This window comes from Saimiri boliviensis, chromosome 14 (assembly GCF_048565385.1).
Source record: "Saimiri boliviensis isolate mSaiBol1 chromosome 14, mSaiBol1.pri, whole genome shotgun sequence".
NCBI classification, from domain to species: domain Eukaryota; kingdom Metazoa; phylum Chordata; class Mammalia; order Primates; family Cebidae; genus Saimiri; species Saimiri boliviensis.
Window position 1 is genome coordinate 32,331,673 of NC_133462.1, and position 142,351 is coordinate 32,474,023.

At 47.0% G+C, this 142,351-nt stretch overlaps 5 protein-coding genes across 17 annotated transcripts in view; 2 read left to right on the forward strand and 3 right to left on the reverse strand.

Moving 5' to 3' along the window:
• LOC101042165 (cytochrome P450 4F3-like) overlaps positions 1–6,196 on the forward strand; it is a 17,995-nt gene extending 11,799 nt beyond the window's left edge. For all 3 annotated transcript variants that reach the window (XM_074384485.1, XM_010332840.3, XM_074384486.1), the window contains 4 exons: positions 4,470–4,603; positions 4,700–4,764; positions 4,933–5,015; positions 5,353–6,196. In XM_074384485.1, coding sequence (XP_074240586.1) covers positions 4,470–4,603; positions 4,700–4,764; positions 4,933–5,015; positions 5,353–5,530 — 460 coding nt within the window. In that variant the 3' untranslated portion in view covers positions 5,531–6,196. The remainder of the gene's footprint in view (positions 1–4,469; positions 4,604–4,699; positions 4,765–4,932; positions 5,016–5,352) is intronic.
• A 5,875-nt stretch (positions 6,197–12,071) lies between these two features.
• Positions 12,072–72,387, forward strand: LOC120362790 (multidrug resistance-associated protein 1-like). Of its 11 annotated transcripts, XM_074384487.1 has the most exons (11): positions 12,072–12,316; positions 35,330–35,420; positions 38,013–38,130; positions 40,980–41,074; positions 43,032–43,204; positions 45,761–45,891; positions 46,396–46,880; positions 47,283–47,413; positions 47,538–47,649; positions 49,290–49,450; positions 70,922–72,387. In XM_074384487.1, exons 7-11 carry the CDS (start codon positions 46,843–46,845, stop codon positions 71,008–71,010), a joined length of 531 nt encoding a protein of 176 aa, XP_074240588.1. In that variant the 5' UTR covers positions 12,072–12,316; positions 35,330–35,420; positions 38,013–38,130; positions 40,980–41,074; positions 43,032–43,204; positions 45,761–45,891; positions 46,396–46,842; the 3' UTR covers positions 71,011–72,387. The 11 variants fall into 11 exon arrangements, 5 of the variants coding, with proteins under 5 accessions (XP_074240588.1, XP_074240590.1, XP_039322760.2 ...); XR_012513424.1 differs by lacking the exon at positions 70,922–72,387 and having other exon boundaries at positions 48,291–52,724; XR_012513425.1 differs by lacking the exon at positions 70,922–72,387 and having other exon boundaries at positions 46,396–46,493; positions 46,724–46,880; positions 47,538–52,724.
• A 13,967-nt stretch (positions 72,388–86,354) lies between these two features.
• LOC101031753 (olfactory receptor 1I1) lies at positions 86,355–87,489 on the reverse strand. The gene is given in 5 exon segments (XM_010352458.3): positions 86,355–86,566; positions 86,569–86,793; positions 86,796–87,038; positions 87,041–87,164; positions 87,166–87,489. Coding segments are annotated over 5 exon segments (1,128 nt in total).
• Positions 87,490–98,365: 10,876 nt separating this feature from the next.
• Positions 98,366–107,503, reverse strand: CASP14 (caspase 14). The gene is made up of 7 exons (XM_010352459.2): positions 107,338–107,503; positions 104,529–104,598; positions 102,823–102,972; positions 102,496–102,721; positions 101,440–101,556; positions 101,180–101,283; positions 98,366–100,719 (listed from the first exon to the last, which is right to left on the reverse strand). Exons 2-7 carry the CDS (start codon positions 104,550–104,552, stop codon positions 100,615–100,617), a joined length of 726 nt encoding a protein of 241 aa, XP_010350761.1. The 5' UTR covers positions 104,553–104,598; positions 107,338–107,503; the 3' UTR covers positions 98,366–100,614.
• An 18,854-nt stretch (positions 107,504–126,357) lies between these two features.
• TEKTL1 (tektin like 1) lies at positions 126,358–138,744 on the reverse strand. Its single transcript, XM_010329549.3, has 7 exons — positions 138,074–138,744; positions 135,709–135,813; positions 128,697–128,895; positions 128,107–128,273; positions 127,915–128,010; positions 127,710–127,823; positions 126,358–126,767 (listed from the first exon to the last, which is right to left on the reverse strand). Exons 1-7 carry the CDS (start codon positions 138,641–138,643, stop codon positions 126,516–126,518), a joined length of 1,503 nt encoding a protein of 500 aa, XP_010327851.2. The 5' UTR covers positions 138,644–138,744; the 3' UTR covers positions 126,358–126,515.
• Between the last annotated feature and the right edge of the window lie 3,607 nt (positions 138,745–142,351).

The window sequence follows — 142,351 nt, forward strand, 5'->3', positions numbered from 1 at the left end:
AGCTATTCATTTTCCTCCAAATGCCCAGTTGTGCCAACAGAATTTAATGACTATTTCATACTTGTCTTACGATTTTAAATAATAGCAGATTTGCAATAAGTGAAATTTATGTATATATTTGAATTTATTGGGCTGTATTCTGTTTCACTTAATTATTTTTTATTTTTTACTTTTTTGAGATGGAGTCTTGCTCTGTTGCCCAGGCTGGAGTGTAGTGATGTGATTTCAGCTCACTGCAACCTCTGCCTCCTGGGTTCAAGCGATTCTCATGCCTCAGCCTCCTGAGTAGCATGCCTAGCTAATTGTTGTATTTTTAGTAGAGATGGGTTTCACCATATTGGCCAGGCTGGTCTAAAATTTCTGACCTCAAGTTATCTGTCCACCTTGGCCATCCAAAGTACTGGATTACAGGTATGAGTAGTTGCACCTGGTCCATTTAATTATATAGTCATACATAAGAATCAAGATGTCTTAATCATTATACTTTTAAAAACACTTTCATATTTGATAAAGGTGATTGTGTCTCATTACTTTGCCTTTATAATTTTTCTTTTTTTGAGACAGAGTCTTGCTCTGTCACCCAGGCTGGAGTGCAGTGGTGCAATCTCTGCCTCCTGGGTCCGAGCGATTCTCCTGCCTCAGTCCCCTGAGTAGCTGGGATTAAAGGCACGCTCCACCATGCCCAGCTAATTTTTATATTTTTAGTAGAGATGAGGTTTTATCATGTTGGCCAGGCTGATCTTAAATGACTCTGAGCATCCCAAAGTGCTGGAATTACAGGCAAGAATGCAGTGGTGTGCTCTTGGCTCACTGCAACCTCCACCTCCTGGGTTCAAACTATTCTCCTATCTCAGCCTCCTGAGTAGCTGGGATGACAGTCGCCTGTCCTTACAATTTTTTCTTGAGTTCTATTTTTTCCATGTGAGTTCTATGATCAGATTGGCTAGTTTGAAAAATACCCTGGACATTTTAAATTAATTATTTTTTTGGACCTCAAGTGCCAATGGTTTTGTTAAGTGTGCTTCTCAATTCAAGGCCGGTTCTCATCATTTTTCCATTTGATACTTATTTCTTCTCCTTTATCCCGATTCTACAGTGTGTAGCCCCCCCATCAATATAATTCTAGAGAGACAGATTCTTTCATTTGTAAAATTTTTTGTTAGGGTGGATGTATTTTAAAATTCCAAATATTTTGTGCTGGTTTTATGTTTTTCAGAAATGTAGCACTATGAAACTCATAGTGCTTAGCCATCTATGGTTCTAAGTATATTTCATTCATTGCTTTTTAAAATTTTTTAATTAGTTATTTATTTTGAGATGGGGTCTTGCTCTGCTTCCCAGGCTGGAGTGCAGTGGCATCATCTCAGCTCACTGCTACCTTTGCTTCCTTCTTCCTGGGTTCAAGCAATTCTCCTTCCTCAGCCTCCCCAGTAGTTGGATTGTAGACACCTGCCTAATTTTTTGTATTTTTAGTAGAGACCAGGTTTCACCATATTGGCCAGGGTAGTCTCAAACTCCTGACCTCGTAATCCATCCACCTTGACCTCCCAAAGTGGTGGGATTACAGGCGTAAGCCACCGCGCCTGACAGTTTTTTCTATTTTCAGTAGAGACAGGGTTTCACTATGTTGGCCAGGCTGGTCTCAAACTCCTGATCTCAGGTGATCCGCCTGCCTTGGCCTACCAAAGTGCTGGGATTACACCATACCTAGCCTGAGCACCTCTTCGTATTGTCTGATTTATGCCTAGTCTTCCATTATTGGAACGCTAAGCATGTACAAGTTATTCATATCCTACTGCTCCAGGTCATTGCCAAGGTCTGATTTTCAAAATTCAAAAAAATTGCAACCTCAAGCATAAATGGATTAAATCTCATGTATTCGAGCATCCATGAATTCTTAGGTCATACTCTTTGTCTACTTTTCTCTTGGATCACCTGTTCATTCTCTTGTTATTTTGCAGGAATTCCTTGTATTCTAGATATTGTATCCATCTTTGAATCTGAATGTTCATTTGGTCCATGGTGTTCTTTATCACACAAAACTCTTAATTTTCATGTGTATTTATCCTTTTCCTTTTTGATTTTCCACTTTGTGCTTTTGAGGTTTTAAGAATTCTTACTCCTAAGTCACAAAAATGTCTATTCTGTTATCTTCTTTTAACTTTTTTTTTTTTTTGAGACGGAGTCTTGTTCTTTCACCAGGCTGGAGTGCAGTGGCATGATCTCAGCTTACAGCAACCTCCGTCTCCCAGATTCAAGCGATTCCCCTCTCAGCCTCCTGAGTAGCTGGGACTACAGGCGCGTGCCTCCTGAGTAGCTGGGACTACAGGTGCGTGCCACCACGCCCGGCTAATTTTTTTGTATTTTTAGTAGAGACAAGGTCTCACTATTTTGCCCAGGCTGGTTTTAAACTCCTGGGCAAGCAATCTGCCTTCCTCGGCCTCCCACAGTCCTGGGTTTAAAGGCGTGAGCCACCATGCCCAGCTCATTTATCTTATAAAAAGTATTTTGTTTTATTTTTATTGCTATACCTTTGTAACAGATCATAGTATCTGGTAGATTTGATTTATCTTCTTTAAGCTTTTATTTTTACTTGGTATTTTTTAAAGAGATGGGCTCTCACTTTATGGCCTGGGCTGGAGTGTGTTGGCATGATCATAGCTCACTGCAGCCTTGAACTCCTGGGTACAAGGGATCCTCACACCTCAGTCTCCTGAGTAGCTGGGACCACAGGCACACACCACCATGCCTGGTGGATCTTTTAATTAATTAATTTATTTATTTTGAGATGGAGCTTTGCTCTAGTTGCCCAGACTGGAGTGCAGTGGTTCAATCTCAACTTACCACAACCTCCGCTTCCCGGGTTCAAGTGTTTCTCCTGCCTCAGCTTCCCGAGTAGCTGGGATTACAGGCATGCACCACCAAGCTTGGCTAATTCTGTATTTTTAGTAGAGATGGGGTTTCTCCATGTTGGTCAGGCTGGTCTTGAACTCCCGACCTCAGGTGATCTGCCTGCGTCAGCCTCCCAAGGTGCTGGGATCACAGGTATGAGCCAGGCTCTGGATCTTTTATTTTTAAATTGATCTAGCCTCTGATGAAATTTATTTCTTCCAATTTGAATAAGATTGTTAAGTTTCTAAAAATAAAAAACTAGATTTTTATTGAATTGCTTTGAATATGTTGATTAATTTAGAAAGAAATGACACCTTTATAATATTATTAAGTCATCTCATTCTAGAGTTTGGAGAGGATCTTATTGAAACAGCTTTATAATCTTATTTATTTATTTATTTATTTTGAGACAGAGTCTTGCTCTGTCACCAAGGCTAGAGTACAGTGGCACAATCTCTGCTCACTGCAACCTCCGCCTCCCAGGCTCAATGGATTCTTGTGTCTCAGCCTCTTGAGTAGCTGGGATTAGAGGCACATGCCACCACACCCTGCTAATTTTTTTTCTTTTTTTGTATTTTTTTTTTTTTTTTTTGGTATTTTTTTTTTTTTTTTTTTTTGAGATGGAGTTTCGCTCTTGTTACCCAGGCTAGAGTGCAATGGCACGATCTCGGCTCACCGCAACCTCCGCTTCCTGGGTTCAGGCAATTCTCCTGCCTCAGCCTCCTGAGTAGCTGGGATTACAGGCACGCGCCACCATGCCCGGCTAAGTTTTTTGTATTTTTAGTAGAGACGAGGTTTCACCATGTTGACCGGGATGGTCTCAATCTCTTGACCTCATGATCCACCCGCCTCGGCCTCCCAAAGTGCTGGGATTACAGGCTTGAGCTACCACGCCCGGCCTTTTTTTTTGTTGTTTTTAGTAGACACAGGGTTTTGCTATGTTGGCCAGGCTGGTCTCCAACTCTTGGCCTCAAGTAATCAAGCTGCCTTGGCCTTCCAAAGTGCTAGAGTTATAGGCGTAAGCCATAGCACCTGGCCTCATTATAGAGTTTTAAACATTTTTTAATGCATGTAGGTTAACATTTTTAAGGAGACCCTTTATGTGCTGTGTTTTGCTTAGAAATGCTTCTAAAAATGCCATAGCAAATTTTCTTCTAATACTTCAGTGATTATCATTCTCTCTCTCTCTCTAATTCTCTCTCTCCCTCCCTCCCTCCCTCTCTCTCTCCCCGCCCCCCCCCCACCTCAGGTGATCTGCCCACCTTGGCCTCCCAAAGTGCTGGGATTACAGGCGTGAGCCACCGTGCCCAGCGGACTTTATCTTCCTTCTACCCTTTAGGCTGTCCTTGTTCATTCCCAGGCATAGGCTGAGCTAACTTTGGGAAGGAATTCAGTTCCTGGTTTGACTCTGAAACAAAACTTCTAACAGTCCTTTCCTGAAAAGACCCTCCTGTCTTGATAAATGGTCTCTTTTCAGGCAGTGGGCAAGGTGAATCCACTGGGGGTTTACAAGTTGGTGTGAGGGTCTCTCTGGGCAGCAGGTTTGCTACCCAGATAATTGTTGGGTGTTTCCTTAGGGACGACCTGGCCCAGCTGCCCTTCCTGACCATGTGCCTGAAGGAGAGCCTGCGGCTGCATCCCCCAGTCCCCCTGATCTCCCGCCGCTGCATCCAGGACGTGGTGCTCCCAGATGGCCGGGTCATCCCCAAAGGTGCCCACCGGTGGGCAGTGGGGGAGGGCCTTGGGCAGGGCAGGGGTCCCATTGTGTGGCAGGGACCTTGTCCTGACTGCACCTCCTCCCCAACAGGGAACATCTGTACCATCAGCATCACTGGGGTCCATCACAACCCCTCAGTCTGGCCGGACCCTGAGGTGCTACCCCCTGCCCTTTTCTCCATCCCTGGGGCCTGATCAGGGAGGGATATTGTGCCTGGGAAGCAGATACCCCGCACCTATTCCACCTACATCTGTCTTCTATGGGGGTGGCTGGGTGTCCTGAGAGACCCCCACCCAACAGCCCTAACTTGCCCCACCCCCCAGGTCTATGACCCCTTTCGCTTCAACCCAGAAAACCCCCAGAAGAGGTCACCTCTGGCTTTTATTCCCTTCTCTGCGGGGAACAGGTGAGGCTAAGGGGCTTCCGAGGTGGGTATGGGATGAAGGGGCCCCAGGTGGTGGCAAGGTCTGAGTTGTCGGTTCGTGTTTCAGGGGGTCCAGGGTTTGAATAAGATCCCAGAAAAAGAGCGGTGTGTGTTCTCAGACTTCTCCACTCCTACCTCTGCTGATCTAGGCCAAGCTCGGGGGATATGCAAGCCCACATGGGTGTCCTAGGCACCAGGTCCCTCTCTCTGGCCCTCGATCGGATCTGGGTGGGGTTGGGAGTCCCAGGCCAGGTTCCCGGCGCTACGAGGCCGGGATGGGTGTCCCGGGCACAGTCAGAGTCCCCACTCTCTACCCCAGGAACTGCATCGGGCAGGCGTTCGGCATGGCTGAGATGAAGGTGGTCCTGGCGCTCACGCTGCTGCGCTTCCGCGTCCTGCCGGACCACGTGGAGCCCCGCAGGAAGTTGGAGCTGGTTCTTCGCGCGGAGAATGGACTTTGGCTACGGGTGGAGCCCCTAAGCGCGGACCTGCAGTGACCCACAGCCCCCGGACGGATCCTCTCGTACCTTTGCAGATTCATCTGTGCTGTCCTCTGTGCCTGAGTCCCACGGACAGCCAGCAGGGGTCGCTGGAGGACCGCAGGGATCCAGGGCCTGGCTGGGAGGAGGCCGGGAGGTGTCTCTGAGCTGAGACCCTGACAGCCTTTCTGGGTGAGCGCAATGCCCTCCCCGCCCCTTCCGTGCTGAGGGCGAGTTCTTCTAGAGCCCAGGTCTGGACTTTATCCTGTGGGCCATAGGGAGCCATGGCGGGTGTTAGAGCAGGAGAGGGACCAGGGCTGAGGAGGCACCTAAGGGGCAGGTTCGAGGGTCTGAGTCACTGAGGAAAACCGGAGTGGCACTACACTCCCACCACCCGGACCTCAGTTCTCATCTAATACACCCAGTTCTTTTTTTTTTTTTTTTTTTTCCCCTCTCATCTTAGGGTTCTTCATTGTTTTCATAGTTCTTAAATGACTGTGCTTATGAAATAATACTAAGCCTGGTTGTCTTAAGTGTGTCCAATCATTGAGTGTATTTGTATCTATTATGACACCTGTCATTTTTGTCATGGTGTCAGTGTTTGGTTATCTTTACCTGGTATTGGATGACATATTTGCATATTTGAAATAATATTCGTAGGATTTAAAGAAGACAGCTCTCTCTCTCTCCCCCGCAGAGTCTCGCTGTGTCACTCAGGCTGGAGTGCAGTGGCGTGATCTTGGTTCACTGCAACCTCCACCTCCCGGGTTCAAGCGATTCCCCTGCCTCAGCCTCCCAAGTAGCTGGGATTACAGGTGCTCGCCACCACACCCGGCTAATTTTTGTATTTTTAGTAGAGACAGGGTTTCGCCATGATGGCCAGGCTGGTCTCGAACTCCCAACCTCAAGTGATCAGCCCACCTCGGCCTCTAAAAGTGGTGGATTACAGGCGTAAGCCACAGTGCCTGGCCAGAAGAATTCAGCTTTCTCTAGGGAGGAATCTTTGGTGGACTGCTGGTTGAGGTTTATGCTTAATGACGCTATAGGCTCGTGCTGGACAAGGTCTCCCGGGCAGTTTAAATTTAAGCTGAAATCATACTTGCAGACTGTTTTGCTTTATTTTCCTCTCACCCTGAGAGATGTAGTCTTTTGAGGGCTCCACATATGCAAGGGGGAGCTTTTTACCATTTCCCCTTTTTATATCATTCCTAGGCTTAGAGTTTTTGGTTTTTTCCCTGCAATCACAAAACCATTAAAACAGAGTTTCACATTTTCCTGATTTGAGAAGTGTCTTCAGAGAGAATGTATAATTTATGTCATTTTATCTCTAGGTTTCTGTTTTTATTTGAATGCTGTTTGTGTGATTTTTCACTGTCTTTTCTTATTTTTTTCTTTTCTTTCTTTTTCTTTTCTTTTTTTTTTTTTTTGAGACGGAGTTTCGCTCTTGTTACCCAGGCTGGAGTGCAATGGCGCGATCTCGGCTCACCGCAACCTCCGCCTCCCGGGTTCAGGCAATTCTCCTGCCTCAGCCTCCTGAGTAGCTGGGATTACAGGCATGCGCCACCATGCCCAGCTAATTTTTTGTATTTTTAGTAGAGACGGGGTTTCACCATGTTGACCAGGTTGGTCTCGATCTCTCGACCTCGTGATCCACCTGCCTCGGCCTCCCAAAGTGCTGGGATTACAGGCTTGAGCCACCGCGCCCGGCTCTTTTTTCTTTCTTTCTTTCTTTTTTTTTTTTTTTTTGAGATGGAGTGCAGTAGCACGATCTCGGCTCACTGCAACCTCTGACTCCCTGGTTCAAGCTATTCTCCTGCCTTAGCCTCCCAAGTAGCTAGGATTACAGGCATGCACCACTGTGCCCAGCTAATTTTTGTATTTTTACAAAAATACAAAACGGGTTTCACTGTGTTGGCAAGGATGGTCTTGATCTCCTGACCTCATGATCTGCCCACCTTGGCCTCCCAAAGTGCTCGGATTACAGGAATGAGCCACCATGCCTGGCCCATTTTATTTTAAATTCTGGGATACATGTGCAGGACATGCAGGTTTGTTATATAGGTAAATGTGTGCCATGGTGGTTTGCTGCACCTATCAATCCAGCACCTAGGTATTCAGCCCAGCATGCATTACCCTGATGAGCCAGTTTCTTTCTTTCTTTCTTTCTTTCTTTCTTTCTTTCTTTCTTTCTTTCTTTCTTTCTTTCTTTCTTTTCTTTCTTTCCTTCTTCCTTCCTTCCTTCTTTCCTTCCCTCCCTCCCTCCTTTCTTTCTTTCTTTCTTTCTCTTTCTTTTTTTTTTTTGAGGTGGAGTCTCACTCTGGCACCCAGGCTGGAGTGCAGTGGTGTGATCTTGGTTCATTGCAAGCTCCGCCTCCTGGGTTCAAGCAATTCTCCTGCCTCAGCCTCCTGAGTAGCTGGGATGACAGGCATGCACCACCATGCCCGGCTAATTTTTGTATTTTTAGTAGAGATGGGGTTTCACCATATTGACCAGGCTGGTCTTGAACTCCTGACCTTGTGATCCACCCACTTCAGCCTCCCAAAGTGCTGGGATTACAGGCGTGAGCCACCACGTCTGGCCAGGAGCCAGTTTCTTAATGCATAAGTCTCACCATAACTCCGACTGGGATATTGTGTTAGCTATAATTGACAGTGAGCAGACTGGGGCTGAGAGCTACCAGGGGCACTCGGCTTGCAAGTGCCTGATCTTGCCTTTTAATTTAGATTTATTTTCACTCTCTCTTACTCCATTGTCTCACTACGAATGGTCACTCTCACCTCTTTGTGAAGCATTTTGAAGCTAAACTCTGTGCTGTCAACATGTGCAAGGGAAAAATATTCAATTACAAGCATTTACACATGTTTCTTTTTGAGACAGTCTCACTCTGCCACCCAGGCTATAGTGGCACAGTCTCAGCTTACTGCAACCTCCGTCTCCTGGGTTCAAGTGATTCTTGTGCTTCAGCCACCCAAATAGCTGGGATTACAGGCATGCATTTTTTTTTTTTTTTGAGATGGAGTCTCACTCTGTCGACCACACAGGAGTGCAGTGGAGCAATCTCGGCTCACTGCGACCTTCCCCTCCCAGGTTCAAGCGATTCCCCTGCCTCAGCCTCCTGAGTAGCTGAGACTACAGGCGCCCTCCACCACACCCAGCTAATTTTTTGAATTTTTAGTAGAGACAGAGTTTCACCGTGTTAGCAAGGATGGTCTCGATTTTCTGACCTCATGATCCATTCATCTCGGCCTCCCAGAGTGCTGGGATTACAGGCGTGAGCCACCGTGCTGGGCCAATTTTTGTATTTTTAATAGAGATGAGTTTTTGCCATGTTGGCCAGGCTGGTCTTGAACTCCTGACCCCAAGATATCCGCCTGCCTCAGCCTCCCAAAGTGCTGGGATTACAGGTGTGACCCACCACAAATGGCCATAAGCATTTACAATTCTCATCTCTCTTAAATCTTCAGCAAGATTTAAGGCTTGCTGAAGCGGGATTGGACTGTAAATGGAGAACATAGCCTATAGATAGGCCTGTACAAGAAAGGATATGAATGACCCCAAGGTGTTGTGAGAGTGACAGGAAAATAAAAATAGCTGCCACAAGAAGCAGGGCACTTGGAGGTCGATGAAATGATGAAAAAGGTTTTTAAGGAAGGTTAGCAGCATAATCTCCTTGGTGACCCCGAGAGACCTTCAGCAAAGCCCTATGTTACTTTTCAAGGCTTTTTAGCATTAGATCTAAGGTTTTTGCAAAGCGATGCTTGGTTTATCTCCAGGTTGCAAAGAATACTGTGATTCCCTTCCTGCCAATGTATCTGTAACAGTCCTCACTTGTTGACTTGGGTTGCGCAGAGCAATGATTCTCAACCTTGAACATGCTTCAGGGTCTCCTGGAGGGCTTGTTAAGACACAAAAAGCTGGCCAGCATAGTGGCTCACACCTGTAATCCCAGCACTTTGGGAGGCTGAAGTGGGGGAATTGCTTGAGACAAGGAGTTCAAGACCAGCCTGGCCAACAAAGTGAGACCACCCCTCCCCACCCCACCATGATCTACAAAAAAAATAAAACAATTTTCTGCTCATGGTGGTATGCACCCATAGTCTCAGCTACTCAGAAGGCTGAGGTGGGAGGATCCCTCGAGTCTGTGAGTTCCAGACGAGCCTGTGCAACATAGTGAGACCCCCATCTCTACAAAATAAAAAATTATCTGGGCATGGTGGCATACATCTGTTAGTCTTAGCTACTTGGGAGGCCAAGGCAGGAGGATTGCTTGAGCCCAGGTGTGGGAGACCATCTTGGGCAATGTAGAGAGACCCCTGTCTCTACAAAAATAAAAGTTGCCAGGCACGGTGGTATGTGCCTGTCATCCCAGGTACTCGAGAGGCTGAGGTGGGAGGATCACTTGAGCTTGGGAGGTCGAGGCTCCAATAAACTATGATCATGTCACTGTACTTTAGGCTGGGCAACAGAGCAAGACCCTGTCTCAAAAACGAAAGCAAAAAACAAAACAAAAAACTCCCTCCAAACCCATCGCACACAAAAAGCTAAGCCCTTTCTCTGAAGTGTCTGGTATAAGAACCAGCATATAGAAAGATCTGTACAAGAAAGGATATGAATGACCCCAAGGGCACTTCTAGACAGTTCACAGAGGATGCTGGTGCTTCTAGCCCACGGACCACAGCTGGGGAGCTGCTGCATTGGAGAAACCTCTTTTTCGAGACCTCTCCTATCTGTGCAAATGTCTTGCAACTGGAGACCCTCAGTAGTTTTCCTCCACATGTCCTGCCACAGAGGGTCTGCCCTCTGCGTGCTTTGTCCACTTGGAGTCTAGAATTGGTCGCAGTCTCTTCTCTCTCTCTTTTGGCATCCAAGGAGCCAGATTCCTCTCCTCCACCCCATCCACCGTCACCCCCCAGCTCAATCCCTTCCCCATCCCTCATTTGCTCACCAGGATGGCATCACCAAGGGAAGTGTCTCAGGAAGCCACCTTCTCACCAACTGCTAGAGGATTCTGAGGTCAGCAGTAAACCCCCAGGAAAGGCATGAGAGGCTACTCACCTGTGATTGCTGGGGTGAGCCTGATGTCTATGGGAAGGACTCATATGTGTGTCCCCCTAAGATTGGGAAGGTGAGTGGGGGGCTAGGGACACAGCAGGGTGTTTATGTTCTGGGGATTCTAGGAGACTTCATCCCCATAGCTCCTTGTTAAGGAAGAGGATGCTAATTATTTTGTTTCTCCTCTTTGCTACATGTGACCTGTTCTTTTGGAGGTGGGTATGCTTTGGGATCATGGGGTGGGTAAGAAGAGGAAACAGTCTCCAGGGATTCACTCTCACTAGGACATCTCTCTAGAGTCTCCTCCCAGCTCAGACTGTGCTTCATGGAAGCAGGGAGGTCTGGGAGGTCCCTGCCCTCAGTAGGGCACTCAGATGCCTCAAGCTGAGAGGTCCTTTCATTCATTGCATCATGGAAGAAATTGTTTGGTTCATTAATGAAAGCTCCAGAAAACTATGAAACTATCAATAAGTAGACATTGAATAAATACATTTATCAAACACTTTAGAGATGGAGTTTCACTCTTGTTGCCCAGGCTGGAGCGCAATGGTGCAATCTCGGCTCACTGCAACCTCCACCCCCTGGGTCCAAGCGATTCTCCTACCTCAGCCTCCCAAGTAGCTGGGATTATAGCCATGTGCCACCAGGCCCGGTATTTTTAGTAGAGACAGGGTTTCTCCATGTTGATCAGGTTGGTCTTGAACTCTTGACCTCAGGTGTTCTGCCTGCCTCGGCCTCCCAAAGTGCTGGGATTACAGGCATGAGCCATCGTACCCTGCCTTTTTTTTTTTGAGTTTGAATGTCACTCCGTCACCAAGGCTATAGTGCAGTGGTGCAATCTTGGCTCACTGCAACCTCCACCTCTCAGGTTCAAGTGATTCTCCCACTTCAGCCTTCTGAGTAGCTGGTATTACAGGCGCCCACCACCATACCCAGCTAATCTTTGTATTTTCAGTAGAGACGGGGTTTCACCGTGTTGGCCAGCCTGGTCTCAAACTCCTGACTGCAAGTGATCTGCCTTCCTCAGCCTCCCAAAGTGTTGGGATTGCAGGCGCGAGCCACTGCGCCTGGCCCATAAATCATTTTTTAAAAATAGCTTTTTAATTTAAAACAGTTCTACACATTAAAAAAAAAAAAAAAAAAAAAAAGGTTTTGCACAGGTTGAACACAAAGTGCCTGGAGGTGGTGGTGGGAAGATCAGGTCATAGGAGGGTGGCTCAGGTGCCCCAAGCATTGGCCAGGGGTGATTTGGATTGTATCAGAAATATCAAGTGATAATGACGGAAAAGGGAAAAAGGACGGAAACTGGTTGCTATCCCAGAGGGAGGGGCAGAGGGCTCACCCAGCCATCCACGGTGGGATCCATGCTACCGATTCTTGGCAAAGGCTCCCCTAACTCCCTCCCGCCCGGGCCCCGCCCCTCCCGCCAGGGCCCCGCCCCTCATCCCGGGCCCCGCCCTCACGCAAGCGACCGAGCCAATGGGGCGCGGTAGTTGGTTCGGGCACGGACGGGCGGCGGAGGCTGAACTGGAGGCGGAAGGAGGCGGCAGCGGAGGGGTAAATGGTGGCGCCCATCCTCCTAAGAGTGAGGGTGCCGCGGTGGGAGCTGGTGGCCCGACACCCGTGTGCACCGCCGGAATCTTGCTCTCCATCTGCGCCTACCATGTGGAGCGGGAGGAGCGGGACCCCGAGCACCCGGCCTTCTGCGACCTGGGGCCCTGGGTGAAGTGCTTCGCCGCCCTTGCCTCCAGGTAGCCATTGGGGCGAGGGCGGAGGCTCGGGGAGGGGAGCGCACGGCGGGAGCTCGGGCCTGGGCCGTCGGGGAACGGGCCGCGGGGGAACGGACCGGGTAGGGGCCAGGGCCAGGCGGGGGACGGCGGCTTGGCGCTCTTGCCCTAGGGGCGGCCCGAATCCAGGCCGCGCGGCGGAGGTGGCGGGGCCACGAGGCCGCCAGGGCGCGATGAGGTGATAGTGCAGCCGGGAGGCCGGGGCGGTCGGGGTGCGGTCGGGCGGGCGGGAGCTGCGCTGGGCTGGAGCGGAGGGTCTGAGGAGGGCGGGTCCCGGCCAGCCTGACAGGTTTCCCGGTTCTCGGGAGGCGGGCCGGGGGTGTCCGCCGCCCCCGCGAGGCCCCCGACCACCTTTTGTCCCCCCATCGCTGCAGCCGACGCTTTGGGGCCGGCGCGGACTCAGGGTGCTTGCGTTTCCCAGTGTCTTCCTGGGGCTGGGACAGGTGTTTCCGAGGTCAGGCTTCTTTGTACTCCAGCGCTAGTGAGAATTTGCAGACTGCTGGGACGGTGACATTTGCCGGCAAACACGAGTTTGACTCTACTCTGGAAGAAGATCCCGGTACTTAACATACCTGATTTCTTGGATTTTCCCCTCGTATATTTCAGTGTGCCAGGAGGGGGAAATGGTCTGAGTTTGTGTCTGAGTTTAAGCTTCATTGGAGTAAAGGACCAGTATGTTATGTGTATGGTGGTGGTTTACGCATTGGGATGACTTTTAAACGTTATTAGTATAATAGGATAGATACCCACAACAGATTAAAAACGCACGCTTTGCTGAACTTGAGCGATTGGTTTGTGTTACTGATCATTTCAGTTTTTTTTTTTTAATGTTGTAATTGGTTTGTCTGTTACGTTTTATTTTAACGCATTAAATTTTTCTAGGCAAGTTACTTTGAAAAAGGGAGGAATTTACATTTTAAATGTGGCTGCTGTTTTTTGTTTTTGTTTTTTGGGGGAGAATGAAAAACAACAGCAGTTGAAGGAATGATTTCAGAATAGATAGATTACGATTTTAATAGAGACTATGTCTAATATTTAGATTTTTGTTAATATGTTTGTTAACAGTACTCACATTTGAGCAATTTCTTCCCCTCCTGTTGATTGGTAAATTGGTATGTAGACAGAAATGTATAGCTCACTAGTTTATTTCGACTCACATATTGTTGATTACATGAACAAGTTAGCATTGGAGTTTGTCTTGTTATTGGTTACAAGGGGCAGGGTGCAGATCTTTCCACTTAGCCTTCTCATGGACGAGATACTCTATCTCATTTGCTCATTTTTTTTTTTTTTTTTTTTTTTTTGAGACAGAGTCTTGCTCTGTCACCAGGGTGGGGTGCAGTGGTGCAATCTCAGCTCACTGCAACCTCCGCCTCCTGGGTTCAAGCGATTCTTTCGCCTCAGCCTCCCGAGTAGCTGGGACCACAGGCGTGTGCCACTATGCCCGGGTAATGTTTTTGTATTTATAGTGGAGACGGGATTTCACCGTTTTGGCCAGGATGGTCTTGATCTCTTGACCTCGTGATCCGCCCGCCTCGGCCTCCCAAAGTGCTGGGATTACAGGTGTGAGCCACTGCGCCCGGCCCTCTCATTTGCTGTTAAACCAAAATCCTGTAGCTTTTTACAGGGGAAATAATTATCACGTGGCCAAGTGAAACATTTTGAAAATGCGTTTAAAATGTAGGTATTAGTTTACAGGGGAAAATACATAGATGTGACAAAAAGCTCACATTTGTTGTTGGTGGTTATTCTGAACCAAGGTAATAGGCTGATTAGACTCTCAGATACCCTCTGAGAAATATTGAGTGTCTTTTATGCAAAATGTTTTTATGTTGTTTTCACTTTGGGAAAGGACTTTTAATCTCATAAATACCTTCCACCTGAAGTTAATTGAATAAATGTGTAAGGAAAACGTGTAGCAGCATATTTCAAGTATTTAAGAAACAAGAACTAAAAATAACTTTTGATCCTAGGTTAATATGGAATTTAAGCTAAGCAGAATTATTACCAACTTTAGATTTTTTTTTGAAACAAGTAGTCTAAAATAAATGGGCCTTTTAACATTGGGGCATGGAAGGAGTACTTTACTGTATGCTTAAGTTCTTAAAATTGACTTTTTTTTGGCTGGGCGCGGTGGCTCAAGCCTGTAATCCCAGCACTTTGGGAGGCCGAGGCGGGTGGATCACGAGGTCAAGAGATTGAGACCATCCTGGTCAACATGGTGAAACCCGTCTCTACTAAAAACACAAAAAATTAGCTGGGCATGGTGGCACGTGCCTGTAATCCCAGCTACTCAGGAGGCTGAGGCAGGTGAATTGCCTGAAACCAAGAGGCGGAGGTTGCTGTGAGCTGAGATCGCGCCATTGCACTCCAGCCTGGGTAACAAGAGCGAACTCCGTCTCAAAAAAATTGACTTTTTTTTTTTAAAAAAAGAGAGTTTTGAACCATTTAATAAGCATACACTCTAAAGATACTCATAGTTATATATCCTGCAAGAGCTGCATATTTGTGCATCATAAAACATCAAGAAGATATTAAAAGTATATGTAAGTATATGTAAGACTAAAGGTAACTGGATCTCTTTATGGTTTAAATTTGAATTTGATATGTTGTGACTGAAAGTGTTGTTTCAGTGTGTAGCTGTGGACATAAAATAGTTTAACTTAGATGCTTGTTAAAGGATAGGTAAAATTAAGGTATGCTAATAAGAAGAGTAAATAACTTACTTGCTATCAATACAGTGAAATTAAGAAATTCATTCCGTTTGATCAGCCTGTATATAAAGTACTTGCAAAAATTAAGTAGTTTGTAAACTACTCATTTAATAAATTAATTTACAGGTCAACTTATTTTGGAAATAGTTTATAAACAGGCTGATCAAAACACATGTATATATACATATAATCACATATATACATATATAGACTAATTTTCATTTGGAAATAGGTTGACAAAACATTGAAAGTTTTTATTTTGTCAAGCTGAAAGAGACTTTAAATGAAAGCTGATTACTGGACACCTCAAGTTAGCTTCTTTTGAGTAGTGATTGCCATGTAGCAGTACTACTCAAAGATGGGACTCTTAGGAAAAGATAGTTCGAGCTCAGGCTGGGTGTGGTGGTTCACACCTGTAATACCAGCACTTTGGGAGGCCGAGGCAGGAGGATCACCTGAGTTCGGGAGTTTGAGACCAGCTTGACCAACATGGAGAAATCCCATCTCTACTAAAAATACAAAATTAGGTGGGTGGGTGTGGTGGTGCACACCTGTCATCCCAGCTACTCTGGAGGCTGAGGCAGGAGAATTACTTGAACCCAGGAGGTGGAGGTTGCAGTGAGCCGAGATCACACCATTGCACTCTAGTCTGGACAGGAGGGAAATTCTGTCTCAAATAAATAAATAAATAAGAAAGTTTGAAGCCACTTGGCTTCAAACCACTTGGCTCACGCCTGTAATCCCAGCTCTTTGCGAGGCTGAGATGGATGCATCATCTGAGGTCAGGAGTTTGAGACCAGCCTCACCAACATGAAGAAACCCTGTCTTTACTAAAAATACAAAATTAGCTGGGTGTGGTGGTGCATACATGTAATCTGAGCTACTCAGGAAGCCGAGACAGAAGAATCAATTGAACCTGGGAGGCGGAGGTTGTGGTGAGCCGAGATCGCACCACTGCTCTTCAGCTTGGGCAACAAGAGTGAAACTCCGTCTCAGAAAAAAAGAAAAAAGTTTGAGGCCAGAGAAAAGTTAACAGATGAAAAAGATTCTGAAGAGAGTCCTCTTCCAGGGTCCAGTGTCAGCACATGGTTTTGGATTGCTTATACTCAACTTTATTCTCGTTTCATATCCCCAAATGTCCTAATCCAAACAGAATAAGGTAGAGGTTAAAGAGAGAATCTTGAGGGGGCATGTGTTATCTGTGTGTTTTGGCTTTTTTTGCCTGTCTGTGTCTTTGGATTGGGAGATTTAGTCGATTTAAATTTAGGATTAATAATAATTTATGTGAGTTTACTACTGCCATTTAATGTTAGCTGGCTGTTTTGCCCCTTAGTTGATGTAAATTCTTGATTATGTTGAAGCTCTTTACTTTTTGGTATTTTTTAGAAAGCCTGATACTGGTTGTTCCTTTCTATGTGTAGTGGTTCTTTCAAAAGCTGTTGTAAAGCAGGCCTGGTGGTGATGAAATCTCTGAGTGCTTGCTTGTTCACAAAAGATTTTATTTTTCCTTCGCTTATGAAGCTTAGTTTGGCTGGATGTAAAATTCTGGGTTGAAAGTTCTTTTCTTTAAGGATGTTAAATATTGGCCCCCACTCTCTTCTGGCTTGTAGGGTTTCTGTTGAGATATCTGCTGTGAGTCTGATAGGCTTCCCTTTATGGGTAACCTGACCTTTTTCTCTGGCTGCCCTCAGTATTTTCTCCTTCATTTCAACCCTGGTGAATCTGGCGATTATGTGCCTTGAGGTTGGTCTTTTTGAGGAATATCTTTGTGGTGTTCTCTGTATTACCTGGAGTTGAATATTGTCCTGCCTTGCGAGGTTGGGAAAGTTTTCCAGAATAAGATCCTGAAGCGTATTTTCCAGCTTAGATTGATTCTCTTCGTCACTTTCAGGTACACCTATCAAACGTAGATTAGGTCTTTTCACATAGTCCCATATTTCTTGGAGACTTTGCTTGTTCCTTTTTATCCTTTTTTCTCTAATCTTGTCCTCTCGTTTTATTTCATTAAGATGGTCATCGACCTCTGATATCCTTTCTTCTGCTTGATCAATTCGGCTGTTAAAACTTGTGCATACTTTGCGAAGTTCTCGCGTTGTGTTTTTCAGCTCCATTAATTCACTTATATTCCTCTCTAAATTGTGTATTTTTGTTAACATTTCGTCAAACCTTTTTTCAAAGTTCTTAGTTTCTTTGCATTGGGTTAGAACAAGTTCTTTTAATTCCCAGAAGTTTCTTAATCATCCACCTTTTGAAGCCTGCTTCTGATAATGGAACACAGTCGTTCTCCATCAGGCCTTGTTCCGTTACTGATGAGGAATTGTGATCCCCTGTAGAGGGAGAGGCGTTCTGGTTTTGGGTATTTTCAGCCGTTTTAGGCTGGTTTCTTCCCTTCGTTTTAGATTTATCCATCTATGGTCTTTGTAATTACCGTCTTTGTAATTGGGTTTCTGAGTGGACGTCCAACTTGTTGATTTGCAGCGCTAAAATTTGAGCAACCCACTGCCCTGGCCAAAACAGCAGTGTTAAGATTGATGGTGCTTTTCTGACTCTGCACCAAGAACCGCCAAACGAAGGCAGCGGCAAAACCGCCTCGCCGGCCCCAGGAGTCGCGCTGGCAACCCATGGGGCTCCTCCGCTGGGAATCTCCTGGTGTGTGAACCAGAAAAATTCGTCTGAAAATGTGGTGTCCTCTCATTCTCTGCGCTTTCACTGGGAGCTACAATCCTGAGCTGCTAGTGATCAGCCGTCTTGGATCTCTCTCACAAAAGTTCTTTAAATGGAATCATTTAGTTACATTAAAAAGTTTACTTTCCTCACGCCTGTAATCCTAGCACTTTGGGAGGCTGAGGTGGTTGGATCACCTGAGGTTAGGAGTTCAAGACCAGCCTGGCCATCATGGTGAAACCCCATCTTTAAAAAACAAAAAGTTTACTTTCAAATCAGGCTGGCTAACATGGTGAAACCCTGTCTCTATTAAAAATATAAAATTAGCTTGATGTGGTGGCGTGCACGTGTAATTCTAGCTACTCCGAAGGGTGAAGCAGGAGAATCACTTGAACTCAGGAGGCAAAGGCTGTGGAGATGGTGCCATTGCACTCCAGCAGGGCTACAGGAGTGAACCTGGGAAGCAGGGAGCCAAGCGTCACTGCACTTCAGCCTGGGTGACAGAGGGAGACTCCTTCTCAATAAATCAATAAATTAATTAATTTTCTGTTTTAATTTTTTTTTTTTTTTTTTTTGAGACAGAGTTTCGCTCTTGTTACCCAGGCTGGAGTGCAATGGCGCGATCTCGGCTCACCGCAACCTCCGCCTCCTGGGTTCAGGCAATTCTCCTGCCTCAGCCTCCTGAGTAGCTGGGATTATAGGCACGCGCCACCATGCCCAGCTAATTTTTTGTATTTTTTTTAGTAGAGACGGGGTTTCACCATGTTGACCAGGTTGGTCTCGATCTCTCAACCTTGTGATCCACCCGCCTCGGCCTCCCAAAGTGCTGGGATTACAGGCTTGAGCCACCGCGCCCGGCCTTCCTGTTTTAATTTCTAATGTGATAAATTTAATAGCTGTAACCCATGTTAACTAAAGCATTTTAGAATCTCAATAGTTTGCAGGAATGTCAAACCAAAAAGAGAATCACTCGTCTAGTTTTATGTCTTGCTATCTAGTGGATAATAAATCTTGGTATGTGTGGTGCTGTGCCATGTGCATTTCGCCACATACATTTTAGAACCAGCTGTGATGTTCCACAAGAATACCTGTTAGGATTTTGATTGGAATTGTCTTGAATCGGTTCGGAATAATGGGAATTTTTTGTTTTGTTTTTAGTTACACCTACTGTAATGGGAATTTGAAATCTTTATAGCATTGAATCTTCTGATTCATAAACACGATTTCTCCATGTGTTTGGATCTTTAATTTTTTTCTCAATATTGTTATATAATTTTCTGTATAAGGCCGGGCGCGGTGGCTCAAGCCTGTAATCCCAGCACTTGGGGAGGCCGAGGTGGGTGGATCACGAGGTCGAGAGATCGAGACCATCCTGGTCAACATGGTGAAACCCCGTCTCTACTAAAAAAAAAAAAAAAAAAAATGGCCGGGCGCGGTGGCTCAAGCCTGTAATCCCAGCACTTTGGGAGGCTGAGGCGGGTGGATCACGAGGTCGAGGGATCGAGACCATCCTGGTCAGTATGGTGAAACCCCGTCTCTACTAGAAATGCAAAAAATTAGCTGGGCATGGTGGCACGTGCCTGTAATCCCGGCTACGCAGGAGGCTGAGGCAGGAGAATTGCCTGAACCCAGGAGGCGGAGGTTGCGGTGAGCCGAGATCACGCCATTGCACTCCAGCCTGGGTAACAAGAGCGAAACTCCGTCTCAAAAAAAAAAAAAAAAAAAAAAAATACAAAAAACTAGCTGGGCGTGGTGGTGCGTGCCTGTAATCCCAGCTACTTAGGAGGCTGAGGCAGGAGAATTGCCTGAACCCAGGAGGCGGAGGTTGTGGTGAGCCGAGATCGCGCCATTGCACTCCAGCCTGGGTAACAAAGCGAAACTCCGTCTCAAAAAAAAAAAAAAAAAAAAAAAAAAATTCTGTATAAAGGTTTTTCACATTTTCCAAACAGAATTTTTGAAGGAAAAAATTCTACTTAGAAATAAACTGGCCAGGCACAGTGGCTCATGCCTGTAATCTCAGCACTTTGGGAGGGAGGCCAAGGTGGGAGGATCACTTGAGCCCAGGAGTTTGAGACCAGCTTGGGCAATACAGTGAGACCCTATCTCTAAAAAGAAGTAGTAAGATAAACTGAATAATTCACAAGAATTAACAAGAAAATGAAAGGTACTTCTAAAAAATATTATACAACTTTACTGAAGCTCATAAAGAATTGAATAAATGCTAAAACATTCTGTTCTTGAATAGGATAGCTCTCACACTGATAAGATGTTGGTATCCCCTCTAATTTGCTGTATTTTATATTGTTAGAAAGACACTTTTTTTTTTTAAACCTTTTATGATTTCTAAAGTTAAGGTATGCCTTAAAACTAACGACAGGTACTTCTGGCCATGTAGTAATTATGAAGATAGGTTAGGAGCATCTTAACCAATTTATTTTACATAACTTTCCTTTCATTATAAGCACAAGTCAAATGTGATATGAAAATAGAAGCGTTTAAGTCTAAAGAAGCTCTTTCAATTGGCATAAAATAACCATGCATCTTCTTAAATTTAGTGAAGTAGGCCAGGCACAGTGGCTCATGCCTATAACCCAGCACTTGGGTTGCTGAGGTGGGAGGATTACTTGAGGCCAGGAGTTGGAGACAAGCCTGGGCAATATAGTGAGATGCCATCTCTGGGGGACGAAAAAAAATATATATATAGTAAAAAATATATGTGTGTATATAGACACACACACATAATTTGCGAATTTAAAGTAATCTCCATTAATAATAGGCTTTTTAAAACTTGATTCTTATGTGAAAGAACAAAAATGAAATTTTTTCACAAAAATTATGAAACTGTTCATGAAGGGGATATTAGTGCTATCAAATATTAAAGTGTATGTTGAAGCCAAACCAGTTTGAGCATCAGATCACTGGCGCAGAGTTGAGAGCACTGAAGTAGCCTCATTTATAGGAATGTTTTGTGTGGTCAACAGTGGTATATGATGAAAATAGTGAATTCTTTAGTAAATAGTACTGGATGAACTGAGTAACCATTTGGGAAAAAAGAGAACTAGCTTGCTACTCAATTTTTTTTTTCTTTTTTCTTTTTTTGATATGGAGTCTCTTTCTGACCCAGGCTAGAATACAATGGTGTGATCTTGGCTTACTGCAACCTCTACCTCTCGGTTTCAAGAGATTCTCCTGCCTCAGCCTCCTGAGTAGCTGGGATTACAGGCATCTGCCACCACACCTGGCTAATTTTTTTTTTTTTTTTTTTGAGACGGAGTTTCACTCTTGTTACCCAGGCTGGAGTGCAATGGCGCGATCTCGGCTCACCGCAACGTCCGCCTCCTGGGTTCAGGCAATTCTCCTGCCTCAGCCTCCCGAGTAGCTGGGATTACAGGCACACACCACCATGCCCAGCTAATTTTTTGTATTTTTAGTAGAGACGGGGTTTCACCATGTTGACCAGGATGGTCTCGATCTCTCGACCTCGTGATCCACCCGCCGCGGCCTCCCAAAGTGCTGGGATTACAGGCTTGAGCCACCGCGCCCGGCCTGTTTTTGTTTTTAGTAGAGACAGGGGTTTCACCACGTCAGCCAGGCTGGTTTTGAACTCCTGACCTCAAGTGATCCACCTGCCTTGACCTTCCAAAGTGCTAGGATTAGAGGTGTGAGCCACCAAGATTGCACCACTGCACTGTGCTCCAGCCTGGGCGACAGAGCGAGACTTCTTGTCTTAAAAAAAAAAAAAAAAATGCAGGCAATCTAGACGTGGCAAAAACTCTAGTGTAAACAAAATTGGGACTCTAGTGATAAGCTGGGAAAAAGTAGTTGCCATGCAGCCTGTTCAAAGGGCTAATTTCCTTTAGAAAGCAGGATCGCTTGCCGATAGACAAGGCCAACAGCTCATTAGACAAGTGGGCACGTTAAAGACAGTTCAAAGGAAAGACAAGTGGCTTTCATACATAACTGTATGAAATGTTCCTCAGTTTCAGTTGGTATAAGAGAAAAGCAAATTGGAACTGTACTAAAAGCATTTAAAAAATATCCGATTAGCCAAGATTAAGAACTTTGATTCGCTGTTGGCTAAGGTGTAGGAAAATAGTCGCTTCCATGTATTAATGGTAAGATTCTAGACTCTATGGAGAGCAATTGAATAATATTTATTAAAATTTAAGAATGCACGTACCTTGTGTAGTATAGGTAAGTTTAGATAAGTTGTGATATATTTACATAATGGGATATTATAGAGCAGTAAGAATGAATGAATTACAATTCAGACAGCATGAATGACTCACAAACATAATGTTAGGTGAAAGAGCCAAACACAGAAATACATGTTCAAAAACAGACAAAATGGTTGTATTAGAAGTCAGGGTAGTATTACTCTTGTGGAGCTCACTGGATGGAGACATGAGGGGCTTTTGGAGGCTTATAATCTTGTTATTTTTGTTCTTTGTCTGTGTTAGGTGGGATTATTTTGGGAAAATTCATTGAGCTATGAACTTAAGAATTATGTACTATTCTGAATGTATCCTATACTTCAATACACATTTTTATGTAAATAAAAATAGCGTGCATACATGTAGTCACACCTAAAGAATGCGCATAACTTTTTGTTTTAGAAGTTTTATCCTAGGCTTATAACATATATTAACACACACTCTTGCATATGTGGGGGTTAAAAATAGCATGAAGGTATTCATTGCTGTGTTTGTAAGCACAAAAGTTCGTATAAAACCTAATTACTCGTAAGTAGGGAACTGGTAAAATAATTGATATAGTCATATGGTGGAATAGTAGCAGCTCTTAAGAGTTGCTTGATATGAAGTAATTTAGTAAGGTGTCTAAGGTATAGTAAATGAAAAGACGAAAAGTGCGTGAACAGTACATGTAATATGGTACTATTTGTGTATGGGTGTGTTTTATCTCAAAAGGAATATATTTGCAAACATACGTAGATATAATATATTTGGAAAGATAAGACTATATCCTAACACTGGCTGTCTCTGAGGAGTGGAACTGAGTGGCCAGAAGGCACAATTGGGTGATACTTTCTATACTAATTTGTGACTTAAATGTTTAATTGTGATAAAATGCATATACCAAAACTTACTACCTTAAAACATTTTTAAGAGTCCAGTTCAGCAGTGTTAAGTATATTTATATCATACAACCAGTCTCCAAAACTTTTTCATAGCCATTAAACAAGTACTTAATACTTCCCCCTGCCCTCGGCAGTCACTGTTCTACTTTCTGAGTCTATCAGTTGGACTGCTCTAGACAGCTCATGCAAGTGGAATCATGCAGTATTTGTCTTTCTGTAACTGGTTTGTTTCACTTAGCACAATGTTCTCAAGGTCCATACTATTTTGTGACTTTTGAATTCTGTACATTTTCAAAAGAGCATTAAAGTAAAAATACATGACATTATTTAGAGCTGGTTAATTACATGGTAAAAAGTTGATGGCTGGTGTGTCTTTTTCATTTCAACCAATATTAAATGCCAGTTTGGGCAGCAAACCAAAGCGTCACTTGAAGCTGGGTTTATGACATGTTTTTCCTTTTGTCCTCTATGGGTACCCCCAAAACGCAGGCTCAAGTCCCCAGCCTCTTGACTCTGCTCAGCGTTTTCCCCCCTTGGCTTACTGTCCAACTTTGGCCTGCTCTTCCAAATCTCCCTCTTTTCCCCAGGAACAAGCTGCTTCTATGTCAAGGGTATGGCTTCCTCCTTGCAGATTTTCCTCACATCTCTGACCTTGAAAAAGGGGGTTTTTTCATTTTGCTGGCTTTTTAGTGCGCCTTTGAGATCATTATTCTAAAGCCCTCTGTAATAATATTGTTTCACATGGATTGAAATTCATTGTTTACAGTAGGATTTTTGACTAGATGTGGGAACAGAAGAACAAGTTGAAATGACCCTGAAGCTTACGGGAGGACTGGGTATCATTAACTGGCACAGAGGGAGAAAGACAGGCTCTAGGTGGAAGATATGTGACTTGCTTTTGAAAATAGTGGTGTGAGATTCTGGCCTGCAAAAACAACTGGAGTGACGAGCTAGAAATGGGGACTTAAAAAATAGGGTGGGGGTGTGTGTGTGTGTGTGCGCGCGTGCACATGTGTGTGTGTATTGAAAATACAGAAAAATAAAATGTTACCCATAACACAGATCATGATTCTTAATACTTTAAGTGAATTAACTTCTGTTTTTCTCCTCTGGTTGTATGTGTATAAAAGTATTTATATAGCTAGTGTGGTGGTTCACACCTGTAATCCTAGCACCTTTGGGAGGCTGAGGCCAGTGGGTCACTTAAGGCCAGGAGTTCGAGACCGGCCTGGCCAATGGTGAAACTCCACCTCTACTAAAAATACAAAAATTAGAGCTGGGTGTGGTGGCATGTGCCTGTAGTCCCAGCTATTTGGGAGGCTGAGGCACGAGAATTGCTTGAACCCTGGAGGCAGAAGTTGTATTGAGCCAAGATTGAGCCACTGAACTGCCTGGGTGACAGAGCAACACTCTGCTCAAAAAAACCAAACACATTACATATATTTATATTTATATGTATGCATACCCACCCCCCATATACACACACACTTTAAAATGTAGAAATTATATTTTGTATTCACCCTTTTCCCCCTCTGTAAGTGAAGAAGCCCAAGGCCAGTTGCATAGTACTTCTGTTAAGAGTTGGCTCCAAAAGAGGTGATGAATGAATTTGTGGGATTGTTGAAATTGCACAGGGTGAGATCCTACACAGAGGTAGAAGAAAATATGGCAAGAATAGGATTTTGGAAACATGCCTAAACTTTTCTGAAACTTTCAGGATTCAAGAATCAGAAATCATAAAGAGGTGGGAGAATTAAGAGTTTCGTGTCAAACTGAGAAGAGCAGAGCACATTCCAAGAAAACAGGAGGAAAAATATTGCTTGGCATTATAAAGAGGTAGAGCTTGATGAAGACTAAGCCTTGAGATACTAAATTGAGGGCGTAATGGCGGGCACATGCTTGTAATCCCAGCGCTTTGGGAGGCCTAGGTAGGGGGATGCCTGGAGTCCAGGAGTTTGAGGCTGCAGTGAGTTACGAGCCGCTGCACTCCAGCTTGGGCAAGAGTGAGACCCTGTCTCAGAAGAGCAACAACAAGATACAAAATTGAGAAACTGTTACTTGAATACATACTTGAATATATATTCTGTCCAGCAGTGATGGAATAACAAGGACTGGATTTACCTTGCTATTTTAAGCAACCAGAAAACTGGACAATATACGAAATAGCAATTTGTAGGCATTGGGTGATGGGCAACGCAAGACTGTTGTCACTGAAAGGTGGAAAACAAACCTGCTGAGCTGTGTGGTTGCCCCAGTTTATCATCTGGAGGTAGTTTTCAGGCTGCAGAGCAGGGATGGTGAACCTAAATAAAGCCTGGTGTCTTACTGAATTGAGAGGACAAGATGGGGATTGGTGGGGAGGAAAGATTATCGTAATTTGTGGGGCAGAGTACCAGAGAAGTGGGAGTTGTACACAGAACTCCAGAGAAGGTGGAGGAGTCTCCTGAAGGCAGGTTGAGTCCTGATCTACACATGCATGACAGGAGAGCACCTGAGGCCAGAGAAAGAACCCCACTGGAAAGGAGCAGGCCACACGATTCCTGGAACTCTCACAGAGCTGGAATAGTCTGTGTTGCCATTAGCCAGAGTATATACAAGGGCATCAAAAGGGCATGGCATTTTGTAGTGAGGCTAAGTTAGCCCTAAGTTAAATGCTTCTCTGGACCTACTCAAACAATGAAAAAGCAAGTATTGGAAGATTTAAAGATTTATCTCACGCAGCCAATTGAAAGAATCTTACCTGTGTGTGAGAGCAAAGTCCAGGGCTATTTAAAGGAATATACAAAATCCAAAACACAAAACTCATAATGTTAGGCATTCAGTAAAATGACCAAGCATGCAAAAAACCAGAAAAATGTGACATAATCAGGAGAACAATCAACAGAACTAGATTCAGAAATGACAGAGATGATGGAATTAACAGACAAAGACATAAAAACAGCAATTATAAATATGCTCTCAGTTCAAAAAAGTAGAGGAGATGGTTAACATAATGGGAAGAGAACTGGAAGGTTTATTTTTAAAAGACCCAAACAGAACATCTAGAATTGGAAATACATTTTGAAGTACAATGATGGCAGTAGTTGAGACACTGCACATGAGTGAACTTCAAGACAGCAATAGAAACTGTCCAACATGAGGACATAAAGAAAAATGGAAAAATTGATAGAGCATCAATGACTATAACAAAGACAGTTGTTAGAGATAGAAACAGTCTGACATATATGTAATTGTAGCCCCAGAAAAGAGGGAAAGGGGAGAACAGAAAAAAGATTGTAAAAAATAATGACCAGGACATTTCCAAATTTGATGAATACTATAAGCCCACGTATTTAAGAATCCCAAGGAGAATAACTATAAAGGTAACCACACCAAGGCACATCATCATCACATTGTTGACAACCAATAATAAAGAGAAAATCCTGAAAGCAGACAGAGAAAAAATACACATCACGTACAGAGTAACAGAGATAAAAATGACAGCAGACTTCTCTTTTTTTTTTTTTTTTGAGACGGAGTTTCGCTCTTGTTACCCAGGCTGGAGTGCAATGGCGCGATCTCGGCTCACCGCAACCTCCGCCTCCTGGGTTCAAGCAATTCTCCTGCCTCAGCCTCCTGAGTAGCTGGGATTACAGGCACGTGCCACCATGCCCAGCTAATTTTTATTTTTTTAGTAGAGACGGGGTTTCACCATGTTGACCAGGATGGTCTCGATCTCTTGACCTCGTGATCCACCCGCCTTGGCCTCCCGAAGTGCTGGGATTACAGGCTTGAGCCACCGCGCCCGGCCTAACAGCAGACTTCTCATCAGAAATTTGGCAAACCAAAATACAATGGAGAGACCTCTTTAATTTAATTTTGTTTCCCCCAAGACGGAGTCTCACTTTTGCCCAGGCTGGAGTGCAGTGGCATGATCTGGGCTCACTGCAACTTCTGCCTTCTAGGTTCAAGTGATTCTCCTGCCTCAGCCTCCCAAGTAGGTGAGATGACAGGCTCATGCCACCACACCTGGCTAATGGTTTTGTATTTTTAGTAGAGGCAGGGTTTCACTATGTTAACCAGGTTGGTCTCAAACTCCTGACCTCATGATTTGCCTGCCTTGGCCTCCCAAATGGCTGGGATTACAGGCGTGAGCCACTGTGCCTGGCCTGGAGAGACACCTTTAAGGTATTTTTTAAAAAAATCTTACTGGGGCTGGGTACAGTGGCCAACACCTGCAATCCCAGCAGTTTGGGAGGCTGAGGCAGGAGGATTGCTTGAGTCCAGGAGTTCGAGCCAGCCTGGGTGACTTGGCAAAACCCTGTCTCTACAAAGAATACAAAAATCAGCCAGGCATGGCGGCGTGTGCCTGTGGTCCCAGCTCCTTGAGAGACTGAGGTGAGAGGATTGCTTTAGCCTGGGAAGCTGAGGCTACAGTGAGCTGTAATTGAGCCACACTGCACTTTAGCCTGGGTGACAGAGCGAGATCCTGTCTCAAAAAAGAAAGGCCTACTAGAACTTGTTGCCAGCTGACCTCCACAAGAAATGTTGAAGTTGTTCAGGCAGGAGGCAAGTGATTTAAAATGGAAATTTAGATCGTCACAAAAGATTGAGAAGTGCTAGAACTAACTGTGGAAGTAAAAATAAGACAATTTTTTTCCTTTTTAATCTCTTTAAAAGTCTCTTGTATTGAAGGTGATTGCTAACAGGTACAGGATTTCCCTTTTTGCGTGATGGAAATGTTCTGCAATTAGTGGCGATGGTTGTACAACATTGTGAATTAAAGAAATAGTAGCTTTGAAAAGATAGTTGTTTAAAGCAAAAATAATAATGCATTATAAGTTTTATAACACACGGGAGTAAAAGGTATGACAATAGCACAAAGAATGGAAGGGGATCGGAAGGGGTGTAAGAAACCTTAGTAAGGATTTCTTTCTTTCTTTATTTATTTGACAGCATCACTTTGTTGCCCAGGCTACAGTGTGGTGGCACAATCCCTGCTCACTGCAACCTCTGCCTCCTGGGTTCAACAATTCTTTTTTTTTTTTTTTTTTTTTTTTTTGAGGCGGAGTTTTGCTCTTATTACCCAGGCTGGAGTGCAATGGCGCGATCTCGGCTCACCGCAACCTCCGCCTCCCGGGTTCAGGCAATTCTCCTGCCTCAGCCTCCTGAGTAGCTGGGAACACAGGCACGCGCCACCATGCCCAGCTAATTTTTTGTATTTTTAGTAGAGACGGGGTTTCACCTTGTTGACCAGGATGGTCTCGATCTCTTGACCTCGTGATCCATCCGCCTCGGCCTCCCAAAGTGCTGGGATTACAGGCTTGATGGGTTCAACAATTCTGCCTCAGCCTCCCAAGTAGCTAGGATTTCAGGTATACACCACCACACCCAGCTAATTTTTTTATTTTTAGTAGAGATGAAGTTGGACCATGAGGCTGGTCTGGAACTCCTGACCTCAGGTGATCCACCTGACCTCAAGTGATCCGTTTTTCTCAGCCTCCCAAAGTGCTGGAATTGCAGGCGTGAGCTACCATGCCTGGCAGAAACCTTAGTGAGGTTGTTAAGCTATACGTGAAGTAGAATTGTCAAATTTACATCTAGAAAAGTAAAACAATTTATGTTCCCATTTCAAATGTGTAGGAGTGCCAATTTAACCATATCCTTGTCCATGTGTGGTATTCATTTTAAAACATTGCCACCCAGATTTTTAAAAAACTTGATTACCCCAGGCAACCAATCCTCACCGTGCTTGAAGGATACTATCTTTATTTCTGAAATCTTTGAAATTCTGTCAGAATCTCTTTGCCTTAAATTTGGCTAAAACATAAAATGTACACATTTATCTTTTTCCTTTCCTTCTCTTCCTGCCCCCTTTCTTCATAAGCATAGTTTTGTTCAGTCATTTCTTTGGTTACTACTTCAGCTTCATTCGTTCTAGAATGTGAATGTTGTGAAGGCACCTTCCGTGTCTCTCTGATTCTTTACTGTATCATGACTGTAGTAAACTAGATGCTCAATACATTTGTCAAAAAAAACACAAAATACTGTTTTCTTTCTATACACAGTATTGGTAAGGCTGATCTGTATATTTGTAACATTTTTTCTTTCATCTTGTTAATCTATTTTGTCCTTTTGATTCGAGTTGTGGGATAATTCATTTACTGATTTTTTTATGTTACTAATTTCTGTTTGGTAATATTTCATCTGCTGCTTACTGCTTCTGCTGCTGTTTTAAATTTGGCAGACCATGCTTTTTATCTCTGAAATATTTTCTCAGATTATTCTGATTTCATTTTGAAAGATGCATATTCACTCAAACCTTGCATTTTATTATTTTTCTTCAACTTACACCAGATACTGTGAGACTGTCAAGTTTAAATCTCTTTTTCAGCTCTAGGGCATTTAAACTTTAATATTCGTGTGTTTAAAACCCATTAGGACTTGGAAATGAAAGAAAATGGAGTACCCATTTCTTCCTTCAATCCAGCCACCTCAACACACAATTAAAATGTGGTATTAGGGCTGCACACAGTGGCTCACGCCTATCATCCCAGCACTTTGGGAGGCTGAGACAGGTGGATCCTGTGAGCCCTGAAGTTTGAGACCAGGCTGGACAACATGGTGAAACCCCATCTCTACAAAAAAAATTAGCCACACATGCTGGCTGGTGCTTGGAGGCTGGGGTGGGGAGGATTGCTTGAGCTCAGGAGGATAAGGTTGCAGTGAGCTGCAATCGTACTCTAGCCTGGGTAATAGGGCAAGACCCTGTCTCAAAAAAAAAAAAAAAAAAAAAAAAGTACCATGAAATTTTTGTTAATGTAAGGTTAGGTCTAAGAGTTTTATTTCCAAAGATTATCATGTGGAAGTAATCTCTAGACATTTTTGACTTCCTGGCCTATTTTGTAAGACCCCCAGAGGTGCAGAACTGGATCAGGAAAATAAGCAGAGCTTGAATACACACTGCCATTTTTGAGAGGAACACGAATTCGGAACTCTAAAGAATTGGAGTTATTTCTTTCCTTAATTGCACTTTGGAGCTTGGCCCTCGGGATGAAGAAATGAATGTGAGTTCCTCTTCTCTAGGTGTCCAGTCTAATGCTAGACATACATGGTAATAAGCACAGTCAGTGTGAGAGATCAGTGGTGTGAAGGTAAAGGAGAAGAGATCCATAATTCATGGTTGATGTTTTCCACTGAGGGGCCAGTGTGGATCACCTGAGGTTGGGAGTTCGAGACCACCCTGACCTCGAACATGGAGAAACCCCATCTCTACTAAAAATCCAAATAAAAATTGAAGAAAAGAAAAGAGTTCGTCAGTGCACCGTGGTAAAGTCAGGGGACTAGAATGTAAAAGAATGTGGTATACAATGCAGAATGCAGGGGCACTGGAGCTAGAAGTGATCTTAGGGAACATGGAGTCACAGAAAAGCAATGAGATGCCATTTCTTGCTCAACTCCAGTCCACTGGCAGCAGTCACCTGGAGGGCTGCTTGCATGTAACTCACCATGAGTGACTATGGGTGTCAGCTGTGTGCATGAGAAGGGAGGGCAGGGCCCAGTATTTGACATGCTTGGGATCTAATCCTTTCATTTTTCATATGACAAAATCTAGAGCCAGGGAGGTGAGCTAACCGGCTTCCAGGTCACACTGTGAGCTGGCAGTAGAATGTGGCGGGTGACCTGACTCCCAGAAGAACATTCCTCTAAGCCAGGGGCTGGCCAAGGATGGACTGAGGTCCATATACGGCTCATGAGCTCAGCATGGATTTCATTTTTTAATTTTTTTGGAGACAGTCTTACTCTGTTGCCCAGGCTGGAGTGCAGTGGTATGACCTCGGCTCAAAGCGACCTCTACCTCCCAGATTCAAACAATTCCCGTGCCTCAGCCTCCCAAGAATCTGAGATGACCGTCATGCTCTACCGCACCCAGCTAATTTTTTTGTGAGGGACAGCGTCTCACTCTTTTGCCCAGCTGGGGGTGCAGTGGCATGACCTTGGCTCATTGCAGCTTCCACCTCCTGAGTTCAAGTGATCCTCCTGCCTCAGCCTCCTGATTAGCTGTGACCACAGGCATGCACCACCGTGCCTGGCTAATTTTTTTATTTTTAGTACCCGACTGGGTTTCACCATGTTGGCCAGGCTGATCTCAAACTCCTAGCCTGAAGCAACCCGCCTGCCTCAGCCTCCCAAAGTGCTGAGATTATAGGCATGAGCCATAGCGCCCAGCCAGATTTCCTATTTTTAACAGTGGAAAAAAAAAAATTACATGACACATGCGAATTCTGTAAAATTCAAATTTTGGTTTCTCTAAATACATTTTTACAGGAACAGTCACACCCTTTGATTTCTGTATTATCTAAGGCTGCTTTTCCACTATGCTGGAAGAGACAGGTTTTGTGACAAAGGCCGTATGGCCCGGAATGCTCAAAGTGTTTCCGGAAAAAGTTTCTTTACTCCTACCTTCTTCCAGTGTCTCTTGAACTTTAATGTCCACACACACCACCTAGAGAACTAGTTACAATTCAGGTTCTGTTCCAGTGGATCCGGGCTGAGGCCTAAAATTCTGCACTGTTAACAAGCACCAGGTGATGCCATGGCTGCTGGTCCATGGACCACACTTCGAGTAGTGAGGATCGACTCCAGTGTGTCTCTACATGTCGACCTGAAACAGCAGCAGCAGTACCTGTGTTAGGAATGCAGATACTCAGGCCCCACCCAGACCTACTAAACTGAAAATCTGGGTGGGGCCCAGCAAGCTGTGTTTTGCAGTCACAAGCTATCGGCCAACGCAGTGGCTCATGCCTGTAATCCCAGCACTTTGGGAAGCTGAGGTGAGCAGATCACCTGAGGTCAGGAGTTTGAGACCAGCCTGGCCAATATGGTGAAACACCATCTTTACTAAAAAATATTTTTTAAATTAGCCAGGCGTGGTGGTGCACGCCTGTAATCCTAGCTACTCAAAGGCTGAGGTGGAAGAATCGCTTGAACCTGGGAGGCTGAGGATGCAGTCAGTCAAGATCATGCCACGGCACTCCAGCCTGGGAGACAGAGTGAGACTCCATCTTAATCAATCAGTCAAATATAATAAGCTATCCAGGTGATTCTGATGCAGGCTTAAATTTGAACACCATCTCTCCTGCAGGTCCAGACTCTGAGAGATTTTACGTAAGAGTCAGAAAATTCAGTGTGAGTATGAACATGCTTTCACAAATGCTGAAAAGGCTAGAACTTCCTTAAACATTCCACCTGCAACTCAGCTAACGTGAAGCAGGTGTTAGTTTAACAGAAAAGTTTCGTATTTATAAAAATGTTTAATGCTGCTTCACAGAAACTTACCAGAAAAATTTGGCCACCTGACCGAGAAGGAATAGTTGTAATGAGAGCAACATTACAAGAAGAATGACACAGTTAATACTAAAAAGACGGGAAGAAAAAACACGGCATGATCTGAAGTTGTTGTTCACCATAAACTGTATTTAACTGTGCTTAAAAGGAAATTTCCATAGTCCCTTTCTATATGGTCTGCTGATGTGGGGCCAGCTTTGCAAAACAGTTGCACTGTCTTTTTTTCCTTTTTTTGAAACGGAGTTTTGCTCTTGTTGCCCAGGCTGGAGTGCAATGGCATGATCTCGGCTCACTGCAACCTCTGCCTCCTGGGTTCTAGCGATTCTCTTGCCTCTGCCTCCACAGTAGCTGGATTACAGACACAAGCCACCACACCTGGCTAATTTTGTGTTTTTAGAAGAGACGGGGTTTCATCATGTTGGTCAGGCTGGTCTCGAACTCCTGACCTCAGGTGATCTGCCCCTGCCTCTGCCTCCCAAAATGCTGGGATTGCAGCTGTGAACCGCTGTGCCCCGCCTGCACTGTTGTCTTTAAACTTTTCAAAGCCAGGTAGGCGGGGATAGACCAGTCACCCTACCCCAGGACAGGCACCAGAACATGGATCATAATAGTAAAAAACAGGGAACAACCTGTTTTTGCAAGAAATGGGAGAAAGGTAATGGGCATTTCCACATGCCCAACAAGCATGCATCATGATCACAAATGAAGCAAGCCAGGCATGGCAGCGGCGCACCTGCAGTCCCAGCTGCTTGGGAAGCTAGAGTAGGAGGAGGATTGCTTGAGCCCGGGAGTTTGAGGCTGTAGTGAGCTATGATCACACTACTGTACTCCAGCCTGGGGGACAGAGCGTGACTCCATTTCAAAACAAAATCCAAAAAAAAGCAGATCAGAATGAACCTGGATGATACAGTATTAACTACACAAAGAGAACTCTGTGTCAGTATGATCCCATTTAAGTCTGTCAGAATATTTTTAAATCCCTGTATGCTTGTACATTTTCTTGTAAAAGCGTACACAGAACTGTCACTTCGGAGGAGAGGAGCTGATGGAAGAGAAGACAGTATACTTTCATTTTATATCTTTCTGTATGATTTTTTTTTTTTCTTTACAGTGGATGACAAGTATTTGTTCAGCACCTGCTCTGCATTGTTTTATGTACTGAGGACACAGCAGTCCACTTGGAGCTGACGTTCTAGTGGGGATAGAAAGAAAGTAAAGTACATTTTTAAAACTACTTTTTTTTTTTTTTGAGACAGGGTCTTGCTCTGTTGCCCAGGCTAGAGTGCAGTGGCTCAGTTTTGGCTCACTGCAACTTCTGCCTCCCAAAGTTCAAAGGATTCTTATGTCTCAGCCTCCTGAGTAGCTGGGATTATAGGTATGCACCACCCGGCCCAGCAATTTTTTTTTTTTGCCAGGTTGGGCAGAGCGGTCCCAAGCTCCTGGCCTCCAGTGATCCACCTACCTCAGACTTCCACAGTGCTTTGATTACAGGCATGAAACACAACACCCAGCCCAAAATAAGTAAATTTTAGAATATGTTTAGACCATGCCGTAACTGTGGTCTAAACAGACTTGACATGTTGTCCACGGGACACTGACAGTCCACACTTTGTGACCAGTTGGTGACAAAATAAGGAGGCAGCACTGTAATGAAGATCAACTATGGCACCAAGCGTGCCATTCAGATCAGCTCACTTTTTTTTTCTTATAAAGCTTTCTTAATACAGGAAGCAGAAAGCATGGGTTTCCATCCTGGTACCGGTTTCCATCCTGGCACAAATGCCTTAGCCTGCCACGTTGGCCAGGCTGGACTCGAACTCTTGGCCTCAAGTGATCTGCCTGCCGTGGCCTTTAAAGTGTTGGTATTACAGGCGTGAGCCACCGTGCCTGACTGCCACCTGCTCATTTATAAAGCCCCCTGCAATTCACTTGCAACCAAGACTGAGAATCCCTGGTGCAGAGTGCCTCCTCGAGTCCAGGAATGATCTGCAGCCCCCACTTCCCTTCCAGGCGTGTCTTTGTCTCCCTGTGGCTGTTTCTGGGAGACCCTGCATTTTTGAGTTCTTTTATTCGTGTCACCTGAGCATGTTCCCGTGGTTACCCTGACTGTGTTGCCGGCTGCATATTTATCCCTTTTGTATCTTCCGTCCTGGGTACTCTTCCACCTCCTCTGGGGTCAGCCCTTTCTTGCCTTACATTGTGCTGCTTTCTCTCCTGGCACCAAAGAATGAGGCAGCCAGTGCAGAGTGGGGGCTGTAGTCATCATCATCACTGAGGTATTGTGAGCCAGGAAAGATGATCTGTTTCAACACAGCACAGTGCCCAAGTGCCCTTGATAATTGTTGGCTGTCATTGACATTGTTGACGTTCTGATGGTGATTATTGATGCTGGGTGGACTCTTCCTGGGATCGGGGTGGATACCTAGCAGTCCTGTCCCTCTGTGTCCTTATCAGGGTCCTTTCCTAAGTCTGCAGCTAAGGCATCTGCCAGGGCTGGGGTCTCATCTGAAGACTCAACCAGGGAAGGGTCCACTTTGAAGCTTACCTGATTGTTGGCAGAACTCGGTTCCCCAGTTGTTCAAATGTTGAAATATTTCCTTATTACTGTGGAAACAGCCAGTGCCCCAGGTACCTTTTACAATGAACTCTCGGGAGGTCTCTGTGATCTGGGCACTAAAGGGTTAATTTCTGGCACTACAGGGGTCCCTGGGCCTCTGCCTCTTGGCTGATGCCCTTGTCAAACTGGTTATCTATTTTGAATATCACCTCTTGCAGTGCTTGGGAACCAGGGGACTGTGCCCTTTTCCTCCTGCCATTCCTTGCATCTTGGTCCTGGGAAGTGAGCTTATCACAGCAGAGATACTGTTACCTGGGCGGGGTTTTACCCATCCCTGCTGGTACAGGATGCTGACTTGGGCCCAGTGTCCTCAGTGGATGGAGCTCTCTGCACAGCTGCAAAGCACCGTTCCTGCCCCAAGGGACTGAACTCCAGATACCACCTGCCCCTCAACCAGACAGCCTGTTCATGGCCTCTGCAGAGCAGGTCTCCTTTCTGAGCATCCTGGCTGTGCAGTGCTCTGCCGTCTCTTCCCTGAAGTGGCCAGTTTTTCTTGCCCTTGGTTTTAGCATCTGGCTCATATAACTCCCCTCCCTTCCTTGTCTCTTTTCTGCCAGGGGTCTTGGGCATCATCGGTCCAGGGAAGGAAGCAAAGCAGATGGAGGATGGCGTGCTGGTGACGGACAGTGCAGGGGAGCAACTACAGAGGTAAGTGTGGAGAGGTGGCGTGACTGACGCAGGCCTCATGAGTTCACCATCTGCTCATGCTTCTGACACTTGAGTTCCCTATGTGGTGTGGGTCTTTGCTCAGGTCACTTGCGGGGGACCTGGAAGGTTCAAGCTTTGTGAAGCAGCATTCCATATAAAACTATCTCAAGGCCAGGTATGGTGGCTCATGCTTGTAATCTCAGCACTTTGGGAGGTTGTGGCAGGAGGATCTCTTGAGGTGGGGAGTTTGAGACCACCGTGGGCAACATAGCAAGACCCTGTCTCTACAAAAAAGGAAGTATCCTTGTGTTTGATTATAGAGGGCTTCCTTAGATCCCTGGGGATTCATAGCATATGCAGTATATTCACCGTGCTAGCTTTAGAAAACTGGCTGAGTCAGCTGGGCATGGTGGCTCACACCTGTAATTCCAGCACTTTCGAAGGCTGAGACGGGTAGATCACCTGAGGACAGGAGTTCAAGACCAGTCTGGCCAGCATGCGGAAACCCTGTCTCTACCAAAGATATAAAAATTAGCCAGGCATTGTGGCAGGCGCCTGTAAATTCTAGCTACTCGGAAGGCTGTGGCATGAGAATCATTTGAACCCAGGAGGCAGAGGTTGCAGTGAGCCAAGATTGAGCCATGGCACTCCAGCCTGGACAACAGAGTGAGCCTCATCTCAAAAAACAAAAAGAAAAAAACAGCAAAAGAACAACAACAAACAAATGTCTGAATTTGGGCTTTGACAAATTCAGAGCCCAAACATATTGGATCTTGGGGATTTGAGAAAGGATTATGGACCTGCAGTTGCTCTAGGGGTCAGAAGAGGGCAAAGGTGATGTGGCCTAGCACTGTGCCTTGGTACATGTCACTTTTGCCATTGTTATCATCTTACACAGCCTGCATTCTAGTGGGAGATTCCAGACAGTGCACGAGCGCAGAAGGATGGAAGATTTTCATGCGAGGTGCTAGCGTGGGTTTGTGAGCCCTAGGTCATGAAGCAGGGAGCCCCAGCTCCCCACCTGAATTCTAGATTTCATTCAGAGTTGGTTCTGATTCTTCCCTGTGCCGCTTCCTGAAAACCCACACTTGCTTTCGGATTTGAGGGCCACTTCCACCTCACTTGGCCTTAACCAAACACCTTTGCCCAGATCTCATGGGCAAGGAAAGGTTACCCACCCCCAGGCCCTAGATCAAGGAGGGGAGGTGCTGGAGGTTTATTTGGCCTTTAGGAAGTGTTTTCAGGGGACACAGTTTTGGGGGTGCAATGGATCACATGGGGCTCTTGACCTCAGGTAGCTTGTAATCTTGTTCAGGAGATAAGTAGGTAGAGGAAGGCATAGAAAGTTCCACAGCAAAGAGCCACATCTGTGTTTTGCATGGCCTCCGTAATTCCCTCCCTCCCTCCTTCCTTCCCTCCCTCCCTCCCTCCCTCCCTCCCTTCCTTCCTTCCTTCCGTTTTTAGAGATGGAGCCTCCCTCTCTTGTGCAGGCTGAGTTCAGGGTGCAGTGGCACCAACTCAGCCACTGACCACAAAACTGTGGGCAATGCAGTCTGTGATGTTCTCCGGGGTCTGCATAAAGATAATGACCACTGATGTACAGAAAGTCCTTTTGTTTTTCTTTTGAGGCAGGGTCTCACTCTGTCACTGAGGCTGGAGTGCCGTGACACAATCATGGCTCACTGCAGCTTCTGCCTCCTGGATTCAAACATTTCTGCCTCAACCTCCCTAGTAGTTGGGACTACAGGTGCCTGCCACCATACCTCCATAATTTTTTTATTTTTAGTAGAGACAGGGCTTCACCATGTTGGCCAGGCTGGTCTTGAACTCCTGGGCTCATCTTCCCTCCTCGGCCTCCCAAAATGCTGGGATTACAGGCGTGAGCCATTGCACCTGACCTGTTTTTCATTTCTCAGTTAGTCCTAATGATTATGTCCCTGAGAAAGTCTCAGTTGGATCCTAACCTGTTTTTGGTACCTCACAGCTGCTGTCCTCTCTTTGTAACAAGCAAAGTGGGTTCCAAGCTCCTGTTTTATTTATTTATTTTTTTAAAAAGATCATCTGTTTTGGGCAAGTGTTAATAATTCTCCATTTATGGTAGTGATCCAAAGTTTATTTTAAAAAATAAATGTGATTATGTTTTTAAAAAAGGGAATGGAATTTTTAAAATGTAGGATAAAAATATGCATAGATAAACAAAAAACCCCATGAAAAGTGGTAGCGGGGGAGTGAGGCTGGGACGCTTTCTCATATCCACCCCGATGTGTCCAGAGCTTCCCAGGACTGTCTGTTCCTGGTTTCTTCCTTAACTTGTCATCACAGTCAGGACTGTGGCCAGGGGCAGAGGTGACTGTGGTGTCCTCTCTCGCCTTACCCTTACTGACCCTCCAGGAAGCCAGAGAAATTACCCCAAATCATAGGACATGGGAAGGAAGGGGCAGAGATGCCAGGCCCATTTAATCCTCATTTAATTTCAATTTTACCTTCAAGGAGCAGCAAAGCCAGAGGGCTTATAACTTATCAAAGTTGGCCCAAGAGTGGAGCCGGACACAACATGCTCATTTCTTTTTCTCTTTTTTTTCCCTGAGACAGGATCTGACTCTGTCATTCAGGATGGAGTATAGTGGCACAGTCACGGCTCACGGCAGCCTCCACCTCCCAGATTCAAGTGATTCTCCCACCTTAGCCTTCCGAGTAGCTGGAAGTACAGGTATGCTCGACTAATCTTTTTTTATTTTTTGTAGAGCTGGGATTTCACTTTTTTGCCCAGGCTGTTCTTGAACTCCTGGGCTCAAGTAATCTGCCTGCCTTGGCCTCCCAAAGTACTGGGATTACAGGTGTGAGCCACCATGTCGGGCCACACACTTGTCACTTCTGAACCCCAAGCCCACCACACTCCACTGCTCATGAGAAAGGGGTTTCCAAACCCTGCAGACTAATTTTAGGGACAGCAGGCAGCTTGGCTGCATGATGAAGCCAACTGGTGAAATAAACACATTCTTAATTATGACCTGTCTTCTCTCCCACCTATTTCATTTCCCAGAATGGAGACTTGAAAACTCAAAAGGAAACAATCAGTTACGCATCAGACCTGTTACTTTTCAGCTAGACTGTAGGGTCAGATGATTTTTGTTTGTTTGTTTGTTTTTTGGTAGGGGGCAGGGCCTGGCTGTGTTGCTCAGGCTGGAGTGCAGTGGTGTGACCATAGCTTACTGCAGCCTCCAGCTTCTGGGTTCAAGCGATCCTCCTAGCTCAGCCTCCTGAGTAGCTGGGACTGTAGGTGTGGACCACCATGCCTAGCTAATTTTAAAATCTTTTGTAGAGATAGGGTCTTACTGTGTTTTCCATGCTGGTCTCAAACTCCTGGCCTCAAGCAGTTCTACCTTGGCCTCCCAAAGTGCTGGAATTATAGGGGTGAGCCACGGTGCCCAGTCCAGATGATTTTTAAGACTCAAAATTCAGCATGAAAAGCTCGAAATGACAGTGAGCACAGACCTGGGTAAAGACACCTGGAGTTTCTTTTTTTGTTTGTTTGTTTTTATTGCACTTTAGGTTTTGGGGTACATGTGAAGAACATGCAAGATTGTTGCATAGGTATACACGTGGCAGTGTGATTTGCTGCCTTCCTTCCCCTCACCTATATCTGGCATTTCTCCCCATGCCATCCCCTCCCACCCCTGCCCTCTGCTGTCCCTCGCCTGTTTCCCCCCAACAGACCCCAGTGTGTAGTGCTTCCTTCCCTGTGTCCATGTGTTCGCATTGTTTAACGCCCGCCTATGAGTGAGAACATGCGGTGTTTGATTTTCTGCTCCTATGTCAGTATGCTGAGAATGATGGCTTCCAGGTTCATCCATGTCCCTACAAAGGACGTGAATTCATCGTTTTTGATGGCTGCGTAGTATTCCATGGGCACCTGGAGTTTCTTGAAAACCAGCCAGGTGATTTAGGCAGGGGCTGGCCTAAAGCAGATTGCTGTCTTGCATGTGAGGTGACTAGACTGATTTGTTTAACGCCGTGCCGGGCTACCCAGGAAATACACCAAAGAAAGAAACTCCAACCTTTGCCTCCTGGAGGGAGCTGGGCACTGGGGAGATGGGTGAGTTGGTATTCTGTGCTCAGAGTGAAAGGAGCTGGGGAGGCTGGCCCAGCTGTCGTGTGGAGGTGACACTTGACCTTGGTTGCCGGGCAACATGTCACACATTGCCTGAAGCTCATTGGTGGCTTCTCTTTTCTGCCAGTCTTGGCATAAAAGTTGGAATCCTGACCCGAGTCTCCCATGTCATGTGTGGTCTGGCTACAATCGGTTTTTCCAGCCTCACTCCTTGCTGTCCCATGATCTCCTAGCTCCAGCCACCTGTGCCTTCTCTCAGTTCCCCAGATGCGCTGTGTTCCCTCCTGCCTCCAGGCCTCTGCACGTGCTGGTTCTGCCAGCCTCACTCCTTGCTGTCCCATGATCTCCTAGCTCCAGCCACCTGTGCCTTCTCTCAGTTCCCCAGATGCGCTGTGTTCCCTCCTGCCTCCAGGCCTCTGCACGTGCTGGTTCTGCCAGCCTTTCTCCATTTTCAGCTGGTTTAACTCCTTTTTTTTTTTTTTTTTCCCCCCTGGAGGCAGAGTCTCCCACTGTCACCCAGGCTGGAGAGCAGTCGTGCAGTTTTGGCTCACTGAAACTTTTGCTTCCTGGGTTCAAGTGACTCTTGTGCCTTAGCTTCCTCCTGAATAGCTGGGATGCTCGTGGCTGGATCATCAACATGTGTTAATGGGGGAGCCAGTTGTGCTGTGCTTTGGATTCCAACTCCCAACAGGAATGGGGGAGAGGAAAGGGAGAGGCATGAAGTTGGAGGAGTGGATACAATGCCTGGTGACCAGCTAGAATGGAGAGGAATTTGACATGTTGCCGGGATTTTCCCCATCAAAGGCATTCCTTGATGGCCCAAGAGGACACTTCCAGGTACCAGGGGAATGCTGTTAAAGCTATGAATTTCCCTCTAAGCACTCCTTTAGCTGCACCTCACAGGTGGTGATACACTGTTTTTATATTGTCACTTGGTTCACAATATTTTCCAGTTTCCTTTCTGACGACTTATGTGGCCCATAGGTTATCGTGAAAATGTGATATATGCCATGGAGTTGGCAGTGTGGCAGGCCTGGGTGATGGCTACACCTGGGTTGCTCATTTCTATACCATTCTTACCTGAATGTTTCATAATTCATCACTTTTTTGGGGGGGAGGGAGACAGTGTCAGTCCGTTATCCAGGCTGGAGTGTAGTGGCAAAATCTCAGCTCACTGCAACCTCTGCCTCCTGGGTTCAAGCGATTCTCTTGCCTCAGCCTCCCAAATAGTTGAGATTACAAGCATGCTTAGTAGAGATGGGTTCTGCCATGTTGGCCAGGCTGGTCTCAAATTCCTGACCTCAAGTGATCCGCCTGCCTCGGCCTCCCATAATTCATTCTTGTTGAAAATAATTTGTTTCCTGTTATCTTATTAAAAAAGAAAAAAAAGAAAAATGGGAACATAAAGAATGCCTGCTCACTCTAGAAATGCCTTTTGATTCTTGCAGGTCACTTGAACTGGCTCGTTCGGATGTCATCTGAGATGGAAACCAACATTGTGGCCATGGAGAGACTCAAGGAGTATTCAGAAACTGAGAAGGAGGTAGGCGCGGGCCCCTGGCCTGACCTCTGGGTCTTTGGTGTAGCTTTATCCTAAGGACATCTCTGAGCCCTGTCCTGTGTACCCTCTGCCTCTCAGCAGGATGGTGAGCTGGATACCCCATCAGATAGAAGTGTGTCTTACGCTCGTCCAGTCTTTTGGCAGCACTTACTTAGAGCCTGGTTTTAGGGTGAAAATAGTTGACCAGCATTCCCCAAGATCTGGGGTATCTGCATACGAGACTGTGGGATGCTGACAGGGCATTCAGAAGGTGTTCACATTGTAAAGAAGTTTCCCCCTCTAATTCTCTTTCATACCTTTTGATGGTATCACAGAGAAAGTGAGTTTGGTGCTAGCAGGTCTTTAACACCTTCGCAATTGAGATGACCTCCCTTTGACAGACGGATAAATAGCAGCCGTCACACTTGGAGCCTTCAACAGGACAGCCTCTATCTTCTATCAAAAATAACCTTCTGTTACTTACTATGTATTTGTTGTTGTTTTTGTTGTTGTTGTTTTTTGTTTTTAAGATGGAGTCTTGGCTGGGCGCAGTGGCTCATGCCTGTAACCCCAACACTTTGGGAGGCCGAGGTGGGTGGATCATGAGGTCAGGAGTTCAAGACAAGCTGGCTAAGATGGTGAAGCCCCTTCTCTACTAAAAATACAAAAATTGGCCTGGTGTGGTGGCAGGCGCTCTAATCCCAGCTACTCAGGAGGCTGAGGCAGTAGAATCACTTAACCCAGGAGGCAGAGCTTGCAGTGAGCCGAGATCATGCCACTGCAATCTAGCTTGGGCGACGGAGCAAGACTTTGTGTCAAAAAAAAAAGAGATGGTGTGTCACTGTCGTCCAGGCTGGAGTGCAGTGGCGCGATCTCAGCTCTTTGTAACCTCCACTTCCCAGGTACGAGTAATTCTCCTGCCTCAGCCTCCCGATTAGCTGGGATTACAGGCGCCGGCTATCACGCCTGGCTGTTTTGTTTTTTAGTAGAGATGGGGTTCACCAGGTTGGCCAGGCTGGTCTCGAACTCCTTACCTCAGGTGATCCACCCACCTCAGCCTACCAAAGTGCTGGGATTAGAGGTGTGAGCCACCGTGCCCGGCCTGTCTGTTATGTATTTGTATGGGAGACTCCTGTTATGGAAAATAATAGTACTTTTCCATTTGTGATTGTAATAAATTGTCCTCTGAAGTAAGCTGAGAAATCAGGTATAAGTGAGTTGATTAAGTGTATTTAAACAAGAGAATCAGTGCCTGCATACTACACAAATGATGCAGCCGGGAACTGAACAAGGGGGGATGCTGCAGTCACTTAACCCCAGTCTTCTTTTTATAGATGGAGGAAAAGGGAGCCTGGGGAGGGATGGTGGCATCAAGGTCCCACGTGGCGTGGTAGAACATCTGGGACGCATGTCCCCAGACTTTGATGCCACATTGTCCTTAATAACTGCCTTCTTAGGCCCTGAACAGCAGCAGAAGTAGAAACAGCAGTGATAACAGTCACAGTGATGCCTGGTGACACCCTGCTCCCCCGACACACACACACACAAGTAATAACAGGGACACGCACTGTGCCTTGTAGTACGTCAGGCCCAGACCTAAACACTTAACACAGAATAATGCAGTCAGTCTTTACCTCACCCTATGATTGATTTTTGAGACACAGTCTCATTTTTGCCCAGGCTGGAGTGTAGTGTGATCTCACTCACTGCCTCCTAGGCTCAAGTGATTCTCCTACCTCTGCCTCCTGCGGGTCTGGGACCACAGGCACACGTCACCACAGCCAGCTGGCTTTTGTATTTTTAGTAGATACGGGGTTTTGCCATGTTGTCCAGGCTGGTCTCAATCTCCTGAGCTCAAGTGATCCTCCTGCCTTGTCCTCCCAAAGTGCTGGGATTACAAGCGGGAGCCATTGTGCCCCAGCCCGATAATTTCAATGCTGTTATTACCCCCATTTTACAGGTGAGAAAACTGAGACAGAAAAGTGAAGTTACTTGTCCAAGATCACATGGCTGGTAAATGGCAGACCTAGGCTTTGAGCCTGCGCTTCCTCGGAGACCCTCTCCAGTGCCATGGGAGTCATACTACCCTGCCTCCTGAGGAAGTGCCCCTTGGGACAGAGACCAAGGCCTCTGGTAAGTTCTGTCCTCCCCAGGAATTCACAGAGGCGACCTCTGCCCACTCCTTTTTCTGGGTGAACCAGGTACCATGGTACTGGTGGCCCACGCCTGTAATCCCATCACTTTGAGAGGCCAAGGCCCGTAGATCACTTGAGGCCAGGAGTTTGAGACCAGCCTGGCCAACATGGTGAACCCCATCTCTACTAAAATCACAAAAATTAGCCGGGTGTGGTGGTGTACACCTATAATCCCAGCTACTCGCGAGGCTGAGGTGGACGGATCGGTGGAACCTGGAAGGCGGAAGCTGCAGTGAGCTGAGATTGCGTCACTGTACTCCATCCTGGGCAACAGAGCGAGACTCCGCCTCAGAAAAAAAAAAAAAAATTAACACAAGAACTTTATGGGGGAGAGTGAAAGTTGGTTCCTGTTCACCCCATTCCTCTTCTTCCCACAGAGGGGCCCCATTAGCATTTAGGTGTGTTTCCTCCAGAACTTTCCCGTTAGCATTTAGGTATGTTTCCTCCAGAACTTTCGTGGTTCTAGTGATCCTTTTGCCTCAGCCTACCAAATAGCTGGGATTACAGGCTCCCGCCACCATGTCCAGCTAATTTTTGTGTTTTTAGTAGAGACAGGGTTTCACCATGTTGGTCAGGCTGGTCCTGAACCCCTGACCTCAAGTGACCTTCCCGTCTCCGCCTCCCAAACTGCTGGGGTTACAGGCATGAGCTACCATGCCCCGCAACACTGTTATGTTATACCACATCCACAAAAGGGCTGAATGTCTTGCCTAAAAGGTGCCCGATGTTTTCTTGTTACATGCCTTCCACCGTGCTGCTGAGCTTGGCCGCGTGCTCTCCAGCCTGGTTCCGCACCTGTGTGTGCCCTGGAGGGATGTGCATTCTCTGAGGCTGAAACCACTGAACCTGGCCCACGCCACATCCAGCTGGGGGCCTCAGGAGATGCTGAACTGGACTGCTTTTCAGAAGCAGAGTTGTATTTCCCTCAGCAAGCTACCTCCCCACCCTGAGTCTCAGTCCCCTTGTGTGTAAACTGGGGATAACTGAAGGACCCTCCACATGGGACTGTTGTGAGGATGACGAGGCACCGTGATACAGTCCCTGCTTTTATCCTTGTCTTCCTGCCGGGGCGGGCAGCCAGGGTAACTCTTATTCTTGTGCCTGTCCAGAGAAGACCACTCATTTCATTGACTCCGTCCATAAATATTTATTTTAAAATTTGTTTTAAACAAATAAGTTCTATTGGTGTCTAAAAACAAAAATTAACCCAACATTGAAACATACTTCAAAATTTATCTTCCTGTTTTCTTGTTTCTTTTTTACCCACTGCAGTGTGAGGAACAAATCACAAGACACTTTAGAGAAACAGAGAACATGGTGTGGCTTTGACAGAATCACATTAAAATCTCTGTATTGTGATCCTCAAATCCTTAAAACTCGGCATCAGCTACTGCTTGCTATTTTGAAATTGCTCCCTTATCCAACCTAATGATAGTTATCTAAAAAACTGTTTCTTCTATAGGAAGTCTCTGACAAGCTGTTACTCATTTCCTTCAGGTTAAAAAAATCTGGGGGCAACATTTATATTTTGTTAGAAAACATTTAAAAAAGTTTACCTACTATGTTCACATTAAGAACAGTATCTGTGGCCGGGCGCCATGGCTCACGCCTGTAATCCCAGCACTTTGGGAGGCTAAGGTGGGCGGATCATGAAGTCAGGAGTCCAAGACCAGCCTGGCCAACATGGTGAAACCCTGTCTGTGCTAAAAATACAAAAATTAGCTGGGTGTGGTGACAGGCACTTGTAATCCCAGCTACTCGGGAGGCTGAGGCAGGAGAATCACCTGAACCCAGGAAGTGGAGGTTGCAGTGAGCTGAGATCACACCACTGCACTCCAGCCTGGGTAACAGAGTGAGACTCCGTTTCACAAACATAAAAAGAACCATTTTGATACAAGTCATTTGTATAATTATTTTAAGAGAAAGGTGAACATGAACATCAGACGAATTCTGGCAGACAAAAGTGAACAGCTACAGTCTAGTCAGCCGTTATATATTAGAGAGATGACAGCTTTACAAAGGGTTTCGCTGACCTACTGAGAGATGATGTTCCCTCAGTTTCTGTGCCTTCTACCACTGGTTCACCCTCTGTATTAGCAACTGTGTCACTCTTGCTATGTCCACCTACTATGTGCTCTGAGCCCTGGGATACAGTGGTGAACAATTAGAGCCTGTCCTCACTGAGTGGATGGTGCAGTGAGCATGGGAGACAGAATACACTCTAGTATGTGAGCCCTGAGAGGGCCAGAGGCAGGCAGTGCTCTGAAGGAGAAGGCAGCGTGGGAGGGGACATAGATGCAGGCCTGAGAGCCCTCCGCATCGATCAGAGATCCGCAGGATGCGGGGGTCATGTGGGAACAGCAAACCCCCAGTGCTGAGTCCTGGGAGGCCACCTTGGGCAGCACAGTGAGAGGGAGGGGATGCTGGGGGAGTCGCAGCTTTCTAGGATGGACTGGGAGGAATCCCTTACTGTCTCCCTGTGCTGTGATCAAAGGCACCTTGGCAAATCCAGGAAACAGCTCCGCCCAGCAGCTGGCTCCAGGTGGGCTGAGTGGAATTCTGAACTACTGCCAGCGCTACCGAGACCTGGATTTTGTTCTCAGGCACATCAGTGGGGGACAAAAGGTGGGTACGCATCACCACCCCATTCCCAGTCGGGCTCAGGGTGCCACCAGGTGGATGAACCGAGCTGCGGCATCTGCCCCATCACAGCTCCACACTTCCGCTTGAATGGCTGTTGCAGGGGTTGGAAGTGGATTGTGGGAGTAAGTCGTTAGAGCGCATCCAACTTGTAGAAGGGAAAGCTTAAGTGAACTGATAGGCCAGAGACCAAATGAGCCCCACAGATGCGTTTTGGAAGATTTTTTTTTTTTTTTGACATAGGGTCTCTGTCACCCAGGCCAGAGTATGCCACTATGTCCGGCTCATTTTTGTATTTTTTATAGAGATGGGATCTCAGTATGTTGCCCAGGCTGGTCTGGAACTCTTGATTTCAAGTGATCTGCCCACCTCAGACACCCAAAGTGCTGGGATTGTAGGAGTGAGCCACCATGCCTGGCCCCTGGAATTTTTTTTTTTTTTTGGCGGTGGGGGGTGGGGGGGTTCTGAGACAGTCACTCTGTTGCCCAGGCTGGAGTGCAGCAGCATCATCTCGGCTCACTGCAACCTCCATCCCCCGGGTTCAAGTGATTCTCCTGCTTCAGTCTCCTGAGTATCTGGGACTACAGGTACGTGCCACCACGCTTGGCTCATTTTTGTTATTTTTAGTAGAGACAAGGTTTCATCATGTTGGCCAGGCTGCTTTCAAACTCCTGACTCAGGCGATCCACCTGCCTTGGCCTCCTAAAGTGCTGGGATTACAGGCATGAGCCACTGCGCCCGGCCCTTGCTAAGTCTTTATGGCTTATGTTATGTCATGAGAATTTCTGCATGCATGTTGCTCTGTGACATCCTGTAGGAGGGGAGAGGAAGCTCATCTCTCAAAAGCCCAGGGAGAACTGGAGATGAGGAATATCATTATTGGCCATTAACTGCAGAACCTAGTTCCTTCAAAGGAGGACGTGTGGAGACCAGGTCATGGCAAAGGGCATGGAAGATCTGCTTGAATCTTTCAGGTATTTCAACAGCTCATGAAGGGAAACTCACCATCAGAGGTGTGAAAAACAGCATGGAGAAATGAGGAAATACCTAATTATTAGTAAATAGTTACTGAGTCGAAACAAATAGGGCTTTCTTGCAAATTCCTTCTGCCTCTTGTGTCTCTTTTAAGGTCTCTAGTAACTTACAAAAAGCTGAGGAATTCCTTTCGGGAGCCTGGCAAAAAGAAGAGTGTCCTTCTTGACACTTGGCCAAAACACCCTTAACAGAGTTTCTCTGGGCAGTGGGTGAGGGGGGGGTGTGGAGCTGTGCTGACGAGATGACCAATGCCTGAGGTAGGGCAGAGATAAGGGCACTGTGGGGCAGGGCCAAGTCCAGATGCCGGCATTCACACCACACCTGGTTCCTCTGTCCTGCAGGTTGACATCATGGGGCGGACGGGAGCAGGGAAGTCGTCCCCGACCCTGGGGTTCTTTCGGATCAATGAGTCTGCCAAAGGAGCGATCATCATCAATGACATCAACATTGCCAAGATCACCTCATCCCCCAGGTGGGGTCTGGGTGCCACTCAGGGGGTGAGCCAGGGGTGGCATGCGCTAACAGTGATGTGTGTTTAGTTTTGGGACAAACATACTCGTGGCCCTACTTCATTTTTTTCTCTTCCTGAAACACAGGGTCTTTTTTTCTTGAAGTCTGGTCTCCATACAGTCTCGGCTCACTGCAACCTCCGCCTCCCAGGCTCAAGCGATTCTCCCAACCCAGCCTCCTGAGTAGCTGGGACTACAGGTACATGCCAGCACACCCAGTTCATTTATTTTTTTATTTTTTGTGGAGATGGGGTTTCACCATGTTATCCAGGCTGCTCTTCAACTCCTGGGCTCAAATGATCTGCCCACCTTGGCCTCCCAAAGTGCTGGGATTACAAATGTGAGCCACCACACCTGGCCTTCATTATTTTTATTGATTAGGCTATGCTGCTGCTTCCCTGAATTTCCTCTTAGCATATGATTAACCATGTGGAAAATCACTGAGTATCACTCCCGACTTCCTGTCCTGCAAGTGGTAGTTTTCTGAGCATCCAGAAAAATCCAAAAGGACCACGTCTCCTCTCTCTGTTGTCAGAGTCAGACTGAGAATCTCTAACCCTTCTAAGAACTAGATTAGATCACGGGGTGCATGTGCAGGCTTGTTACATGGGTATATTATGCAGTGTTTACCCTTGGGCTTCTATGGATCTCATCACCCAAATATTGAATAGAGTACCCGAGTTTCTCAGCCATTACCCTCCTCCATCTCTCCTTACTTTTGGAGGCTCCCGTTCTCTTGTTCCCATCTTTACATCCACGAATACCCACAGTTCAGCTACCACTTAAAAGTGAGAACATGCAGTATTTGGTAACTGTATTTTTTTCTTTCAATTGAGACAGTCTCTCGCTATGTCTCCCAGAATGGAGTGAAGTGGTGCGATCTCGGCTCACTGTAATCTCTGCCTTCTGCGTTCAAGTGATTTTCTTGCCTCAGCCTCCCAAGTAGCTGGGATAACAGGTGCACGCCACCATGCCTGGCTAGTTTTGTATTTGTAGTAGAGACGGGGTTTCACCATATTACACAGGCTGGTTCTCAAACTGCTGACCTCAAGTGATCTGCCTGCCTCAGCCTCCCACACAGTGCTGGGATTACAGGGGTGAGCCAACATGCCTGACTAAAATAAGGATTTTCTAGATCAATCCCTGCAGTTGGATTCCTTAATATGTTGCCTTCTAGTGTAATCTTCCCTAAAGTTTCTTAGAAGATTCTCTTTTGGAGGTGGAGGACAGAAATCCACAGGACTTTACCATTAGGATTTACCTCTCACTTCTGGAAGGTTCTCAACCCACGTGCATATTGAAGGCTCAAGGAAGTTGTATGGAAAGGAAATGTCTTATTCTGCCACACTGAGATTTTTCACGTTTTTGCCCCAATTATTAAGGAATTTATTTTGGGGAGGGGACAGTCTTGCTGCGTCACCCAGAGTGGAGTGCAGTGGCCTGATCTCGGCTCACTCCAACCTCTGCCTCCTGGGTTCAAGTGATTCTCCTGCCTCAGCCTCCCGAGGAGCTGGGACTAGAGGTGTATGCCACCACGCCCGGCTAATTTTTGTATTTTTAGTTGAGACCGGGTTTCGCCATGTTGGCCAGGCTGGTCTTCATCTCCTGACCTCAAGTGACGTGCCCACTTTGGCCTCCCAAAGTGCTGGGATTACAGGCATGGGCCACTGCACCTGGCCTTTTTCTCCATTATTAACATCACCAGCAACAGTGATTCCAAGGAGCTCTGAAACCCCACCTTCACCAGTCCTGGCCAGAAGTCCTTAGGTCTCACCTCTTCTCCGTCCATGTCAGCGTGACGTAGGCATCACATCCCACCACTCTCTTCTCTCTGAACAGGACCCTGTTGTTTTCGGGTTCCTTCTGCATGAAGCTGGACCTGTTCAGCCAGTACTCACATGAAGTCTGGACGTCCCTGGAGCTGGCTCACCTGAAGGACTTCGTGTCAGCCCTTCCCGATAGGCTGACCACGAGTGCGCAGAAGGTGGAGAGAACCTCAGGTAGGCGGGGTAGACTGAGGAACACCAGATAAGGTCTGCTAGGTGCCACCTCAGTAGGGGTGTTTGAATATTCTGTCCAGATCTGTGTCAGACCTGGATTTGAGTCCCAGTTGTGCTGCAGATGTCTCATTTGTCCCTTCAGCTTTTGGAGCCTCAGTTTCTGTATCTGTAAAATGGGTCTTAATCCAGGCTCTTTGTACCATGTGGTGTAATAACCAGGATGGACAATGCATTTCCTTTTATACACACTGGCTCCATTCAGTTGACAGGGATCATCAGTTGTTAAGCTATAGAAAGGCTTCTGTACGTGTAGCCTGAGAACCCCCATCTTGTTAGTATTCATGATTTTTTCTTTTTTGAGACAGAGTCTCACTCTGTCACCCAGGCTAGACTGCAGTGGTGTGATCTCAGCTCACTGCAACCTCTGCCTCCCAGGTTCAAGTGATTTTCCTGCCTCATCCTCCCAAATAGCTGGGACTGCAAGCACATGTGATCACACCTGGCTACTTAGTAGAAACAGGGTTTCACCGTGTTAGCCAGGATGGTCTTGATCTCTTGATCACATGATCCACCGCCATCAGCCTCCCAAAGTGCTGGGATTACAGGCATGAGCCACCGTGCCCAGCATTACTTATTTATTTTAGGACAGGGTCTTGCTTCATTGCCCATGTCACCCAGGCTGGAGTACACTGGCACAATCATGGCTCACTGCAGCCTTGAACTCCTAGGCTCAAGTAATATCCCCACCTCAGCCTCGCAAACAGCTGGGACTATGGGTTTGTATCACCATGCCTTGTTAATTTTCCTATTTTTAAAGAGACAGAGTCTCAATATGTTGCCCAGGCTGATCTCAAACTCCTGGCCTCCAGCGATCCACCCTCCTCCCTCTCCCAAAGTGCTTGGATTACAGGTGTGAGCCACCACACGCATCCAGAAGGGTTTTCTTGAACACCCACCATGGGTCAGGCATGCTGATAGTAACCTCCATTTCACAGATAAGGAAGCTGAGGCACAGAGAAGTTCGGCCACTGGTTTAGGGTCCTGCTGCTACAAATCTGAAGTTCATGCACAGTTGCAGCCAGACAGGACTGTTGAAAACATCCATCTAATCCTATCTTGTCACTCGCCTGTCCATGGCTATCTCTTGCTCTTAGAAGAAATTCCAGCCAGGCAGGTGACTCAACACCCGTAATCCCACACTTTGGGAGGCTGAGGTGGGTGGATAACCCAAGGTCAGGAGTTTGAGGCTACCCTAGACTAACACGGTGAAATCCCATCTCTGCTAAAAATACAAAAGTCAGACCGGGCGCGGTGGCTCAAGCCTGTAATCCCAGCACTTTGGGAGGCCGAGGCGGGTGAATCACGAGGTCGAGGGATCGAGACCGTCCTGGTCAACACGGTGAAACCCCGTCTCTACTAAAAATCTAAAAAATTAGCTGGGCATGGTGGCGTGTGCCTGTAATCCCAGCTACTCAGGAGGCTGAGGCAGGAGAATTGCCTGAACCCAGGAAGCGGAGGCTGCGGTGAGCCGAGATCGCGCCATTGCACTCCAGCCTGCGTAACAAGAGCGAAACTCTGGCTCAAAAAAAAAAAAAAAAAAAAAAAATACAAAAGTCAGCCAGGCGTGGTGGCAGGTGCCTGTAATCCCAGCTGCTTGGGAGGCTGAGACAGGAGAATCGCTTGAATCTGGGAGACAGAGATTGTGCCATTGCACTGCACGCTGGGTGACAAGAGTAAAACTCCATCTCAAAACAAAAAAACTGAAATTCCAAGATTCTTATCTCGCCCCCACTCACTGCCTGCCAGCCTCATGGGACCCCTTTCTCTGGCACCCTAAAGCACTTACCACTTTGGAGCCATTGTGCCTGCTGCTTCCTCTGCCTGGAGTACTCTTGCTCTTGCTCTTTGTATGATTAGTTCCTTCACACATTCTTTGGTGAAGCTCACATGTCTCTTCTCAGAGCATCCCATCCACACCACCCATGACCCTCAGTTGGTCTCCATTTCATCATATTTTCCTTAAGAGGCAGGGTCTCACTCTGTCACCCAGGCTGGATTGAAGTGGTATGATCATAGTTCACTGCACCCTTGAACTCCTGGCCTCAAGCAATCCTCCCATCACAGCCTCCCAAAGTTGGGATTACAGGCGTGAGCCACTGCGCCTGATCATTCTTATTTTCTTATTTTTTTTGAGATGGAGTCTCGCACTATCACGCAGGCTGGAGTGCAATGGCACAATCTTGACTCATGGCAACCTTCACCTCCTGTGTTCAAACGATTCTCCCACCTCAGCCTCCTGAGTAACTGGGATTACAGGCGTCCACCAACACGCCCAGCTAATTGTTTTGTATTTTTAGTAGAGACGGGGTTTCACTATGTTGGCCAGGCTGGTCTCAAAATGCTGACTTCGTGATGCACCCGCCTTGGCCTCCCAAAGTGCTGGGATTACAGGTGTGAGCCACCACACCCAGCCCTAATGTATCTAAAGGTTTTCTCTAAACATGACTATGAAAAAAATAAAAAATAATAAAAAAAACATGACTACCTATCCATCTGATCTTACTTTGGATTCTTGTGCACCATGAACACGGTGGGATAGCTCAGTGTGTGAGAAGTGTCCTCAGGGTGGCTAGCTGGGATGGGGGTAAGCCCCAGTGATCCCCAGGGACTGAGGTACCTCAGGATCCTTGCTACCCTGTACCCCTGTATAGAAGGCACTTAAGCTCAAAGCACCTGGTACCAGTGGCCTGTGGTTCTGCTCCCTGAGATCCCGCTCATTAAGAGGGGAGAGTAGCAGGTAGCAGGTCCCTCTGCTTCAGACAGTGAGCTCAGCTGTGTCCCGGCTGGAGGGAGCTGCAGGAAATGGGGACCGCAGGCCTCCTCCTGGCCTCTTGTCCATGTGTTCTGGCCAACAGCAAGTGATGCTCTGTGTATAGACCCAAGCCCTGCACATAACCCAGCTGCCAAAGCATAAATGACCGGGCCTGGCATGGTGGTTAACAACCAAGGGGAGGATCTTCCTTTGGAACCAGCCCTGCCCTGCTGCAGCATTGAGACAGCTCCACAAGCTGGCTCGGCCCCCTTGAAGACATCCATCATGCTGGAAGGCATTTGTTCATCCCATGAAATGGCCCTATGGGGACCTAATCATCTTGGCCAACTGGACCAATTTTGGTGAATTATCCCCCAGCAGGGCGCCATGGGGGGACTTCAGCAGGTGCTTTATCCATGTGCTGGTCGCCCCCTAACTGCCCGAGACACAGGTGGTCCCTTCAGCTACATCAGCTTCAGCCTGTGCCTTTGAGTGTGGTACCATGGTGGACTCACCTCTCAGGTCTAAGCTCGGCCTCCTGCCTGCAGAGGAGTCTCTAGGGTCCTTGGTGCTGGTCCCAGGTTCTGTTTCTGCAACGTCAAGAGAGTCCTGTCACACAACATGGGCCAGATACTCACTTTGACACCCACTGACCAGGTGGCCTTAACTGCTCTGACCATCCATTTTCCCTGTTCTGGCTTCTGCCACCTCTCCAGCAACCTCAACACCCCACTCTGAGTTCTTCCAGGAACATCATTCAGGCATTCACTCACTCATTCACTTTTTCAATCAGTAAATTAAGCACTTGCTGCGAAACTGAGGTTGGAAAAACAGCAGTGAACACTGTATAAAGTTATCTGTTTCTCCTGACAGCCTTGCTCAAGCAGTTCCTTGTGTCTGGAATGCTCTTTTCTGCCTAACTCCTACCTACCCTCAGGAACCATCTCTCCCAGGAAGGATACCTCCCCACCACTATCCCCCAGGTGTGGCCAGTAACTGAAGGCAGAGCTGTAGAAGTTTAACCACAGACCTGTAAGCAAGAAGTAACTGCTAGCATTGGCTGCTGAGAGCTGGGGGGTAGGGGTGCTATTTGTTACACAGCATCATTGCAGCAAAAGCTGACCAATAACAAACAGGCAAGTTCTAGCTTCAAGCTTCAGGACTGGGACATTGTGAATCAACACTTAGGGTTTTTAGCCAGTGTGGGCCAATCCTAAGCAGATGTTCTCAGAAGAGACAAAGTCTGAGCTTGAGGGAGACCTGGGTGAGTCCTTGCTCTGTCATGCAGGGATAGTAAAAAGCCTAGTGATTAAAAAAACATTCTCTGGAATCAAGTTGCTTGGGTGCAAATCCCAGTGCTGCCACTTATAAGCCATGTAACCTGGGACTAGTTTCTTAACTTTTGGGTCTCAGTTTCCTCATCTGTGAAGTGGAAATGATTCTAGTCCCAGCCTCACAAGGGCATCATGTTGATTTAGTGAGCTAATATATGTGATGTGGTTTTTTTTTTTTTTTGAGACGGAGTTTCGCTCTTGTTACCCAGGCTGGAGTGCAATGGCACGATCTCGGCTCACCGCAACCTCCGCCTCCTGGGTTCAAGCAATTCTCCTCCCTCAGCCTCCTGAGTAGCTGGGATTACAGGCATGCGCCACTATGCCCAGCTAATTTTTTGTATTTTTAGTAGAGACGGGGTTTCACCACGTTGACCAGGATGGTCTCGATCTCTCGACCTTGTGATCCACCCGCCTCGGCCTCCCAAAGTGCTGGGATTACAGGCTTGAGCCACCGCGCCCGGCTGTGATGTGTTTTAAGTTGCTACTTTTCATTGTGGGTGAGCTTGGCTTGGCAACTCTGCTCCCAGAACCTTGTCATGTATCCAGTGGACTATGTGTTCTTTGGATTAGAAACTCTAGCTGGCATGTTATAGCTTTCCAGGCACCAAAACCTTCTTGTGCTGTCTCCATAGCAACTGCAAGCATAGACTCTGGAGTTGGACACACTCAGGTTCTAATCTGGTGACCTTGGGCAACTGATTTAACGCTGTTTGCTCATCTGTAAAATGACAGCAGTAACTTCACATGCCTCTGAGGGCACTCTGAGAATCAAATGAAATAGTGCATTTTTTACAGAAGCACTTAGCACAGCCCCTGGCTAGTGGATGGTGTTACTGGCTCTTCTTGGAGAGAGGGGACCTATTGGAGAGCCGTCTGCTTCTGGGCATGGGCCTGCAGGGAGGGTGTGACCAGAGCACTCCACTCTTGGCCAGTAGGACCCTTTGAGCCTTTTCCCCCAAGGATGGCAAGAGCCAGGCACGGAGAATCAGCAGAGCCCACCCAGTACCTCCTTCTCCTCTGTCTCCTGACTGTCCGGCTTGATCCAGAAGACTCATGAGAGCCCCTTCTTGTGCAGAAGCTCCTGGTAGGAACCCATCTCTACAATGGCCCCATCTGCCAGCACCATGATCCAATCAGTCTTGGGCAGGATGTGGAATGCGTGGGTCAGGAGAATCTGTGCCTGGGCAGGGAAAGGTTAGAAGTTAACACACATGTGGCCACGTTCCATGGCTCATGCCTGTAATCCCAACACTTTGGGAGGCCAAGGCAGGTGGATCACTTGAGGTCAAGAGTTCAAGACCAGCCAGGTCCACATGGCTAAGCCCTGTCTCTACTAAAAATACTAAAATGAGCTAGGTATGGTGGCACACACCTGTAGTCACAGCTACCTGGGAAACTGAGGCATGAGACTCACTTGAAGCTGGCAGGCAGAGGTTGCGGTGAGCTGAAATTGCACCATTGCATTCCATCCTAGGTGACAGAGCAAGACTCTGTCAAAAAGAAGGAAGGAAGGGAGAAAAAGAGGGAGGGAGGGGAAGGGAAAGAGGAAGGAAGGGAAGGGGAAAGAAAGAAAGAAAAGTTACACACATGTGCTTGGCCAGCCTCCTGGAGCAGGGGGTAGGGGTGGGAGTATTGTCCCCGGACTCAGAGTGAGGAGAGCTTCCCTTCTTGTGCTCCTGCCATCTTTCTTGAAAACAGCATTTCCAAATAGAGAAACAGAGGGGACTGCTTCAGCCTGTCTCAAGAAGACAAGGAGTCCACCTGACCCAGGCCAATCATCCAAGGCAGAGCTGTAGTAAACCACAGACACATAAGCAAGAAACAAACGGCTGCTGTTGTAAGCTGATGGAATCTGAGGGGTTGTTATGTAGCATCATCACAGCAAAAACTGACCAATACAAAGAGGAAAACTGGACTCAAGTGGAAGGGGGCGGTGAGAGAAACCTGGGTTAGGACTGGATGCTAAGGGCAGCCTTTGCCTTTGCCCTGTGCCCTCTGACACATGTTCCCAAACTTACCGTTTCCTGGAGTAGCCCGCCAGGCCTGATGACCTGGTTGAAGATGTGCTGGCCGACGTGGGCGTCCAGAGCCACCAGGGGGTCATTCAGCAGGTAAACAGCTGCCTTTCTGTACATAGCCCGGGTGAGGTTCCGCTGCTGCTTCTCGCCCCTGAGAGGTTCATGCCCTGTGGCCACAAAAGGAACAGTGTCCTATGTCTGCATCTACAGGGTGAAACTGGGGAGCCCAGGCAGGAGCAGGTTGGGGCACATCTGCCCATCAGGGTGAGGTGTAGCTCCCCATGCCTGTCCCCTGGGGACATGCTCAACTTCAAAGGCACTCACTGCCAAGCCAGCATCCCCTCCGTCCTCCCCTTCCCGGCATGCTTCCCGGAGGAGTTACCTGCGCTGCCCAAGCTGCTCTGTCTCCTACTCGCTCTCTGTATCCATTTGAGTCCAACCTCTGTTCCCTTTCTCCACTGAGACCAACTTTAACGAGGCCATCATTCATTTCCCTAATTCTGTGATCCGATGGTAACTTTTTAGTCCTCCTTTAAAAAAATTTTTGAATTTTAATTGATTTTAGTTTTTATTGATATGTAATAGTTGTACCTATTTGAGGGGCACAGGTGATATTTTTGAGAGCTGTAGAGCAGTGGTCCCCAACCTTTTTGGCACCAGGGATCAGTTTTGTAGACGGCAACTTTTGCATGGACCTCGGGGCAGGGGGGTGGTTTCAGAATGATTCAAGCACATTACATTTATTGTACACTTTACTTCTATGATTATTATTATTTATTGAGATGGAGTTTTGCTCTTGTCACCTAGGCTGGAGTGGAATGGCATGATCATGGCTCACCGCAACCTCTGCCTGCTGGGTTCAAGCAATTCTCCTGCTTCAATCTCCCGAGTAGCTGGGATTACAGGTACCTGCCACCATACCTGGCTGATTTTTTGTATTTTTAGTAGAGATGGGGTGTTATCATGCTGGCCAGGCTGGTCTCAAACTTTTGACCTCAGGTTATCCGCCTGCCTCAGCCACCCAAAGTGCTGGGATGATAGGCATGAGCCATTGTGCCTGGCCTGCTTCTATTATCACATTGTAAAATTTATAATGATATACTTACGCAACTCACTATAATGCAGAATCCGTGAGAGGCTGAGCTGGTTTTGCTGAAACTAGATGGTCCCTCTGAGGGCAATGGGAGACTGTGATAGATCATCAGGTATTAGATTTTCATAAGAAGCATGCAGCTGCAGGTCATGGTGGCTCATGCCTGCAATCCTAGCACTTTGGGAGGCCAAAGCAGGCGAATCATGACGTCAGGAGTTTGAGACCAGCCTGGCCAACATAGTGAAACTCCGTCTCTACTAAAAAAATACAAAAATTAGCTGTGTGGGGTGTTATGTGTCTGTAATCCCAGCTACTCAGGAGGCTGACAGGAGAATCACTTGAACTCAAAAAGCGGAGGTTGTGGTAAGCCAAGAACGCACCACTGTACTCCAGCCTGGCAGCAGAGCGAGACTACTGCATCTCAAAATAAATAAATAAATAAATAAGCAGCAGCATGCAGCCTAGATCCCCCGCATGTGCTGTTTATGGCAGGGTTTGCCCTCCTATGAGAATCTAATGCTGCCACTGACCTGGAGGTGGAGCTTAAGTGGTGATGTGGACAGTAAGGAGTGGCTGTAAACACAGGTGAAGCCTCACACGCCTGCCCACAGCTCACCTGCTGTGCTGCCTGTCCAGTTCCTAACAGGCCTCAGACTGGTACTGATTCGCAGCCAGGGGGTGTGGGGACCCCTGATGTAGACAGTATGTAATGATCATATGAGGGTAATTGAGATAGTCATCACCTCGAATATTTATTTTCTGTATTGGGCACACGACAATCCTTCTCTTCTAGCTATCCTAAAATTTACAAATAAATTCTCATTCAGTATGATTTCCCTGTGTACTACTGATTACTATCACTTATTCCTTCTATCTAGGCCTTCTTGTCTTTCATGCATTCTTTTTTAAAATTATTTTTATTTATTTTTTGAGACAGAGTCTTGCTCTTTCATCTAGGCTGGAGTGCAGTGGCATGATCTCGACTCAGTCCAACCTCCACCTCCCGGGTTCAATCGATTCTCCTGCCTCAGCCTCCTGTGTAGCTAGGATTACAGGTACGCCACCATGCCTGGCTAATTTTTGTATTTTTAGTAGAGAAGGAGTTTCACCATGTTGGCCAGGCTGGTCTCAAACTCCTGACTTCAAGCAATCTGCCCGCCTCGGCCTCCCCAAGTGCTGGGACTACAGGCATGAGCCACCGCACCCAGCCATTCATTCATTCTTACATTTGTTCATTCCACTAATAACTTTGCCTGGTTATCATATCCTCGGCAGGATTCTAGGCTTTGGGGAAATAGCAATGAACAAAACAAAGATTCTGCTCTCTGAATGGATCTGTCATTCTAATGAGGGGGAGAGAGACAGGCGATCCATAAACCAGTAACACAGACGGCACATCAGGTGGAACGCGCTATGAAGAATAAATACTGAAGCAGGAGTGGCGGCTCATGCCTGTTATTGCAGCACCTTGGGAGGCCGAGGTGAGCGGATCACTTGAGGTTAGAAGTTCGAGATCAGCCTGGCCAACATGGTGAAACCCTGCTTTTACTAAAAGTTCAAAAAAAAAAAAAAAATGAGCTAGGCATGGTGGCACCTGCCTGTAATCCTAGCTACTGAGGAGGCTGAGGTGGGAGGATTGAACTTGGGAGGTGGAGGTTGCTGGGAGCCGAGATTGCACAACTGCACTCCAGCCTGGGCAACCGAGCAAGACTCTGTATCAAAAAAAGAAAACAAAGTGAAGAAACAACCCACAATAAGAAAATATCTAACGTTACATATCTAACACCAGTCTGTTAACCACAACATATAATTTGTGTAACTCAACAACAAAAACAACCAAATTACAAAATGGAGAAACAGTTGAACACACACTCCTTCAATAAGACATGCAAATGGAAAGCACATAAAGAGATGATCAACACCATTATCATTATGGCCATCTAAACTGAAACCACAGTGAAATACTCCACACACACTAGAAAAGCTATGATCCAAGAAATGTAAAATAACAAGTGTTGGCAAGGTCGGAGAGAAATCACAGCCCTTAATGTATGTGGAATATAAGCTGGTGCAGCCTACTTTTAACATAGTCTGGTATTTCCTCAAAAAGCTAAAAATAGGCCAGGCACAGTAGCTAATGCCTGTAATCCCAGCAAATGGGGTGGCTGAGGCAGGTGGATCACTTGAGTTCAGTACAGGAGTTGAAGACCACCCACGACCACATAGCAGAACCCGTCTCTACTAGAAATACAAAAATTAGCCAGGCATGGTGGTGCACACCTGTGGGTCCCAACTACTTTGGAGGGGCTGAGACAGGAGAACTGCCTGAGCCCAGAATGTGGAGGTTGCAGTAAGCAGACATCGCACCACTACATTCCAGCCTGGGTGAGAGCACAACACCCTGTCTCGAAAAAGAAAGGCTGGGTATGGTGGCTAACGCCTGTAATCCCAACACTTTGGGACGTGGAGGTAGAAGAATCACTTGAGGTTAGGAGTTCAAGACCAGCTTGGCCAACACGGTGACATCTCTACTAAAAATACAAACATTACCTGGGCATGGTGGCACGCACCTGTATTCCCAGCTATTTGGGAGGCTGAGGCAGAATAATTGCCTGAACCCAGGAGGCAGAGATTGCCATGAGCCTATATATGACCAGGGCACTCCAGCCTGGCCGACAGAGCAAGATTCCATCTCAAAAAAAAAAAAAAAAAAGGAAAGAAAAAATTTCTGGGAGTGACAGGGTGCAGTGGCTCACACGTGTAATCCCAGCACTTTGGGAGGCTGAGGTGGGTGGATCACCTGAGGTCAGGAGTTCGAGACTAGCCTGACCAACACTGAGAAACCCCATCTCTACTAAAAATACAAAAATTAGCTGGGTGTGGTGATGCGCACTTGTAATCCCAGCTACTTAGGAGGCGGCAGGAGAACCCAGGAGGTAGAGGTTGCAGTGAGCCAAGATTGTGCTACTGCACTCCAGCCTGGTTGACAGAGCAAGACTCCATCTTAAAAAAAAAAAAAAAAAAAAAAAAGCGAAAAGACACACAGAAAGAATTTCTGCATTACATATCTCACAACAGTCTGTTAACCACAATGTATAATTTGAATAACTCATCAACAAACTTACAAAATGGAAAAACAGTTGAACACAAACTCCTTCAGTAAGACATGCAAATGGAAAGCACATAAAAAGATGATCAATACCATTATCATTATGGCCATCTAAACTGAAACCACAGTGACATACTCCACACACACTACAAAGACTACAATCCAAGAAATGTAAAATAACAAGTGTTGGCAAGGTTGGAGAGAAATCACAACCCTTAATGTATGTGGAATATAAGCTGGTGCAGCCTACTTTTAACATAGTTTGGTGTTTCCCTAAAAAGTTAAAAATAGGCTCGGCATGCTAGCTAACGCCTGTAATCCTAGCACATTCAGAGGCTGAGACAGGTGGATCACGAGGTCAGGAGTTTGAGACCAGCCTGGCCAACACAGTGAAACTCCATCTGTACTAAAAACGCAAAAAATATCTGGGTGTGGCAGTGGGTGCCTGTAGTCGCAGCTACTCAGGAGACTGAGGCATGAAAATCACCTGAACCCAGGAGGCAGAGGCTATGGTGAACAGAGACTGTGACACTGCACTCCAGCCTCGGCAACACAGGGAGACTCCATATCCAAAAAACAAAACAGAGGCCGGGCGCGGTGGCTCACCCCTGTCATCCTAGCACTTTCTGAGGCTGACGTGGGTGGATCGCCTGAGGCCAGGAGTTCAAGACCAGCCTGGCCATCATGGTGAAACCCCATCTTTAAAATAATAATACTAATAAATCAAAACAAAACAAAAAAATTGAGGGTCATCTCACAGGTGATCTTATAAATAATGGATTATTTCCTTGTCTTTAGAAAAATCACATTAACTGTTCTACTTTTAGGTAACACAACTGCTATGACTTTCAGAACTTGCCTTGACAGAGCCTTAAAAACCTAAGGTGATCACTGGGTGAATGGGCTGGGAGAACACACATAAATCCGCGCTGAGACACCGGGGACCCGTTTCCCACAAGTGGGACTGCAGGCAGCTGTGGCAGACTGGGTGGGAGAGGGCAGCAGGCAGGAGCACTCCAGGTCTTTGGGAGTGCTCTAAGGCCTTTGGGAAACCACTGGCAAAGTTAAATCCAGAGCTTGACAGGATGAAATCTGTGACTGTAAATAAATATTTTGACATCAGCAAGTGAGGTCGCCAGTGGTGGTGGGATGAAACATCCTCCAGGGGGGCTGCACTGAGGCGAGCGGGCACCAGGCCAGGGTGTTCGTACCGGGAATGCGGGGTCTGCACCTGTTCACAAGGGCTGAGCAGACCCACCATGGAATCATCTCTGTTCTTTACATCTGTCAGGGCTGTGAAAACAGAGTCAGCTGGGCATGGTGGCTCATGCCTGTAATCCCAGCACTCTGGGAGGCTGAGGTGGGTGGATCACCTGAGGTCAGGAGTTTGAGACCAGCATGGCCAACATGGTAAAATCCCATCTCTACTAAAAATACAAGAAATTAGCCAGGCGTGGTGGTGGATGCCTGTAATTCCAGCTACTCGGGAGGCTGAAGCAGGAGACTCTTGAACCTGGGAGGTGGAGGCTGCAGTGGGCAGGCATCGCACCACTGCACTTCAGCCTGCACAGAAAGAGCAAAACTCCATCTCAAAAAAAAAAAAGAAAAGAAAAAAAAAGAAAAAGAAAAAATTGAGAGTGTCAGGAACAATTCTCAAAAAAGAAAATTGGGCCAACATGGAAAGAGACATTTTTCTGCCAACTGGGGCAGGCAGTGAAGTGAAGTAGGTCTGCGGACTGGACTTTCACATAGAAATCATGTATTTTTGGCTGGGCATGGTGGCCCAGCGCTTTGGGAGGCCAAGGCGGGAAGATCATGAAGTCAAGAGATCAAGACCATCCTGGCCAACGTGGGCAAACCCCATCTCTACCAAGAATACAAAAAATCAGCCAGGCGTGGTCACGCACGCCTGTAATCCCAGCTACTGGGGAGGCTGAGGCAGGAGAATCCACTGAACCCAGGAGGTGGAGGTTGCAGTGAGCTGAGATTGCACCACTGCACTCCAGTCTGGCAACAGAGCAACACTCCGTCTCCAAAAACAAAAGAAAAAAAAAAAAAGGAACCATGTATTTCCTGATTTGGTGGTACATGGGGGTCACCTGGAGGAGTGTTTCTGTTTTTGGTGAAACACACGGGAGTATTTTGTGTGAAGCTGCAAATCTGGCACAGCAGTAACTGCTGGGGAATCGGAGAGAAAGGAGAAGGTATACTAACTACAGGGGCCAGTTTCCCAGATGCATGAGGTTACTGGGAAGTCAACTACTTTTTAAAACAACCCTGTCAATACCATGTCGGAAAGGCAGAAACAACAACATCACACTTTGTCACAGATGCCAAATCCAACCCGAACCCAGCCGGGCACAGGCGGTCAACCCAATGCCCCAGCGAGAGCCGGAGGGTCCCACACTCAGTGCTGCAGACGCTCCAAAGGCCATGTTCGCGTCCCGAGTGATACGTGTGTTCTAAGGGACACGTGTTCCCGGGGTTATATGCGTGTGATGGTTGTGTTAGTCTTACGGTGTCACGGGCGTTCTGGGTGGTATGTGCACCCTGAGGGACACAAGTGTCTTCCGGGGGTTATATGAGTGTGACAGGTGTTGGGTTATCTGACAGCATCACCTGTGCGTTTCGGGTTACAGGAGCGCTGTGAGTCTGATGGTCTAACAGTCGTTCCTGATACGTGTGTGTTCTGAGGGACATGTGTGTTCTGGGGGTTATACGAGTATGACGGGTGTTGGGATAGTTGGTGTCACTTCTGCATTCCAGGTGATATGTGTGTGTTCTGAGGGACACATGTGTGTTCCGGGGGTTATACGAGTGTGACGGGTGTTGGGATAGTTGGTGTCACTTCTGCGTTCCAGGTGATATGTGTGCACTCTGAGTCTGATGTTGTCACGGGCTTTCTGGGTAACATGTGTGCGCTCTGAGGGACACATGCATGTTCTGGGGGCTATTTGAGTGTGACGGGTGCTGCGTTCGTCTGACTGTGTCACGGGTGTTCTGGGTGGTATGTGTGCACTCACAGGCCTTCTGTGCACTCTGAGAGACATCTGCGTTCCCGGGATCGGACCTGCACGGCGACCGCGGCGTTCCCCTAACGGTTGTGACGTCTGTATAATGGGTGCTACACCAGCACCACAGAAGGAGTATTACTGGTATTATAAGGGGTTATCATGAGTGCGGTGGGTGTTCTATTCGCTCTGCTGATGCTGCATTTCTGTCCCAAGTGGCTGCCTCGCCTTGGGTGCAGAGAAACAACCTTCCTGCGCTGGATTCACTGTGGTTTTTGGTTTCTAATTTTCCACACAAAGGGTCTCTGCCCCTCAGCAGTCACGGCGGCAAACAGGGAAGATTTCACTCACCGTGGACGCGGGTTCGAGGTGTCCCGAAGTGAGGGATGTCCCCGGTCTGCGCTGAGGAGAACCCGCAGGGGCCTATGCAGAGGAAATGGGCAGGACGCTGTGGCCTCCGGGGTTAGAAAAGCAGGGCTCGCGCACCCTCTGCTGGCAGCCGGGGGGCACTGCTGGGCCCTCGCTGGCGGTGGGCACGTGCCCTTTAAGTCAGCGGGAGAAGTGTTCAGGGCCGTCGTTCTGGAAATGCAAACTGACATGGAGCCCACTAGCCCATGTGTTTCTAAAAATGAAGAAGGGACAATTAACTGGAAACCATAGGAAATAAAATGAACATGGATATGTATTTTACAACTTATGCAAAAATTCATTTGACAGTCTTCAGACTTAACTTGAAACTTACTGTAACCCTTACTGTAATCCTAATCCCAAACCTCACAAACCCTTTCACCCTAACCCTTCACCGTAATCCTGACCTCTCAACCTAACCCTGTTGCTCACCTGCTCTCTCCCACCCATCTCTACTGCGCAGCTCCCAGCCACCACCCGGAACCTCCTACTTGCAGCCCTTATGCTGTAATATTCAGTTGGTAAACTCTTAACCCTTACACCCCTGTCTCCTGATTTTGTGATGCCCTGACACACTAAATCTGTAAACACTAACCGCAGGCTATTCACAATCCTATCCTTCTCTATCCTACTCAGCGCCATGCCACATCAAGGACTGATCTATAACCTCAGAAATGTAGACTTAGGAATCTTCAACATAGTTAACAGCAACTTTAAACCAACAGCATTTTGAAAGCATCAAACTCCATGAACATGATTTTTTATCCCAGTAAATCAACGGTGGTCTGCCTAATTCTCTATTTTCAGTAGAGATAGGCTTTTGCCATGTTGGCCAGGCTGGTCTTGAGCTCCTGACCTCAGGTAATCTGCCTGCCTCGGCCTCCCAAAGTGCTGGAATTACAGGTGTGAGCCGCTGTGCCTGGCTAAAGAATCCATTTTGTATGTATACTCTAGCAATGAATAATCTGAAAACAAAACTATAAAAATTCCACTTCAAATCATATCAATAGCAATAATACGTTTAGGAATAAACGTAATCAAAGGGCAAGACTTAGATGGGGCAGACTGTGAAAGATTAATCAAGGAAATTAAACAAAGCCCAAATAAATGTAAAAACATGTCACGTTCATGGATTTAAAGACCATATTTGTTAAGCTTGTCAAACTACACAAAGCAATCTACAGATTCAACATTATTCCTATTAAAATACCAAATGCCTTGGGACAGTAGTGGGAAAGCTGATCCTAATGCTCATATGGAATTTCAAGGAACCCTGAAAAGCCACACCCATCCTGAAAAATAACTCCAGATCTGGAGGTTCACACATCCCAGTTCCAAATCTTATTATGAAGCAATGGTAATCAAAACAGTGTGATACTGGCACAAGAATAAACAGAAAGATCAACTGAATTGAATTAGAAGTCCAGACACAAAACAATACGCCTATGCTCAACTGATTTGAGACGAGGTCCATAACCATTAAATTGGGGAAAAAATGCTGTCCGCAACAAGTGATGTCAGGCAACTTGCGATCCACATAAAGGGACATGAAATTGTATCCTCACCTCCTAGCACATAAAAAATTGAACTTAAAATGGATCAAAGATTTAAATACGGCGAAACTAAAATCTCCAGAGAAAACATAAAATTAAACCTTCATGACCTTGGATGTAGCAATAGTTTCTTAGATCTGACCGAAAACCACAAACCATAAAAGAAAATTGACTGATTTCCTCAAAATTCAAAACTTTTATGCCTCAGAAGACATGAAGAAAAAAGTTTTAAGACAGAATTGTTACAAGAGGAAAAACAGCTGTCTTCTCTCAACACGTAACACAGACACTTCTATTAACAGATGCACGGGTTTTTCCCCAGACAGGCCAAATCTTGGGTACCAGCTAGCTGTCCTACAGTGCAATCCACTTCTGACACTAACTGGAGAAAGCATCAGACCCCACAGACTAAGGGCTCAGTCCTAGGAAGGCAAGTCATGCTGCCTGTTGCTTGCAAATTCAATTGACAAACACAAGGATGGTAAAACCAAAGTGACTTTATGTCAATGCTTCGCTGAAGGGAACATACAGCCTCTCTGCCTTAAGGAAACCGCTTGCACTTTCGGGGCAGAAAGCGGGAGCTTTAAAAGGAGGACTTGGCAAAATGGCCTGCAGGGGATGGGGTGAGGAGGTGCAGGGTCAATGAGACTAGCTCCGATGTCTTATCCATTAGGTGGTCTTGCTATCATGGGCAGAGCTAGGTTGTAAATTGACTGTTGTCTCCTGGCAATCTCCTGGTGGGGGAGAGTTCCGGAGGTGCCTAGTTTGTTCCAAGGTTTGTTTCCTGGAACTTCTAAGTAAACACACAGTTAGAAAAGTTTGCAGTGTAGGAAGTATCTCGTGGAGAGAGTAAAGCTTATAATTGCATTCCTTTAAGAGCTCAGTAGGAAGAGCAGGACAAGAAAAACGGTAAAAGTAATTCATTTCTTCTCTAAGAAAAACAAGGGCATTCAGTTATAAGATGATACTCACAAACAGGAGGTTACCAGGTTATCTTCTGACTGACCTGGCTACAGATTGGAGGCTCTCACAACACCCTTGCTGGGTTCAGCAATTTACTACAGCACATTACGGAACCCGTGAAAACAGTGTACTTCCTACTGCTGACTTATTGCCAGGATATTTTAAAGGCTACAAATGAACAGTCGGATAAAGAGGTGCGCAACATGAAGTACGTGGAAGGGGTGCAGGCCTCCCATGCCCACGCCGGATGTGATCCTCCCAGCATCTCCCCATGTTCAGCAACACAGACACTCACACTGTCCCAACTTGGTCCTTTATTACATGGGCAGACTGGTTATTTGAGTGGCCACAGGTGATCAACTTAGATGAAAGCACCTCTCCCCTTCACAGAGATGGGAGGGGGATGAAATTTCAAATCCTCTAATGACAAGGTTGGTTCCCTTAGCAGCCAGCCCCACTGAGGCTGTCCAGGTGCCCCCAGCCATCAGTCATCTCATTAGCACACAAAAGACCCATCACTTCATACATTCCAAAGGCTGGGAGCTCTGTCTCAGGACCCCGTGGCAGACACCACACATTAACTCTTGTTATTTTTTAGTAACCCACAAAACGGAAGAAAAACCCCGACACATTAGATACTTTATAAGTGTCTGTTACCCAGAATGGATAAGTAACTTTTATAATTCAACAACAAAGACAACCCACCCTAAAAATCGACAAAGGACTTCAACACACACTTCACCAAGAAGCACATGAAGAAATGCTAATATCACTACTCATAACTAAACCATAAAGAGATGTCCCTTAACTTACACAACAGTTATACTAAAAAGGAAAAAAAAAAAGTGTTGACAAAGGTATCCAGAAAGCTGAACTATGAAACACTGCTTGTGACAACATGAAACGGTGCAGCATGTGTCAAAGAATTTGCTGTTTCTTCCAACAGTACAAATAGATCTGCGTATGACTCAGTGCTTCCGCTCCTAGGTGTATACCCCAAAGACCTGAAAACCGGTGTTCCAACAAAAACTTGTGAGCTCTTTAAATGTGTCAAGATCATAAATATGCAGGAAAGTCTTGGGAACAGTGCCAGGAAAACTGGATCAGAATGAAAAAGCACATTATACTCCCAGGCGGGGCAGGAGGCAAAAGTGAAATGAATTTCTGGACTAAATTATCACGTAGGAACCATGCTGATTTCCTGATCTAGGGGTTATCTGGTGGTAACCTGGGAGTGTCCATGCTTTGGGTGAAATATACCGCAGTATTCTGTGGGACACTGCAGATGTGGTAGAGCAATAACTGCTGGGAATCTAAGAAAAGAAACAGGTTATATTTTGTACTGCTACTGGAAGTTTCCTAGAAGTATGACATTATTAAAAAGTAAATTGTTTTTTAAAACAACCGTATCAATACAGCTAGTGCTCGACTTACGACCACGATTGGTCCCGACAGACCCGTCGTAACGCGATTTGGTCGCAAGTTGAGTAGGCTATATGTACAGTACTGTGAAATGATGTTATTAAAATCTTTGTCATATTTTATCATAATTTTCTTTCATTATTGTTATATATCACAATTTTCTTTGTTCATTTTATGCCATTTGTATCATCTCTACACCATTTTGTTTCTTATTTTTACATTCGTCAGGTTTAAGTAAAACACTGCATTACCAGTACAACTGGTTTAATATTTGCAAAACATACAAAATTACAAAATATAGGTGCATACAAAAATACAAAATACAGGTGTAAAAAATACCATAGGAAACATTTTCCCAACTGCAAAACATATCAAAATACATAAACATGTACTAAACATTTTATTGGCCGCTGGTGCTTGGCTGTGGATCGTTGATGTCATCATCTGAGGCAGCAGTTTGGGTTACCAGAGTTGGTTTTTTCATAAACATGGTGAGCTTTGTCTGAATTCCATGTTTCTTTCTTTCTTCATAAATTTCACGATACGGATGAAACACATCGTGCGCCATCCGTTCAATCCTTGCAAAGCGTTCGATGTTCGGGTCCATTGCTTTGAAATATATAAGAATTTTATTCAATAAAGATAAACCGTCTGATAATCCCTTAGTGGTGAACTAACTTTCTGGCTCCTCCTCTTCTTTCTCTGCTTTTCTTCTTTCTTCTTCTGCCACTCTTTCTTCTTTCAGTTTGATTAGCTCTTCATTTGTAAGTTCTCCAGATTCTTGGTCTAGCAACTCTTCGACATCTTCCATTTCACACTCCAAAGAAAGGTCTTCAGCGAGTTTTACTATTTTTTCCCCCCGAATTGTTTCAAGTTCATCTTCGCTGTCAAATCTGTCAAAATCATTAACATAGCGCTTAACACAATTTTTCCAGATGCCATTCATGCACTTTGTCGTCACAGCCTCCCAGGCGGTAGCGATATTCTTGATACACATCAAAATGTTGTAGTGTTTCCAAAAATCTCACAATGTTAGTTCTGAGTCAGCATCTACAGCGGATATTGCTTGAGCGAAGGTGGTTCGGAGATAGTTGGCCCTTAATGTAGCAATCGAACCTTGTTCCATAGGCTGGATGAGCCCACTTCGTTGCTTTGTTATAACTGTTGATCACATGACTGCAGAACCTTTCACAGCTTCACGAACTCTTTATCTTTCAAAACCGTCGACACAGTCGAGTGTGATAACTTCGTATCATGTGCGATCACATTCACTTTCTTTCCTCCTTCGTACTGCTTAATTACCTTCATTTTCGTGTCGAGATTGATGGCCTTTCTTTCCTTCTTGGCAGGCTGAGGCGTAGACAAAAACAATTTCCCCTTGGTAGACATCTTGGGAGCGGTTTGATGAAAAATATCCAAGACACAAAACACAAATTGCTGTACCGAGTCTGGGATAACAGTTGAAATGGTGCACGCAGAGATGGTAGTGCTGCCAGAAGCTGGTCCGCACTGTCGTACGCCCAGCTTGGCAACGTTTGTGCTGCCAGATGCGGAGCACTTGTGACTAGCGATTGTGGTCGTAAAGTCAAATGGTCGTAAGTTGCATAGGTCATAAGTCGATCAATACCTGTACTATGCCAGAAAAGCAGAGACATCATCAAAATCTAATACAGAGGCTATGCTTCATCCAAAGCTGTGAACCCTTATAAAAGCCTCAATGTCAACAGACTCCACTAAGTAGATATTATTATATTTATTTGTAGTAGAAGCTACTGTGTGGATACATCAGTGTTAGGGCATGGTGTGGGTATTGGTGTTAGGGCACGGTGTGGGTATCAATGTTAGGGCATGGTGTGGATATCAGTGTTAGGGCACGGTGTGAATATTAGTGTTAGGTCAGGGTGTACATATGATATTGGTGTTGGAGAACAGTGCAAATATTACATTAGTATTAGGGCACGGTGTGGATAGTATTACATTGGTATCAGAAGCAACAGGGTGGATATTAGATGAGCGTTAGAGTTTGGTGTGGATATTACATTGGTGTTAGGTCACGGTATGGACATCACAGTAATGTTAGGGCACGGTGTGATTATTATATTAGAGGCCACTGTGAGAATATATCTTAGAAGCCACTGTGTCTGGGACATTGATAAATATCAGGGTGTAGCTGTAAGGATGGGATTTGGGGATTTCATTTTTCTAGACGAACGTCTTCCTTTGCTGAGTACTCTGAAGACTCTCTTCTCTGCACTCAGGGCCGTGGAAAGGAAGCTTTTTACTCACAATGAACAACACTTAGTTGACATGACCCTCGTGCTGCCCTGAGGAAGTGGAAGCTCCTCGCTGCTTCTGGCACCTCAGAGGGAAGTTGGTGGGGGTGGGTTCGTGCGCCCTCTGGTGGTGCCAGAGCTCAGCACAGACACTCTTGCTCAGTTTCTCGGTGGATGTCCACCCCTGCCTGGCTGTCCTGAAATACCTATAAAATTCAGTATTCAGTTTATTCAGTGTAATAATTTTAGAAATTCAAATCAAAATGAAGCCCTCTGTGGCCATATCCTTCCCCAAAATGGTGATGGAAGACTTTGGAAGTCACGTAGAATGAAATGAATGTATACACAAATTAAGAAAAACAAAAACTTACTCAAAACAGTCCAGCAACTGTAGTTTGAAATGCAAAACTATAAACAATCTTAAAAGAAAATCTATGTGATTTGGGTTTGGTGTTGAGCTTTAACACACAACATCAAATGCCAATTCATGAAAATATTGATAACAGACTTCATAAAACTAAGTATTCTACTGTGAAAAACTATATCCAGAGAACAAAAAGACAAGACAGATGTGAGAAGGTATTTACAAAATACATACATGATTTTAAAACTGCGTAAATATATGAACAGATACCCAATGAAGCAAATATTCTGATAGTAGGCTGGGCATAGTGGGCGTAGTGGCTCATGCCTGGCATCCCAGAACTTTGGAAGGCTGAGACGGGTCAATCATCTGAGGTCAGGAGTTCCAGATCAGCCTGGCCAACATGGTGAAACCCCGTCTCTACTAAGATACAAAAAATTAGCCAAGCGTGCTGGTGGGTGCCTGTAATCCCAGCTACTTGGGAGGCTGAAGAAAGAGAATTGCTTAAACACGGGAGGTAGAGGTTGCGTTGAGCCGAGATCGTGCCACTGCACTCCAACCTGGGTGACAGAGCAAGACTCCACCTCAAGAAAAAAAAAAAGACGTTAATAACATATCTGATACATGTTGATATGTTAATACAAGCGGAAACTAGGTTGGGTCTACATAGGAAATCTGCATTTCCTTCCCAATTTCAGTGTGAATCTAAAACTAATTTCAAATAAAACCTTCATTTAAAAATATTTTTTTCAAATATCTGCTTATTTGTACTAATAAGTAGCAGATAATATTAACTACTACTTTTTAAAATAAGAACATTCATGATGCTGCAAAGTAAATTATGCAAATATATAATTCCCAGGAAATATCTCTTACATGTTTTATATTAATATAACACATAAACATATTTATACCTTTTTTCTTGTAGTGTGGTTCACTCTCTAGGAAAGCTGGTCACCTTAGAACCAGGGGAAAAAATTCATATTTTGGAAATGATTTCAACTTACAGCTGGACGTTTTCAAAAGTGTAACTTAAAAAAGTTAAAATAGCAAATTGACTGTGACTGAATCACTTATTCTAATGAACGCTTGCCTTTGTTTTGTTTCCCAGCATTCCTTTTGGCTACAAAACAACAAGAGCAAATATTTGCCATTGGAAAAAATATTCAAAGACAAGAAGACTGTGAACAGAATTTGTGACCATAATTATTCAATGTTTCATCAGAATGCTTTCTAATACAGAAGAGTTTAAAGGGACAGTCAAAACTACTCCCCCAAAGATGCTTTGCAGAAATTGATGAAGCTAGAGAAACAAAAGTGGCAGGACATTCAATGTGACTTTAGATGCCACTGTGTCTTGTGAGAAAAAATAATTTACCTTTTAGAGGATCACACGCAATTACTGGAAGCCCAGACTCTGCAATGTTTCTAAATTCAGATGTCAGTATCACAAGCAATAAATATGATAAAAAGGGATCTGTGTTTTATTTGTGTAATAAAATACCAAAGCAGTATTTAATGCTCCAAGTTATGCCTGAAATACAGCTGACAATATCAGAATCAAAATAAGCTTCCTGGCCAGGCATGGTGGCTCACGCCTGTAAGCTCAGCACTTTGGGAAGTCAAGGCAGGCAGATCACCCGACATCAGGAGTTTGAGACCAGCCTGACAAACATGGAGAAACCCCGTCTCTACTAAAAATACAAAAATTACCCAGGTGTGGTGGTGCATGCCTGTGATCCCAGCAACTTGGGAGGTTGAGGCAAGACAATAGCTTGAACCTGGGAGGCAGAGGTTGTAGTGGGCCAAGCTCACGCCATTCCTCTGCCCTACTGTATATGTAAAAATGCAGATTCCCTGAACCAGACTAAATTGTATTCAGCAGAAGGCTCACCAAGGATTCAAAAGAATGCAACCTTTGGTTTTATCTACTTCTGACCTAGAAGCACCCCCCTTCCTATTTCTAGTTGCCTCCTTACTGGACCAAACGACTGTACATCTTACACATACTGATTGGCGTCTCATCTCTCTCTAAAATGTATAAAAGCAAGCTCTACCCTGACCGCCGTGGGCCCATGTTGTCAGGACCTCCTGAAGCTGTGTCATGGGCATGTCCTTAACCTTGGCAAAAAAAGCTTTCTAAATTTACTGAGACATGACTCAGATATTTTGGGATCACAATCTGCAGTCGCCACAGTGTGACAGTTGACTACAGCATTCAGTACAGAGACGTGCCATGCAGGTTTGTAGCCTGGGAGCAATGGGCTACACCGTGTCACTTCTGTGTGGAGCGGGCTGCACCATCTAGGTTTCATAACTAAGTCCATGGTGTTCACACAAAGATGAAACCACTAAGGACACATTTCTCAGGAAGTATCCACACCGTTAGGAGCTGCTGAGTGTATTTTAAATGGTTAAAGTCTAGGAGAAAAAAAAAGAAACTCAACTCCTGTTTAACAACAAAGCTTAACAGAGTTAACGTATTTCATCTAATCTGAGATGCTAATGATTAACAGACATTATTTTGTGCACCATCACAAGCAGGTTGCCAATTAAACCGACTTTCTGAATAACAACAAAAATGTTAACTCCATCAATACCATTAAAATGAAAAGGAATTACCGTTTCGACAAGTTAAAGCAAAAAAGGAGGCGGCCGTTAGCCCGAGGTCTTGCCTAAGCAAACGGAAACCGAACTTGGAGGCATATTAAACTGACTTAAAAACATTAACCAACCAACCAGTCAGTGACAAAAGGCCCAGCGGCCTGGTGGCTGCATGACCAGGGACGCGGAGGGCTCCATCCCCACGGCAGGCGGCGGCCGGGCTGGAGCCGGGGAGGAACCGCGCTCAGCCAACGCCACTGAGCGCTCCAGGCCGCAGCCCTGCTTTCCGCTCTGGTGCTTCAGGTGTGATTCATGAATCATTCCTTTGCTCAAGTAAACCGTTTAAATTTCTTTTGGCCAGAATTCTTCTGACCCCTACATCCTAACCCCCAACCGGTGACCCCTAACGCTACCCCGACCCCTAATCCGCACCCTAAGCCCCAACCATAGGTGAGTTTCTGCGTCCGCCCTGATGCGTCGGTGCTGATGATTAAAACTGCGGTACCGGCCCGGCCGCACGGGCGGCGCGGATTTTACAGTAACAGTCACAGGAGTTTTCTCCGTGAGCGCCGCGGGTGCTGTATTCCTATTTCGGAGGTCACGTCTGCTCTCCTTGTGTTCCGAGGCTGCGGTGCGCACCTCCCACCGCAGCCGCCTGGCCCTGGGGGCAGAACCCAGGTGCGCAGGATTCAGAGGGGCTTTTGGCGCCCAGTTTTCCACCCCGAGATCATCTTACTAGTCTCTGACCCTAAGCAGTCAGGGCTGCAAACAGGAAGGATTTTACTCACCGTGGACGCGGCCCAAAGTAGTCCTAAAGCGAGGCCTCCCTCCTAGGTCCCTGCTCAGCAGAAGCAGCTCCGCCCTCGCGGTGTCCCCAGGTCTGCACTACGGAGAACGCAACTCCGCACGCTGGCGGGGCGCCGCGAGGTCACGCACACCGGCAAGCCGCGACGCCACGCCCGCCCGCACGCCACGCACGCCGGCACGCCACGACGCCACGCACGCCGGCGCCGCGACACCATCTGAAAAGGCGAGCTCGGGCGCCCCCTGCTGGCGTCCAGGCACTGCAGGCCGCTCTTGCCCACGGTGCTGTGCCCGCGCCCCCTTCTGGCTGCTAAGGCAACTGCAGGGCCCTCTTACACCTGGGTGATGGGTATCACCTGCTGGCGGCTGGAGCACTGCAGGGCCGTCTTGCTCACAGTGTAGTGGCAACACGCTCCCTACTGGCAACCAGAGCAATGTAGCGTCCTCTGGCTCCCGGTGTGGTGCCTGTGCTGCCGGGCCATCTCACTCGCGGTGTAGCGGCGGCACGCCCCCTGCTGGCCGCTGGGGGTACTGCAAGACTGGCACGCCAGCGCAGCGACGCTACGCACGCCACGCACGTAAGCGCTACGACGCACGGCACGCACGCCAGCGCCGGGTCGCCACGCGCGCCTGCGACGTGACGTCACGCACGCCAGCGCCGCGTCGCACGCCACGCACGCCGGCGCCCAGACGCCCTCCACGCACGCAGCGGCATGACGTACGCCACGCCCGCAAGCGTCAGGACGCACGCCGGCGCCGGTTCGCCACGCACGCCTGCGACGTGACGTCACGCACGCCAGCGCCGCATCTCACGCCACGCACGCCTGCGCCCGGACGCACGCCACGCACGCAGCGGCATGACGCACGCCAAGGCCGCAAGCGCCAGGACGCACGCCACACACGCCGGCGCCGCGACGCACGCCACGCACGCCGGCGCCACACGCACGCCGGCGCCGGTTCGCCACGCACGCCTGCGACGTGACGTCACGCACGCCAGCGCCGTATCTCACGCCACGCACGCCTGGGCCCGGACGCACGCCACGCACGCAGCGGCATGACGCACGCCCAGCCCGCAAGCGCCAGGACGCACGCCACACACGCCGGCGCCGCGACGCACGCCGCGCACGCCGGCGCCACACGCACGCCGGCGCCGGTTCGCCACGCACGCCTGCGACGTGACGTCACGCACGCCAGCGCCGTATCTCACGCCACGCACGCCTGCGCCCGGACGCACGCCACGCACGCAGCGGCATGACGCACGCCCAGCCCGCAAGCGCCAGGACGCACGCCACACACGCCGGCGCCGCGACGCACGCCGCGCACGCCGGCGCCACACGCACGCCGGCGCCGGTACGCCACGCACGCCTGCGACGTGACGTCACGCACGCCAGCGCCGCGTCTTACGCCACGCACGCCTGCGCCCGGACGCACGCCACGCACGCAGCGGCATGACGCATGCCACGCCCGCAAGCGCCAGGACGCACGCCACACACGCCGGCGCCGCGACGCACGCCACGCACGCAGCGCCACACGCACGCCGGCGCCGGTACGCCACGCACGCCTGCGACGTGACGTCACGCACGCCAGCGCTAGGACGCACGCCACGCACGCCGGCGCCGTGACACACGGCACGCACGCAGCGCGGCGACGCACGCAGCGCGGCGACGCACGCAGCGCGGCGACGCACGCCACGCACGCCTGCGCTGTGACGCACGCCACGCACGCAAGCGCCCAGAAGCACGCCATGCACGCCGGCGCCGGGGCGCCACGCACGCCACGCACACCTGCGACGTGACGCGACGCACGCCAGCGCTGCGACGCACGCCACGCCCGTAAGCGCCACAGTGCACGCCAGGCACGCGGCTTCGCACCGTCACGCACCTCACGCACGCTGTTGCGGCGCCACGCATGCCACAAACGCCGCCGCGGGGCCACGCACACCACGCACGCCACGCTCGCCCCTGCAGCGCCATCCGAAAAGGTGGGCTCGGGCGCCGCCTGCTGGCGTTCGGGCAGTGAAGGGCCCTCTTGCTATTATTGGAAAACACAGTTCTTGTCTAAGTTGGAAGAAAGATTTTCATTAAGAGGCAGTACAAAGATGGCAGATAACTTCATTGAAAATAAATACAGTATAAAGAGCTTATTGTAGAAAAAATACGTAGGCCCCAAGGGAGGAGCAGGCTGATTGTGCAGGAAAGCAGCCCGAGTCCTGTGCAGGGACTTTTATTTTGGACTTCTTCACGTTCCTGCCTCTGTCTCGTGTCCACCTGTTTCCTTTGGTTTTTCTGCTCCTGTCTGAGGTCCCTGACTTGCCCGTCTTAGGCTTGTGGGATCTCCTCACTGCTGGTTAAGGCACACGTGTGGTGATGGATGCAAAGGCTGCTTCCCGCCTCCCGGGACGGCCCTGCGGTGGTCACGTCTGGGCCTCCCGTGCCTGCCTGTCTGCTTTGATCGTCCGTCTCTGCCCCAACCTGTACTTACGGTGCCAGGTTTCTCTTAAGACTGTCTCCTTTGTCCTTCTTACCAGCCTGTAACTAGCCATTTTCTGACATTTTAACTGCAGAGTGGATGATGATTGGGGCATCCTAAGAGGAATTCTGGGGTGTTTCTTTCTGCACAGGTACCTCTTCTTCCTCCTACCCACAGCTGACAAGTGCCCATCCACGCCAGCGTTAGCGATGCTACGAATATATAAATTGTTGATGGTCCCTCCAGGCGAGCCTCCCCGTCATGTTCGTGTCTAGCTACCTACCTACGCTAACAGCACATTATCCTGTGTCTTTCCCAAAAGCAGTGAAGGAACGACTCACTGGAAACCACAGGAAATGAAATGAATGTAGGTGAAAACTTTACAACTTATACAAATAGTCACTCAAAATCATCCTTAAACTAAAAATGCAAAGCTATTCAATTTCTAGAAGAAAACAGAATAAAAGCTATGTGTCCTTGGGTTGGGTAATGAATTTTAACAAGCAACACAAAGTGTCAATACACACAGAACAAAGAATTAAGTGGATTTTTTAAATATTAAAAGTGTATGCTCTGGAAAAGATCTTAAGAGAATGAAAAGAAAAGTCACATATTGAAAGAAACTATTTGCAAAATGCAGTTCTGAGAAAGAATTTGTATTCAATATTCAAAAAAATCTTAAAACTAAGTAAAACAGCCCACTAAAGATGCACACAAATCTGAACAGACACCTCAGCGAAGGATTAAGAGAAACCAGACCTTTCAAAAGACTCCACCAACTGCCTGAAGCTCCCTTCCTTTCTTGCCTCATAAGGGACCACCCATGACAGAGAGGTTCTGGCCAGTATACAGAGGATGCACAGAGCAAGTTTTCATGGCCTCTGCCTCACCTTTTAATGTCACAGGACTGAAAAACGTCACCCTGGGATCATGCTAACACTGCCATTTTTTGTACAGGGGACCCATGAAGGAGTAAGAAACTCAACTGTGACTGCACACATTTCTCCTTTCATAAATATTCATGGCTCCTCCTAGAGCTCATTAAATATGTGTGTTTGGCCATGCCACGCAGCATTAATTACAGTTTCCTTTACCTCTGCCTTGAAGCATCTGCTTCTGGCTTCTGGCTGGAGTCTATGCTTCCCAGCCTGTTAGAAGGACTACCCTGCAGGCTGCAACCCTGTATAGGAAATAAATCTCTCACTGGGTGCAGTGGCTCATGCCTGTAATCCAAGCAATTTGGGAAGCCAAGGTGGGTGGACCACCTGAATTCAGGAGTTTGAGACCAGCCTGGCCAACATGGTGAAACCCTGTCTCTACTGAAAATACAAAAAATTAGCCAGGCATGGCGGTGGACATCTGTAATCCCAGCTAACTGGGAAAATGAGGCAGGAGAATTGCTTGAACCTGGGAGGTGGAGGTTGCTGTGAGCCAAGATCACACCATTGTACTCAGCCTGGGCAACAAGAGTGAAACAACTTCTCAAAAAAAAATAATAATAATAAAAATAAAATTATTTCATTATATGTTACGATGTAATAAAGGAAATAAAGTGCCCGTAAGTAATGTGCATGAATCTTTTGGCTCCGCTCCTGCCTGCCGGCAGCCTCTCCAGGCCCAGGACTTTTCCCAGTTGGCCTGTACAGCCCAAGCCCATGGCTCACAATGGTCTATTGAGGCCCATACCCTACCTCATGGAGTCTTCACAGATGAGGCTACTGCCTAACAGCAGCCTCCACAGGCCCAGCTTCATCATGACGATGGCCTCTTTAGGCCCAGCTCCTGCCTCCCAGCCTTCTCTCCAGGCCCAGAACGATCCTAAGTCCACCTCACCGGGTCCAGCTCCTGCCTCTCGTCGGCCTCCCAAGGACCAGCTTTTGCTTCACGACCACCTTCCAAGACCCAGCTCCCGTTTCACAGCGGACTCCCGAGGCCCAGCTTCTGCCTCCTGGCAGCTCGTGCAGGCCCAGCTCCTCCCTTACAAGGACCTCTTTAGGCCCAGCTCCTGCCTCTGGGTGGCTTATCTGGGCCCAGAGTGTCCCCAGGTCGGCCTCTCAAGGCCAGCGCCTGCCTCACAACCACCGCTCTCGGCTCGGCTCCTGCCTAGCTCCTGGTGGCCTTTTTAGGCCCCAAACTGCCCCAAGTCAAGCTCTCCAGGCCCACCTTCAGCCTCCCAATGGCTTGGACAGGCCCAGCTCCTGAGTGACAGTGGCCTCCGCAGCCCAGCTCTTGTCTCCCAGTGGCCTCTGCAGGCCCAGCTTGTGCCTCACAGAGGTCTTCCCTGAACAAGTTTCAACCTGCCTCCTGGCAGCGCTGACAGGCCCAGGTCCTGCCTCACACTAACCTCATTAGGTCCAGCTCACGTGGCCCCTGCAGGCCCAGCTCCCATCCCCTGACAGGCTGTCCAGGCCCAAAACTTCCTCAAGGTGACCTCTTCAGGCTCAGCTCCTGCATCCTGGTGGCCTCGCCAGACATCTTTCTCAAGTCTGCCATTCCAGGCCCAAATCCTGCCTCCCATCGGCCTCTCCGGGCCCAAATCCTGCCTCCCATCGGCCTCTCTAGGCCCAAATCCCGCCTCCCATCGGCCTCTCCGGGCCCAGCATCTGCCTCACTGCAGCACCGCAGTCCAAGCTCCTGCCTTTCAGCAGCCCTGACAGGCCCGGCTCCTGCCCCTGACACGATCTCCAGGCTGGAATCTTCCTGAAGTCGGCCGCCCCAGGCCGAGCACTTGCCTCATGCTGGGCTCTTTGGGCCCAGCTCCTGCCTCTTTGCAGCCTCCCCAGGCAAAGCTCCTGCATGTGGCCTCCCAGTGGCCTCTTTAGGCCAAGCTGGTGCCTCCCAGCGGCCGTTCCAAGCCCAGCGTTGGCTTTCTGGCATCCTCTCCAGGCCCAGAACGTTGCCAAGTCAGCCTCTCCGGGCCCGGCTCTTCCTCCTGGCTGCGTCTACAGGCTCACCTCCTGCCTCAAACAACCACGTCTGGCCCGGCTCCCGCCCAGCTCCCGGCAGCCTCCGTAGGCCACAGCCTTCCTCAAGTCGGGCTTTCTAGGCCCACCTTCGGCCTCCGGGCGGCCTGGACAGACCCAGCTCCTGCCTGACAACAGCCTCTCCAGGCCCAGCTCTTGCCCTCAACGTCGGCCCCCCAGGCCATCTCTGCCTGCCTGCCCGCCTGGTGGCAGCAAGGACAAACCCAGCTCCTACCTTTCCAACAGCCTCTTTAGACGCATCTCATGCCTCACCGTGGCCTCCGCAGGCCGAGGGAGGCTCCTACCTCTCGGCAGCCTCTGCAGGTCCAGCTCCTGCGTCCCAGTGGCCTCTGCAGGCCCAGCTCGTTCGTCACACCCACCTTCCAGGCCCAGTTCTTGGAAGCCTTTTGGCAGCCCCTCCAGGCCCAGCTCACGCCTCTCACGGCCTCTGCAGGCTCAGGTGCTGCCTCCCGGCATCCTCTCCGGGCCCAGCTCTTCCCCCTGGCTGCGTCACAAGCCCAGCTCCTGCCTCCCGTCCTGCCTCTCCAGGCTCGGCCTCTGCCTCTCTCATGGCGGCCTCCCCAGGCCCAGCTCTTCTTCCTCGCTGGGTCTACAGGCTCAGCTCCCGCCTCGCAACAACCACGTCTGTCCCAGCTCCCGCCCAGCTCCCAGCAGCCTCTGTAGACTTTAGTCTTTTTCAAGTCGGGCTTTCAAGGCCTTCCTTCGGCCTCCTGGTGGCCTGCACAGACCCAGCTCCTGCCCGGCCACAGCCTCTTCGGCCCAGCTGTTCCCTATACGGGCCTTTTCTGGCCCTGTTACTACCTGTTTTTCAGCCATTTGGGCAGGCCTCGCGTTTGCCTCCCAGTGGCCCTTCAGCCCCATCCTCTGTGTCATGTCTGCCTCTCAAGATTCAGCTGTTTCTTCATGGCGGCCTTTCCTATACCAGCCTGTGCCCACCACGGCATCCCCAGGCTCATCTCCTGCCTCTTCGTGCTTTTCTCTGCCCCGCACGTCCTCACAGCGGCCTCCTCCGGATCCGGCTCTACAGGCCTTAGATCGTCAACAGCATCAAAAAGCCCAAAGCTTCCCTGGACGCTCCTTTGTTCACTTTTCAGCGGTGTGCCTTGGCTGAACACCTGTCTCTACTTTCAACCTGGAGAGTGTATTTCTGACAGATTTGTAGTCAATTCTGCCATGTCTTTTTACAGTGACGCCTCTTATTTAGTGTCTCATGGTTTTTTTTTTTGTCTTCTGGGCGTTTGGAGGGCAATGGGCCTCTGCTTGGGCTGTTTATCTGTGCCCTGGACACGGTAGTGTCTCATTTCATGTCTTCCTTTTTTATATTTTTACAGTTAATTTTTTTTCCTTAGGGTCTTGCTCTGTCACCCAGGCTGGAGTGTCATCGTGTGATCGTGGCTCCTCGGCAGCCGTGAGCTTTTGGCCTCCACTCACTTTCCCAGGCCAGTTTGAAACTCCTGGGCTGAAGTGATCCTCCTCCCTCCACCTCCCGCTGTGCTGGGATTACAAGTGTGAGCCACCACACCTGGCCTGCCATTCTCTTTCATTGGGGCATTAAGAATTTACCTTTTAATTAGTATACTATAAATAAATATGGAGATAAGTGTGTATATACGTTATATGAAGATATGTTAACTAAAATAAGCCAGACACAGAAAGACAAATTTTGCATGCTCCCAGTCATTTGTGAGTGCTAAAAATTAAAACAATTGAACACATGGAAATAGAGAGTAGAATGATGGTTACCAGAAGCTGGGGAGCAGGGTGGGCTGGAGGGGGTACACAGGAATATTTAACAGGTACAAAAATACTGTTAGAACAAATAAGATGTAGTAGTTGGTAGTACAACAGAGTGACAATGGTAGACAATAATTTATTGTATATTTTTAAATCACTTAAAGAGGCTGGGGTGGTGGCTTATGCCTGTAATTCCAGCACTTTGGGAGGCTGAGGCAGGAGGATCACCTGAGGACAGGAGTTCGAGACCAGCCTGACATGGTGAAACACTGTCTCTACTAAAAATACAAAAATTATCCAGGCTCGGTGGCGTGCACCTGTAGTCCTCACTACTCAGGAGGCTGAGGCTGGAGAATCACTTGAACCTGGGGGAATGGGGTGGATGTTGCAGTGAGCCGAGATTTGCACCACTGCACTCCAGCCCAGGAGACAGAGCTACATTCCATCTCAAATAAATAAATAAATAAATAGGGAAAAGAGCATAATTGAATTGTTTGTAAAACAAAAAAAGGATAAATGCTTAAGGTGAGGGGTATTCCATTTACCCTGAGGTGACTATTACACATTGCATGACTGTAACAGAACATCTCATGCACCCCATAAATATGTACACCTGCTATGTACCCACAAAAATTAAAAGTAAAGCATTAAAAAAACCCAATCTTGGCCAGATGTAGTGTACAAACCTGTAATTCCAGTGCCTTTTGAGGTCATAATGGGAGAATCACTTGAGCGCGGCAGTTTGAGACCCACCTAGGCAACACAGCAAGACTCTCGTCTCTAATAATGAAAAAGAAATTAGCCAGGCCTGGTGGGGCTTATGCCTGTAGTCCCAGCTACTTTTGAGGCTGAGATGACAGAATCCCTTGAACCCAGGAGTGGTTGAGGTTGCGGTGAGCTATGATTGTCCCACTGCACTCCAGCCTGGGTGATAGAGTGAGACCATGTCTCTCTCTTTTTTTTTTTTTTTTTTTTTTTGAGCTGGAGTTTTGCTCTTGTTACCCAGGCTGGAGTGCAATGGCGCGATCTCGGCTCACCACAACCTCCGCCTCCTGGGTTCAGGCAATTCTCCTGTCTCAGCCTCCTGAGTAGCTGGGGTTACAGGCATGCACAACCATGCCCAGCTAATTTTTTGTATTTTTAGTAGAGACGGGGTTTCACTATGTTGACCAGGATGGTCTCGATCTCTTGACCTCGTGATCCACCCGCCTCGGCCTCCCAAAGTGCTGGGATTACAGGCTTGAGCCACCGCGCCCGGTCGAGACCATGTCTCTTTAAAAAACAAACCAATCCCAGCGTGACCTGACGCTGCCTGCCACCTCTATTCTTTTCCTCTTGCTCATTTGCATCGGGCATCTGGGCTTCTTTTCTGCTCCTGTGGATGCCAAGCGGTTTCCTCCAGGACCATTGCACATGCTCTTCCCTGCCCGAAATGGACTTCCCACACCTCCCGCCACAGCTGGATTTTTCTCATGTTTTCTCATGTTTCAGACCTCAGTTCACGCATCACCTCTGCGGAGAAATTCTCCCTCACCCTGTGAAGGGGGCTCATCCTCCTCTGCACTGCCTCGTCCCGCCTGGTTCTCTCAAAGCAGGTATCACACTCAAAAATCAGCTTGTTATTTACTGAACTGCTTGTCTGCCTGTTCTCCTCCCCAACTCACGCCGAATCAGAACAGAAGCTCCAGGATTCTCATCTTGTTCATTCTCAGAACCTAATCTAGTTATTGCACATAGTGGGCACACAATCAATGTTGTTAGAATGAATAAGTATGAAGGGGCCGGTCGAGGTGATTTTAAATTTCATAGGTGAAATGGCATGATTGCCGCCTAGTGGCCACGTCTGTAACTGCAGCTGTCAGAGCTTTTAGAGCATTTGGGAAGGTTTCCTCCTGGACTTGTCCATGGTAGGAGCTAGAGCAGCAATCCAGATCTGGTTCTTCTGTATCTCTGTATCTCGGCTCACTGCAACCTCCACCTCCTGGGCTGAGGCAATTCTCCTTCCTCAGCCTCCCGAGTACCTGGGACTACAGGCATGCACCACTGATTTTGTATTTTTAGTAGAGACGGGATTTTTCCATGTTGGTTAGGCTGGTATCAAACTCCTGACCTTAGGTGATCCGCCTGCTTCAGCCTCCCAAAGTGCTGGGCTTTTGTTTGTTTGTTTGTTTGTTTTTAGAGACAGGGGTCTCATTACTCTGCCCAGGCTGGACTCGAACTCCCGGGCTTAAGTGATCCTCGTGCCTCAGCCTCTTGAATAGCTGGGGCTACAGGTGCACTTCACTGCGTGATGTTCAAACTTTAAGGATCATATGAATGCCTTGGGGAATTATGATTAGCAGGTGTGGGATAGAGTGGGAGCCTTCATTCTAACAAGCATGATGATTCTTCTGATTCATGCATCACTTTGGGTAGCAGGCTCTAGTTTTTCTGAAGAAAAGAAAAGAAGTCATTAAACTTGCTTGGTAAAAAGACAAACTAATTTTTTTTTTGAGACAGGGTTTCGCTTTATTGCTCAGGATAAAGTGCAGTGGTGCAATCACAGCTCACTGCAGCCTCGAACTCCTGGGTGTGCAATCCTCTAGCTTCAACCTCGTGTGTAGCTGGGACCACAGGTGCACACCACCACACCTGGCTAATTTTTAAATTTTTGTGGGGATGGGATTTCACTATGTTGCCCAGGCTGATCTCAAATTCCTGGCCTCAAGTGATCCTCCACCTTCAGCCTTCCACAGCACTGGGATTATAGACGTGAGCCACTACCCAGCCAGAATTTTACATACTTTTAATTGGTCATAGAATCTTCTTCTCTTTTAAAATTAATTTTTTTCTTTTTCCTTTTTCTAGTATCCAGAATCTATTATATTCTGGAAGAAGATATTCTTTTTCTTCTTCTTCTTCCTTCTCCTCCTCCTCCTCCTTCTTCTTCTCCCTCGATGGAGTCTCATTCTGTCACCCAGGCTGGATTGCAATGGCATGATCTCGGCTCACTGTAGCCTCCGCCTCCCAGGATCAAGTGATACTTCTGCCTCGGCTTCCCAAGTAGCTGGGATTACTGGTGCCTACCAGCACACCTGGCAAATTTTGTATTTTTAGACTGGGTTTCACCTTGTTGGCCAGGCTGGTCTCAAACTCCTGAGCTCAGGTCATCTGCCCACCTTGGCCTCCCAAAGTGCTGGAATTACAGGCGTGAGCCACCGTGCTCGGTAATATCTTTTTTTTTTTCCAACCATTTAAAAATGTTAAAATTGTTAAGCTCTGCAGGCCATGTAAGAACAGATCACAGGCAGGATTTGGCCTTGGGGTGTAATCTGCAGGTTTCTTCTCTGGACTCTGAATGCTAAACTATGTCTTGTTCTCGTCAGGGTCCGGCGCTCTGGGATGGGTTCACTGTTGGAATCTTGGCTACCACGTCTTGCCAGCTTTACTTTTGAAGCTTTTTTTTTTTTTTTTTTTTTTTTTTTTTTTTTTTTTTTTTTTGAGACGGAGTTTCGCTCTTGTTACCCAGGCTGGAGTGCAATGGCGCGATCTCGGCTCACCACAACCTCCGCCTCCTGGGTTCAGGCAATTCTCCTGTCTCAGCCTCCTGAGTAGCTGGGATTACAGGCACGTGCTACCATGCCCAGCTGATTTTTTGTATTTTTAGTAGAGACGGGGTTTCACCATATTGACCAGGATGGTCTCGATCTCTTGACCTCGTGATCCACCCGCCTCGGCCTCCCAAAGTGCTGGGATTATAGGCTTGAGCCACCGCGCCCGGCCGACTTTTGAAGCTTTAACTTTCCCTCCGTGAAAAAAAAAAGGTGTGAAACTATTAGGTTGGTGCAGAAGTCATTGCTGTTTGCCATTACTTTCAATGGCAAACTGGAAATTACTTCCACACCTACCTCGTAGGGCTGTTGTTTAAACTTTATTGAGACTGTGCATATAAGGGAGTTAGGGTTGTTTAGATAATAAATCTTGGTTGTCATCATCATTACTGGCATCACACTGATCCTCAGTAAACAAATCTGTGCAACTTAGATCCTTCATCATTTTCTCCAGTTCCAGCCCAGCGTCCCTTGACCAGAACACGTGGTCAGTCGTAAACTTGAGAGGGTGTATTGGGATATTGGGACACGGTCTTTTTTTTTTTTTTTTGAGATAGAGTCTCACTCTGTCACCTAGGTCACCCAAGCTGAGGGACAGTGGTGCAATCTCGGCTCACTTAAACCTCTGCCTCCTGGGTGCAAGCAATTATCCTGCCTCAGCCTCCAGAGTAGCTGGGGCTACAGGTACCCACCACCACACTTGGCTGATTTTTTGGCATTTTTAGTAGACACGGAGTTTCACCATATTGGCCAGGCTGGTCTCAAACTCCTGACCTTGTGATCCACTCGCCTGGTACTCAGTGATGGGACACAGTCCTTATAGGTTGCTGACATTTCCTAAACTAACTGTATTTGTTTTCTAGGGATGTTGTAACAAAGTACCACAAATCAGGCTGAGTGTGGTGGCTCACACCTGCAATCCCAGCACTTTGGGAGGCTGAAGAGGGCAGATTGCTTGAGCCCAGGAGTTTGAGATGAGGTTGCACCTGAGCTGTGATTGCACCATCATACTCCAGCCTGGGTGGCAGAGTGAGATACTGTCTCTCTCTCTTTCTCTCTCTCTCTCTCTCTCTCTCTCTCTCTCAAAAATAAATAAATAAATAAAAAGTCCATAAACTAGGTAACTTACACAATAGAAATTTGTTGTCTTACAGTTCTGGAGGTTAGGAGTCCAACATCGAGGTGTCAGGCTGGTGCGGTGACTCATGCCTGTAATCCCAGCACTTCGGGAGGCCGAGGCGGAGTTTGAGACCAGTCTGGCCAACGTGGTGAAATCCTAAACACCACAGAGATATTCCTCAAGAAGAGCAACCCCAAGGCATATAATCATCAGATTCACCAGGATTGAAATGAAGGAAAAAATGCTAAGGGTAGCCAGAGAGAAAGGTCAGGTAACCCACAAAGGGAAGCCCATCAAAATATGGCCACATTCTGAGGTCCTTGAGATTAGGACTTCAACACATCCTTTTTATTTTACTATTATTATTACTTTTACAGACAGGGTCTCACTCTGTTGCCCAGGCTGGCATGTGGTGGTGCAATCATAGCTCACTGCAGTCTCCATCTCCTTGGCTAAAGAGAGCCTCCTGCCTCAGCCTCCTGAGTAGCTAAGATGACAGGTGCACTCTATCTATCTATCTATCTATCTATCTATCTATCTATCTATCTCCCAATTACATCTATCTATGCTGTCGCTCTCTGTCTCTGTCTCTATCATCTGTCTGTTGATCTATCAATCTATCATCTATTATCTATCGATTGATCAATTGATCTACCTACCTATCTCATCTATCTATCCTGTCTGTCTATCTATTTATCTAGCTATCTATCCATCCATCCTATCTATCTATCCATCTATCACTCTATCTATGTGTGAATGAATGACAGATCTTGCTCTGATTCCCAAGCTGCTGAAGTGTGGTGGTGCAATCATAGCTCACTCCGATCATGAACTCCTGGGCCCAAATGATCTACCTGCCTCAGCCTCCTGAATAGCTGACACTACAAGTGTGCACCACCATATCTTGCTAAAATGATTTTCTTCGTGGAGATAGGGCCTCTGAATGTTGCCCAGGCTGGTCTCAAACTCCAGGCCTCAAGCGATCGTTCTGCCTTGGTCTCCCAAAATGCTGGGATTACAGGCTTGAGCCACCACACCCATCCTTTGTCAATACTAAGGTGAGTGTAGCCACATGTCTTGTTTTCAACTACTCTTATCCACCTAGCAACCCTAAACGCCTGATCCCCCAGAGGGGCTGATTTCAGGCCACTTTGATCTTTGCTATTCTGATCTTCATGGGGAAAATGCAGGCCTTCCCTTTGGGGGCCCATCCACTTTGTTCATCTCCTTAAGACACATTTACCACATAGTACTGGAAGGATTTATTCCTTGTCTGTATTCCCAGCGAGGGGATGGGATGCTCTCTGTGTCCCTAGCACCCAACAGTGATCCTGGAACATGATAAGCATCCAATAACTGTTCTGCCCTAGGACAGGGGGACGGTCGCTTTGCTGATGGGCTTCCCCAGGGCCTCTTCATGTCCTTGTTCCGTAGGCTGTAGATAAAGGGCTCAGCATGGGGATGACCACCCCACACATGAGGGCGGCTGCCTTGTCCTGGGAGGAGCTGGGGGATGCAGGCTGTAAGTACACAGCAAAGATGGTTCCGTAGCACAGGGACACCACAGTGAGGTGTGAGCCACAGGTGGGTAAGGCTTTCCACTTGCCCCGAGCAGAAGGGATCTTAAAGACTGTCCAGAAAATGCGGATGTAGGAGAGAAGGATGCAGGAGAGTGGGCAATGCCCGTGACGACGCCAGAAGCCAAGATCACCAGCTCATTGGTGTGCGTGTCTGAGCAGGAGAGCTTCAGCAGGGGCATGAGGTCACAGAAGAAGTGGGAGAATTCGGAGCCGGCACAGAAGGTAAGTTGAACCATGAGGCAGGTGTGTACGAGAGACTGGATGTTGGTGATCACCCACGGTGCCCCCAGCAGCAGCCCACAGACACGAGGGCACATGGGGACCAAGTAACAGAGCGGGTGGACAATGCCACAAAGCGGTTAATGGCCATTGCTGCCAAGAGAAAGCTGTCCATGGTCCTGAACAGGTGGAAGGCGTACATCTGGGTGAGGCAGCCCACTAAGGGGATGGCTCTGCTCTGAGTCCTGATGGATGTTCACTAGCATCTTGGGGACGGTGGTGGAGGATCGTAGGATGTCAATGAGTGACAGGTTGGACAGGAAGAAGCACATGGGCGTGTGGAGGCAAAAGTCCGTGAGGATGGCCAGGATAACGAGGACATTTTGGATGATGGTGACCAGGTATGTGGAGAGGAACATTGTGAAGAGGAGGGTCTGATGCTCTGGCTTTTCTGAGAGTCCCTGGAGGAAGAATTCTGTGATTTTGGTTTGGTTTTCTAGTTCCGTGTATGGTCTGTGTCTAGTGGGAACAAAAAGGGAGAGAAGCCATATAGAGCCAGGGGTCAGAGATGCCATTCTGGTCCCAGCTTCCCACGGAAACCTATACTGTTCTGTGAAAATGCCATCATATCCATCAAGTTCCTTTGTGTTTGGTTATCCTCAAGCCATTTTCAGGGGGCTTCTGTTGCCTCTCAAGCCAAGCTGTTCATGCCTGAGGCAGTCAGTGTCTCAAGGACCTAATGGACCTGCTCATAGTCAAAATTGGCTGTTCTCTATAAACACTTTTGCTTCCTTCAGTGGAGCAAAGCTTCATAGAAAACAAAACCAAGTGGCTCATGCCTGTAATCCCAGCACCTGGGGAGACCGGGGCGGGCAGGTCACCTGAGGTCAGGAGTTCAAGATCAGCCTGGCCAACATGGTGGAACCTCGTCTTTATGAAAAATACAAAAATATTAGCTGGACGTGGTGGCGGGCCCCAGTAATCCCAGCTACTCAGGAGGCTGAGGCAGGTGAATCACTTGAACCTGGGAAGCAGAGGTTGCAGTGAGCCGAGATCGCACCACTGCACTCTAGCTTGGGTGACAGAGCAAGACTCCATCTCAAACAAACAAACAAACAAACAAACAAATGAAAATCAAGCAGAATCAAACCCAACCAAAATCCTATAAAGTAAAAGGAACCTTACAATCTTCTGTTTTTCCTTCTCTTCCTTTCCTGCTATCTTTCCTTCTTCTTTTTTCTTTTTCTATTTTCGAGTCAGAGTCTTGGTCTGTCACCCAGGCTGGAGTGTGGTGGTGCCATCTCAGCTCACTGCAACCTCCGCCTCCTGGGTTCAAGTGATTCTTGTGTCTCAACCTCCCAAGTAGCAGGGATTATAGGCACACACCACCACCCCTGGCTAATTTTTGTATTTTTTCATAGAGACGGGGTTTTACCATGTTGGCCGGGCTGGTCTCGAACTCCTGACCTCAAGTGATCCACCCACCTTGACCTCCCATAGTGCCGGGATTACTGGTGTGAGCCACCATGCCTGGCCAGCTCCCTCTTTTTTTTCCTCCCCGACCCTCTTTCCTTTTCATCCTTCCACCAACGATATGTAATTTTAACATCAGTTTTGTGTTAAAAACAGATAAATGGATAAAGAAAATGTGGTAGGAATACACAATGGAGTACTATTTATTCAGCCTCAAGAAAAGAGGAAATTCTACCATTTGCGACCATATAGACGAAGCTGGAAGACATTATGTAACACGAAATAGCCGGGTACGGAAGGGCAGATACCACATGTTCTCACTTATATGTGGAACTTAAAATGGTCAGTCTCATAGAAGCAGAGAGTAGAATGGTGATTACCAGAGGGTGGGGGAGGGAGGTGGGTGTGAGGGAGATATTGGTCAAAGAATACAAAATTTCAATTAGATGGGAGGCATACATTCAAGAGATCTACTTGTACAGCGTAGTGACTATAGTTAATAACAATGTGTTGTATACTTGAGAAACTCTGAGAGTCAATTTTATGTGTTCTCATCACCAAGAAATTATAGGCACAGATGTTCTGAGACTGATAATGGGGTCATACATTGAAAATATCATAAGCCAGGCTGGGCGCAGTAGCTCACACCTGTAATCCCAGCACTTTGGGAGGCTGAGGTGGGTGGATCACCTGAGGTCAGAAGTTCGAGACCAGGCTGGCCAACATGACGAAACCTGGTCTCTACTGAAAATACAAAATTTGCCAGGCATTGCAGCTCATGCCTGTAATCCCAGCTACTTATGAGGCTGACGCAGGAGAATCATTTAAACCTTGGTGGCAGAGGTTGCAGTGAGCCAAGATTGCGCCATTGCACTGCAGCCTGGGCAACAAGAGCAAAACACTGTCTCAAAAAAATAAAATATCCTAAGTCAAAAATGCATTTAACATGCCTAACCTACCAAACAGCACAGCTTAGCCTAGCCCACTGTAAACGTGCTCAGAACACTTATATTAGCCTACAGTTGGGCAAAACCATCTAATACAAGATCACCATGCCAGGCTAATGAATTTTTTTTTTTTAAGAGAGATGAGATCTTGCTATGTTGCCCAGGCTGGTCTCCTGGACTCAAGTGATCCTCCTGTGTCAGCCTCCCACATTGCTGCGATTGCAGACATGAGCCATTGTGCCCAGGGGAACTGACAGTCTTGATTCAGGTTCAAAACAGGCTCTAATCATAAAGCAATTGGGCGCAGATGGTTTATTTGGTCCCAGAAGTGGGGAAAGTGAAGCAGGAAAGAAAATGTGCTAACAAACATATATTCCCTTTGTGGGAAACAGGGCTCAATTCTGTCGGGGGTGTTCTCTGAGGTATTATGTAGAGCTCACCTTCAGAATTATTCCACTGAGGGAAGAGGTACTTGGGTATTTACCATTGACTCCCTCGTTGGTTGACGGTGGTACCTGGGGGTGTTAAATCCCCTGCTGTGCAGGCTGTTCTGCATTGCAGACTGGCTGAGCACACTCCCACGGTGCTGGAGAAGGTGTCCAGACAGCAAAGATAGAGGCGGGGGCTTCCGCCAGCACATGTGAAATTGCCCACTGCTGCTGTAAGGTGAAATCAGTGGTGAGACAAGGGGCTACGGGTTAGGGCATCTTCAGCATCTGCTCAAGGACTTGCTTTTAGGTGAGGAAAAGAGTGAGGTTTTTTTCGTTTGTTTGTTTTTGAGATGGAGTCTTGCTCTGTCTCCCAGGCTGGAGTGTAGAGATGCAATCTACGCTCACTGCAACCTCCACTTCTCAGGTTCAAGAGATCCACCTGTCTCAGCCTCTTGAGTAGCTGGGACTACAGGCCCGCACCCCCACACCCAGCTAATTTTTGTGTTTTTAGTAGACATAGGGTTTCACTATGTTGGCCAGGCTGGTCTTGAACTTCTGACCTCAAGTGATCCACCTGCCTTGGATTACAGGTGTGAGCCATCGCGCCTGGCCCGCTGTACCTTTTCTATGTTTACATACACAAATGCTTGCTGTTGTGTTAAACTTGCCTACAGGATTCAGTATAGTAACGTGCTGTATGGGTTTGTAGTCTTGGAGCAATAAACTAGACTGTCTAGCCCTGGTGTGCAGTGGGCTACACCATTTAGGTTTCTGGAAGTTCACTCTAGGTTATTCACACAATGATAAAATTGCCTAATGCATTTCTCAGAAACAATCCCTGTCATTAAGTGATACATGACTGTATATGTTTCTCTAAAACCTACTTATTTATCTACTTATTTTTAAAACTTGGCAGCACGTACCTCATGGGATTCCTCCAGGTGAATAGATAAATATCCAACTCATTATTTTTAATAGCTACCTAATGGCTCATGATAGGAGTGTACTCTGATTATTCAAACTTTCCACATCTGAGGGCACACAGGTTATTTGCAGTTTGTCTTTTGCTGCTACTACAAACGATTCCTTGATAAATATCATTTTATAGGGTGGATTCCCAGTGTGGAATTTCAATGAGGTATTGTTCTAGTCACTTTCCAAAAACGCAATAAATCACATTCCCACAAACAACACACAGGTGTGTCCTTTTCAACACACAGTTGCAAGCACTGGGTTTTATTGCATTATTATTTTTTGAATGATCGCCAGCCAGTCCAATGAGTGAAAAGTAGCAAGTCATTGTTACTCTCATTTTCATTTCCCTGACTGATAGTGAAGTTGGACTCTTTTTCTAACTTCACTAGCAGGAAAGACCTCTTTTCATATTTTTATTTTATGTTTTATTATACTTTAAGTTCTGGGGTACACATGCAGAAGGTACAGGTTTGTTACATAGTTATATACGTGCCATGGAGTCCGCTGCATCCATCACCTCATCATCTACATTAGGTATTTCTCTTAATGCTATCCCTCCCCTAGCCCACTCCCCATGACAGGCCCCAGTGTGTGATATTCCCCTTCCTGTGTCCATGTGTTCTCGTTCTAGTCTACTTATGAGTGAGAACATGCAGTTTCTGGCTTTCTATTCCTCTGTCAGTTTGCTGAGGATGATGGTTTCCAGCTTCATCCATGTCCCTGCAAAGGACATGAACTCATTCTTTTTTATGGCTGCATGGTATTCCATGGTGTATATGTGCCACATTTTCTTTATCCAGTCTATCATTAATGGGCATTTGGGTTGGTTCCAAGTCTTTGCTATTGTGAACAGTGCCACAATAAACATACATGTGCATGTGTCTTTATAACAGAATGATTTATAATCCTTTGGATATATACCCAGTAATGGGATTGCTGAGTCAAATAGTATTTCTACTTCTAGATCCTTGAGGAATCTCCACACTGTCTTCCACAATGGTTGAAGTAATTTACACTCCCACCAACAGTGTAAAAGCATTTTGATTTCTCCACATCCCCTCCAGTATCTGTTGTCTCCTGGTTATTTAATTATTGCCATTCTAACTGGTGTGAGATGATATCTCATTGTGGTTTTCATATGTTTGATGGTTGCATAAATGTCTCCTTTTGAGAAGTGTCTGTTCATATCCTTTGCCCACTTTTTGATGGGTTTTTTTTTTTTTTTTAATTTGTTTAAGTTCTTTGTAGATTCTGGATATTAACCCCTTGCCAGACCAGAGAGAAATGTTATCCAAACGCCTTATAAGGGGAATCTGATACCAAATGCATTGAGGGACACATTGGGGGCCCCAAGCCATGTGCCATGCAGTCCTCAGAGTTTGTGGGTGCATAGGAATTTATCTCCTAGCCAAACAGGTTGCAGACAGTTGCTTAGTATGTAAGAAAACTAATAAACTTTTTAAAAAGTTACCCCTTGGGGAAAGGAATCCAGGCTTAAGGCCATTCTAAAGTATCCAGAATGATTACCCAGAGATGCCTCCAATTGGTCGTCTAAAGCATTTATTCGTAATAGTAGATCACCTTACTCATTGGGTAAGACCTATTTCTTTTTCAAGTACAACTGCTAATAAGGCAGTCAAGGCATTAGTTGAAAACATTATACCCAACTTTAGATTAATAGAGAACATTGATTCAGATAACAGGACTCATTTCACTGCACATGTCATTATCCAGGTGCTGGATATAACATGGAAATATCATACTCCCTGGCACCCACCTTCATCAGGGAAAGTAGGAAGGCCTATTACCCTGTTAAGAGTCTGAATGGCAGCCAGGCAAGGTGGCTCACACCTGTAATCCCAGCACTTTGGGAGGCTGAGGTGGGTGGATCATGAGATCAGGAGATCGAGACCATCCTGGCTAACATGGTGAAACCCCTTTTCTACTTAAAAAAAAAAAATTAGCCGGGCGTGGTGAAACATGCCTGTAGTCCCAGCTACTTGGGAGGCTGAGGGAGGAGAATCGCTTGAACCCGGGAGGGGCAGGTTGCAGAAGCCAAGATTGCACCACCGCACTCCAGCCTGGGCGACAGAGCAAAACTCTGTCTCAAAAAAAAAAAAAAGGAAAAAAAAGATTAAAGCAATACATTTTATATTATGTGTATTTTACCACAATAAAAAAGCACCTTGTTCCCATGGTTCTGTAACCCCCCTTACGATGTTTTATTTTTCTCCACGACACTCAGCACTACCAGAAATACATACTGTGGTGTTATGTGTTTGCTTATCACATTTCCCCTACTACAGTGTAAGTCCCATGAGATCAAAGACTTTGCCTTTGTCGATGACACTATTTCCAGCACCTAGTACAGCATTTGGTATTCGATAGAGATTTGATAAATTATTTTAATGCAATGAAGGAGTGGACAAATCTATTGAAATTAAAATGCTCGTAGCCTTTGAATGAGCAATACTGCTTCTAGAGAAATATTTGTACGTAGTATGTGACACTCACACTCCTGTGGTACATTGAGATGACTTAAGATTTTAATTGTATATTCTATGGTTATTTCCTATTGTGGCAAGTGATACTAACTTTCCTTTTATAATAGGTACATTTTCCTTTTTTAAAACAACAGCTTTATTAATATATAATTCACATACCATAAAATTCACCCTTTGAAAGTAAATAATTCAGTGTGGGACCTGGTGGCTCATGCCTGTAATCCCAGCACTTTGGGAAGCTGAGGCAGGAGGACCGCTTGAGCCCAGGAGGTGGAGGTTGCAGTGAGCCAAGGTTGTGCTACTGCACTCCAACCTGAGCAACAGAGTGTGAACCTATCCCCCCAATCCACCCAAAAAAGAAAGTATACAATTCAATGGTTTTTGATATGTTCAAAGAGTTGTGCAACCATCACCACTGTCTAATTCCAAAAGTTTTTTTTGTTTTTTTTGAGATGGAGTCTCACGCTGTCACCCAGGCTGGAGTGCTGTGGTGTGATCTCAGCTCACTGCAACCTCTGCCTCCCAGGTTCAAGCGATTCTCCTGCCTCAGCCTCCCAAGTAGCTGGGACTACAGGCCCATGCCTCCACGCCTGGGTAATTTTTTGTATTTCCAGGAGTTTTTTAATCACTCCAAAAGGAAACCTGTAGTCATTAAACAATCACTCCTCTCTTTCCCTTCAACTCCTGGCAGCTGCTGACCTGCTTTGTGTCTTTATGGACTTCCCTGTTCTGAGCACTTCATATCAATGAAACTGTGTAACATGTGACTTTTTGCAACGGGCTTTTCCACTTTGCATAATGTTTTCAAGGTTCATTCAGGTAGTAGCCCGTATTAGTCCTTCATTCTTTCTTCTTTTAAAAATTAAATTATTTTATTTTATTTTGAGACAGGGTATTGCCCTATTGCCCCGTCTGGAATGCAGTGGCATGATCATAGCTCACTGCTGCCTCAAATTCCTGGACTCAGGTGATCCTCCCACCTCCGTCTCCTGAGGAGCTGGGACTACAGGCAGTCACCACCACACCCAGCTAATTTTTTCATTTTCATCTTTTTTTTTTTTTTTGTAGAGACAAGTGTAGGGGGGAAACCCCGCAAGTGCCGTGGCAAGGGTCTGAAGCCTCAACCTGTTCGCATATAAATATTGATTTAGAAAAGATTAGAAATGTAGGCACATAGTTATTCCTTTATATAATCACATATAATCTTATAGTTACTTATGTATAATCATAGAGATAGATACTCAATGTAACCTTTGATTTTACTAATGACTATTGGGTTATGAAGCATGGAACTGAGGGGACATTGAGAACAAAGCGATCCTAAGGCAAGATGCTCTGAGCCTCTGTCACACCTGCATAAGGGCTGCTGGAGGGCGCCTCGGCTGTGCGGCAGCGCCAGCGCTGGGAAAGCGCCCGCTCTTTAGCCAGCTAGAGGAGGAGATGTCCAAAATGACCGAGACGTCTCCTTCCCGGGGGAGTTAGGAGAAAACTCCGCTTCTCCAAGCTCTTGTGGCAAGGCCTGACTGTCAGGGAAGCCCGCAGACATCCGGGGGCTTCACTGTGTCTATGTGACGCTGTGCTTCAGCGGTCACGTCCCATGCCCACTCTCATGTTCTGCTTCTGCACCTGGTTTCTCTTTTTCTCAGAAGATAAGAATTAATGTCTTTGATATTTCTAACAAATATGCGAAGAGCGCTGACGCATTAGGTTTTTTCCTCGCCTCGGCTACTTGAAAGTATTGGGTCCCTTATCTCCAAGACACGTAATCTACCTGACCCTATCACCGACCACCATTACCTCACCCTACCTTCCCTGCCCCCTGCTCTGTACTCAATAAAAGTCAGAGTGTCCAGGCACTCGGGGCCGCTGCAGGTCTCCATGCTTTGGTTCGCAGTGGACCCCCGAGCCCAAACTCTTTTCTCGATCTCTGTGTCTGTGTCTTATATTTCTACAGTTTCTTGTCTCCGCACCAAGAGGGAGGGGCTCACAGAACCCTATAGGGCTGGACCCTATCGACAGGCTCTTAAAGTCCTGGGCTGGTCTTAAACTCCTGGCCTTAAGCAATTCTTCCACCTCGGCCTCCCAAAGTGCTAGGATTATAGGTGTGAACCACCCCACCTGGGTCTTCATTCCTTTTTATTGTCAAATAACATTTTATTGTATTGATGTCAGTTTCCTTTTAAAAGCAATTTTGTAAATTTTAATAGCTTTTGGGGTACAAGTGGTTTTTGTAACATGGATGAATTACATAGTGGTGAATTCTGAGACAGTTCCTTTTCAAATGAAAGAAAATAGAATTATTTTAAAGAAAAATATTAATGGAACAATTACACAGGGATATGTAGACATGGGATGAAGTTTGCATGTAAAAGACTGACATTTGGGAAATTGTGGTTTTGAAATCCAATTTGGATACATGCAGAGTCAACATGAACAACCCAGGGTGTGCCTTCTGGGTGTGCAAACATTCTTTAATTCTGTGGTTTGCAGGGGTGGATCATTTATTCAGTCTTCCCACCAATGTTGGTTTCTACAGAATAATCAATAGGAAAATGTTGGGCATAGTCAGGAAATACTCAGTATCTGTTCCCTAATGTCTTCCAGCCCAGCTCTCACCAAGAGTCTGTCTAAAGGAATAGATATGTTGCTATTTAAAAAAAAAAACCCTCATCATCACTGGTCATTAGAGAAATGCAAATCAAAACTACATTGAGATACCACCTTACACCAGTTAGAATGGCGATCATTAAAAAATCAGGAGACAACAGATGCTGGAGAGGATGTGGAGAAATAGGAACACTTTTACACTGTTGGTGGGAGTGTACATTAATTCAACCATTGTAAGACAATGTGGCAATTCCTTAAGGATCTAGAAGTAGAAATATCATTCGACCCAGCAATCTCATTACTGGGTATATATCCAAAGGAAAAATCATTTCTCCCTTGCTGCTGTTCTTGTGATGGAGTGCATTATTGCAAGGTTTGGTTGTTTGAAAGTGTGCAGCCCCTCCCCAGCTCCCTTCTTCCTGCTCCAGCTGTGTAAGGTGTGTCTGCTTTCCCTTCGCCTTCTGCTGTGATTCCGGAGACCTCCCCAGCCATGCTTTCTGTATGGCTTGTGGAACCCTGAGCCAATTAAACCTTTTTTCTTTTAGAGACGGAGTCTCGCTATCACCCAGGCTGGAGTGCAGTGGCTCGATCTCGGCTCGCTGCAACCTCCGCCTCTCGGGTTGAAGTGATTCTCCTGTCTCAGCCTCCCGAGTAGCTGGGATTACAGGTGTACACCACCACACCCGGTTAATTTTTCTGTATTTTTAGTAGAAATGGGGTTTCACCATGTTGGCCAGGCTGGTTTTGAACTCTTGACCTCAAGTGATCCTCCCACCTCTGCCTCCCAAGGTGCTAGGATTACAAGTGTGAGCCACTATCATGCCTGGCCTAAACATTTTTTCTTTGTACATTGCCTAGTCTCAAATATTTCTTTATAGCAGTGCAAGAACAGACTAATACAACCATAGATTTCAATGCTGGCTCATTCCACCAAGCATAATGTACTTCAGGTTCATCCATGTTGTGGCAAAATGGCAGAATCTCTCTCTCACTCTCGTTTTTTTTTTTTTTTTTTTTTTAAGCTGAATAACATTCTATTGTGTGAACACACACACGTGCACATGCATGCACGCACACACACACACACACACATTTTCCTTATTCATTCATCTGTCAATGGACACTTTGATTTTTTCACAGTTTGGCTATTGTGAATAATGCTTCAATGACCATGGGAGTGCAGATATCTTTTTTTGTTTGTTTGTTTTGAGATGGAGTCTTGCTCTGTTGCCCAGGCTGGAGTGCAGTGGTGCAATCTTGGCTCACTGAAACCTCTGCCTCCTGGGTACTTGCAATTTTCCTGCCTCAACCTCCTGAGTAGCTGGGACTACAGGTGTACGCCATTACACCCAGCTAATTCTTTTTGTATTTTAGTAGAGATGAGGTTTCACCATGTTGCCCAGGCTGGTCTCAAACTCCTCAGCTCAGGCAATCCACCCGCCTCAGCCTCCCAAAGTGCTGGGATTATAGGCATGAGCCACCTTGCCCAGCCAGATATCTTTACTAGATCCTGATTTCATTTCCATCCAATATATATTCAAAACGTCTAATTGCTGGGTCATATGGTAAGTCCTGTTTCTTTTTTTCTTTTTCTTTTTCTTTTTTTTTTTTTTTTTTTTTTTGAGACAGGGTCTTGCTCTGTCACCCAGGCTGGAGTGCAGAGGTGTTGGCTCACAGCAACCTCAATTTCCTGGGCTCAAGCAATCCTCTCACCTCAGCCTCCAAGAAGTTAGGACTATAGGCACACACCATCACACTTAACTCATTTAAAAAAAAATTTTAGTAGAGACAAAGTCCCACTATGTTGCCCAGGCTGGTTGAAAACTCTTCAGCTCGGGGGCCGAGCGCAGTGGCTCATGCCTGTAATCCCAGCACTTTGGGAGGCCAAGGCAGGTGGATCACGAGGTCAAGAGATCGAGACCATCCTGGTCAACATGGTGAAACCCCGTCTCTACCAAAAATACAAAAAATTAGCTGGGCATGGTGGCATGTGCCTGTAATCCCAGCTACTCAGGAGGCTGAGGCAGGAGAATTGCCTGAACCCAGGAAGCGGAGGTTGTGGTGAGCCGAGATCGTGCCATTGCACTCCAAACTGGGTAACAAGAGCAAAACTCCATCTCAAAAAAAAAAAAAAAAGGAAAAAAAAAAAAGAAAACTCTTTAGCTCAAGTGATTCTCCTGCCTTGGCTTCCCATAGTGCTGAGATTACAAGCGGGAATCACCATGCCTGGACAATTCTGTTTTTTAATTAATTAAATGAATATCATAGTTGTACAGATTTTTGCGATAATGATTAAACTGGGTAATCACTCCAGACTGATTACTCTGGTGGCAGAGCAAGATCTTATCTCTCAAAGGACAAAAAAAAAAAAAAAAGGAAAGAAGACACAGGATGAGGCTCCTGATTCTCCATGATAGACACACCTGGGAAGAAGTGGCCACTGGGGAAAAATTAAATCCATAACACCATTCATATCAGCCTCATGGTTTCAGCACAGAACAAAGATTTCAACACTTTCTTTCAAAGTTTGACAACAGTTTATTGAACACTTATTATGCAGATCAAGGACTTGTTCCCTGTCCTCCAGAAGTGGTCATTTCCAGCATCTCGTCCTGGGCGAGAGAGCAGGATCAACCAGAAAAAAGAGTGGAAATGGCTTTCTGGAAAAAGTAAGGGTGGGAGGTAGTGGAAGAGGGATAAAGGGAGAGGGAGAGTCCCCCAGATTAGGGGCAATGTTGATAGCAAATGCTTAAAGGCAAGGATGAGTAAGAGGACATTAGCTTTGTTGAAAGAGTGAATTCATGGCGGAAGAGGTAGTAGGAGATGAGTTTAGCTAAGTGATGGCAGATGGTAACATTGGAAAGGTGTGAGAGATCCTGATGTGTAGTTTGATATTTGTCTTTATTTGATTGTTTGATTGATTTTGGAGACCAGATCTCATTCTCCTGCTTAGAGCTGGGATGCAGTGGCATGATCATAGATCCCTGCAACCTCAAACTCCTGGGCTCAACTGATCCTCCAACCTCAGCGTCATGAGGATCTGGGACTACAGTCACTTGCCACCATACCCAGTTTATTATTATTATTATTATTATTATTATTATTATTATTATTTTGTAGAGATGAGGTCTTGCTGTGTTGCCCAGGCTGGTCTCTAACTCCTCGCCTCAAGTGATTCTCCCACTTCAGACTCCCAAAGTGTTGGGATTACAGGTATGAGCCACTGAACCCAGACCCCTGGTCTTTAAGTAATAGGGTATGTTGTGTCTTCTTGAGTGTTCCAGGGAGATCACTGTTATAGATGATATGGAGGACACATGGAAAGTGAGATGGAAAAGCGAGAGGCAAGGGAGGAAGTTGGTTGCAAAGACGCAGTTAAGAGAAGATAAAGGCTTGAGCCTGGACAGTAACATGTCAGGGAAGAGAAGACAGGCATGAAAGTTGTTTCAAAACCAAGCTGGACTGGGTGTGGTGTCTGGTGGCATATGAAGGATGCAAGAAGGGAGAGGTCATAGATTAACTGCAGAAATAGCAACCTGGAATCTGAGGTTGAGGATACCAGGAATGCTTGGAGGAGTAACCAGGAAGAAAAGGTTCATCTTTAGCTCTGAGTTTTCAGTGACACTGGAGGTACCCACAGGTTATCTGAGCTGGAAAGGCCAGGGCTGGGGATGGGGAGATACAGATTGGGAAGATAGTGAAGCCGGTCTGACTTCCAGCCTGGTGCAACAAAGTTACCTGGAGGTAACCTTAGCTGGTGGTTATTGAGAATTTCTAGAAACTTCCAGAAGGCTACTACCTTGGAGGTAGGGAAAATTTTTATTAGGCATCTTCACTAATTAAAAAAGATTTCAGATGCATCAAGACTTAGCATGTCGCGGAAAGGAGGTTGGACTGGAAGTCAAACCTTGTCCTTGTCTCTGTCTTACTGTGTTGCGTTTGACAAATTATTGAACCTCTCTGGTTATGAGAGGTTAAATATTATGTTGTCTGCAAAATAGCAAGGTGACAACAGGGAATTTGACATAGCTCCAGCATGCTCTCATTCAGAGTAGTTGACTGCAAGAATAGATGAGTGGATGGATTTTCTTGGAGAGAGGGCAGAGTCCAGGGTCTCAGGGGGAGGAGTGTGAGGAGGAAGAGATCCAGAAAGGAAGAGACACTTCATTATCCAGAGAGAGGCCATGAGCTAGGAAGAGAACGGAGTAAAGATACCAACTTGCTAGCCAAGGAGGAGTGGTTTGGGAGAGAATGGTTCTTACTAAATCACTAGAGTGAAGGAGGGAACTGGAGGTTGGGAATGCATTGACCTCAGGAGGAGGTTTTATCTCCAAGTGAGATGCAGGAGCCAGCAGAGGTTGGACTGGGGTAGGAGGGAATGAGTGGGCATTGATTTGTCCATGGAAAATCTTAAGTTTTATCATGTTTCTGCTTCATGGGAGAAAGAAGACCACAGGAACAGAAAGTAGGATAAGCAAATGCACTCTTAGGTCTCTTAGGTTGCATTAATAAAGATAAAAGTCCAGCCTGAGGGAGATGATGTTAATGTTAGCACCATGCCTTGTGCTACATTTTGGCTGGCTTGCTCTAAGAAGGGCAGGGGCAGATTAAAGGAGGGCCTGCATGAGGGGTGTGATGAAAAAGAAACTGGGTGTCATTGATCCTTGGGAAGAGAAGATCTTGGGAATTGGTAAGAGCTGCCTCTAAATTTCTGTGGTACAGAAGGAATGATGGAAGGAAAGCTCCTCCCTGTCTTTCTGCTTCTACTGCAGATACAGCCGTTTCCGGAGGGTGCTTTGGATTTCAGGGTTCACTTTCCTTGGTTCTCCTCCCTGATCCAGCTCTGCTTCTGCCATCTGCCGGGTCACCTGCAGCAACGGGTGTGGTCAGCTTGGAGGAGTCAGTGTCATGGGCTTATGGAGGGAGGGTTAGGTGGGTATTCTTGTCCTAAGATGAGAGACCTTTATGGTCTCCTCCTATACCAGAGTTTGTATGGTATCCTTGGTTGGCCATTTGTTTTCCTAATTTGCAATAAAAACATATATAAACATGAAAAGAAAACAGTTTGCCCAAACATTGTTTATATCCAAGGGGAAGTTTGTTTAGAAATTTATTGGTATTTCATTGAAACGATTTCACATGCTGTGAGTTTTGAGAGTCCCTGCATTTGGGAAAGTTGTTGGAAGATGGGCATCTTTGTTTCTGTGTTGAGATGTGGGTTGGATTTGGGGTTGGGGGAAATGGAGAGGGGTTAGGAGGAGGCTTAGCCCCCTCTGCCTGCACCCTACTTGGCCTGAGCGGTGGCCCAGCTACCTCGTGTCAACTCACCTCTGTCAGAAGCTCCAAGATATGTCCTTTTCTCTTTGTGAACACATCAACCAGGGTCTGGATGAAGCAGGAGCCTTTCTGATCATGTCGGTAGGAGATGTATCCTGGGAATCCCAGAGAGGTGGGGTCGGGGGAGGTTCAGGGGGCTAGGTAGTGGGGATCCTGGAAGGGGGTGGGTCCTGGAGGAGAGGTTCAGGGGTCGGGAGTGGCAGGTGATGGGGAAGAGCAGAGGCAGCCCTGGGCCAGCTGGGAGCTCATACCCTCCACTGTGGAGTAGACGTGCAGGGCGTCTGTGTAAGTTGGGATGGTTTGGGGACTGTCTTTGGTGACCATCACAATCTCATCCCCACCTACTATTTCACCGGAGTCCCTTTGTTCTGAAACAACAAGCAGAGGAGAAGGCAAAGTCAGAGAGAAAGGTAAGGAAAGGGGCCGGGCATGGTGGCTCACACCTGTCCTCCCAGCGCTTTGGGAGGCTGAGGCAGGAGGATCACTTGAACTTGAGAGTTTGAGGCTGCAGTGAGCCATGATTGTACCACTGCACTCTAGCCTGAGTGACAGAGTGAAATGTTGCCTCTTAAAAAAAAAAAAAAGGTAAGGAGAAGGTCCTAGGATGGTCTGGTGGTATGCAGGTACAGTGGGGCTTTTTAATTTAATTTGATTTTTTAGAGACAAGGGCTTACTCTGTTACCCAGGCTGGAGTGCAGTGGTGTAATTATAGCTCACCGCAGCCTCTAAATCCTGGGCTCAAGTGATCCTCTTGCCTCAGCCTCCTGAGTAGCTAGAACTGCAGACCCATGCCACCATGCTCCTGGCTAGTTTTTAAAATTTTTTGTAGAGCTGGGTTCTCACTATGTTGCCCAGAAGCTAGTCTTGAAATCCTGGCCTCTAACAAATCTTCCCACCTGGGCCTCCCAAAGTACTGGAATTACAGGCATGAGCCATAGTGCCTGGCTTCGGCTGGGGCTTTGGATCTGAGACTGGCTTGGATAAAACCATAGACTTGGTTGGGCGTGGTGGTGGTGGGAGGCTGAGGCAGGAGGATTGCTTGACCTCAGGAGTTTGAGACCAGCCTGGGCAACATAATGAGACCCTGTCTCTACAAAAATTAGTTGGGCATAGTGGCAGGCACCTGTAGTCTCAGTTCCTCAGGAGGCTGAGGCAGGAGGATGGCTGGGTCCTGGGAGATAGAGATTGCAATGAGTTGAGATTGCACCAGTGCACTCCAGCCTGGGTGCTAGAGCAAGACTCTGTCTCAAGAAAACAAAACAAAACAAAAACAACAAACCACAGACTGCCCTTGGGTCTGTCCCCACCTCCTCGACAGGCCTGTATGATGTACACCTTGGGTTTGGCTCGCAGGGCCTGGCAGTTCTTGTTGTTTAGGGCCTCAAAGAGGTTCTCCAGCTTGACCATCTCCCCATCTTCTCCCTTGAGGAGGCCTTCCTTCCCGTGAGCCATGAGTACCACGAAGGCGCAACTGATAGGTTCTTCCCAGGAATCGATGACCTGCTGAAATTTTTCCAGCTCTTCCTGGAATTGCTGGAGTGAGAGGAAGAACCAGACTCAGCTGAGTCCCTAGAGGCTACTCATCCAACCTAGTATCTTTCCCCCAGCCTGGCTTGGAGTAGGCACCCTGATACCTGGGCAGTGGGGTCTCTCTTCACGGTGCTTTTGAATCTCAGCTGCTGGAACATGTGCTCCAGGGCATCCAGGTCTTCTTCGGAACCTTCCCGGGCTTTGGTGACACACAATGTGAGGGCCAGGCGGGCACCTGACATATCGTATTTCTCCTGGGCCAATAGATGACAAAAATCAGCATGGGAGGTTCAAGGAGAAGCAGATGTAGTCAAAAGAGGTGTGGAGGCTGGGTGTGATGGCTCATGCCCGTGGTCCCATCACTTTGGGAGGCTGAGGTGGGAGGATCACTTTAGCCCAGGAGTTTGAGACCAGCCTGGGCAACACAGTGAGACTCTGTCTCTACAGAAAATGAAAAAATTATCTGGACCAGGTGCGGTGGTTCATGCCTGTAATCCCAGCACATTGGGAGGATGTGGTGGGCGGATCACAAAGTCAGGAAATAGAGACTATCTTGGCTAATGTGGTGAAAACCCATCTTTACGAAAAATACAAACAATTGGCTGAGTGTGGTGGCATGCACCTGTAGTCCCAGCTACTTGGAAGGCTGAGGTAGGAAAATCGCTTGAACCCAGGAGGCAGAGGTTGTGGTGAGCTGAGATCGCACCATTGCACTCCAGCCTGGGCAACAGAATGAGATTCTGTCTCAAAAAAAAAAAAAAAAGAAAAGAAAAGAAAAGAAAAAAGAAAAAGAAAAGAGAAAAAAAGAAATTAGCAGTTTGTGCTGGTGTGCACCTGTGGTCCCAGCTACTTTGGAGGCTGAGGTGGGAGAATCGCTTGAGCCTGGGAGGTTGAGGTTGCAGTGAGCCATGATCTTGCCATTGCACTCTTGCCTGGGCAACAAGTGAGACCCCATCACAAAAACAAACAAACAAAACAAGAGAGGCTTGAGCTAAGGGTTGTCAGGTACAATACAAGATGCTCAGGTACGTTTACATTTTAAATTTTTAAAAAAGTAATTTTTTTAGTATAAGTATATCCCAAATATTGCATGGGATATACTTATACTACACAATTATTTGTTGTTGATGTGAATTGGGTGTCCTTTATTTTTATTTCCCAAATCTGGCAACCCAAACTGGAGTCCAGTTTTGTTCTAGCTTGGTGTGAACTTGGGGCAAGTTACTGTACCCATCTGATCATCTGAGCCTCACTTTCCAAATATAGACAATGAGAATGTGTGTGATTTTGAAGATCCCTTCCAGTTGTCATATTTTGTGGCTTTACAAGTCTCCTCATCCTCCCCAAGGGTGTTCTGAGCATTCCTCTATTACCTCCTCACTTGCAGAGGTCTCAGAGTTGCTGAAGCTAATACTGAGATCCCATGCTTTCCCATCAGAGGAAGAAGAATTTTGGGGAGTCAACATTTCTTTTCAGAACAGAAGCAGGGTACTGAGTACCCCAGTGATAAGAACGTCATCTTTTAAAAACTCAACGTAAAATTGTTCATTGTAGGACTTCTCAGAACGTTTAATGTGTTGAGAACAACTTGATCTTTGGAGACAGATATAGCTGAGTCTGACTGCCCACACCCCACAACCTAACTTGGGTTCCATCTCTGAGTCGTTTTTTGCTGTTTTGTTGATTACGAAGTACCTCCTAGCTCTGACTTCTGGTCATGATGTTTTCACTCCCTCTTTCCAAGACATTAAGGTCCTCACCTTTCTTCTCCCCATGTGATCACCCTCCCCTCAACCTGCACCCAGCTGACCTCCAAAGGTCGCAGATTGCTCATTTCTCCTTTGACTGTGAGCTCCAGCTCCCAGTACTCTTGTCTGATCCTGGGGGTCAAGAAAAAATGGGTTAAAGGTCATTAAAAAGAGGCAGAGGGGCTCAGGGGACAAACTGACTTATCTGGATTTTTGAGAGCAAATAGCACCCCAGTGGTGGGGATTTTGTCCACGGACAGATCTGGGCAAAGGATGATAGTCCATGAAGTAGTAATATATCATCCCTAGAATGACAATTTCATGGTGTCTTCAGACTGCTGGGCCCACTCCACAATGCCCCCCCCACCTCCAAAAACTTCCTGTATCTCCCTTGGGTCATTCGCCAGCTTGTGATGGACTGAGCTTCCCTCTGAAAGCCCTGGAATGATGAGCAGAGGCAAGTGGCCCATGCGTTTCCCTTTTCTACCCAGGAGATGATGGGCTGGGGAAGCCATCTCAAAGAGATGCCTTGGAGGTGGATTTAAAAGGAGAATGCCATCCAAGTGGGGAATACAACGTTGATATTATCTCAGTTGATATTATCTAATACAAAGGGATAAATCAATCTCCCTTGCTCTTCCTTGAGGCTGAGTGTCTGTCCACGTTCTCCATTCTGATCTCTGAGTCCTGTTCTGTCCTGTTCTGTTTTCTGACTACACAGAGAGATTTTTATCATACTCGTGGCATTTCACCATCTCCTTGCCCTTCCCTACACTTTCTTATCAATAGGGAATGGCTTCTCTTTTTTTGTTTGTTTGAGATGGAGTCTTACTCAGTCACCCAGGTTGGAGTGCAGTGGCGTGATCTCAGCTCACTACAACCTCTGCCTCCCAAGTTCAACTGATTCTCCTGCCTCAACCTCCCAAGTAGCTGGGACTATAGGCACCCACCAGCACACCTGGCTAATTTTTTGTATTTTTAGTAGAGACGGGGTTTCACTATGTTAACCAGGATGGTCTTGATCTCCTGACCTCATGATCTGCCTGCCTTGGCCTCCCAAAGGGCTGGGATTACAGGCATGAGCCACCACGCCCAGTTGAGAATGCTTTTTCTTTCTTTCTTTTTTAACCTATCAAGATCCTTCTCTGACAGTTTGGGTGGCATAATATCTGCTATGCCTTCCCCCATCATCCATACATCCATCTATCTTTTCATCCACCTATCTATCCAGTCATCCATCAATTCATTCATCTATCCATCTGTCTGTCCATTAATTCATCATCTGTCCATACATTCACCCACTCACCCATCCATCTGTTCATCCATCTGTCCATCTACTTATCTATCAATCAGTTATCCCATCCACTCATTTAGTGTTCCAACCACACATCTGTCTAGCCACCCATCAGTCCAATTATACATCCATCCATTTATCCAACAACCTGTCCACCAATTTATCTTTCCACTGGCCTATCTATCCATGCATCCATCCATCCATCTACCCACTCACACATCTATCCACCTGTCTGTCCATCTACCCATCCGTTAATCAGGCATCCTGTCTATCCATTCATTCTTCCATCAACCCATGTATCTACTCATCCATTCATTTATCCATCAACCCATCTATCTTTCCACCTACCTATTTGCTCATCCATTCATCCATCCACCCACTCACACATATATCCAACCATCTATTCATCTACCCATCTATTAATCAGTCATTCCATCCACCCATTCATTCTTCCATCAACCAATATGTCCATCCATCCATCCATCCATCCATCCATCCATTCATTCATTCATCCATCCATCCATTTATCTGTCATCTCTATCTTCTTCCATCCCTCATCTATTCTATCTTCCATTCATCTCTCCATCTAACCCTCCTTCTATCCATTACTTCATCTATCATCTCTATATTCCATCTATCCATCCACCTATTTACTCATCTATCCACCCATCCACCCACCCAGCCAGCCAGCCAGCCAGCAAATATTTTCTGGGTATCTATGATGTGTTATGCACTTAGAATCCATTAAGTAAGACAGATATGTTCCCTGCCCTTCTGTCCTTTTGCAGCACTAGTCTGTGACAGAAATGAATATTAAATATCTCTTTTTCTTTACACACACACACACGCGCGCACACACACACACACACACACAGAGAGAGAGAGAGAGAGAGAGAGAGAGAGAGAGAGAGAGAGAGAGAGAGAGTGATGTGAAGAAAGAGGAACCAAAGATTGTGAGGGAGGAAATGGAAGGAGCATAGCCCTGGAGTCAGACAAACCAGAACCAAATCCTGCCTCAGCCCCTTCCCAGCTGTGTGAACTTGGGCATCTCATTCTCTCTAGAGACTCGATTTTCCCATCCACAAAGAACCTGGGGAGAGCTCTAGCTGCTTGACAGCAATGGCAAACCCAGGTAGGTTTTATGTTCCCTCTTAACCTCCTGGAGCTTTTCCTGCTCTGGACTCTCACAGCTCTGCTTGGTCCTACTTGAGTTATGGCATTGCTTTTGGTTCTTATTCTCCTTGCTAAACTGGCAGCTCAGTTTTCAGGACTGAAAGCCTGACTTCATTATCTCTGTCTCCATCACGGCCGACAGTGTGGCAAGGAGCACAGAGTGGGTGTTGAGAGAATTTGCTGAGTAAACAAGACACAAATAAACAGATGAAAGAAAGAGTGGATATATGGATGGAAATTTCTTCCATTCTGCCCAAACTGGCCAGAGCATTAATTTATGAAGGGAGAGGGAGCGTGTGTGTGTGTGTGTGTGTGTTGTGTGTGTGTGTGTGTGTGAGAGAGAGAGAAAGAGAGAGAGAGAGAGAGAGAGATATGGAAGAGCTAATATCTGCCAAATCACTTACCGACCCTAGAGGCAGCTGTTCCTCAAGGCCAAGTTCAAGTTCACTACTCTCCTAGTTGCCAATACAGAGCTGGGCACTGAGGAGGAGTCAGGACCACGTGCTGATGTTGGAGAAGGGACTGACAGTATGGAATCTCCCCAGGTTTCTCCTGAGAGGCCTGTCTGTGAATGAGGTGGCACAATCATCTGTCCCTTTATTGTCAGTGAGTTTTCTGTCACTCAAGAAACTTCATGACACACCCTTGGCATAGCCTTGGTGTGAAAATGGAGCCAATGCCAATGGGATGGGTGACAGTAAGGCTGAGTGGACTCCCTCTGGCAAAGGTGGCCTAGGCAGAGCCTCTAAATTAGCCAGAGGTCTGTGCCAGCCCAGCCACAACCCCTCCCAGACCCCATCCCATATCCAGCTCATCTGGTTATTACATCATCACTATGCCTAGTTCATTCATCTCACCTTCCACTGTGTAGATAACACCGACTTCATTTACTTATCATCTCATCAAGTCCTCAAGAGTCTAGAGAGATCAGTATAGTCCCATTTTGCAGGTGGGGAAACTGAGGCTTATAGAGGTGAAAGGACTGCCCAAGGTCAGCAATTGGCACAGTTATCATTCAAACCTATAAGGGGTGAGGTGTAGTGGCTCACACCTGTAGTCCCAGTGCTTTGGGAGGCCAAGGCAGGAGGATCACTTGAGGTCAGGAGTTTGAGACCAACCTGGGCATAGTGAGACCCTGTCTCTGAAAGAACAAAAAAACCAAAATGATAGCATGCACCTGTAGTCCTAGCTGTTCAGGAGGCTGAGGTAGGAGGCTGGCTTGAGCCCAGGAGTTTGAGGCTGCAGTGAGCTATGACTGTGCCTCTGCCCTTTAGCCTGGATGACAGAGCCAGACCCTGCCTTAAATGTAAAAACAAGCAAACACGTAACCCCTAAAAGGTTCCAGCCCAGTTGCCTTAACTGATGCCTCATGTTGAGCTCTCTCTTCTCTTCTTCCTCCTCTATTTTTTCAGCCATTTTCTCTCATTTTATTTTACTTATGTTAGCAGTGAAACCAAAGGTGAACCTGATTAAGCCCTCCAAACTTGACCTGCCTTGCCTTTAATTGCTTACTTACAGTTGATCTTAAAATGCCACTAGCAAGTCACATAGCCAAATAAGGCATAACTAAACTCTCGATAGCTTCCCTACAGATAACATTTCTGACCGTGAGTCACTATGGTAATGGGTGCTTAAAGTTGTTTTTCAAGACCTAGGTGGGAGGCAGCTCTTGTCTAGTTTAAGCCAGTGGAGATTGCGGTCCCTTCATCTGGACCCATGTGGGTAGCTGACATCAGAGGGTCATAAACTCCACCCTCAGATCATGCTAAATGTTACTTTCTGCACATATGTCCTATCTAAAGCCATGTAGCCCAACTATGCTTGCTCAGAAATCCTCATGACATCACCTTTTCTACTGCCAGTCATCTTTCTTCATACTTTAGACCACCCTGTGTTCTATCCCATAAGTACACTTAAACCCTATTTTTGGGTAGGAGGATTTGGGACCTGTTTTCCCACCACCTCGATTAATTGCCTTGTGAATAAACTCTTTCTCTTCTGCAAAATCTATCACTGCAGTGATTGGCTTGCTCCACGGAGGCAGAACAAACTTGATTCCATAGCAACAGTTTAAATGAGATATAATTTACGTATTATACAATTCACTCACTGAAAGTGTCCAATTCAGTGAGTTTTAGTATATTCACAGTGATGCAACCATTACCACAGTTCATTCTGGAATATTTTCTTTTTTCTTTTTTTTGGAGACAATAGCTTGATCTGTCACCCAGTCCGGAGTGCAGTGGAGAGATCACAGCTCACTGCAGCTTCAAACTCCTGGGCTCATGTGACCCTCCTGCCTCAGCCTCCTAGGTAGCTGAGACTACAAGTGCGCACTACCATGCCTGGTTAGCTTTTTTTTTTTTAAGTTTTTTGTAGAGACAGAGTTTTGCTATGTCGCCCAGGCTGGTCTCAAACTCCTGGCCTCAAGGGATCTTCCTCACCTGGCCTCTCAAAGTGTGGGATTACAGGTGTGAGCCACCACACCTGGCCCATTTTAGAACATTTTTATTATCCCTCCCAAAAGAATCCCAGTACCCTTTAGTTGTCACTCCCAATCTCTCCATACATTATAGCCTTAGGCAACCACTAGCTGACTTTCTATCCCTGTAACTTACCCTGTTCTGGATATTTCACAGAAATAGAATCATATTATGTGATTTTTGTGTCTGGCTTCTTTCGCTCAGCATGATGTTTTCAAGAACAGTATTGGGGGAATGTTGGTTTGTTGTCTCTTGTTTCATTTTGTTTTGGTTTTTAGAGAGCCAAGTGTTAGGCATCTTTTAGCAAATCATTGCAGATACTCCCATTCCAATCCCTTCCCCTAAGATCCAACCTTCTTAGCTGACCAGACCCCATAAAGCAATGAGGTTTCAAGGAGGAAGAAGATAGCATCCACATTGTAGCACATATTAGTGCTTCATTCCTTTTTGTGGCTGAATAATAGTCCATTGTACAGATATACCTCATTTTGTTTATTTATTCATCTGCAGATGGACATTTGAGTTGTGCTAGGCTTTTGGCTGTTTGAAGGATGCTGTTATACATATTTATGTATAAGTTTTTGTGTGGATTTTTTTTTAAGACAGGGTCTCATGAAGTTGCTCAGGCTAGGGTGCAAGTACACAATCTTGACTCACTGCAACCTCTGCTTCCTGGACTCAAGCAATTCTCTAGCCTCAGCCTCCGGAGAGATTTGTTAAAGGATACAAAATTACAGCTAGTGCTATTCACAACAGCAAAAACATGGAATCAACCTAGGTGCCCATCAACAGTAGATTAAAGAAAACATGTTATATATATACCATGGAACACTATGCAGCCATAGAAAATAACAAAATCATGGCCGGGTATGGTGGCTCACACCTATAATCCCAGCACTTTGGAAGGCAGAGGCAGGCGGATTACCAGAGGTCAGGAGTTTGACAACAGCCTGGCTAGCATGGTGAAACCCATCTCTACCAAAAATACAAAAATTAGCCAGGCATGGTGGCACATTCCTGCAATACCAGCCACTGGGGAGGCGGAGGCAGGAGAATCACTTCAACCCGGGAGGCAGAGGTTGCATGAGCTGAGACAGTGACACTGCACTCCGGCCTGGGTGACAGAGAGACACTGTGTCTCAAAAAAAAATCATGTATTTTGCAGCAACATGGATGCAGCTGGAGGCCATTATCCTAAGTGAATTAATGCCAGAACAGAAAACCAAACACCACCTGTTCTCACTTGTAAGTGGGAGCAAAACATTGACTACTCATGAACATAAAGATGGATACAATAGACACTGGTGACTGCTAGAGGGAAGAGGACAGGAGAGGAGGCTAGGGTTGATAAACTACCTACTATGTCCTGTGCTCACTACTGGGTGGTGGGATCATTCATACAGCAAACATCAGCATCACCCGGTTTAGCCATTGATATGGTCTGGCTCTGTGTCCCTCCCCAAATCTCATCTTGAATTGTAATCTAATTGTAATCCCACATGCTGGGGGAGGGACCTCATGGGAGGTGACTGGATCATGGGGTAGTTCCCCCATGCTGTTCCCATGATAGTGAGTGAGTTGTCAAGAAATCTGATGGTTTTCCCACTTTGCACGTCTCTGTCCTGCTACCATGTAAGACATGCTTCTTCCCCTTCTGCCATGATTGTAAGTTTCCTGAGGCCTCCCCAGCCATGCAGAATTGTGAGTGAATTACACCTCTTTATGAGTTACCCAGTCTTGGGTATTTCTTTATGGCAGTGTGAAAATGGACTGATATACCCATGTCACAAATATGCTGGACTCACATCTCACCCCTCGGACTCACCTCCTACCATCTGGACTCACCTCTCACCTGGACTCACCTCTCAACACCTAGACTCATCTCTCACCACCTAGGACTCGCCTCTCACCACCCGAACTTATCTTTTACAATCTGGGCTTACTTCTCACTACCTGGACTGACCTCCCACCACCTGGACTCACCTCTGAATTTAAAATAAAAATTGAAAAAGAAAAAGAAAGATAAAGGTAATGTCAAAATGGTAGAAACGCTTTATGGCATTTTTACTTGTCCTTGTCTCCCCCCTTCACCCCACAAAAATACAGATATGTAGGAAGAATAAGTCCTAGTGTTCTACAGCACTGTAGGATAACCATAGTAAACAATAATATATTACATAGTTTCAAAGATCTGGAAGGAGGATATTGCATGTTCCCAACACAAAGAAATGATACATGTTTGAGATGATTGACATGTAAATTACCCTGATCTGATTACTGTATGTCATATGCCTCAAAACATTACTATGTACCCCATGAATATGTACAGTTATTATGTCAATTAAAAATAAAAAGGAAGTAAAACAAAAAACCTCCTAAGCAATTAAAAGCAAAAATGTCCTCATTTGTAATGTTTGCCAATTTCCATGGTGTATGTATTCTCACTGTAGCTGATATCAAGTTACAAAAACGGCATCATTGAATGCAGAGTTGGGAGGAACTGGCCTTGGATCTGCCCAGGATTGAAAGGGCAATTCTGAGGCAGCCCCCGCACTGCATGGAGGCAGGGGGGGTTAGACTGCCCAGTTCTTGGGTTGAGGGCTGTGGTTGAGTGTTTCATTTGGAACCAGGCACACAGTAAGAGCCCAGGAAGGAAAAACTGGGTGGATGAGTGTACTGGGATGTCCAGTTGTCTCTGAAAATGGATGTTGGCAGAGGTGGTTCCTCATGAATTTCTCCTCAGTCCATCAATGATGAAATGTGACGAGGTTCTTGCTCCTCTGAGACACGTATTACGCTTTAATCAATATCATCCTATTGCCTGCCCCAGCCTCTGGCAACAACTGTTCTACCTCTCTACTTTCGTGAGTTGGATTTTTTTAGATCTCATGTATATATATCACGCAGTATTTGTTTTTCTGTGTCTGGATTATTTCACTTAACCATCATGTTCTCCAGGTTCATCCATGTGACAAATGATGGGATTTCCTCCTTTTAAAGGCTGAATAGTATTCCATTGTGTGTATACATGTATACAAAGTAGACTATATGTATACATATGAATATACACATTATACATTATATGTAGACACTGTATATGTATCAACATATTGTATACATGTATGTTTGCAATATAATATACATACAAAATGTGGGTGAAGGTTCCCCGTCTCCAAGCAGCCTGTCTCTTGAGTTGAAGTGCCTATGTTTCACTGGACATGCTCGTGTTTCCTGAGCATCGTTCTCCGGAGAGTTCATAGGCCTGGTGGATATGCTCTGCCTTCACACACCATCAGAGAATAGCCATGTATCTAAATTGTTCACGCTCTTCCCTTGGGTACATTCATGAATTCATCTTTGTAGCCACAGAGCTCTTTCTCTGCCTGGAGTCCATATTTGCATCTATGTCGCCAGCCCATGCTTCTCTCAGCATCTCAGGTCCTGACCTCTGGAACCCCGTTTCTTTTTGTTGGGAGTTACAGAAGTGAGAGCTAATCACTGTGATGAAAGGAGGCGGTGTTGCACAAAGATCTTTGGCAACTTTTCATCATTCCGGGCTTCCTTGGGGGGTAAACAACCCATGGGTGAGCGACAAGATGAGACAGCATCTTGTCAGGCAGGATTTTGTTCACCACAATCTGGGAGGACATCCAAGCACCCCAGGTGTTCCTTCCCTCCCTGAAAGTATGAAAGTTTTGCAAGCCACTAAGCTTGCAATGCAATGGAGAGCACAGCTGTGCAGTGGTAATTTCTCAAGCAATCCCCAAGATGATTCTCTATTTTTGTTTTTTTACTTCATCTCATTTTTAAATGTTCCTTCTGGGTGTCTATTGCCATGTGCATGCACAATTTAAAAATCAAATATGTTTAGTAGTAGCAGTCATACCAGCGGTAGTAGCAGTTATTGCAGTAGGATGAGCATCTTGATTGCTTTACAACTATTCATGCAACTCAGCTCTGTGAAGAAGGGGGGTTGATTGATCACCAAGGCAGGGAATGTATATCACACATGTCACTTTTTAAAACAAAATTTACATAAAGTACACATGGAAGCTGTCCATTAATAACACAGGATACCTATATTTCAGGTATGATAGGTATTCTTTTACTGGCCTTTACTTACCTGAGTCACAGGATTGAGGGATACTTTTCATTCACCTAGAGTATTTTTTTTTTCTTTTTCATAGACAAGGGATCTTTCTGTGTTGCCCAGGCTGGTCTCGAACTCCTGGGCTCAAGTGATCCTCCTGCCTCGGCCTCTCAGAGCTTGGATTACAAGTGTGAGGGCTTAGAGCATATTATTTTTTTAATTTTTAATTTTTTTGAGACGGAGTTTTGCTCTTGTTGACCTGGCTGGAGTGCAATGGTGTGATCTTGGCTCACTGCAACCTCTGCCTCCCAGGTTCAAGCAAGTCCCCTGCCTCAGCCTCCTAAGTAGCTGGGATTACAGGCATGCACCACCACACCTGGCTAATTTTGTATTTTTAGGAGAGGTGGGTTTTCTCCATGTTGGCCAGTCTGGTCTTGAACTCCTGACCTCAGGTGATCTGCCTGCCTTAGCCTCCCAAAGGGCTGGGATTACAGGTGTGAGCCACTGCACCCAAACTGACTTCCAGCATTTTAAGCATGGGAACGTGAATCCCGACAACATCTGTGCAACTGCGTGGAGAAAACTGAGGTTAGGAACAGTTAAATAACATGGGTCCTAAGTGTTGCAGCTGGGCTCTGAGGGCAGCAGTCTGGAACTCCCAAGTCCTTCCTTTATGGCCCAGGGATTGGCTCCATGAAAAAGAAATGAAAGAAATGCTTGGCTACTCTCCAGGTCCATCCTGAGAAGCTCACAAGAGTTTGGGAGAATGAGTTTGCCAAAACTGAAGCAGGTTTGGTAACAAAGGCAGTTCTCCCTCTCTGACCTTAACCTGCATGGCTGCACACCTGCGTTCTCTGACCTGGTGTATCTTTTCACCATTTGTATGTTGCTTCTATCCCTACCAAGTCGCTATAGGGGTGTGTGTGTGTGTGTGTGTGTGTGTGTGTGTGTGTGTGTGGTGTGTGAGGGGTGCATGTCAAAGAGGTGAAATACAAATGAGGAGATTTCATTCTGTAGGAAGCAGATAATTGAATGGAAGGCACAACAGCACAATCGTAAAAATGTATCCTTTGAAATTAGACTTTCTGGGCACTTTGGGAGGCTGAGGTGGGTGGATCATGAGGTCAAGAGATCGAGACCATCCTGGCCAACATGGTGAAACCCCATCTTTATTAAAAATATAAAAATTAGCTGGGCATGGTGGTGCGTGCCTGTAGTCCCAGCTACTCAGGAGGCTGAGGAAGAATTGCATGAACCGGGAGGCAGAGGTCACAGTGAGCCGAGATCATGCCAGTGCACTCCAGCCTGGTGACGGAGCAAGATTCCATCTCAAAAGAAAAAAAAAAAAAAAGAAAGAAAAAAAAGAAATCAGACTTTCTGGGTTGGATTCCTGACCCTAGTGACTTGAATTCTGAATTATGTAACCTCTTGGTGGCTGAGGTTCCCTACCTATAAAGAAGTGATAGTAGGCCGGGCGCGGTGGCTCATGCCTGTAATCCCAGCACTTTGGGAGGCCGAGGCAGGTGCATCACGAGGTCAAGACATCTAGACCATCCTGGCCAGCATGGTGAAATCCTGTCTCTACCAGAAATACAAACACTAGCTGGGCGTGGTGGCGTGTGCCTGTAATCCCAGCTACTCCAGAGGCTGAGGCAGGAGAATTGCTTGCACCTGGGAGGCGGAGGTTGCAGTGAGCCGAGGTGGCGCCATTGCACTCCAGCCTGGCAACAGATCGAGACTCCCTCTTAAAAAAAAAAAAAAAAAAAAAAAAAAATGAGCCATAGTAATACCCACGTTGCTGGAGTGTGGTGAGGGGTTAATATATGTAAAACACTTAGAAGAGTTTCTGTCATCTAGGAAACATTCTATTTTACTCCTTAAATAGTTCTTGACTTCATCCTTTTCTCTCCAACATCCCTTCCTGTGCCTTAGTTGAGATGTCCAATATCTGTGACCTGGGCAGCACATGTAGACTCCTAATACATCCCTACTAGCTGGTTGTGTGACCTAGAAAAGCCCCTGCCACGCCCCAGGACAACTGCCTCTTTAGTGTCCACAGGGAGGTTGGCTCTGGTCAGCCGGCTGGTGTTCTGGAAGTTGCGTGGTGTGTGCATGGTAGGTCTTTTTCATGATGACGGTGGAGGAAAGGAGGTGACCATAAACCGATACTATCCACGAGCTGGGCCAAGTCTTCAGGGAGGACCTGGTTCACACCACTGTGGGATGAGATGACCTAATAGCAATTAATGATGCCTGTAATCATTGTGGCGTTAACGAGGCAGGAGATGAAGATAGAGGAATAATTACTGTGTATTAGTACCATGGACAAGCAGAAATGGCAATGGTGGTTACTCTTGCACTGAAGAGTCACAAACTTGTTTCTGTGTTCCGGAAAGGGGTGAGGAAAGAGACAGGGAAGGCCGAGCGAGAGAATTCCAGCAGGCATGTGAAAGGGTGCTTGGGTAGAAGACGATAGCTAGAAGAGGGATGTCAGCAGAAGTGCCTGCACCAGGCCCTTTCTCCACGGAAGGATGAAATGAAAGTCCACTGCTGTCAACAGCGGATCAACTGACGGAACGTGCCGAATCTCAAGGGACTCCGTCGATGAGATGTAGAGGCCTTCTAGAACCCGAAAGGCCAGAATTGAAAAAGGTCTATGTGAAATCAGATCCCCCAAATGCTGGCCTCAGGAGGGTCTCCTCCTTGCCTTCCCTCCCTCTCCCCCTTCCTCCCTCCCTCCCTCCCTCCCTCCCTTCTTTTCTTCTATTTTCCTTTCTCCTCTTCTTTCCTTCCTGCCTTCTCTCCCTCCCTTTCTCCTTCCTTTTCTTCCTTCTCCTTTTTCTCTTCCTTCCTTCTCTCCTTCCCTCTTCCTCTCCTTTCCTTCCCTCCTTCCTTCCTTTCTTCTTCCCGTCCTGCCTCTCCCTCCCTTTCTTCCTTCCTTTTTTCCATTTTCCTCTTCTCTCCTTTCTTCCTTTCTCCTTTCCTTCCTTCATCTCTTTCTCTCTTCTCCTCCTCCTCCCCTCGCTCCTTCCCTCCTTTCTTTCTCTCCTCCTTTTCTCTTTCCTCCTCCTTCCTTCCCCTTTTCTCCTTCCTTTCTCTTTTCTTCTCTTCCTTCCTTCTCTCCTTCCATCATCTTTTCCTTTCCTCCTTCCTTCCTTCCCTCCCTCCCTTCTTTCCTTCTCTCCCTCCCTCCCTTCTTCCTTCTTTCCATCTTTCCTTCCTTTTTACCTTCTTTCTTTCCATCTTTCCTTCCTTCTTTCTTTCCTTTTCACCTTCCTTCTTTCCTTCCTACTTCCCTCCATCTCCTCCCTTCCTCTGTTTTTCTTCCTTCTCTCTCTCCCTTTCTTCCCTCCTTCCTGTTAACATCTATTGTCTTCCTACTATGCCCCAGGCATGGCAGATACAGTGGAAAAAATTAGGTACGGTCCATGCTCTCATGAACCTTAAGTTTACTGGGGAGAGACAATCATTAGCACAACAGTCGCACTAATGAATGTGTATTTGGAAGCTGAGATAAGTATACGGAAGCAGAGAAGTTGGTTCTTTGAGAACATAAAGGGACCAGCCAAGACTCCACTGCTAGGACCACTGGGAAGACATCCCTGAGGAGGAGACACGCTTGAGTGAGAATTTTCTGGGCAAAGGTGTGGGAACGAGGGGGAGTGAGAAAGAGTGGCCCAGGTACAGAACAAACAGGAACAAAACTCCCCATAGCTGGAGAGGAGGCCAATGGGAAGGCTGACAGAGAAACGGCCCAAGGATTTTTTTTCCTCTTTCTCTGTTCTGTTGCCCAGGCTGGAATGCAGTGGTGCAATCTCAGCTCACTGCAACCTCCACCTCCTGGGTTTAAGTGATTCTTGTGCCTCTGCCTTCCGAGTAGCTGGGATTGCAGGTGTCTCCATGACTCCAGACTATTTTTTGTAAAATATACATATTTTTAGTAGAGATGGGGTTTTGCCATGTTGGCCAGGCTGGTTTTGAGCTCCTGACTTCAAGTGATCCACCCACCTTGGCCTCTCAAAGTGCTGGAATACGACAGGTGTGAGCCACTGTGGCCAGGTGATGGTCCAAGATTTGAATGGACAAGGAGAGGTAGGAGCCAGCCCTGCAGGCATCTGTCTCCAGGCAAGTCTTTTCTCCAAACAGAATGGAATCAAACCTCCCCACACTGGCCTCCAATCACCGCAGGTAGTAGTGTCAGAACTGAGGGAGATAAGTATGTCCAAGCCTGCTCGAATCAAACCCAGAAAAGACTTTCCTCAATTTACAAGGCTTCCATTAGGCCAGGCACTTTGTGAGTGCCCCAGAGTGGGGAAAGCTCTTTAAGAATCTGTGGATAAAGGCTGGGTACCCGGGATTCCTGAGAGCATGAGAGTCCTTGAGTCCTCAAGTACACTGATGCATTGCAGAATTTTTCATCAATGAGAGTGAGATTTCTGTTGGAAGAATGTGACTTTCCAGCAAGGAGGATGTACAGAAAAAGCGGGGACCCAAGTGAAAAAAATTTGAAGGAAAAAGGCATCCAGATGACATTCACAGAGGAATCTGATTTGCAATACTGAGCCCCTAGCCACCTCTCCAGCCTCATCCACCACCATCTTAAAAATATCGTCAACTTCCCAAACACACCACATGCTTTCCAGCCTGCCCCAGGACCTTTGCACAGGCTGTTATGTTTCCTGGCACTCTCTCTCTCTCTCTCTCTCTCTCTCTCTCTCTCTCTCTCTCTCTCTCTCTCTTTGAGATAGAGTTTTGCTCTTGTTTCCCAGGTTGGAATGCAATGGTGCAATCTCAGCTCACTGTTACCTCCACCTCCTAGGTTCAAGTGATTCTCCTGACTCAGCCTCCCAAGTAGCTGGGATTATAGGCATGTGCTATCATGCCTGGCTAATTTTTATTTTTATTATTATTATTATTTTTAGTAGAGATGAGGTTTCTCCATGTTGGTCAGGCTGGTCTCGAACTCCCAACCTCAGGTGATCCTCCCACCTCGGCCTCCCAAAGTACTGGGATTACAGGTGTGAGCCACCACACCCAGCTCCCACTCTGTTTTTTTACCTGACTGATGTCCATTCATACTTCAGGTGGCAGCTTCCTTAGGGACTTCCCTGACCTGCCTTCACTTCCTCTGGGAAAGATCTCCTTCATTTTATGCATCAATCGCACCTGGCCCTCCTCCTTTTTTTTGAGAAGGAGTCTTGGTATGTCATTCAGGCTAGAGTGCAGTGGTGCGATCTTGGCTCACTACAAACTCTGCCTCCCGGGTTCAAGTGATTCTCCCACCTCTGCCTCCTGAGTAGCTGGGATTACAGGCATGCACCACCATCTCCAACTAATGTTTGTATTTTTGGCAGAGATGAAGTTTCACCATGTTGGCCAGGCTGGTCTTAAACTCCTGATCTCAAATGATTTGCCCACCTTGGCCTCCCAAAGCAATGACATTGCAGGCATGAGCCACTGTGCCCAGCTCTCCTTTTGATCCTTTTAATTACTCAGGTCAACATTTGCCCTCTCTGTTGATGAAGAGCTCACTCACTTTGTGCTAGACACTACAGTGAGCACTTTAAGGAACATTATCTCATTTAATTCTCACAGTCCTGTAAGATAAGAATCTTTATTATGACCATTATATATGGGGAAACTGAGGCACAGAGAGTTTAGTTTGGCCAACATCTCTCAATTAATAATCAGCCATACCACAATTTGAACCAACAACTGACTCTAGTATCCACATTCTCTAATAATTCCTGCAGCATAGAGGGAAGATGGGTGAGGCTGAACAAGTACGTAGCAACTTCTCAGAGCAAGAAGGCGCTGCTCTTCCTAGCACCTCTGGCACTTAGAACTTACCCTATATTTATTTATTTCGTGACAGATTCTTGCTCTGTTTTCTAGGCAGGAGTGCAATGGAGTGATCTCGGTTCACTGCAACCTCTGCCTCTGGGGTTCAAGTGATTTTCCTGCCTCAGCCTCCCAAGCAACTGGGAATACAGGCATGCACCACTATGCCCAGCTATTTTTTTTTTTTGTATTTTTAGTAGGGATGGGGTTTCATCATGTTGGCCAGACTGGTCTTGAACTCCTGACCTGTGATCCACCTGCCTCGGCCTCCCAAAGTGCTAGGATTACAGGCATGAGCTACCATGCCCTGCAGAACTTACCCTATAAAACAGGGGTCATTAAGCCCCCTTTTAGGTCTTACCAAACAGTGATACAATACTTTTCAGGGATATATGGTTAAGTCAGTAGATGACTCTAGCAACGAACTGGGGAAGGCAGGAGGAGGCTGGTTATGCCTCTGGAGATGGAGAGGCAAAGGGGACTCTGGACTTTTACTAAAACAATGTGGGAACTGAAAGAAATAATACCTACCCACCCCATATATTATTTATAAGTTCAGAAGTATTATAGAATATAACTAACTGGACCATTCAATTGGCCAGAATATAGTTCCATAGCCACAACTAGTCTCAATGGATTTTCCATGCCCTCTCAGCCTATCCTCAGCCAAGATACGCCTCCTCAAGGACCTAGCAGTGTCCTGCTTCCTACATGTCAAAGCTGCAAGCCTCATGGTTTGCTTTCTCAGTCTGCAACTCTAGAGGATAAATGGAGTTGCAAAGAGAGCACTGAGAATGGAGTCAGGGCCTCCATTTTAGCTCTGAGCTGCTACAAACTCAGTGCAAGACCTAAATGAAATTGCTTCTCCTTTCTGAGTGTCAGCACCTTCATTTGACGTGATTGGGTCCTTTTCCATTTCTAGGTTCTAGAAAGTGCCTCACCATCCTCTGCAGAAATCCATCAACTAAATATTTTGTTGGGATGGAAAGACTTGTCCCTACATCATTCATGGTCAGCCTGAACCCCAGATCACTCAACTGTTCTTTCCATCTTTCAAGCATTTCCTTAATCCTGCAGCCTCAAGTATTCTGGATGAAGAGTGTCATGAAAACCTCAAGTTTCCCCCAAATCCATACCGCATCTAGTGGCAGAGTCATATAAATTTCAGTTGGGCATATGGCCACCAAGCTGAAGATTATATCTCCCAGGCTCCTTTGCAACTAGAGGCAGCCATGTGACTAAGTACTGGCCAATAGGAAGTGAGCAGAAGTTGTATGTACAACTTCCAGGTCATGCCCTTAAAGGGGAGGAGCATGTCTTTTCTTCCTTCCTTCCCCCTTCCTCCTTCCTGCTGACCACAGGCATGAGGAGGAGTGCTGGGACAGTTATCTTGGAATACAATGTGGAAGCTATAGCAAATTAATCATCTTACCTGCCGCCATGTAAGATGTCCCTACCACGACACATGGGAAGTGCAGGAGCTGCAATTCAAGCTGAGATTTGGGTGGGGACACAGCCAAACCATAGCATACCACATTCAAACTTGATGGGGAGAGCTTCCCATCCCCCAGAGATCCTAGAGTTTTAGGTGAAAGAAATACTTGGTGATGATACCTTGGAGTGTCCCTATAGATGGAAAGAAGAACGTACTGAAATAACTAATCCCAATATGTTTCTGTCTCTGCTTCCAGGCTTTGTTCAAGAGTTTTTGACTTTGAATATGATTCTTAGTTTGATGTGGGGTTTCTCAATCATGATGCAATGGACATTTTCAACTGAGGACTTTTTTTTATCATGGCAGGAAGCTGCCCTGTCTACTGTGGGATATTTAGGAGCATCCCTGGCCTCTATCCAAGAGATGCCAGCAAGATACTCCATCCTCAGTTGTGGCAACCAAAAATGTCTACAGATTGCCAAATGTTCCCAAGAGTAGGGGGAGAATCACTCTTGTCATGAAACACTATTTTAGGCTAGGTTCAGTGGCTCACACCTGTAATCCCAACTCTTTGAGAGGCTAAGGCAGGTGGATCACTTGAGCCAACATGGTGAAGCCCCGTCTCTACTAAAAACATAAAAATTAGTCGGGTATGGTGGTGTGCACCTGTAATCCCAGCTACTGGGGAGGCCGAGGCAGGAGAATTGCTTGAATCTGGGAGGTGGAGGTTGCAGTGAGCCAAGATCGCACCACTGTACTCCAGCCTGGGTGACAGAGTAAGACTCCATCTCAAAAAGAAAAAACAAATACTGTTTTAGTCCTGTGTGAGGGCTCCCTGAAAAATTCTAGCCCATGTTGATTGCTTCTGTGCCAGAGAACTCACTACTTTGCAAGGCATGGCCTCCATGGTTAGAAGCAGGAAGGTCTTTCTTAGAGTGAAATGAGAAGTGACTTGTGATGGGCACAGGGTCTCCTTTTTGGGGAGATGTAAATGCCTTAGAAACTAGATAGAGGCATTGGTTGCATTTGGTGTGAATTCACCAAATGCTACTAACTTTAAGATGGCTAATTTTATGTGAATGCCATTTTAATAAACAAAAAGAGCATGAGTTTTTACCATGCATGGAGACCTCCCTACATGCCAGGCCCTGAACTAAATGAAAAACTCCATTGTATTAATGGGTCCTCTGAGCAACTTGGCGAGAGAGGTACTTCTATCATCCACGGTGTTTTTTGGTTTTTGGGTTTTTTACAGATGGAGTCTAGCTCTACTGCCCAGGCTAGAGTGCAGTGGTGCAATCTTCGCTCACTGCAACCTCCACCTCCCAGGTTCAAGCAATCCTCCTGACTCAGCCTTCCCAGTATCTGGGATTATAGGCACCTGCCACCATGCCCAGCTAATTTTTGTATTTTTAGTAGAGATGGTGTTTCACTATATTGGCCAGGCTGGTCTCAAGCTCCTGATCTCAGGTAATTCAGCCTCCCAAAGTGCTGGGATTACAGGCTCACTGAGTCACTGCGTCTGGCCTATCATGAAAACAGGCTCAGAGAGGTTAAGCAAGTTGCCTGAGGTAACACAGCTAGAAAGGGTCAAGCCCAGGTCTGCATTTCCCCCGCACGTAGGAAGTACGTAGGAAGAAGATTACGTACTTCTTCCTACCTATGTCAGTTTTTCATTTCCAGGAAAACTGGCATGAGCCACTGCGCCCAGCCTGCCTGCAGTTTTTACAGCCCACACTCAGCCCCTTACTTGCTGGACAGTGGCTTCTATACCTTTTGCACTGTTCTGAGCCGATTTCTTCATCTCTAAGGTGGGGATGATGACACCCACCTCACAGTGTCATGGAGAGGCTTGCTGCGTGCTCAGGACTTACATTTGGGTCAGCAGCTGAAATCTCAGCTCTGAGGCAATGACGGGGCGGGGGGCGTGGATTGTGCAAATGCTGTTTGGGAAGAATGTGTGAGTCGAGTTCATGAACTGGGGCGGTGTCAGCAAGGACAAGGGTGGCAGGCTGCAAACCCAGGACAAGCCATTGCTTGCAAGGGGAGCGTCTGCATCCTATGCAAGACTTCTGGGCATCAGGATGGGCAAAGGTGAGGGAAAAGGGATGGGCAAAGGTGAGGGAAAAGGGATAATTCCCGGCTCCAGGAAAGACCTGCATGAGGCTCAAAAGTCAGCAGGATGGTTTGACCCACATGGGACACTGGTAGGAGCGTTTCCCAGGGTCTACACTGCAGCATCACAGAGTCAGATGCTCCCATCTGCTAACAGCCCTTTCCCTTCAGACCCACAGGTGCGAAAGGCTACCCGCAATTGCTGGCATGTGGATACTTTGCTAGCTGTCCTTTGAAGTTTCCCTGCTAGCTGCCCACACCTTTGCAAACACAATTAATTCCTGTTATTTACCGTAATGTTCTATAAAGCCACCACGCATCAGCGAATACTGAACCATGGCTCATCGGGAAATACAGCGTTAGGTTTCTGTAAGCCTCTAGTCACAGCACTTTTGTCAACAAATCAAGACATAACCTTGTTTTATGTGTTTCTATTTAAAGACACCTTATTTGGCCAGGCACTGTGGCTCATGCCTGTCATCCCAGCACTTTGGGAGGCCGAGGGGGACGGCCAGTTCACTTGAGGTTGGAAGTTCAAGACCAGCCTGATTAACATGGTGAAACCCCATTACTACTAAACACACACATACACACACACACACACACACACACACACACACACACAATTAGCTGGGCATGGTGTCATGCACTTGTAATCCCAGCTACTTGGGAGGCTGAGGCAGGAGAATCACTTGAACCTGGGAGGCGGAGGTTGCAGTGAGCCAAGATTGTGCCACTGCACTCCAGTTTGGGCAACAAGAGCAAAACTCCGTCTCAAAAATCAAAAACAAGAAACACCTTATTTAATACATATGATGGATTCATTCACATGGAGGTCATGGCCAGCAGCACTACAATACATGCCAGAATGAAGTTTATCTAACACATGTGCTTCAGCACTAACCCCTGGAAGTAATTTCAAACAGCAAAATCACCAAAAAAAAAAAAAAAAAAAAACAACAACAACAACAATAACAACAAAAAACCCCCCCACACACAAAATGCAAAAACAAAAACAGAGAGATGCTAAATAGATTGCAACAAGGACACTGGTTTACAGTAAAAGAGCTGGCACAGAAAGGCAGCATCACCTCATTTGACCTCAGCAGAGCAATGTGCGCATCGGGTGGCTAAAAACGTTTCCACAGCTCTGTGCATGCCTGCAAATGATTGTGAAAGCACTACAAGAGCTGCTTTTGAAGTTACAAATAAAATTTGGTAAGTGAATTAGCAAGTGAATTCGGGGATAATGAGGATCAACTGTGGTCTTTTTCTTTAACTTCTTTCCCCCCCCTTTTTTCTTTTCTTTTTTTCTTTTTTTTTTTTTTTTTCCTTTTTTGAGGCAGAGTCTTGCTCTGTCCCAGGCTAGAGTGCAGTGAGGCAATCTCAGCTCACCACAACCTCCACCTCCGGGGTTCAAGCGATTCTCTTGCCTCAAGACTTCCCTAGTAGCTGGTGGGAGTACAGGTGGCTGCCACCTTGCCTGGCTAATTTTTGTATTTTTAGTAGAGGCAGGGTTTCACCATGTTGGCCAGGCTGGTCTTGAACTCCTGACTTGAAATGATCCACCGTCCTCAGCCTCCCAAAGTGCTGGGATTACAGGTGTGAATCACTACACCCGGCCCTTAATCTTCTTTCAAATGGAGTGTGCTATTTCTTGTTGATACCATAATTGGTACTGGGAAGAAGTGCTTGAAGAAGCACTCCTGTGGGAGTCTGAGCCCCAGGGAGTGCCTGTAATTCCCTGACTGTAGAGTCTGTCTTGAGATAAGGGAGTTGGCTGTGATACACAATGCTTGAGTCAGAACAATGGAGCTGAGCCCCAGCTGAACTCCCACCTCTGCCATCCTGGATGCCTTTCATGCATGAACTCATCTGTCCTCACCACCACCATTTGAAGTGATGACATGCTCCTCATTTTATAGGTTAGAAAGACTAAGGGCAGAGAGGGACAGTGAGGGTGTGTGATGGGGGAAGAAAGGGGTTGAGGGGACTCACTTGAGAGCCATCTGTGCCTCAACATGCATTTTTTTTTTTTTTGCCCATGCATTTTTCTGTCCAATGGCCATAATTTACTCAGTCTCCATTCTGCTGTTTTGGAGACTCATTCAGATCCTGGTCCTTGTGTGAAATGTGGAGAAAAACAGGTTCATATCCTGCTTTACCCATCTCTGTCTGTGTAACCCTGGGAAAATGAGAAGGAGAATGAGCTTCATTTTCTTCTCTGCAAAATGTTGGTGCTTGGGTCCAAACGATTGGCTGGCTCTGCCAGAAAGACACCAACATGTGTCAGAGCCATTCCTGGCATATGCACTGTGAGCTCCATAATGGAGGGACACATTCATGCTGTATTCTTGGCACCTAGCACAGCCTTTGACACAATGCAGTTGCTTAGGAGATATCTGTAGCTGTAATGAATGTTCCTTCTGTATGTGCGCAGCACCCTGGATCTTTCTGGGAAAAGCAGATGATAATCACAGTTCCGCATGAGGGCTCCTGTGATGACAGAGTGTCCAAGAGGCTACCAGAATACCTAGGAGGACCTGAACCAGAGCCATACCCAGACGGATGATGTTAGCTGCACTGGATCAACCTGTGACCTCCCTGAGGGCGGGGACCCCATCAGCCCTGCTCATTGCTTTATATTCTCAGTGCCAGGCTCAGGACCAGACCCTGCCGGGGTAGGACAGAGTAGAGCTCCTAGAAGTTTTGCTTAGAGTGCAGGCTCTTGAGCTTTGCTACCTCCTGTGTGACCTTGGGCAAGCTACACAACCTCTCTGTGCCTCAGTTTCCTCAACTGTAGAATGCAGATGCTAATAATAACAGCTCAGCTGCCTTGAGGATATACTATACAGACCCCATACTACAGGCCTTTCATACATAAACTCACCTGTCCTCACAGCCACCACTTCTTTTTCTTTTCTTTTTCTTTTTTTTTTTTTTTTTTTTTTTTTTGAGACAGTCTCACTCTTGTCACCCAGGCTGGAGCGCAGTGGTCTATTGCAGCTCACTGCAACCTCCACCTTCTGGGTTCAAGCGATTCTCCTGTCTCAGCCTCCCTAGTAGCTGGGATTACAGGCTCACAGCACCAAACCTGGCTAATTTTTATGTTTTTAGTAGAGATGGGGTTTCACCATGGTGGCCAGGCTGGTCTTGAACTCTTGACCTCAGGTGATCCGCCCACCTCGGCCTCCCAAAGTGCTGAGATTACAGGCATGAGCGACCGCACCCCACCTACAATCACCATTTGAAGTCGGTGCTGTAGTGCTCCTCATTTTACAGGTTGGAAAGACCAAGGCCAGAGAGGGACAGTGACTTGCCCAAGGCTACACAGCTTGAAACAGGGAAGCTGGGATTTAAATCCCAGCCCGCTGGCACCCAAATCCATCTTGTTAACTACCAGGATATGCTGCCCATATCGTGTCCTCGGGTAAGTGGTTGATATACAGTAGGTGCCTAATACATGATAATTATTGTTATTTTTAATTATAATTCTCCTAGAGGGGCGCTTGGAGGGAGGGTGCTTCAGGGGAGAGGGAGGGCCATCGGGCTGTTTCTGCTCTCCGAGGTTCCCGCCAGCAACCAACCAGCCGGCTGGGGCGGGGGACACTGGGGTGACTAGGGGTCTGCGCTGCTTTTGCTGCGCGGCGGCGGCGGTGAGGACGGGTCCCAGTACTTAACCAGGCGCTGCGCCTGCTCGTAGCAAACGCGCGGGTTCCGCTGGCGCAGACGCAGGCGCACCACGCTGTGGTCCACCTCAAGCCCGATGTTCTTGCAGTTGAGGCCCCAGGTGAGGTTCCTGTGCGTGGCCAGCAGCTCGTCCAGGTTCTTTTCCACATGCGTGATGTGGCGCTGCACCTTATTGGTGCCCTGGAGAGGGCGCAAGGCACACCGGTGAGCCAGAGCCGAGGGCAGGGAGTTACTTGGGGTGGGCAGGCACACCTGTGCCAGGTGCGTGTGTAAGGAACACAGCTAAGGAGGGGAACACATCTTGGTGGGCCGGGTGTGCCTGGAGAAAAAATTAAAACCGAGACAGGGCGTGCGGAGGGAGGGGAATGCATCTTGTCAAGGTGTGTAGGAAGGAGCCTCCTTAGGAGGGGTGCTTAATAACAGCTCAGGGCCAAGCGCAGTGGCTCACGCCTGTAATCCCAGCACTTTGGGAGGTCGAGAGGGGTGGATCACCTGAGGTCAGGAGTTCAAGACCAGTCTGGCCAACATAGCGAAACTCTGTCTCTACTAAAAATACAAAAATTAGCCAGGCGTGGTGACACATGCCTGTAGTCCCAGCTACTCTGGAGGCTGAGGCAGAAGAATGGCTTGAACCCAGGAGGCAGAGATTGCAGGAACCCAGGAGGCAGAGATTGCAGCGAGCCGAGATCGCACCACTGCACTCCAGCCTGGGCAACAGAGTGAGACTCCATCTCTAGTAATAATAACTACAACAACCTGGGTGCTTTGAGGGTATTCTATGCAGGCACCATGCTACATGCCTTTCATGCTTGAACTCATCAGTCCTCACCACCACCATTTGAAGTGGGTGTTGACATGCTCCTTATTTTGCAGGTTAGAGAGACTAAGGGCAGAGAGGGACAGTGAGGGTGTATGTGAGCAGGAAGGACAGGGGTTGAGGGGACTTATTTGAGCCAGGTGTGGGTACTGAAGCCCCCCTACCCCACTTCGTGGCAGGAGTTGAAGGACAGGCCGACTTGGGTGTGTGTGTGGGGGGGGGTCTTACCTGGTCCAGGTGTGCTTGAAGAAGGAGGCTTACCATTGGCGGGGCCGTGCCTAGAGGGGTATGCGGAAGGAGTTTACCTGTGCGAGGCGCGCAGCCTCGGGGAGTTGGGTGCCCACGTGTCTCTGGTACATGCGAACCAGGGGTCTGTCCAGCTTTTCTCCAGTCTCCAGGTGACCTTTCCACAGAGGACCCTGGTGGAAAGTGGTGTGCCGAGCACTGAAAAGCAGCCTCCGCCCGCCGACACCCCGCCTCGGCCCGCGAAGGCTCTCGGCCGAAGTGTACCTTGATGAGGCCGCAGGTGGTGTCCATCTCTTGCTTGTATTTCGTGCACCGGTGGATAGTCCCCCTCATCAGTCCTAACGTCATATTTAATCTTTCCTGGGGGCAGGGTATTGCAGGGGGATCACGCTGGCTCCCCGTCCCCCTCTCCTCTCAGGTCCCACTCTTGCCCGCAGCCGCCGGGAATGCGCTCACCTTCAGCTCCAAGGTCTCGCTTGCCTTCTGCGCCAGCGCGGCGCACACGCGATCACTTATCTGCAGGTGTTGCTTCCCGACGTCCGCCTCGTTCTTTGCCATTTCCACCAAGGTGTCCTTGGACTCGACCAACAACCGCTTGGCTTCGTTTAGCGCTGCGGCGCACTCTGCAAAATGCCCAGGACGCACGTGGGGGCACCAAGCCCTCGGTTCCCAGAACCCCTGTCCCACTCTCTATTCTCAGGTGGTGGTGGGCCCTGGGCAAGGGGGCTTTATTGAGGGATTGAAAGTCCAAGGGGCGCGGGGGATAGTGTAAGTAGCATCTTGGGTTGATTTCCTTAGAAGCAGAGCCTGTGAGCGACTGAGTCTTCACGCAAGTGTGGGCAGGAGAGCGCAGGGGGAAAAGCTGAGTGACGACACGTGTCAGCAAGATAAGTTTTCAGCCCTCCCATTCGCTGTAGGGCTATTTCCCAGGAAGGGGACAGCTAAGTGGGCGAGGGGTTGCACTGACAGTCAAGGAGGTCTGGGTGGGCACCAATGCTACCCAGTACAGTGAAGTCCTCCTACCTGGGGTATAGGTGAACTCCTACCTGGGGTATAGGTGCCCACAGGGTCTGAAGGAGGCGTTTTTTGACCCTGTGTGCGTGGGGTGGGGGCCCGGGAGAGGTTCACCCATGAGTGGCGTCCGGCCTGCTCCAGAACCTTGTCCAGAGGCTGGTTCATCAGGTCCACGGCTTGGAGCCGTTCCTTGAAGCAGAAGGCCAGGGTGTCTCGGCAGGAGGCCAGGGTCTGGGTGGGGTAGGGAGGATGAGAAGGCAGAGTGAACTGGGAGGTTCACTGGATGAAAGTGATTTCTTTGCTTTCATTTGCTGTAGGCTTGAGCCTTATAGTCTATAAAGCATCTCTACCTCTGAACGGAAACTGACCCTCTTTTTTTTTTTTAAGAGACAAAATCTTGCTCTCTCATCCAGGCTGGAGTGCAGTGGTGCCACCATAGCGCACTACAGCCTCAACACGCTGGGCTCAAGTGATCCCCCTGCCTAAGCCTCCTGAGTAGCCGGGACTACAGGTGTAAACCACCATGCCCTGCTATTTTTAAAACTTTTTTAAGAAAAGGAGTCTGGCTATGTTGTCCAGGTTGGTCTTGAACTCCTGGCTTCAAGCTATTCTCCTGCTCTGACCTTCTGAAGTGTTGGAATTACAGGCATGAGGCAATGTGCCTAATTTTTTTTGATACTAGTAAAGGCTTTTACTTATGAATATATATATATATTCATAAGTAAATATGGAGAGATAGATAGATAGATAGATAGATAGATAGATAGATAGATATCCATTCCTTTTGAGACAGTCTCACTCTAGGTTGTGTTGCAGTGGTGCAGTCATAACTCACTGCAGCCTTAACCTCCTGGGCTCAAGTGATCCTCTCGCTTCATTCTCCTGAAACAGCTAATTTGTATTTTTTATTTTGTTTGTAAAGACAGGATGTCACTATGTTGTCTAGGCTGGTCTCAAACTCCTAGGCTCAAGCAATCCTGCCTCAGCCTCCCAAAGTGCTAGGATTACAGTCATGAGCCTCTGTGCCTGACCTGGAAATATTTTTAGATTTAATTCATTTCCCCAATCTTCTGGAGAAATATTTTCTTTCATAAAATCTTTTTTAGGAGAGGTATGTCTTTATCTTATGAAAAATAATTTTTTCTTCCTTCGACTCACATTGAACCATCCCTCAAGGTTTACTTTATTATTTTTACTTAAAGTTTTGTTTTTAATTGAAAAACAGCTGTGTATATTTATGGCATGCAATGTGATGCTTTGATTTGTGTATGCAATGTGGAAGGATGATATCAAGCTAATTAACGTATCCATGCCCCACATATCTATCATTTTTTGTGGTAAGATTATTTAAAATCTGTTCTTTTCCACTTAATTTTTCCCAGCTTTATTGAGGTATAATTCACAAATAAAAATTATATTTATTTATGGTGTACAACTTGATGTTTTGATATATGAATACAATGTAAAACAAAATCACCGCATTCAGCCTGGGCACGGTGGCTCATGGCTATAATCCCAGTACTTTGGGAGGCCAAGGTGGGAGGACTGTTTGAGCCTAGGAGTTCGAGACCAGCCTGGGCCACATGGTGAAACTCCGTCTCTACGAAAAATGCAAAAAAAATTAGCTAGGCATGGTGATTCACGTCTGTGATCCCAGCTACTCAAGAGGCTGAGGTGGGAGGATCACCTGAGCCTGGGAGGTTGAGGCTGCAGCGAGCCATGATTGCACCACTGCACTCTGGCCTAGGCAAGAGAGTGAGACCCTGTGTCAAAAACAACAACAACCAAACAAAAAACCATGAACGGTATGGTTTCCTCAATAGCCACTACAGATAAACACACGGATGAGTTAGTGGTGCTGACAGATATTCCTTCAAATGTGGCTTTTAGAGAAGGGATGGTGTGTTAAGGGTTGGGAAAGTGGAAATAAGAGTCAAAGGTCAGGCAATTTTGCTTACGTTTTCCCAGGTGATGAGTGTTTACTTGGATGTCAGGTAATCTAGGGAAATTTTATATAAATAAATATATATGCACACACACACACACACACACACACACACACACATTTTTTTTTGAGATAGGGTCTCACTCAGTCTCCCAGGCTGGAGTGCAGTGGCATGATCACAGCTCACAGCCTTGACATCCTGGGCTCAAGCAATCCTCCCATCTTAGCCTCCCAAGTGGCTGGGACACAGACATGTGCCACCACACTGGCTATTTTTTTTTTATAGAGATGAGGTTTTACTATGTTGCCAGGCTGGTCTCAAACTCCTGGGCTCAAGTGATTCACCCATCTTGGCCTCTAAAAGTGCTGGAAATACAGGCATGAGCTGCCATGCCCAGCTAAGGAAATGTCTTAAGATCACTTTTTTATTCACAAAGTTGTCTTCTATTTATGACACTGTGCATAACAGCAAGGTAAAACTGAGTCTGCTCACTTCCAGACAGATCATGCAATGGTGTGATCTCGGCTCACCGCAACCTCCATCTCCCTGGTTCAAAAGATTCTCCTGCTTCGGTCTCCTGAGTAGCTAGGATTACAGGCATGTGCTACCACATCCAGCTAATTTTTTAATTTTTTAGTAGAGACAGGGTTTTGCTATGCTGGCCAGGCTGGTCTTGAACTCCTGACCTCAGGTGATTCACCCAGCTTGACCTCCCAAAGTGCTGGGATATGGATTGGTTCTGAGAAGCTGGTTTCCTTCCTCACTTCATTCTTGACCCTTTTCTGTTTTTTATTTGTTTGTTTTTAATGAGACAGGGTCTTGCTATGTTGCTTAGGCTGGCCTTAAATTCTGGGACTCCAGTGATCCTCCTGCCTCAGCCTCCCAAAGTGTTGAAATTACAGGTGTGAGCCATCACACCTGGCCCCTTTCCAGCTCTTTTTGAAGTTCTTGGAAAGAAGCAATTTCCAAGTTGAAGCTCAGCCATCTCCTACCCCCTCACCCAGTTCAGAGGCCTTCAGTGACTCTTTGGGGTGGGTTGAGGGGGGAAGTAAAAGACAGCAACAGCTTCCCTGTGCTGGGTGTTCACTGGTTGGTTTCTGTGCCCAGCTCTGCTCTGGCACCCTGAGAAAGCAGCCTGTCTCATCCATTTCCCCACTGTAACATGGAGAGCTGGCACTCACTATACCCACATTGTAACATGGAAAGCTGGCATTCACTATACCCATATTGTAACATGGAGAGCTGGCACCCACTAACCCACATCTTGGTCATCCTGTGTCACCCCCTTGATTCTCAATGGGCGCTCATCCCATCCCCACCACTAGCCTTGAAGTCTCCCTTCCTCTCCTCTGATCAATATTAAGAGACTTCTGCTGTTCTCTGAGTTCCCCCTCCCCCCAGGCTCTATCTCATCTGGACAGTGCCCCACCCACGTCCAAATCTTACTTCCTCCACAACAAAATGAAACATATCATATTCCTTTAATATTTGCAGTTATTTGAGAGTTATATCAAAGCAAGTCATTTGCACACGTATATACCCTTATAAACACTCTTCATCAAGATAGAAAATATTTCCATCATCCCATACATTTCTCTGGCTCCCCTTCCCTCTCTCCCTCCCTAACCCCCACCAGTAAGCTGACCTAGAGATCAGTTTTATCTGTTCTAGTCCTTCCTTCTTTCCCTCCTTCCTTCCTTCCTTCCTTCATTTATACAGAATCTTGCTCTGTCTTCCAGGCTGGATTGCAGCAGCATGATCCTGGCTCACTGTGGCCCTGAACTCCTGGGCTCAAGAGATCCTCCCACCTCAGCCTCCTAAATAGCTAGGACTACAGGGGCATGTTACCATGTCCAGCTATTAAAAAAAAATTTTTTTTGTAGAGATGGTATCTTGCTATGTTGCCCAGGCTGGCCTCAAATGCCAGCCTCAAACTTCTGGCCTCAAGCAACCCACTTGGGACTCCCAAAGTGCTGGGATAACAGATGTGAGCCACTGTGCCCAGCTGTGTTTTGCCTGATCTTAAGGAGCTGATAAACTTCCATCCTATGGATGGGTGACCTGTTTTTGTAAGTAAAATTTCATTGAAACACAGCCATGCTCATTCATGTGCATGTCATTTCTGGTTGTTTTCATGGCACACTGGCCAAGTTGAGTAGTTATGACAGAAACTGCACAGCATACAAGGCTGAAAGCATTTACTCACTGTCCCTTGAAGAAAAACCTTGCTGAATCTAAAAATTCATATAAATGGAATCCTACAGTGTGTACACCTTATGTCCAGCTTCTTTCTCGGAATATGACATATTTGGGATTTATTGATTTGTTTAAAAAGTGGACTTAAAAGTCTTTTGTTCATGAATTCAAATATTCATTAAACCTCTACTGATGCCAGGAGATGTGCCAGGTGGCGGGAATACAGTGACCAGCAAGACAGCTTTCCAGGCTGGGTGTGGTGACTCATGCTTGTAATCCTTGCATTTTAGGAGGCCAAGGCGGTTAGATCACAAGGTCAGGAGTTCGAGACCAGCCTGGCCAACATGGTGAAACCCTGTCTCTACTAAAAATACAAAAGTTAGCCAAGCGTGGTTTGCTGAGCGTGGGTGCCCATAATCCCAGCTACTTGGGAGGCTGAGGCAGGAGAATTGCTTGAATCTGGGAGGTGGAGGTTGCAGTGAGTGGAGCTTGCGCCACTGCATTCCAGCCTGGGTAACAGAGCAAGACTCCATCTCTAACGAAAAAAAGGACAGCCGTCCAGTTCAGCACCACGGACAGCATTCCACCAACCCCTGAGTCTCCTACCTCGTCCATACCCTACACCCCCAGCCTGTTTCTTCTTCTCTCCTCCACCCCACCCGACACATCCCGACTGAGCTTTGCTACGTGAACTATAATTTAGTACTGTATATGCCTTCAAGGTCCAATGCTTGTTTAAATGCAGTCTAGCTGAGGAACCTGCCCGGAGTCAGCATGAGCAAGTTGACACATGCAGATTATATCCAGTGAACAAGGAAAATAAGTATCTAGAGGTGCATGTAGATCAAGAGAGGTGGGCTTTTTATTTTAGTAAAAATATATATAACGTAACATTTTGCCATTTTAATCTTATTAAGTGTACAGTTTAGTGGGATTAACTGTATTCGTGATCTTGTGCAACCATCCCCTCCGATAAGCTGACTTGGATATTAGTTTTACCTGTTCTATTCCTTCCCTCATTCTTTCATTCATTTACATAGAATCTTTCTCTGTCTTCCAGGCTGGATTGCAATTTATCTCTAGAACTTTTTCACCATCCCAAACAGATCCGTACCCATGAAATAATTACTCTCTCTTTGTTCTCTGGTGAGAATGAGCCAAGAGAGAAGGAAATGTGGATGATGCAGGAGAAGGGTGGAATTATAGAATTGACAGAGGAAAAATGAAAAAACTTCCCTTTGGTGGTTTTTGTGCATTAAGATCACTGTAGAGCAAGGAAGGCACAGGGAGTTGGAGAGGCCTGAAGGAAGAGAAGGTATGAAATCACTTGCCCAGGAGGTCAGAAAGTCTGTTAGAGACTTAAGGCAAGATCTCTGGGAAAGGTCTGAGTGCCAGTTTGAGGTTTGACTTCATGATTTTAAATTGAAACAAATCTGATTGGTGGTAAGCATTTTTCTCCAGCAATATTCAGACCAGGTTCTCTCAGCAGTCTGTCTTTGTCTCTGTCTACATCTGTCCTTTCCCACCTCTCTCTCTCTTTCAGAGATAGGGTCTCACCCAAGGTGGAGTGCAGTGGTGTGATCATGGCTCACTGCAGCCTTGAACTCCTGGGCTCAAGCTATCCTCCTCCCTAAGCCTCATGAATAGGAACTAAAGGCACGTGCAATTGTGCTTGGCTAGTTTTATTTTTATTTTTTAATAAATATGGGGCCCTGCTGTGTTGCCCAGGTTGGTCTTGAACTTCCAGCCTCAAACAATCCTGCTGCCTTGGCCTCCCAAACTACCGGGATTACGGGCATTTCCCTCTTAATAGCCCTTCGCTCCCAGGTCCATCGCAAGGCCTTCTCCCTTCTCTGCCTCAGACATCTTGGAAGGGTATTTCAAGAATCACCATATTTAAAGGAATACGACAGTGGTCAGAAGATACGCCCTATTCTAGTTCAGCACCACGGACAGCGTTTCACCAGCCTGAGACTCCTGCCTCGTCCAAACCCCCGTGCCCCCAGCCTGTCCCTTCTTCTCCTCTCCTCCCCACCCCCAGGTCAACACATCCTTACTGAGCGTTGCTACGTGAAATATAATTTAGTACTGCCTCTGCCTTCAAGATCCAATGCCTGTTTAAATGCAGTCTAGCTGAAGCGCGCTCTCTATATAAAAGCAAGGAAAGTTCAACAACAATAAGACTTGACAGTTCAATCCAACAATCGGAAACAAACAATTCCCAGCCTCTCTTTTCTCTGGATGCCTCTAGAATGCTAACTCTTCAAGGGCAAGGCTAGTTCTTTCCCAGTCACCACTTTAACCACAATGCAAAGCCCGGCGTCTGGGAAGCAGGTACCAGATTAGCATTTACCAAATGGACGAGTCAAAAGCACCCACAGGTTGTCAGCAAATCCTAACAGGTCCCAAAGGCCCCCTGATGTCTGGCTGCTCCCCTCCTTCATTTGTGCCCTCATGAAGAAGTTCTCATTGCAAGCACGAAGGATGCATCGAGAGATGAAGTCTGCCTGGAGCTGGAGCACATGTTAGAGTGCAAAGAGCTAGACTCCAGTCACCTGGGCTGAAACCACAGTGCTGTCATTGACGGCTTTGCTTATTGGGTGAGGTCATCTCTCTCTGAGTCTCAGTTTCCCCCTCGCTAATGAGGGGATCATAGTTTCTACTTCACAGGAGAGTCTTAAGGAGTGGATTCAATGACTGCACAGGGTATGGTACAGAGTGAGTGTTCACTGTTATTCTGAGACCAACCTTCATTTCCCATGGCCTCACTTCCATTTCATGAAATGAAATGCAGTGAATATCTGGTCAGTGTGGCTTGAAGGAATTGCTATTGTGACAGTCCCCATTAGGTAGCCAAGGATCCCCCTCCAGCCCCCGTAATCTGTCCCCAGGCACCCCTAACCTTGAGTAGGACCTCTGATTTTTCCATATCTCTCTCCATTTTCCTCTTCATGCTTTTCAGCTCCTCCTTCTCCCATGTAAGCATGCTATCAGCCTTGTCAGGGACCTAGAAAACAAAGAGAGAATCCCTCACATCCTTGGGAAAGGGCTGGGAAGAGATTTCTCTTTCCAGGGTCGTAGAGGGTTTGCCAGCATCATAAACTCTGAGTTTGAAAGATGAAGTTTGAAGGATGAAGACATCCTTTGGGCAGGGCATCTCACTCTCTGAGAAGGTTTGATCCTTTCAGAGGGTTCTCTCACTTGGCGGGGAGGGGGCGGGTCTTGCCCTCTGGAGCATGGTGCTGGGGGCTTCTCTCCTTTACAGATAGGAGCCCAGGGGGCTGAGATGAGGGTGTCTCAAGTTGGGGGAGGGCTCTCACCCCCTGAGGCTGGGAGCTGGGCACCACTTCCCCAGTGATGGTCTTATCTCCTCTCCCTGGCTACAGGTGGAGGGATCATATCATAGGGATAATGAGAGTTTACCTTTTTAAAGTCTTAATATTTGAATCTGGGGGCTGGGGGTAGAAATCCCATTCTGTGGATGGGGTCTCATCTCTCCCCTGGGAGGCTGGAATTTTCGTACTTTTTGGGGTGGGGATTTGGGGTTTCACGTTAGAGGGAGGATTTCACCACTAGAGGTCTCACCCTTTCTCCCTGGATGGGGGCTTAACTTTTGAGTGTGAGGATTGGGAGTCTGAAGTCTCACTCTCTAGGGAGGACTTCTTCCTTTCTCCACAGATGAGGCCTGAGGAGGGATTTTCACTTCTTTAAGCTAGGGGATCTGGGTCTTATTTCACATATTGGGGGGAGTTTCACCTGTGTTGGGACCTCTTCTCAGCTGCTCTCCTCAGCTGGGAATTGGGAGTGTGTTTTCACTAGGACTGGGCATAAGGGTCTCACACCTCTGGAAGGGTCTTACCCTCTGGGCCTGGGATCTGGGTGGATAATTTTAGGCCTGGGCTGAGGGTTGTGGGTTTTATTTTGGGAGAGATTTTCATGGAGTCTGAATCAGGGGCTGCACCCTCCCTCCCTGACTGAGAGATTTGGATAATTTTCTCCTTTGGGAGAGGGAAGCTGAGCATCTCAGCTCCTTGGGCAGGTCTCACTCTTTGGGTCTTAGGGAATTAAGCATCTCTTCTTGGGCCTATCTCCATCATCTTTTTTTTGTTTGTTTTTGAGTATCACTGTCTCCCAGGCTGAAGTGTAGTGGCCCTATCATAGATCTCTGCAGCCTTGAACTCCTGAGCTCAAACAGTCCTCCTGACTCAGCCTCCCAAGTAGCTGGGACTAGAGGCATGCACCACCATGCCTGGGTATTGTTTTTTAAACTTTGGTACAGACAGGGGCTCACTGTGTTGCTCAGGCTGGCCTCAACCTCCTGGTCTCAAGTAATCCTCCTGCCTTGGCCTCCTGAAGTGCTGGGATTGCAAGCACAAACTACCGCACCTGGCTAATGTCCCCCCAAGTTTTGGAGAGATGGGATCTCACTATGTTGCCCAGACTGGATTGCAGTTGGCCTGATTATAGCACACTGCAGCCTCAAACTCAGGCTCAAGCAATCCTCCTGCCTCAGCCTCCAAGTAACTAGGACCATAAGTGCATGCCACCACACTGAACCATTAATAATAATAATTATTATTATTTTTTGTAGAGACGGGGGTCTCACTATGTTGCTCAGGCTGGGCTCCAGCTTCTGGCCTCAGGCGATCCTCCTGTCTCCTGCCGAAAAGTGCTGGAATTACAGGTGTGCACCACCACACCCAGCTAACTTTTTAAAATTTTTGATAGAGACAGGTTCTCACTCTGTCACCGAGGCTGGAGCACAGGGGTGTCATCATAGCTCACTTTAGCCTGCAAGGCCTGGCCCTAAGCGATCCTCCCACTTAGGCCTCCCAAAGTGCTGGGATTACAGGCATGAGCTGCTGCACCTGGCCCTCATCTTCTTGCCTCTTATTCACTGGAGTTGGGTATTTTCTCTATGGAACAGCTCTTTTTCTTTTTTTTTTTTCAACGAGTTTTGCTCTTGTTGCCCAGGCTGGAGTGCGATGGCGCGATCTCGGCTCACTGCAACCTGCGCCTCCCGGGTTCAAGCGATTATCCTACCTCAGCCTCCCGAGTAGCTAAGATTTTACAGGCATGTGCCACCAGGCTAATTTTGTATTTTTAGCAGAGACCATGTTGGTCAGGCTGGTCTCGAACTCCCGACCTTAGGTGATCTACCAGCCTTGGCCTCCCAAAGTATGGAATGGGTTTTTCTGAGGCTGAACACCGCATAGCGGAGGCCTCTGTCTTTGCAATTAGGCTGGGGTTGCGGGGGAAGGTCCCACCTTCTCAGACTTGGGCCTGTAGCCCCGCAGCTTGACGCTCTGCTGGTTAATAAGCAGACCCTTGCGCACTTCGCTGAGCCTGTGGTCGGTGACCTCGCGCTGGCGCAGCAGTTGTCGCACCCGCCCGTTAATCTGGTGCTGAGCGCGGCCGAGGCGGGCGGCGGTGAGGCGCGCTCCACGCGCGTGCGCGTGCACCATCTCGGCGGTCTGCAGGGCGCGCGCTTGGCGGTGCAGGGGCAGCGGCAGGCGGGCATACCAAGCCGGAGGCTTCATCTTGCCCTTCCACAGCGTGACGCCCTCGCCGGGCGGCGGCTTCTCCGCGGTGCCGCCACCTTTGAGCATCTCCACGCGGAAGCGCCAGGGCTGGATGTAGGCGGCGCGGCCGAGGTGGTGCGCCAGGTTCGGGTCCAGCACGGTGTCCTTGGGCTGCCACATGGTCACCGCCTCCTGCCCGCAGCGGTCGGTCAGAATGTGCGCGGTCCTCGCCATGGCCTGCACTTCCTCGCGCCATGCTGGGGCCCCAATGCGTGCGTCCTGGCTGCGATCAGCCGGGGGTGCCAACACGGGCATGGTCCCTGCTTGGTCCCTCGGCCTGGCCTGGGACCCCTACGCGGAGCGGAGGGGACCCCAAAGACACGCAACTCTTTCCTGGCCTGTAGAGTGAGTGAACTGAGAGCGCGCCGGTCACCATAGCGATGGGCGCCAGAAGGAAGGTGGAATTCCAGAGGTGGGGGAGGGAGGAGTAGGATGGAAAGCTTTCCTTTGGAACTTGGCCCAAGCGCGTTGGAATCCTGACTCCTTGAGAAAGATCCCATCATCGGCCTGGCGCCGTGGCTCACGCCTGTAATCCCAGCGCTTTGGGAGGCCGAGGAGGATGGATCACAAAATCAGGAGCTCAAGACCAGCCTGGCCAATTAGGAGAAACCCTATCTCTACGAAAAATACAAAAGTTAGCCAGGCCTGGTGGCAGGAGGCTGTAATTCCAGCTACTGGGGGGCTAAGGCAGAGAATTGCTTGAACCCAGGAGGCAGAGGTTGCAGTGAGCCAATATTGTACCACTACACTCCAGCCTGGGCGTCAGAGTGAGACTCTGTCATGTTACTGGAAGGTAACATATCTATGTGATACATATATGCCATATATATATATCTAGATATCGTATATATATATGATATCTAGATAGCATATCTATGTGATATATATATGCTCTCTAGATAACATATCTATGTGACCTCTGTAGATAGTATATATACCTATCACCAAAGGTTATCTATCATCACCGAAGGTTGAATAAAGTGCTTAGCACTGTGGCTAACAGCCAGTAAGCATTATGTAAGTATTTACTTTTCACACACACACATACACACACACACACACAACTTGGTTTTTTTTGAGACAGCGTCTCACTCCAGCTGCCCAGGCTGAAGGGCAGTGGCATAATCTCAGCTCACTGCAACCTCTGCCTCCAAGGCTCAGGTGATTCTATCACCTTGGCCTCCTGAATAGCTGGAATTACAAGTGCCTGCCACCATGCTAATTATTATTATTATTTATTTATTTTTTTAGTAGACACAGGGTTTTGCTGTGCAGCCAGGCTGGTTTCGAACTTCTGGACTCAAGCAATTCTCCCACCTCGACCTCTCAAAATGCTGAGATTACAGGGGTGTAATCTATACCACACCCAGCCTCTATACCACATTTTAACATCTAATCATCTGTTGATGAGCACATAAGTTGATTTCATAAACTTCGCTACAGTAAATAGTGCTGCCAGAAACATTAAGTGTGGGTGTGTTTTTAATATAGTGATTTCTTTTCCTTTAGGTATATACTCAGCAGTGGGATTGCTGGACCAAAGGGCAGTTCTATTTTTAGTTCTTTGAGAAATCATCATACTGTTTTATAGGGTCCAGCCCTACAGGGTCCTGTGAGCCCCTCTCTGCTGGTATGGAGATGAGAAACTGGAAATAAAAGACACAAGACACTGAGAAAGAGAAAAGAGAGTTTGGGCTCAGGGGTCCACTGCCAACCAAAGTGTGGAGGCCTGCAGTGGCCCGGAGTGCCTGGACACTCTGACTTTTATTGAGTACAGAGCAGGGGGCCCCGAGTGCCTGGACACTCTGACTTTTATTGAGTACAGAGCAGGGGGCAGGGAAGGTAGGGTGAGATAATGGTGGTCGGTGATAGGGTCAGGTCAATCATGTGTCTTGGAGATAGGGGACCCAATACTTTCAAGTAGCTGAGGTGACGAGAAAACCTAATGCGTCAGCGCTCTTCGCATATTTGTTAGAAATGTCAAGGACATAAATTCTTATCTTCTGAGTAAAAGAGAAACCAGGTGCAGAAGCAGGGCATGAGAGTGGGCATGGGATGTGACCGCTGAAGCACAGCGTCACATAGACACAGTGAAGCCCCCAGATGTCTGTGGGCTTCCCTGACAGCCGTCAGGCCTTGCCACAAGAGCTTGGAGAGCAGAGTTTTCTCCTAACTCCCCCAGGAAGAAGACGTCTTGGTCATTTTGGACATCTCCTCCCCTAGCTGGCTAAACAGCGGGCTCTACTAGATACCACTGGTCCCAGCAGCAAATGACTGTGCTAACCCCATATTCCCAAGCCTCCATCACCAGAGGTTATCTGGCTCCATCTCTTGCTGGTGGCCCTAAAGAACATGATGGTGGGTCTCCAGCATGGCTGGCCTGGGAGTCACTGGTTGCCTATCTTATTCCTCCCCATTACTGAATGACCCCTTGGTTGCAAAACCAGGGTCACTCATTCCTTCTTCACTGTCACACATCTCATTGACTCAATATGAAAATATCTGGACAGGCACGGTGGCTCATGCCTGTAATCTCAGCACCTTGATAAGCTGAGGCAGGAGGATTGCTAAAGGCCAGGAGTTCGAGACCAGCCAGGGAAACATAGCAAGACCCTGTTTCTACAAAAAAAAATTTTAAAAAACCATACGTGGTGGCACATGCCTGTAGTCCTAGCTACTTGGGAGGCTGAGATTGGGAGGATCCCTTGAGCCCAGGAGGTTGAGGCTGCAGTGAGCCATGATTGTGTTACTGTACACCAGCTTAGGTGACAGAGCGTGATCCTGTCTGAAAAAATAAAATAAAAATAAAACATTTATTGATTCTTCCACTTACATTTTCATTTAATAAATATGTGTTGAGTGCTTGCTATGAACCGTTATCTGTGCTAGGTGCTAGGTGGTGAATACAACGGTAAATAAGAGAGGCAGCCAGGTGCGGTGGCTCATGCATATAATCTCAGCACTTTGTGATCCGAGGCAGGTGGATCACAAGGTCAAGAGATCGAGACCATCCTGGCCAACATGGTGAAACCCTGTCTCTACTAAAAAATACAAAAATTAGCTGGATGTGGTGGCACGTGCCTGTAGTCCCAGCTACTAGGGAGGCTGAGGCAGGTGAATTGCTTGAACCCGGGAGGCAGCAGTTGCAGTGAGCCAGGATCACAACACTGCACTCCAGCCTGGTGCCTGGTGACAAAGCGAGACTCTGTCTCCAAAAAAAAAAAAAATTAGCCAGGCATGATGGTGCACGCCTGTAGTCCCAGCTCCTCAGGAGGCTGAGGCATGAGAATTGCTTGAACCTGGGAGGCGGAGGTTGCAGTGAGCTGAGATCACACCACTGCACTCAAGCATGGGCAACAGAGCGAGACTCCATCTCAAAAAAAAAAAAAAAGAAAGAAAGAAAGGCAAGGTCAATACCCTCATGAAGCTCACAAGTGGAAAATAAACGTCCATCATTGGTTAGATGGATAAACAAAGTGATTCTCCTACCTCAGCCTTCCAAGAAGTTGGGATTTTAGGTGCCCACCACCATGCCCAGCTAATTTTTTTGTATTTTTAGTATACAGATGGGGATTCACCATGTTGACCAGGCTAGTCTTGAATCCTGAACTCAGATCCACCCGCTTTGGCCTCCCAAAGTGCTGAGATTACAGGCATGAGCCACTGCACCCTGCTTTTTTTTTTTTTATTTTTTATTTTTAGACAGGGTCTTGTTTTGTCACCCAGGATAGAGTACGGTGGCACCATCATGGCTCACTGCAACCCTGAACTCCTGGGCTTAAACAATCCTCCTGCCTCAGCCTCCTGAGTAGCTGGGACCACAGGCATGTGCTACCAGGCCTGGCTAATTTTTAAAATTTTTTTTGTAGAGACAGAGGGTCTTGCTATGGTGCCCAGGCTAGTCTCAAACTCCTGGGCTCAAACAGTCCTCCCACCTTGACCTCCCAAGGCTCTGGGATTTTT

Coding starts and splice junctions, on each gene's coding strand:
- TEKTL1 (XM_010329549.3), bottom strand. CDS start 138,643: ATGCCCGTGTTGGCACCCCCGGCTGATCGCAGCCAGGACGCACGCATT. Junction 128,896..135,708: donor AATCAGAGGTCCTACTCAAG/GTTAGGGGTGCC, acceptor TACCCCACCCAG/ACCCTGGCCTCCTGCCGAGA. Junction 126,768..127,709: donor AGGCTGCGCGCCTCGCACAG/GTAAACTCCTTC, acceptor CGCCCTCTCCAG/GGCACCAATAAGGTGCAGCG.
- CASP14 (XM_010352459.2), bottom strand. CDS start 104,552: ATGAGCAATCTGCGACCTTTGGAG. Junction 102,722..102,822: donor AGAGAGACCCCACTGCCCAG/GTATCAGGGTGC, acceptor CTCTCACTCCAG/CAATTCCAGGAAGAGCTGGA. Junction 101,284..101,439: donor CGTCTACTCCACAGTGGAGG/GTATGAGCTCCC, acceptor TGGGATTCCCAG/GATACATCTCCTACCGACAT.
- LOC120362790 (XM_074384487.1), top strand. CDS start 46,843: ATGGCAAAGGGCATGGAAGATCTGCTTGAATCTTTCAG. Junction 46,881..47,282: donor GATCTGCTTGAATCTTTCAG/GTATTTCAACAG, acceptor TCTGTCCTGCAG/GTTGACATCATGGGGCGGAC. Junction 49,451..70,921: donor GAAGGTGGAGAGAACCTCAG/GTAGGCGGGGTA, acceptor TTTGTTTCCCAG/CATTCCTTTTGGCTACAAAA.